This window comes from Chiloscyllium punctatum, chromosome 23 (genome assembly GCF_047496795.1).
Source record: "Chiloscyllium punctatum isolate Juve2018m chromosome 23, sChiPun1.3, whole genome shotgun sequence".
Classification (NCBI taxonomy): domain Eukaryota; kingdom Metazoa; phylum Chordata; class Chondrichthyes; order Orectolobiformes; family Hemiscylliidae; genus Chiloscyllium; species Chiloscyllium punctatum.
Window position 1 is genome coordinate 38,220,017 of NC_092761.1, and position 144,179 is coordinate 38,364,195.

The window sequence follows — 144,179 nt, forward strand, 5'->3', positions numbered from 1 at the left end:
TGAGTATCGGGGTATGAGTAAATGGGAGAACTTAGTGGGGCATCAGTAGATGGATTTGGTACACAGTGCCATGACATTAGAAAATTAGTGGGAGTGGCAATAAATTAGAGAATTGGAGCAGAGCAAGTCAAAATGGGAGAATAGGGACAGGGAATCAATAAAAAGGAGTTTTAGTTCAGTGCACCACAAAATGAACAAATGTGAGTAGGGAACCAATCCGTGTAAGAAGTATATCAGAGAACAGTTACATGGGCATCAATAATTGGAGACTTGCTAGAGAGAGTGTACATGTGAGAGAGAGATTGCGAGTGTGCTCACACAACTGAAGTGTGCATGTGCGAGTGAGAGAGAGCGTGCACATGCAGGACTTACACAGTTAATGGTAGTGCCCTGGGGAGTGTTGTTGAACAGAGAGACCAAGGGGGGGCAGGTACATAGTTCCTTGAAAGTGGTGGTCACAGGTAAGCAGGGTCACAGGGTGGTGAAGGGGGCATTGGGCAGGCTTGCCTTTATCGGGCAGAGCACTGAGCCCAGGAGTTGGGACGTCATGTTACAGCTGTACAAGACATTTGGTGAGGCCACATTTGGAGGACTGCATACCATCATGTTCACCCTCCTGTAGGAAGGAGGTTATTAAACTGCAAAGGGTCGGAGGAATAGACGCAGAGAGGCATGGTGTTCTAATTGGGGAGAAAATTCAGAAATCTGAAATGCAGAGAGACTTGGGAGTTCCCGTCCAGGATTCTCTCAAGGTAAACCTGCAGGTTGAGTCAGTAGTTAGGAAGGTAAATGCAATGATGGTATTTATTTTGAGAGCACTTGATTATAAAAGCAGGGATGTATTTCTGAGGCTCTATAAAGCTCGGGTCAGACCACATTTGGAGAATTGTACACAGTTTTGGGCCCCATATCTCAGGAAGGATGTACTGACCCTGGAACGTGTTCAGAGGAGGTTAACCAAAACGGTCCCAGTGATGATAAGCTTAACACATGAGGAATGTGTGAGGACTCTGGGTCTATCCTCAATCGAGTTCAGAAGGATGAGGGGATGGGGGATCTAATAGAAACTTCCAGAATACTGAATGGCCTGGACAGAGCGGATGTTGGGAAGATGTTTCCATTTGGTCGGAGAGACTGGGACCCAATGGCACAGCCTTAGAGTAAAGGGAAGAGCTCTTCGAACAGAGATAAGGAGAAACTTGTTGAGCCAGAGAGTGGGGAATCTGTGGAATTCATTCCCACTGAAGGTTGGGGAGACCCAGCTCACTGAGTATATTGAAGACTGAGATCGATAGGTTCCTGAGTATCAAAGGGTAACAGGGAGAAAGGGGGAGAATGAGGTTGAGAAACCTATCAGCCATGATTGAATGGTGGAGCAGACTCAATGGGCTGAATGGTCTCGTTTCTTAAGGAATGTTTCTGTAATTTCTATCATCTCAAAAACTGACTCCCGGGTAACTGTTACACTGTATAAAAACCACCTTGAGTCCCTCAATTACATTCCAGTTTGTAACGTACTCCTAGGTATCTGTCTCTCTGTATATAAACCACCCCCATACCTTCGATTAGATTCCTGCCTGCAACTCACTCCCAGTTATCAGTCTCTCTGCGTATAAACCACCCCGATAACCTCGATTAGATTCCAGTCTTTAAATCACGCCTGGTTAAATATTAGTCTGTCGCAAAAATCTTTCTCCTCTCACCTTAAACCTGTGCCACGTAGCTTTGTACTCCCCTACCTTTGGAAAAAGATAATGACTATTCACTATATCCATGCTCCTCATGATGTTCTAAACCTCTATGGGGTCACCCCTCAGCCTGCAATGCTTCAGGGAGTAAAGCCCCAGTCTTTTCACCCACTCCCTATGGCTCAAACCCCCAGTCCTGGCAACATCCTTATAAAACTTTTCCGAACCCTTTAAAGTTGAATTACACTTTCCAACAGCAGGGAGATTTGAATTGATAACAGTATTCTAATAGTCACCCTATCATTGTCCTGTACAATGTGATGTCCTAACTCCTATACTCAATGCACTGACCAATAAAAGCTAGTGTACCAAGTGCCTGAATCACCACCCTGTTGCCATGCAACTGCACTATCAAGGAACTATGCAGCTGTACCCCTGGGTCTCTTTGTTCAGCAACACTGCCCAAGACCCTCCCATTAACTGTATAAGTCCTGCCCTGGTTCACCTCAGCAGAATGCAACATCTCACATTTAGGAGACAGTGAGGTCTACAGATGCTGGAGATCAGAGTTGAGAGTGTGTTGCTGGAAAAGCACAGCAGGTCAGGCAGCATCCGAGGAGCAGGAAAATCGATGTTCGGGCAAAAGCCCTTCATCAGGAATGAAGCTGGGAACTTCGGAGTGGAGAGATAAATGGGAGGGGGTGGGGCTGGGGAGAAGGTAGCTAAGAGTGCAATAGGTGGATGGAGGTGGGGTCAAAGGTGATAGGTTGGGGAGAAGGGTGAAGCAGATAGGTGGGAAGGAAGATTGACAGGTAGGACAGGTCATGAGAGCGGTGCTGAGCTGGGAGGTTGGAACTGGGGGTAAGGTGGTGAGAAGGGAAATGAGGAAACTGATGAAGCCCACATTGATACCCTGGGGTTGAAGGGTCCCACGGCGGAAGATAAGGTGTTTTTCCTCCAGGTGTCGAGAGGTAAGGGAGTGGAGATGGAGGAGGCCCAGGACCTGCATGTCATCAGCAGAGTGGGAGGGGAAGTTGAAATGTTTGACCACGTGGCGGTGGGGTTGATTGGTGTGGGTGTCCCAGAGGTGTTCCCTAAAGTGCTCTGCTAAGAGACGTCCAGTCTCCCCAACGTAGGGGAGACTGCATCAGGAACAACAGATACAATAAATGATCTGTGTGGAAGTGGAGGTGAAATTTTGATGTATGTGGAAAGCTGCTTTGGTGCCTTGGACAGAGGTGAGGGGGGAGGTGTGGGCTGAGGTTTAATTCCTGTGGTAACAGGGGAGCGGGCCAGGAGGGAAGGGTGGCTTGTTAGGAGGTATGGACCTGACCAGGTAGTCACGGAGGGAATGGTCTTTGCGCAAAGCGGGTAGGAGTGAGGAGGGAAATATATCCCTGGTGGTGGGGTCCATTTGGAGGTGGTGGAAATGTTGGCGGATGATGCAATTTATACTGAGTTTGGTGGGGTAGAAGGTGACGACCAGTGGGGTTCTGTCCTTGTTGCGGTTGGAGGGGTGGGGCTCGAGGACAGAGGTGCAGGACGTGGATACGATGCATTAGAGGGCATCTTCAACCACATGGGAGGAGATGTTCTTTAAAGACTTCAATCTCCCCTCCCACTGCTAAGTCAGGAATTCCGAGCAGCTACAGGAAACATAGAAATAGACAGATTCAGAAATTAAACTGACGTCGTGAGGATTACATATATGGAATGGTACTGAGTCTCATGGAGATTTGGAAAATCCCGGTCTCCATTCCTGGTCTGTGCTACATCATCTTTCTACTCTTCTCTCAAGAGTGGAGAATTCTGTGGGCCCAGGATCGCAGGGCAGCAGCAACAGAAAGTGGCAGAGGCAAACAGCTCCACCCACAGAACAAAAGGGATCACATGCAGAGATACTGAACCATCCCAAATGTTTGCAGGAAGATTTCAAAATCAAACAACACTCTCAGAAGAAATGGTTTTGATTCAGTATTCAGGAAAAGGGAGTTATCCCATTGTGATGGATTCCACTAGAACAGTGCTGGGACCAGTGTCCTGGCCAATCATATGAATACGATTATGGATAGCGGTGTAAAGTGACAGAGGTGAGATGGGAGCAGGGGTCAGGACAGTGGGTATTTCCAAAAACAAAGAAAAAGATTGAAACATGGGAATGGCTGCCATAGTGTTATAGGTTTCGAATTTCTTAAGTGTGTACAAGACAATTTTCTGATTCAGTGTGTGGATGTACCTACCAGAGAAGGTGCAAAACTTGACCTACTCTTGGGAAATAAGGCAGGGCAGGTGACTGAGGTGTCAGTGGGGGAGCACTTTGGGACCAGCAACCATAATTGTATTCATTTTAAAATAACGATGGAAAAGGATAGACCAGATCTAAAAGTTGAAGTTCTAAATTGGAGAAAGGCCAATTTTGACGGTTTTAGGCAAGAACTTTCGAAAGGTGTTTTGAGGCAGATCTTTGCAGGTAAAGGGACAGCTGGAAAATGGGAAGTCTTCAGAAATGAGACAACGAGAATCCAGAGAAAATATATTCCTGTCAGGGTGAAAGGGAAGGCTGGTAGGAATAGGGAGTGCTGGATGACTAAAAAAATTGAGGGTTTGGTTAAGAAAAAGAAGGAAGCATATGTAGGGTCTAGACAGGATCGATCGAGTGAATCCTGAGAAGAGTATAAAGGCAGTCGGAGTATACTTAAGAGGGAACTCAGGAGGGCAAAAAGGGGACATGAGGTAGCTTTGGCAAATAGAATTAAGGAGCATCCAAAGGGTTTTTACAAATATATTGAGGACAAAAGGGTAACGAGGGAGAGAATAGGACCCCTCAAAGATCAACAAAGCGGCCTTTGTATGGAGCCACAGAAAATGGGGGAGATACTAAATGAATATTTTGCATCAGTATTTACTGTGGAAAAGGATATGGAAGATATAGACTGTAGGGAAATAGATGGTGACACCTTGCAAAATGTCCAGATTACAGAGGAGGAAGTGCTGGATGTCTTGAAACGGTTAAAGGTGGATAAATCCCCAGGACCTGATCAGATGTACCCGAGAACTCTGTGGGAAGCTAGAGAAGTGATTGCTGGGCCTCTTGCTGAGATATTTGTATCATCGATAGTCGCAGGTGAGGTGCCAGAAGACTGGAGGTTGGCTGACGTGGTGCCACTGTTTAAAAAGGTGGTAAGGACAAGCCAGGGAACTATAGACCAGTGAGCCTGACCTTAGTGGTGGGCAAGTTGTTGGAGGGAATCCTGAGGGACAGGATGTGCATGTATTTAGAAAGGCAAGGACTTATTAGGGATTGTCAACATGGCTTTATGCATGTGAAACTCACAAACTTGATTGAGTTTTTTGAGGAAGTAACAAAGAAGATTGATGAGGGCAGAGGAGTAGATGTGATCTATATGGACTTTAGTAAGGCGTTCGACAAGGTTCCACATGGGAGACTGATCACCAAGGTTAGAGCTCATGGAATACATGGAGAAGTAGCCATTTGGATACAGGACTGACTCAAAGGTAGGAGACAGAGGGTGGTGGTGGAGGGTTGTTTTTCAGACTGGAGGCCTCTGACCGGTGGAGTGCCACAAGGATCGGTGCTGGGCCCTTTATTTTTTGTCATTTACATAAATGATTTGGATGCGAGCATAAGAGGTACAGTTACTAAGTTTGCAGATAACACCAAAGTTGGAGGTGTAGTGAACAGCAGAGGGTTACCTCAGAATACAACAGGATCTTGACCAGATGGGCCAATGGGCTGAGAAGTGGTAGATGGAGTTTAATTCAGATAAATGCGAGGTGCTTCATTTTGGGAAAGCAAATCTTAGCAGGACTTATACACTTAATGGTAAGGTCCTAGGGAGTGTTGCTGAACAAAGAGACCTTGGAGTGCAGGTTCATAGCTCCTTGAAAGTGGAGTCGCAGGTAGATAGGATAGTGAAGAAGGCGTTTGGTATGCTTTCCTTTATTGGTCAGAGTATTGAGTACAGGTGTTGGGAGGTCATGTTGCGGCTGTACAGGACATTGGTTAGGCTACTGTTGGAATATTGCGTGCAATTCTGGTCTTCTTCCTATCGGAAAGATGTTGTAAAACTTGAAAGGGTTCAGAAAAGATTTACAAGGATGTTGCCAGGGTTGGAGGATCTGAGCTATAGGGAGAGGCTGAACAGGCTGGGGCTGTTTTCCCTGGAGTGTTGGAGGCTGAGGGGTGACCTTATAGAGGTTTACAAAATTATGAGGGGCATGGATAGGATAAATAGGCAAAGTCTTTTCCTGGGGGTTGGGGAGTCCAGAACTTGAGGGCATAGGTTTAGGGTGAGAGGGGAAAGACATAAAAGAGACCTAAGGGGCAACTTTTTCAGGCAGAGGGTGGTACGTGTATGGAATGAGCTACCAGAGGATGTGGTGGAGGCTGGTACAATTGAAACATTGAAGAGGCATTTGGATGGGCATATGAATAGGAAGGGTTTTGAAGGATATGGACCGGGTGCTGGCAGGTGGGACTAGATTAGGTGGAGATATCTGGTCAGTGTGCACAGGATGGAACGAAGCGTCTGTTTCCAGGCTGTACATCACTATGACTATGAATCTAAGAGCAGACTGAACCCACTCTGTCAATGTAACCCACTCAGGGAAGAGCAGACTGACCTCACTCTGTCAAAGTAACTCACCCAGGGAAGAGCAGACTGACCCCACTCTGTCAATGTAACACACCCAGCGAAGAGCAGACTGAACCCACTCTGTTAATGTAACATATCCAGGGAAGAGCAGACTGACACCACTCTGTCAAATAACAGACCCAGGGAAGAACAGACTGACCTCACTCTGTCAATGTAACACACCTAGGGAAGAACAGACTGACCTCACTCTGTCAATGTAACTCACCCAGGGAAGAGCAGACTGACCCCACTCTGTCAATGTAACACACCCAGCGAAGAGCAGACTGAACCCACTCTGTCAATGTAACATATCCAGGGAAGAGCAGACTGACCCCACTCTGTCAATGTAACACAAACAGGGAAGAGCAGACATACCCCACTGTGTCCATGTTACCCACCCAGGGAAGAGCAGACTGACCCCACTCTGTCAATGTAACCCACCCAGGGAAGAGCAGACTGACCCCACTCTGTCCATGTAACCCACCCAGGGAGAGCAGACTGACCCCACTCTGTCAATGTAACTCACCCAGGGAACAGCAGACTGACCTCACTCTGTCAATGTAACACACCAAGGGAAGAGGAGACTGGCCCCATTCTGTCAATGTAACACACCCAGGGAAGAGGAGACTGGCCCCATTCTGTCAATGTAACACACCCAGGGAAGATCAGACTGGCCCCAATTTGTCCATGTAACTCACCCAGGGAACAGCAGACTGACCTCACTCTGTCAATGTAACACACCCAGGGAAGAGCAGACTGACCCCATTCTGTCAATGTAACACACCCAGGGAAGATCAGACTGACGCCACTCTGTCAAATAACAGACCCAGGGAAGAACAGACTGACCTCACTCTGTCAATGTAACACACCCATGGAAGAGCAGACTGACCCCATTCTGTCAATGTAACACACCCAGGGAAGATCAGACTGACGCCACTCTGTCAAATAACAGACCCAGGGAAGAACAGACTGACCTCACTCTGTCAATGTAACACACCCAGGGAAGAGCAGACTGACCCCATTCTGTCAATGTAACACACCCAGGGAAGATCAGACTGACCACATCTGTCAATGTAACACAAACAGGGAAGAGCAGACTGACCCCACTCTGTCCATGTAACCCACCCAGGGAAGAGCAGACTGACCCCACTCTGTCCATGTAACCCACCCAGGGAAGAGCAGACTGACCCCACTCTGTCAATGTAACTCACCCAGGGAACAGCAGACTGACCTCACTCTGTCAATGTAACACACCCAGGCAACAGCAGACTGACGTGTACTCTGCAAAATAACTCACACAGTCAAACGCAGACAGACCCCACTCTGGCAATTTAATACACACAGGCAAGTTCAGACTGACCCCACTCTGTCAATGTAACATACCCAGGGAAGAGCAGATTGACTTCACTCTACAAAATAACTCACACAAGCAAGAGCAGACTGACCCCAATCTCTCAAGATAAAATACACGAGGAAGTGCTGACTGACCACACTCTGTCAATGTAACACACCCAGGGAAGAGCAGACTGACGCGACTCTGTCAATGTAACACACCCAGGGAAGAGCAGATTGACCACATTCTGTCAATGTAACACACCCAGGGAAGATCAGACTAGCCCCAATTTGTCCATGTAACTCACCCAGGGAACAGCAGACTGACCTCACTCTGTCAATGTAAAACACCCAGGGAAGATCAGACTGACGCCGCTCTGTCAAATAACAGACCCAGGGAAGAACAGACTGACCTCACTCTGTCAATGTAACACACCTAGGGAAGAACAGACTGACCTCACTCTGTCAAAGTAACTCACCCAGGGAAGAGCAGACTGACCCCACTCTGTCAATGTAACACACCCAGCGAAGAGCAGACTGAACCCACTCTGTCAATGTAACATATCCAGGGAAGAGCAGACTGACACCACTCTGTCAAATAACAGACCCAGGGAAGAACAGACTGACCTCACTCTGTCAATGTAACACACCTAGGGAAGAACAGACTGACCTCACTCTTTCAATGTAACTCACCCAGGGAAGAACAGACTGACCCCACTCTGTCAATGTAACACACCCAGCAAAGAGCAGACTGAACCCACTCTGTCAATGTAACATATCCAGGGAAGAGCAGACTGACCCCACTCTGTCAATGTAACACAAACAGGGAAGAGCAGACATACCCCACTGTGTCCATGTTACCCACCCAGGGAAGAGCAGACTGACCCCACTCTGTCAATGTAACACATCCAGGGAAGAGCAGACTGACCCCACTCTGTCCATGTAACCCACCCAGGGAAGAGCAGACTAACCCCAATTTGTCCATGTAACTCACCCAGGGAACAGCAGGCTGACCTCACTCCGTCAATGTAACACACCCAGGGAAGAGCAGACTGACCCCATTCTGTCAATGTAACACACCCAGGGAAGATCAGACTTGCCCCAATTTGTCCATGTAACTCACCCAGGGAACAGCAGACTGACCTCACACTGTCCATGTAGCCCACCCAGGGAAGAGCAGACTAACCCCAATTTGTCCATGTAACTCACCCAGGGAACAGCAGACTGACCCCATTCTGTCAATGTAACACACCCAGGGAACATCAGACTGACGCCACTCTGTCAAATAACAGACCCAGGGAAGAACAGACTGACCTCACTCTGTCAATGTAACACACCTAGGGAAGAGCAGACTGACCCCACTCTGTCAATGTAACACATCCAGCGAAGAGCAGACTGAACCCACTCTGTCAATGTAACATATCCAGGGAAGAGCAGACTGACCCCATCTGTCAATGTAACACAAACAGGGAAGAGCAGACATACCCCACTGTGTCCATGTTACCCACCCAGGGAAGAGCAGCCTGACCCCACTCTGTCAATGTAACACATCCAGGGAAGAGCAGACTGACCCCACTCTGTCCATGTAACCCACCCAGGGAAGAGCAGACTGACCCCACTCTGTCCATGTAACCCACCCAGGGAAGAGCAGACTGACCCCACTCTGTCAATGTAACTCACCCAGGGAACAGCAGACTGACCTCACTCTGTCAATGTAACACACCCAGACAACAGCAGACTGACGTGTACTCTGCAAAATAACTCACACAGTCAAACGCAGACAGACCCCACTCTGGCAATTTAATACACACAGGCAAGTTCAGACTGACCCCACTCTGTCAATGTAACATACCCAGGGAAGAGCAGATTGACTTCACTCGACAAAATAACTCACACAAGCAAGAGCAGACTGACCCCAATCTCTCAAGATAAAATACACGAAGAAGTGCTGACTGACCACACTCTGTCAATGTAACACACCCAGGGAAGAGCAGACTGACGCGACTCTGTCAATGTAACACACCCAGGGAAGAGCAGACTGACGCGACTCTTACAATGTAACACACCCAGGGAAGAGCAGACTGACACCACTCTGTCAATGTAACACACCCAGGGAAGAGCAGACTGACCCCAATCTGAAAATGTAACTCACCCAGGGAAGATGAGACTGGCCCCAATTTGTCCATGTAACTCACCCAGGGAACAGCAGACTGACCTCACTCTGTCAATGTAACACACCCAGGGAAGAGCAGACTGACCCCATTCTGTCAATGTAACACACCCAGGGAAGATCAGACTGATGCCACTCTGTCAAATAACAGACCCAGGGAAGAACAGACTGACCTCACTCTGTCAATGTAACTCACCCAGGGAAGAGCAGACTGACCCCACTCTGTCAATGTAACACACCCAGCGAAGAGCAGACTGAAACCACTCTGTCAATGTAACATATCCTGAGAAGAGCAGACGGACCCCACTCTGTCAATGTAACACAAACAGGAAAGAGCAGACATACCCCACTGTGTCCATGTTACCCACCCAGGGAAGAGCAGACTGACCCCACTCGGTCAATGTAACACATCCAGGGAAGAGCAGACTGACCCCACTCTGTCCATGTAACCCAAACAGGGAAGAGCAGACTGACCCCACTCTGTCCATGTAACCCACCCAGGGAAGAGCAGACTGACCCCACTCTGTCAATGTAACTCACCCAGGGAACAGCAGACTGACCTCACTCTGTCAATGTAACACACCCAGGCAACAGCAGACTGATGTGTACTCTGCAAAATAACTCACACAGTCAAACACAGACAGACCCCACTCTGGCAATTTAATACACACAGGCAAGTTCAGACTGACCCCACTCTGTCAATGTAACATACCCAGGGAAGAGCAGATTGACTTCACTCTACAAAATAACTCACACAAGCAAGAGCAGACTGACCCCAATCTCTCAAGATAAAATACACGAGGAAGTGCTGACTGACCACACTCTGTCAATGTAACACACACAGGGAAGAGCAGACTGACGCGACTCTGTCATTGTAACACACCCAGGGAAGAGCAGACTGACCCCACTCTGTCAATGTAACACACCCAGGGAAGAGCAGACTGACCCCAATCTGAAAATGTAACTCACCCAGGGAAGAGCAGACTGGCCCCAATTTGTCCATGTAACTCACCCAGGGAACAGCAGGCTGACCTCACTCTGTCAATGTAACACACCGAGGGAAGAGCAGACTGACACCATTCTGTCAATGTAACACACCCAGGGAAGATCAGACTGGCCCCAATTTGTCCATGTAACTCACCCAGGGATGCAGCAGACTGACCTCACTCTGTCAATGTAACACACCCAGGGAAGAGCAGACTGACCCCATTCTGTCAATGTAACACACCAAGGGAAGATCAGACTGTCGCCACTATGTCAAATAACAGACCCAGGGAAGAACAGACTGACCTCACTCTGTCAATGTAACACACCTAGGGAAGAACAGACTGACCTCACTCTGTCAATGTAACTCACCCAGGGAAGAGCAGACTGACCCCACTCTGTCAATGTAACACACCCAGCGAAGAGCAGACTGAACCCACTCTGTCAATGTAACATATCCAGGGAAGAGCAGACTGACCCCACTCTGTCAATGTAACACAAACAGGGAAGAGCAGACATACCCCATTGTGTCCATGTTACCCACCCAGGGAAGAGCAGACTGACCCCACTCTGTCAATGTAACACATCCAGGGAAGAGCAGACTGACCCCACTCTGTCCATGTAACCCACCCAGGGAAGAGCAGACTGAACCCACTCTGTCCATGTAACCCACCCAGGGAGCGCAGACTGACCCCACTCTGTCAATGTAACTCACCCAGGGAACAGCAGACTGACCTCACTCTGTCAATGTAACACACCCAGGGAAAGCAGACTAACCCCACTCTGTAAATGAAACACACCCAGGGAAGAGCAGACTGACCCCACTCTGTCAATGTAACACACCCAGGGAAGAGCAGACTGACCCCCAACTGAAAATGTAACTTACCCAGGGAACAGCAGACTGACCTCACTCTGTCAATGTAACACACCCAGGGAAGAGCAGACTGACCCCATTCTGTCAATGTAACACACCAGGGAAGATCAGACTGGCCCCAATTTGTCCATGTAACTCACCCAGGGAACAGCAGACTGACCTCACTCTGTCAATGTAACACACCCAGGGAAGAGCAGACTGACCCCATTCTGTCAATGTAACACACCCAGGGAAGAGCAGACTGACGCGACTCTGTCAATGTAACACACCCAGGGAAGAGCAGACTGACCCCACTCTGTCAATGTAACACACCCAGGGAAGAGCAGACTGACCTCACTCTGTCAATGTAACACACCCAGGGAAGAGCAGACTGAAACCACACTGTCAATTTAACACACTCAGGGAAGAGCAGACTGACCCCACTCTGTCAATGTAACAAACCCAGGCAACAGCAGACTGACGTGTACTCTGCAAAATAACTCACAGTGAAATGCAGACAGATCCCACTCTGTCAATTTAATACACACAGGCAAGTTCAGACTGACCCCACTCTGTCAATGTAACACACCCAGGGAAGAGCAGACTGACCTCACTCTACAAAATAACTCACTCAAGCAAGAGCAGACTGACCATACTCTGTCAATTTAACACACCCAGGGAAGAGCAGACTGACCCCACTCTGTCAATGTAACACAACCAGGGAAGAGCAGACTGACCCCACGCTGTCAATGTAAAATACGCAAGGAAGTGCAGACTGACCCCACTCTGTCAATGTAACACACCCAGGGAAGAGCCGACTGATCTGTACTCTGCAAAGTAACTCACACAGTCAAATGCAGATAGACCCCACTCTGTCAATGTAATTCACACAGGCAAGTGCAGACTCACCCCACTCTGTCAATGTAACACACCCAGGGAAGAGCAGACTGACCCCACTCTGTCAATGTAACACACCCAGGGAAGAGCAGACTGAACCCACTCTGTCAATGTAACATATCCAAGGAAGAGCAGACTGACCCCACTCTGTCAATGTAACACACCAAGGGAAGAGCAGACTGACCACTCTCTGTCAATGTAACACACCCAGGGAAGAGCAGACTGACCCCACTCTGCAAAATAACTCACACACGCAAGTGCAGACTGACCCCACTCTGTCAATGCAACACACACCCAGGGAAGAGCAGACTGACCCCAATCTGAAAATGTAACTTACACAGGGAAGAGCAGACTGGCCCCAATTTGTCCATGTAACTCACCCAGGGAACAGCAGACTGACCTCACTCTGTCAATGCAACACACCAAGGGAAGAGCAGACTGAACCCATTCTGTCAATGTAACATACCCAGGGAAGAGCAGACTGACCTCACTCTGTCAATGTAACACACCCAGGGAAGAGCAGACTGACGCCACTCTGTCAAATAACAGACCCAGGGAAGAACAGACTGACCTCACTCTGTCAATGTAACACACCCAGGGAAGAACAGACTGACCTCACTCTGTCAATGTGACTCACCCAGGGAAGAGCAGACTGACCCCAATCTGTCAATGTAACTCATCCAGGGAAGAGCAGACTTACACCCAATCTCTCAATGTAAAATACACAAGGAAGTGCAGCCTAACCCGCACTCTGCAAAATTGCTCACACAGTAAAACGAAGATCGACACCATGATGTCAATGTAATTCACACAGGCAAGTGCAGACTGACCCCACTCTATCAATGTAACACACCCAGCGAAGAGCAGACTGACCCCACTCTGTCAATGTAATCCACCCAGGGAAGAGCAGACTGACCCCACTCTGTCAAAGGAACACACCCAGGGAAGAGCAGACTGAACCCACTCTGTCAATGTCACACACCCAGGGAAGAGCAGACTGACCCCACTCTGCAAAATAACTCACACAAGCAAGAGCAGACTAACCCCAATCTCTCAATGTAAAATACACAAGGAAGAGCAGACTTACCCACTCTGTCAATGTAACACATCCAGGGAAGAGCAGACTGACCACACTCTGTCAATGTAACCCACCCAGGGAAGAGCAGACTGACCCCAATCTGACAATGTAACTCACCCAGGGAAGAGCAGTCTGACCCAACTCTGTCAATGTAACACACCCAGGCAGGAACAGATTGACCTTACTCTGCAAAATAACTCACACAGTCAAACGCAGATAGACCCCACTCTGTCAATGTAATTCACACACGCAAGTGCAGACTGACCCCACTCTGTCAATGTAACACACGCAGGGAAGAGCAGACTGACACAAATCTGTCAATGTAACTCACCCAGGGAAGAGCAGACTGCCCCAATCTGTCAATGTAACTCACCCAGGGAACAGCAGACTGACCCCACTCTGTCAATGCAATACACACCCAGGGAAGAGCAGACTGACCCCAATCTGTCAATGTAACTGAAACAGGGAAGAGCAGACTGACCCCACTCTGTCAATGTATCCCACCAAGGGAAAAGCAGACTGACCCCATCCTGTCAATGTAACACACCAGGGAAGAGCAGACTGACCCCAATCTGAAAATGTAACTCACCCAGGGAAGAGCAGACTGGCCCCAATCTGTCATTGTAAAATACACAAGGAAGTGCAGACTAACCCGCACTTTGCAAAATTTCTCACACAGTAAAACGCAGATCGACCCCATTAAGTAAAAGTAATTCACGCAGGCAAATGCAGACTGACCCCACTCTGCCAATGTAACACACCCAGGGAAGAGTTGACTGACCCCACTCTGTCAATGTAACACACCCAGGGAAGAGCAGACTGAACCCACCCTGTCAATGTAACATATCCAGGGAAGAGCAGACTGACCCCACTCTGTCAATGTAACACACCCAGGGAAGACCAGACTGACCCCACTCTGCAAAATAACTCACGCAAGCAAGAGCAGACTGACCCCAATCTCTCAATGTAAAATACACAAGGAAGTGCAGACTGACCCCACTCTGTCAATGTAACACACCCACGCAAGAGCAGACTGACCCACTCTGTCAATGTAACCCACCCAGGGAAGAGCAGACTGACCCCAATCTGAAAATGTAACTCACCCAGGGAAGAGCAGACTGGCCTCTATCTGTCAATGTAACTCACCCAGGGAACAGCAGACTGACCCAACTCTGTCAATGTAACACACCCAGGGCAGAGCAGACTGACCCCAATCTGTCAATGTAACTCACCCAGGGAAGGGCAGACTGATCCCAAATCTGTCAATGTATCCCACCCAGGGAAGAGCAGACTGACCTCACTCTGTCAATGTAACACACCCAGGGAAGGGCAGACTGATCCCCACTCTGTCAATGTAACTCACTCAGGGATGAGCAGACTGACACCACTCTGTCAATGTAAACCACCCAGGGAAGAGCAGACTGACCCCAATCTGTCAATGTAACTCACTCAGGGATGAGCAGACTGACCCCACTCTGTCAATGTAACCCACCCAGGGAAGAGTAGACTGACCCCAATCTGTCAATGTAACACACCCAGGGAAGAGCAGACTGACCCCACTCTGTCAATGTAACATACCCAGGGAAGAGCAGACTGACGCGACTCTGTCAATGTAACACACACAGGGAAGAGCAGACTGACCCCACTCTGTCAATGTAACACACCCAGGGAAGAGCAGACTGACCTCACTCTGTCAATGTAACACACCCAGGGAAGAGCAGACTGAAACCACACTGTCAATTTAACACACTCAGGGAAGAGCAGACTGACCCCACTCTGTCAATGTAACAAACCCAGGCAACAGCAGACTGACGTGTACTCTGCAAAATAACTCACACAGTCAAATTCAGACAGATCCCACTCTGGCAATTTAATACACACAGGCAAGTTCAGACTGACCCCACTCTGTCAATGTAACACACCCAGGGAAGAGCAGACTGACCTCACTCTACAAAATAACTCACTCAAGCAAGAGCAGACTGACCATACTCTGTCAATTTAACACACCCAGGGAAGAGCAGACTGACCCCACTCTGTCAATGTAACACACCCAGGGAAGAACAGACTGACCCCACGCTGTCAATGTAAAATACGCAAGGAAGTGCAGACTGACCCCACTCTGTCAATGTAACACACCCAGGGAAGAGCCGACTGATCTGTACTCTGCAAAATAACTCACACAGTCAAATGCAGATACACCCCACTCTGTCAATGTAATTCACACAGGCAAGTGGAGACTGACCCCACTCTGTCAATGTAACACACCCAGGGAAGAGCAGACTGACCCCACTCTGTCAATGTAACACACCCAGGGAAGAGCAGACTGAACCCACTCTGTCAATGTAACATATCCAGGGAAGAGCAGGCTGACCCCACTCTGTCAATGTAACACACCAAGGGAAGAGCAGACTGACCACTCTCTGTCAATGTAACACACCCAGGGAAGAGCAGACTGACCCCACTCTGCAAAATAACTCACACACGCAAGTGCAGACTGACCCCACTCTGTCAATGCAACACACACCCAGGGAAGAGCAGACTGACCCCAATCTGAAAATGTAACTTACCCAGGGAAGAGCAGACTGGCCCCAATTTGTCCATGTAACTCACCCAGGGAACAGCAGACTGACCTCACTCTGTCAATGCAACACACCAAGGGAAGAGCAGACTGAACCCATTCTGTCAATGTAACATACCCAAGGAAGAGCAGACTAACCTCACTCTGTCAATGTAACACACCCAGGGAAGAGCAGACTGACGCCACTCTGTCAAATAACAGACCCAGGGAAGAACAGACTGACCTCACTCTGTCAATGTAACACACCCAGGGAAGAACAGACTGACCTCACTCTGTCAATGTGACTCACCCAGGGAAGAGCAGACTGACCCCAATCTGTCAATGTAACTCATCCAGGGAAGAGCAGACTTACCCCCAATCTCTCAATGTAAAATACACAGGGAAGTGCAGACTAACCCGCACTCTGCAAAATTGCTCACACAGTAAAACGCAGATCGACACCATGATGTCAATGTAATTCACACAGGCAAGTGCAGACTGACCCCACTCTATCAATATAACACACCCAGCGAAGAGCAGACTGACCCCACTCTGTCAATGTAATCCACCCAGGGAAGAGCAGACTGACCCCACTCTGTCAAAGGAACACACCCAGGGAAGAGCAGACTGAACCCACTCTGTCAATGTAACACACCCAGGGAAGAGCAGACTGACCCCACTCTGCAAAATAACTCACACAAGCAAGAGCAGACTAACCTCAATCTCTCAATGTAAAATACACAAGGAAGAGCAGACTTACCCACTCTGTCAATGTAACACATCCAGGGAAGAGCAGACTGACCACACTCTGTCAATGTAACTCACCCAGGGAAGGGCAGACTGATCCCAAATCTGTCAATATATCCCACCCAGGGAAGAGCAGACTGACCTCACTCTGTCAATGTAACACACCCAGGGAAGGGCAGACTGATCCCCACTCTGTCAATGTAACTCACTCAGGGATGAGCAGACTGACACCACTCTGTCAATGTAAACCACCCAGGGAAGAGCAGACTGACCCCAATCTGTCAATGTAACTCACTCAGGGATGAGCAGACTGACCCCACTCTGTCAATGTAACCCACCCAGGGAAGAGTAGACTGACCCCAATCTGTCAATGTAACACACCCAGGGAAGAGCAGACTGACCCCACTCTGTCAATGTAACATACCCAGGGAAGAGCAGACTGACGCGACTCTGTCAATGTAACACACACAGGGAAGAGCAGACTGACCCCACTCTGTCAATGTAACACACCCAGGGAAGAGCAGACTGACCTCACTCTGTCAATGTAACACACCCAGGGAAGAGCAGACTGAAACCACACTGTCAATTTAACACACTCAGGGAAGAGCAGACTGACCCCACTCTGTCAATGTAACAAACCCAGGCAACAGCAGACTGACGTGTACTCTGCAAAATAACTCACACAGTCAAATTCAGACAGATCCCACTCTGGCAATTTAATACACACAGGCAAGTTCAGACTGACCCCACTCTGTCAATGTAACACACCCAGGGAAGAGCAGACTGACCTCACTCTACAAAATAACTCACTCAAGCAAGAGCAGACTGACCATACTCTGTCAATTTAACACACCCAGGGAAGAGCAGACTGACCCCACTCTGTCAATGTAACACACCCAGGGAAGAGCAGACTGACCCCACGCTGTCAATGTAAAATACGCAAGGAAGTGCAGACTGACCCCACTCTGTCAATGTAACACACCCAGGGAAGAACCGACTGATCTGTACTCTGCAAAATAACTCACACAGTCAAATGCAGATACACCCCACTCTGTCAATGTAATTCACACAGGCAAGTGGAGACTGACCCCACTCTGTCAATGTAACACACCCAGGGAAGAGCAGACTGACCCCACTCTGTCAATGTAACACACGCAGGGAAGAGCAGACTGAACCCACTCTGTCAATGTAACATATCCAGGGAAGAGCAGACTGACCCCACTCTGTCAATGTAACACACCAAGGGAAGAGCAGACTGACCACTCTCTGTCAATGTAACACACCCAGGGAAGAGCAGACTGACCCCACTCTGCAAAATAACTCACACACGCAAGTGCAGACTGACCCCACTCTGTCAATGCAATACACACCCAGGGAAGAGCAGACTGACTCCAATCTGAAAATGTAACTTACCCAGGGAAGAGCAGACTGGCCCCAATTTGTCCATGTAACTCACCCAGGGAACAGCAGACTGACCTCACTCTGTCAATGCAACACACCAAGGGAAGAGCAGACTGAACCCATTCTGTCAATGTAACATACCCAAGGAAGAGCAGACTGACCTCACTCTGTCAATGTAACATACCCAGGGAAGAGCAGACTGACGCCACTCTGTCAAATAACAGACCCAGGGAAGAACAGACTGACCTCACTCTGTCAATGTAACACACCCAGGGAAGAACAGACTGACCTCACTCTGTCAATGTGACTCACCCAGGGAAGAGCAGACTGACCCCAATCTGTCAATGTAACTCATCCAGGGAAGAGCAGACTTACCCCCAATCTCTCAATGTAAAATACACAAGGAAGTGCAGACTAACCCGCACTCTGCAAAATTGCTCACACAGTAAAACGCAGATCGACACCATGATGTCAATGTAATTCACACAGGCAAGTGCAGACTGACCCCACTCTATCAATATAACACACCCAGCGAAGAGCAGACTGACCCCACTCTGTCAATGTAATCCACCCAGGGAAGAGCAGACTGACCCCACTCTGTCAAAGGAACACACCCAGGGAAGAGCAGACTGAACCCACTCTGTCAATGTAACACACCCAGGGAAGAGCAGACTGACCCCACTCTGCAAAATAACTCACACAAGCAAGAGCAGACTAACCTCAATCTCTCAATGTAAAATACACAAGGAAGAGCAGACTTACCCACTCTGTCAATGTAACACATCCAGGGAAGAGCAGACTGACCACACTCTGTCAATGTAACATACCAAGGGAAGAGCAGACTGACCACTCTCTGTCAATGTAACACACCAAGGGAAGAGCAGACTGACCTCACTCTGTCAATGTGACTCACCCAGGGAAGAGCAGACTGACCCCAATCTGTCAATGTAACTCATCCAGGGAAGAGCAGATTTACCCCCAATCTCTCAATGTAAAATACACAAGGAAGTGCAGACTAACCCGCACTCTGCAAAATTGCTCACACAGTAAAACGCAGATCGACACCATGATGTCAATGTAATTCACACAGGCAAGTGCAGACTGACCCCACTCTATCAATATAACACACCCAGCGAAGAGCAGACTGACCCCACTCTGTCAATGTAATCCACCCAGGGAAGAGCAGACTGACCCCACTCTGTCAAAGGAACACACCCAGGGAAGAGCAGACTGAACCCACTCTGTCAATGTAACACACCCAGGGAAGAGCAGACTGACCCCACTCTGCAAAATAACTCACACAAGCAAGAGCAGACTAACCTCAATCTCTCAATGTAAAATACACAAGGAAGAGCAGACTTACCCACTCTGTCAATGTAACACATCCAGGGAAGAGCAGACTGACCACACTCTGTCAATGTAACTCACCCAGGGAAGGGCAGACTGATCCCAAATCTGTCAATATATCCCACCCAGGGAAGAGCAGACTGACCTCACTCTGTCAATGTAACACACCCAGGGAAGGGCAGACTGATCCCCACTCTGTCAATGTAACTCACTCAGGGATGAGCAGACTGACACCACTCTGTCAATGTAACTCACTCAGGGATGAGCAGACTGACACCACTCTGTCAATGTAAACCACCCAGGGAAGAGTAGACTGACCCCAATCTGTCAATGTAACACACCCAGGGAAGAGCAGACTGACCCCACTCTGTCAATGTAACATACCCAGGGAAGAGCAGACTGACGCGACTCTGTCAATGTAACACACACAGGGAAGAGCAGACTGACCCCACTCTGTCAATGTAACACACCCAGGGAAGAGCAGACTGACCTCACTCTGTCAATGTAACACACCCAGGGAAGAGCAGACTGAAACCACTCTGTCAATTTAACACACTCAGGGAAGAGCAGACTGACCCCACTCTGTCAATGTAACAAACCCAGGCAACAGCAGACTGACGTGTACTCTGCAAAATAACTCACACAGTCAAATTCAGACAGATCCCACTCTGGCAATTTAATACACACAGGCAAGTTCAGACTGACCCCACTCTGTCAATGTAACACACCCAGGGAAGAGCAGACTGACCTCACTCTACAAAATAACTCACTCAAGCAAGAGCAGACTGACCATACTCTGTCAATTTAACACACCCAGGGAAGAGCAGACTGACCCCACTCTGTCAATGTAACACACCCAGGGAAGAGCAGACTGACCCCACGCTGTCAATGTAAAATACGCAAGGAAGTGCAGACTGACCCCACTCTGTCAATGTAACACACCCAGGGAAGAGCCGACTGATCTGTACTCTGCAAAATAACTCACACAGTCAAATGCAGATACACCCCACTCTGTCAATGTAATTCACACAGGCAAGTGGAGACTGACCCCACTCTGTCAATGTAACACACCCAGGGAAGAGCAGACTGACCCCACTCTGTCAATGTAACACACGCAGGGAAGAGCAGACTGAACCCACTCTGTCAATGTAACACACCCAGGGAAGAGCAGACTGACCTCACTCTGTCAATGTAACACACCCAGGGAAGAGCAGACTGACCCCACTCTGCAAAATAACTCACACAAGCAAGAGCAGACTAACCTCAATCTCTCAATGTAAAATACACAAGGAAGAGCAGACTTACCCACTCTGTCAATGTAACACATCCAGGGAAGAGCAGACTGACCACACTCTGTCAATGTAACCCACCCAGGGTAGAGCAGACTGACCCCAATCTGTCAATGTAACTCACCCAGGGAAGAGCAGTCTGACCCAACTCTGACAATGTAACACACCCAGGCAGGAACAGATTGACCTTAATCTGCAAAATAACTCACACAGTAAAACGCAGATCGACCCCATTAAGTCAAAGTAATTCACGCAGGCAAATGCAGACTGACCCCACTCTGCCAATGTAACACACCCAGGGAAGAGTTGACTGACCCCACTCTGTCAATGTAACACACCCAGGGAAGAGCAGACTGAACCCACCCTGTCAATGTAACATATCCAGGGAAGAGCAGACTGACCACACTCTGTCAATGTAACCCACCCAGGGAAGAGCAGACTGACCCCAATCTGACAATGTAACTCACCCAGGGAAGAGCAGTCTGACCCAACTCTGTCAATGTAACACACCCAGGCAGGAACAGATTGACCTTACTCTGCAAAATAACTCACACAGTCAAACGCAGATAGACCCCACTCTGTCAATGTAATTCACACACGCAAGTGCAGACTGACCCCACTCTGTCAATGTAACACACCCAGGTAAGAGCAGACTGACACAAATCTGTAAATGTAACTCACCCAGGGAAGAGCAGACTGACCCAATCTGTCAATGTAACTCACCCAGGGATCAGCAGACTGACCCCACTCTGTCAATGTAACACACCCAGGGAAGAGCAGACTGACCCCAATCTGTCAATGTAACTGAAACAGGGAAGAGCAGACTGACCCCACTCTGTCAATGTATCCCACCAAGGGAAAAGCAGACTGACCCCATCCTGTCAATGTAACACACCAGGGAAGAGCAGACTGACCCCAATCTGAAAATGTAACTCACCCAGGGAAGAGCAGACTGGCCCCAATCTGTCATTGTAAAATACAGAAGGAAGTGCAGACTAACCCGCACTTTGCAAAATTTCTCACACAGTAAAACGCAGATCGACCCCATTAAGTCAAAGTAATTCACGCAGGCAAATGCAGACTGACCCCACTCTGCCAATGTAACACACCCAGGGAAGAGTTGACTGACCCCACTCTGTCAATGTAACACACCCAGGGAAGAGCAGACTGAACCCACTCTGTCAATGTAACATATCCAGGGAAGAGCAGACTGACCCCACTCTGTCAATGTAACACACCCAGGGAAGACCAGACTGACCCCACTCTGCAAAATAACTCACACAAGCAAGAGCAGACTGGCCCCTATCTGTCAATGTAACTCACCCAGGGAACAGCAGACTGACCCCACTCTTTCAATGTAACACACCAAGCGAAGAGCAGACTGACCCCACTCTGTCAATGTAACACACCCAGGGAAGAGCAGACTGACCCCAATCTGTCAATGTAACTCACCCAGGGAAGAACAGACTGACCCTAATCTGTCAATGTATCCCACCCAGGGAAGAGCAGACTGACCCCAATCTGCCAATGTAACACACAGAGGGAAGATCAGACAGACCCCACTCTGTCAGTGTACTACACCCAGGTAAGAGCAGACTGACATTACTCTGCAAAATAACTCACACAGTCTAACGCAGATACACCCCACTCTGTCAATGTAATTCACACACGCAAGTGCAGACTGACCCCACTTTGTCAATTTAACACACCCAGGGAAGAGCAGACTGACCCAAATCTGTCAATGTAACTCACCCAGGGAACAGCAGACTGACCCCAATCTGTAAATGTAACTGAAACAGGAAAGAGCAGACTGACCACACTCTGTCAATGTAACACACACAGGGAAGATCAGACTGATCCCACTCTGTCAATGTAACACACCCAGGGAAGATCAGACTGACCCCACTCTGTCAATGTACCCACCCAGGGAAGTGCAGACTGATGCCACTCTGTCAATGTAACTCACCCAGGGAAGAGCAGACGGACCCCACTCTGTCAATGTAACACACACAGGGAAGATCAGACTGATCCCACTCTGTCAATGTAACACACCCAGGGAAGATCAGACTGACCCCACTCTGTCAATGTAACACTCCCAGGGAAGAGCAGACTGACCCCAATCTGACAATGTATCCCACCCAGGGAAGAGCAGACTGACCTCACTCTGTCAATGTAACCCACCCAGGGAAGAGCAGACTGACCCCAATCTGTCAATGTAACTCACCAAGGGAAGAGCAGACTGAGCCCAATCTGTAAATGTAACTGAAACAGGGAAGAGCAGACTGACCCCACTCTGTCAATGTATCCCACCAAGGGAAAAGCAGACTGACCCCATCCTGTCAATGTAACACACCCAGGGAAGAGCAGAATGACCACACTCTGTCAATGTACCCACCCAGGGAAGTGCAGACTGATGCCACTCTGTCAATATAACTCACCCAGGGAAGAGCAGACGCACCCCACTCTGTCAATGTAACACACACAGGGAAGAGCAGACTGATCCCACTCTGTCAATGTAACACACCCAGGGAAGATCAGACTGACACCACTCTGGCAATGTAACACACCCAGGGAAGAGCAGACTGACCCCAATCTGTCAATGTATCCCACACAGGGAAGAGCAGACTGACCTCACTCTGTCAATGTAACCCACCCAGGGAAGAGCAGACTGACCCCAATCTGCCAATATAACTCACTCAGGGATGGGCAGACTGACACCACTCTGTCAATGTATACACCCAGGGAAGAGCAGACTGACCCCAATCTGTCAATGAAACTCACCGAGGGAAGAGCAGACTGAGCCCACTCTGTCAATGTAACACACCCAGCGAAGAGCAGACTGACCACACTCTGCAAAATAACTCACACAAGCAAGAGCAGACTGACCCCACTCTGCAAAATAACTCACACAAGCAAGAGCAGACTGACCCCAATCTCTCACTGTAAAATGCACAAGGAAGTGCAGACTGAACACACTCTGTCAATGTAACACATCCAGGCAAGAGCAGACTGAGCCCACTCTGCAAAATAACTCACACAAGCAAGAGCAGACTGACCCCACTCTGCAAAATAACTCACACAAGCAAGAGCAGACTGACCCCAATCTCTCAATGTAAAATACACAAGGAAGTGCACACTGACCACACTCTGTCAATGTAACACACCCATGGAAGAGCAGACTGAGCCCACACTGTCAATGTAACCCACCCAGGGAAGAGCAGACTGACCCCAATCTGAAAATGTAACTCAACCAGGGAAGAGCAGACTGACCCCACTCTGTCAATGTGATCCACCCAGGGAAGAGCAGACTGACCCCACTCTGTCAATGTAACACACCCAGGGAAGAGCAGACTGACTCCACTCTGTCAATGTAACCCACTCAGGGAAGAGCAGACTGACCCCAATCTGAAAATGTAACTCACCCAGGGAAGAGCAGGCTGGCCCCTATCTGTCAATATCACTCACCCAGGGAACAGCAGACTGACCCCACTCTTTCAATGTAACACACGCAGGGAAGAGCAGACTGACCCCACTCTGTCAATGTAACACACTCAGGGAAGAGCAGACTGACCCCAATCTGTCAATGTAACTCACCCAGGGAAGAGCAGTCTGACCCAAATCTGTCAATGTATCCCACCCAGGGAAGAGAAGACTGACCTCACTCTGTCAATGTAACTCACTCAGGGATGAGCAGACTGACCCCACTCTGTCAATGTAACACACCCAGGGAAGAGCAGACTGACCCCAATCTGTCAATGTAACCCACCCAGGGAAGAGCAGACTGACCCCAATCTGTCAATGTAACTCACCGAGGGAAGAGCAGACTGACCCCACTCTGTCAATGTAACACACCCAGAGAAGAGCAGACTGACCTCACTCTACAAAATAACTCACTCAAGCAAGAGCAGACTGACCATACTCTGTCAATGTAACACACCCACGGAAGAGCAGACTGACCACACTCTGTCAATGTAACACACCCATGGAAGAGCAGACTGACTCCACTCTGACAATGTAACCCAGCCAGGGAAGAGCAGACTGACCCCAATCTGAAAATGTAACTCACCCAGGGAAGTGCAGACTGGCCCCAATCTGTCAAAGTAAAATACACAAGGAAGTGCAGACTAACACGCACTCTGCAAAATTGCTCACACAGTAAAACGCAGATCGACCCCATTATGTCAAAGTAATTCACGCAGGCAAGTGCAGACTGACCCCACTCTGCCAATGTAACACACCCAGGGAAGAGCAGACTGACCCGACTCTGTCAAAGTAACCCACCCAGGGAAGAGTAGACTGACCCCGCTCTGTCAATGTAACAAACCCAGGGAAGAGCAGACTGAACCCACTCTGTCAATGTAACATATCCAGGGAAGAGCAGACTGACCCCACTCTGTCAATGTAACACACCCAGGGAAGCGCAGACTGACCACTCTCTGTCAATGTAACACATCCAGGGAAGAGCAGACTGACCCCACTCTGCAAAATAACTCACACAAGCATGAGAAGACTGACCCCAATCTCTCAATGTAAAATACTCAAGGAAGTGCAGACTGACCCTACTCTGTCAATGTAACACACCCACGCAAGAGCAGACTAACCGACTCTGCAAAATAACTCACACAAGCAAAAGCAGACTGACCCCAATCTCTCAATGTAAATTACACAAGGAAGTGCAGACTGACCCCACTCTGTCAATGTAACACACCCACGCAAGAGCAGACTGACCCACTGTGCAAAATAACTCACACAAGCCAGAGCAGACTGACCCCAATATCTCAATGTAAAATACACAAGGAAGTGCAGACTGACCCCACTCTGTCAATGTAACACACCCAGGGAAGACCAGACTGACCCCACTCTGCAAAATAACTCACACAAGCAAGAGCAGACTGGCCCCTATCTGTCAATGTAACTCACCCAGGGAACAGCAGACTGACCCCACTCTTTCAATGTAACACACCAAGCGAAGAGCAGACTGACCCCACTCTGTCAATGTAACACACCCAGGGAAGAGCAGACTGACCCCAATCTGTCAATGTAACTCACCCAGGGAAGAACAGACTGACCCTAATCTGTCAATGTATCCCACCCAGGGAAGAGCAGACTGACCCCAATCTGCCAATGTAACACACAGAGGGAAGATCAGACAGACCCCACTCTGTCAGTGTACTACACCCAGGTAAGAGCAGACTGACATTACTCTGCAAAATAACTCACACAGTCTAACGCAGATACACCCCACTCTGTCAATGTAATTCACACACGCAAGTGCAGACTGACCCCACTTTGTCAATTTAACACACCCAGGGAAGAGCAGACTGACCCAAATCTGTCAATGTAACTCACCCAGGGAAGAGGAGACTTCCCCAATCTGTCAATGTAACTCACCCAGGGAACAGCAGACTGACCCCAATCTGTAAATGCAACTGAAACACGAAAGAGCAGACTGACCCCACTCTGTCAATGTATCCCACCAAGGGAAAAGCAGACTGACCCCATCCTGTCAATGTAACACACCCAGGGAAGAGCAGACTGACCACACTCTGTCAATGTACCCACCCAGGGAAGTGCAGACTGATGCCACTCTGTCAATGTAACTCACCCAGGGAAGAGCAGACTGACCACACTCTGTCAAAGCAACACACCCGGGGAAGAGCAGACTGACCCCACTCTGTCAATGTAACACACACAGGGAAGATCAGACTGATCCCACTCTGTCAATGTTACACACCCAGGGAAGATCAGACTGACCCCACTCTGTCAATGTAACACTCCCAGGGAAGAGCAGACTGACCCCAATCTGACAATGTATCCCACCCAGGGAAGAGCAGACTGACCTCACTCTGTCAATGTAACCCACCCAGGGAAGAGCAGACTGACCCCAATCTGTCAATGTAACTCACCAAGGGAAGAGCAGACTGAGCCCAATCTGTAAATGTAACTGAAACAGGGAAGAGCAGACTGACCCCACTCTGTCAATGTATCCCACCAAGGGAAAAGCAGACTGACCCCATCCTGTCAATGTAACACACCCAGGGAAGAGCAGACTGACCACACTCTGTCAATGTACCCACCCAGGGAAGTGCAGACTGATGCCACTCTGTCAATATAACTCACCCAGGGAAGAGCAGACGGACCCCACTCTGTCAATGTAAAACACACAGGGAAGATCAGACTGATCCCAATCTGAAAATATAACTCACCCAGGGAAGAGCAGACTGACCCCACTCTGTCAATGTGATCCACCCAGGGAAGAGCAGACTGACCCCACTCTGTCAATGTAACACACCCAGGGAAGAGCAGACTGACTCCACTCTGTCAATGTAACCCACTCAGGGAAGAGCAGACTGACCCCAATCTGAAAATGTAACTCACCCAGGGAAGAGCAGACTGGCCCCTATCTGTCAATATCACTCACCCAGGGAACAGCAGACTGACCCCACTCTTTCAATGTAACACACGCAGGGAAGAGCAGACTGACCCCACTCTGTCAATGTAACACACTCAGGGAAGAGCAGACTGACCCCAATCTGTCAATGTAACTCACCCAGGGAAGAGAAGACTGACCTCACTCTGTCAATGTAACACAAACAGGAAGAGCAGACTGACCCCAATCTGTCAATGTAACTCACTCAGGGATGGGCAGACTGACCCCACTCTATCAATGTAACCTACCCAGGGAAGAGGAGACTGACCCCAATCTGTCAATGTAACTCACTCAGGGATGAGCAGACTGACCCCAATCTGTCAATGTACCCACCCAGGGAAGTGCAGACTGATGCCACTCTGTCAATGTAACTTACCCAGGTAAGAGCAGACTGACCCCACTCTGTCAATGTGATCCACCCAGGGAAGAGCAGACTGACCCCACTCTGTCAATGTAACACACCCAGGGAAGAGCAGACTGACTCCACTCTGTCAATGTAACCCACTCAGGGAAGAGCAGACTGACCCCAATCTGACAATGTATCCCACCCAGGGAAGAGCAGACTGACCTCACTCTGTCAATGTAACCCACCCAGGGAAGAGCAGACTGACCCCAATCTGCCAATGTAACTCACTCAGGGATGGGAAGACTGACACCACTCTGTCAATGTATTCACCCTGGGAAGAGCAGACTGACCCCAATCTGTCAATGTAACTCACCAAGGGAAGAGCAGACTGAGCCCAATCTGTAAATGTAACTGAAACAGGGAAGAGCAGACTGACCCCACTCTGTCAATGTATCCCACCAAGGGAAAAGCAGACTGACCCCATCCTGTCAATGTAACACACCCAGGGAAGAGCAGACTGACCACACTCTGTCAATGTACCCACCCAGGGAAGTGCAGACTGATGCCACTCTGTCAATATAACTCACCCAGGGAAGAGCAGACGGACCCCACTCTGTCAATGTAACACACACAGGGAAGAGCCGACTGATCCCACTCTGTCAATGTAACACACCCAGGGAAGATCAGACTGACACCACTCTGTCAATGTAACACACCCAGGGAAGAGCAGACTGACCCCAATCTGCCAATGTAACTCACTCAGGGATGGGCAGACTGACACCACTCTGTCAATGTATACACCCAGGGAAGAGCAGACTGACCCCAATCTGTCAATGAAACTCACCGAGGGAAGAGCAGACTGAGCCCACTCTGTCAATGTAACACACCCAGCGAAGAGCAGACTGACCACACTCTGCAAAATAACTCACACAAGCAAGAGCAGACTGACCCCACTCTGCAAAATAACTCACACAAGCAAGAGCAGACTGACCCCAATCTCTCACTGTAAAATGCACAAGGAAGTGCAGACTGAACACACTCTGTCAATGTAACACACCCAGGCAAGAGCAGACTGAGCCCACTCTGCAAAATAACTCACACAAGCAAGAGCAGACTGACCCCACTCTGCAAAATAACTCACACAAGCAAGAGCAGACTGACCCCAATCTCTCAATGTAAAATACACAAGGAAGTGCAGACTGACCACACTCTGTCAATGTAACACACCCATGGAAGAGCAGACTGAGCCCACTCTGTCAATGTAACCCACCCAGGGAAGAGTAGACTGACCCCAATCTGAAAATGTAACTCACCCAGGGAAGAGCAGACTGACCCCACTCTGTCAATGTGATCCACCCAGGGAAGAGCAGACTGACCCCACTCTGTCAATGTAACACACCCAGGGAAGAGCAGACTGACTCCACTCTGTCAATGTAACCCACTCAGGGAAGAGCAGACTGACCCCAATCTGAAAATGTAACTCACCCAGGGAAGAGCAGACTGGCCCCTATCTGTCAATATCACTCACCCAGGGAACAGCAGACTGACCCCACTCTTTCAATGTAACACACGCAGGGAAGAGCAGACTGACCCCACTCTGTCAATGTAACACAAACAGGAAGAGCAGACTGACCCCAATCTGTCAATGTAACTCACTCAGGGATGGGCAGACTGACCCCACTCTGTCAATGTAACCTACCCAGGGAAGAGGAGACTGACCCCAATCTGTCAATGTAACTCACTCAGGGATGAGCAGACTGACCCAAATCTGTCAATGTACCCACCCAGGGAAGTGCAGACTGATGCCACTCTGTCAATGTAACTCACCCAGGGAAGAGCAGACGGACCCCACTCTGTCAATGTAACACACACAGGGAAGATCAGACTGATCCCACTCTGTCAATGTAACACACCCAGGGAAGAGCAGACTGACCTCACTCTGTCAATGTAACCCACCCAGGGAAGAGCAGACTGACCCCAATCTGACAATGTAACTCACTCAGGGATGGGAAGACTGACACCACTCTGTCAATGTATTCACCCAGGGAAGAGCAGACTGACCCCAATCTGTCAATGTAACTCACCAAGGGAAGAGCAGACTGAGCCCAATCTGTAAATGTAACTGAAACAGGGAAGAGCAGACTGACCCCACTCTGTCAATGTATCCCACCAAGGGAAAAGCAGACTGACCCCATCCTGTCAATGTAACACACCCAGGGAAGAGCAGACTGACCACACTCTGTCAATGTACCCACCCAGGGAAGTGCAGACTGATGCCACTCTGTCAATATAACTCACCCAGGGAAGAGCAGACAGACCCCACTCTGTCAATGTAACACACACAGGGAAGAGCCGACTGATCCCACTCTGTCAATGTAACACACCCAGGGAAGATCAGACTGACACCACTCTGTCAATGTAACACACCCACGGAAGAGCAGACGGACCCCACTCTGTCAATGTAAAACACACAGGGAAGATCAGACTGATCCCAATCTGAAAATATAACTCACCCAGGGAAGAGCAGACTGACCCCACTCTGTCAATGTGATCCACCCAGGGAAGAGCAGACTGACCCCACTCTGTCAATGTAACACACCCAGGGAAGAGCAGACTGACTCCACTCTGTCAATGTAACCCACTCAGGGAAGAGCAGACTGACCCCAATCTGAAAATGTAACTCACCCAGGGAAGAGCAGACTGGCCCCTATCTGTCAATATCACTCACCCAGGGAACAGCAGACTGACCCCACTCTTTCAATGTAACACACGCAGGGAAGAGCAGACTGACCCCACTCTGTCAATGTAACACACTCAGGGAAGAGCAGACTGACCCCAATCTGTCAATGTAACTCACCCAGGGAAGAGAAGACTGACCTCACTCTGTCAATGTAACACAAACAGGAAGAGCAGACTGACCCCAATCTGTCAATGTAACTCACTCAGGGATGGGCAGACTGACCCCACTCTATCAATGTAACCTACCCAGGGAAGAGGAGACTGACCCCAATCTGTCAATGTAACTCACTCAGGGATGAGCAGACTGACCCCAATCTGTCAATGTACCCACCCAGGGAAGTGCAGACTGATGCCACTCTGTCAATGTAACTTACCCAGGTAAGAGCAGACTGACCCCACTCTGTCAATGTGATCCACCCAGGGAAGAGCAGACTGACCCCACTCTGTCAATGTAACACACCCAGGGAAGAGCAGACTGACTCCACTCTGTCAATGTAACCCACTCAGGGAAGAGCAGACTGACCCCAATCTGACAATGTATCCCACCCAGGGAAGAGCAGACTGACCTCACTCTGTCAATGTAACCCACCCAGGGAAGAGCAGACTGACCCCAATCTGCCAATGTAACTCACTCAGGGATGGGAAGACTGACACCACTCTGTCAATGTATTCACCCTGGGAAGAGCAGACTGACCCCAATCTGTCAATGTAACTCACCAAGGGAAGAGCAGACTGAGCCCAATCTGTAAATGTAACTGAAACAGGGAAGAGCAGACTGACCCCACTCTGTCAATGTATCCCACCAAGGGAAAAGCAGACTGACCCCATCCTGTCAATGTAACACACCCAGGGAAGAGCAGACTGACCACACTCTGTCAATGTACCCACCCAGGGAAGTGCAGACTGATGCCACTCTGTCAATATAACTCACCCAGGGAAGAGCAGACGGACCCCACTCTGTCAATGTAACACACACAGGGAAGAGCCGACTGATCCCACTCTGTCAATGTAACACACCCAGGGAAGATCAGACTGACACCACTCTGTCAATGTAACACACCCAGGGAAGAGCAGACTGACCCCAATCTGCCAATGTAACTCACTCAGGGATGGGCAGACTGACACCACTCTGTCAATGTATACACCCAGGGAAGAGCAGACTGACCCCAATCTGTCAATGAAACTCACCGAGGGAAGAGCAGACTGAGCCCACTCTGTCAATGTAACACACCCAGCGAAGAGCAGACTGACCACACTCTGCAAAATAACTCACACAAGCAAGAGCAGACTGACCCCACTCTGCAAAATAACTCACACAAGCAAGAGCAGACTGACCCCAATCTCTCACTGTAAAATGCACAAGGAAGTGCAGACTGAACACACTCTGTCAATGTAACACACCCAGGCAAGAGCAGACTGAGCCCACTCTGCAAAATAACTCACACAAGCAAGAGCAGACTGACCCCACTCTGCAAAATAACTCACACAAGCAAGAGCAGACTGACCCCAATCTCTCAATGTAAAATACACAAGGAAGTGCAGACTGACCACACTCTGTCAATGTAACACACCCATGGAAGAGCAGACTGAGCCCACTCTGTCAATGTAACCCACCCAGGGAAGAGTAGACTGACCCCAATCTGAAAATGTAACTCACCCAGGGAAGAGCAGACTGACCCCACTCTGTCAATGTGATCCACCCAGGGAAGAGCAGACTGACCCCACTCTGTCAATGTAACACACCCAGGGAAGAGCAGACTGACCCCACTCTGTCAATGTGATCCACCCAGGGAAGAGCAGACTGACCCCACTCTGTCAATGTAACCCACTCAGGGAAGAGCAGACTGACCCCAATCTGAAAATGTAACTCACCCAGGGAAGAGCAGACTGGCCCCTATCTGTCAATATCACTCACCCAGGGAACAGCAGACTGACCCCACTCTTTCAATGTAACACACGCAGGGAAGAGCAGACTGACCCCACTCTGTCAATGTAACACAAACAGGAAGAGCAGACTGACCCCAATCTGTCAATGTAACTCACTCAGGGATGGGCAGACTGACCCCACTCTGTCAATGTAACCTACCCAGGGAAGAGGAGACTGACCCCAATCTGTCAATGTAACTCACTCAGGGATGAGCAGACTGACCCAAATCTGTCAATGTACCCACCCAGGGAAGTGCAGACTGATGCCACTCTGTCAATGTAACTCACCCAGGGAAGAGCAGACGGACCCCACTCTGTCAATGTAACACACACAGGGAAGATCAGACTGATCCCACTCTGTCAATGTAACACACCCAGGGAAGAGCAGACTGACCTCACTCTGTCAATGTAACCCACCCAGGGAAGAGCAGACTGACCCCAATCTGCCAATGTAACTCACTCAGGGATGGGAAGACTGACACCACTCTGTCAATGTATTCACCCAGGGAAGAGCAGACTGACCCCAATCTGTCAATGTAACTCACCAAGGGAAGAGCAGACTGAGCCCAATCTGTAAATGTAACTGAAACAGGGAAGAGCAGACTGACCCCACTCTGTCAATGTATCCCACCAAGGGAAAAGCAGACTGACCCCATCCTGTCAATGTAACACACCCAGGGAAGAGCAGACTGACCACACTCTGTCAATGTACCCACCCAGGGAAGTGCAGACTGATGCCACTCTGTCAATATAACTCACCCAGGGAAGAGCAGACAGACCCCACTCTGTCAATGTAACACACACAGGGAAGAGCCGACTGATCCCACTCTGTCAATGTAACACACCCAGGGAAGATCAGACTGACACCACTCTGTCAATGTAACACACCCACGGAAGAGCAGACTGACCCCAATCTGTCAATGTATCCCACACAGGGAAGAGCAGACTGACCTCACTCTGTCAATGTAACCCACCCAGGGAAGAGCAGACTGACCCCAATCTGCCAATGTAACTCACTCAGGGATGGGCAGACTGACACCACTCTGTCAATGTATACACCCAGGGAAGAGCAGACTGACCCCAATCTGTCAATGAAACTCACCGAGGGAAGAGCAGACTGAGCCCACTCTGTCAATGTAACACACCCAGCGAAGAGCAGACTGACCACACTCTGCAAAATAACTCACACAAGCAATAGCAGACTGACCCCACTCTGCAAAATAACTCACACAAGCAAGAGCAGACTGACCCCACTCTGCAAAATAACTCACACAAGCAAGAGGAGACTGACCCCAATCTCTCAATGTAAAATACACAAGGAAGTGCACACTGACCACACTCTGTCAATGTAACACACCCATGGAAGAGCAGACTGAGCCCACTCTGTCAATGTAACCCACCCAGGGAAGAGCAGACTGACCCCAATCTGAAAATGTAACTTACCCAGGGAAGAGCAGGCTGACCCCACTCTGTCAATGTGATCCACCCAGGGAAGAGCAGACTGACCCCACTCTGTCAATGTAACACACCCAGGGAAGAGCAGACTGACTCCACTCTGTCAATGTAACCCACTCAGGGAAGAGCAGACTGACCCCAATCTGAAAATGTAACTCACCCAGGGAAGAGCAGACTGGCCCCTATCTGTCAATATCACTCACCCAGGGAACAGCAGACTGACCCCACTCTTTCAATGTAACACACGCAGGGAAGAGCAGACTGACCCCACTCTGTCAATGTAGCACAAACAGGAAGAGCAGACTGACCCCAATCTGTCAATGTAACTCACTCAGGGATGGGCAGACTGACCCCACTCTGTCAATGTAACCTACCCAGGGAAGAGGAGACTGACCCCAATCTGTCAATGTAACTCACTCAGGGATGAGCAGACTGACCCCAATCTGTCAATGTACCCACCCAGGGAAGTGCAGACTGATGCCACTCTGTCAATGTAACTCACCCAGGGAAGAGCAGACGGACCCCACTCTGTCAATGTAACACACACAGGGAAGATCAGACTGATCCCACTCTGTCAATGTAACACTCCCAGGGAAGAGCAGACTGACCCCAATCTGACAATGTATCCCACCCAGGGAAGAGCAGACTGACCTCACTCTGTCAATGTAACCCACCCAGGGAAGAGCAGACTGACCCCAATCTGCCAATGTAACTCACTCAGGGATGGGAAGACTGACACCACTCTGTCAATGTATTCACCCAGGGAAGAGCAGACTGACCCCAATCTGTCAATGTAACTCACCAAGGGAAGAGCAGACTGAGCCCAATCTGTAAATGTAACTGAAACAGGGAAGAGCAGACTGACCCCACTCTGTCAATGTATCCCACCAAGGGAAAAGCAGACTGACCCCATCCTGTCAAAGTAACACACCCAGGGAAGAGCAGACTGACCACACTCTGTCAATGTACCCACCCAGGGAAGTGCAGACTGATGCCACTCTGTCAATATAACTCACCCAGGGAAGAGCAGACGGACCCCACTCTGTCAATGTAACACACACAGGGAAGAGCCGACTGATCCCACTCTGTCAATGTAACACACCCAGGGAAGATCAGACTGACACCACTCTGTCAATGTAACACACCCACGGAAGAGCAGACTGACCCCAATCTGTCAATGTATCCCACACAGGGAAGAGCAGACTGACCTCACTCTGTCAATGTAACCCACCCAGGGAAGAGCAGACTGACCCCAATCTGCCAATGTAACTCACTCAGGGATGGGCAGACTGACACCACTCTGTCAATGTATACACCCAGGGAAGAGCAGACTGACCCCAATCTGTCAATGTAACTCACCCAGGGAAGAGCAGACGGACCCCACTCTGTCAATGTAACACACACAGCGAAGAGCAGACTGACCACACTCTGCAAAATAACTCACACAAGCAAGAGCAGACTGACCCCACTCTGCAAAATAACTCACACAAGCAAGAGCAGACTGACCCCACTCTGCAAAATAACTCACACAAGCAAGAGCAGACTGACCCCAATCTCTCAATGTAAAATACACAAAGAAGTGCACACTGACCACACTCTGTCAATGTAACACACCCATGGAAGAGCAGACTGAGCCCACTCTGTCAATGTAACCCACCCAGGGAAGAGCAGACTGACCCCAATCTGAAAATGTAACTCACCCAGGGAAGAGCAGACTGACCCCACTCTGTCAATGTGATCCACCCAGGGAAGAGCAGACTGACCCCACTCTGTCAATGTAACCCACTCAGGGAAGAGCAGACTGACCCCAATCTGAAAATGTAACTCACCCAGGGAAGAGCAGACTGGCCCCTATCTGTCAATATCACTCACCCAGGGAACAGCAGACTGACCCCACTCTTTCAATGTAACACACGCAGGGAAGAGCAGACTGACCCCACTCTGTCAATGTAACACACTCAGGGAAGAGCAGACTGACCCCAACCTGTCAATGTAACTCACCCAGGGAAGAGAAGACTGACCTCACTCTGTCAATGTAACACAAACAGGAAGAGCAGACTGACCCCAATCTGTCAATGTAACTCACTCAGGGATGGGCAGACTGACCCCACTCTGTCAATGTAATCTACCCAGGGAAGAGGAGACTGACCCCAATCTGTCAATGTAACTCACTCAGGGATGAGCAGACTGACCCCAATCTGTCAATGTACACACCCAGGGAAGTACAGACTGATGCCACTCTGTCAATGTAACTCACCCAGGGAAGAGCAGACGGACCCCACTCTGTCAATGTAACACACACAGGGAAGATCAGACTGATCCCACTCTGTCAATGTAACACACCCAGGGAAGATCAGACTGACCCCACTCTGTCAATGTAACACTCCCAGGGAAGAGCAGACTGACCCCAATCTGACAATGTATCCCACCCAGGGAAGAGCAGACTGACCTCACTCTGTCAATGTAACCCACCCAGGGATGAGCAGACTGACCCCAATCTGCCAATGTAACTCACTCAGGGATGGGAAGACTGACACCACTCTGTCAATGTATTCACCCAGGGAAGAGCAGACTGACCCCAATCTGTCAATGTAACTCACCAAGGGAAGAGCAGACTGAGCCCAATCTGTAAATGTAACTGAAACAGGGAAGAGCAGACTGACCCCACTCTGTCAATGTATCCCACCAAGGTTAAAGCAGACTGACCCCATCCTGTCAATGTAACACACCCAGGGAAGAGCAGACTGACCACACTCTGTCAATGTACCCACCCAGGGAAGTGCAGACTGATGCCACTCTGTCAATGTAACTCACCCAGGGAAGAGCAGATGGATCCCACTCTGTCAATGTAACACACACAGGGAAGATCAGACTGACCCCACTCTGTCAATGTAACACACCCACGGAAGAGCAGACTGACCCCAATCTGTCAATGTATCCCACCCAAGGAAGAGCAGACTGACCTCACTCTGTCAATGTAACCCACCCAGAGAAGAGCAGACTGACCCCAATCTGCCAATGTAACTCACTCAGGGATGGGCAGACTGACACCACTCTGTCGATGTATACACCCAGGGAAGAGCAGACTGACCCCAATCTGTCAATGAAACTCACCGAGGGAAGAGCAGACTGAGCCCACTCTGTCAATGTAACACACCCAGCGAAGAGCAGACTGACCCCAATCTGTCAATGTAACACACCCACGGAAGAGCAGACTGACCCCAATCTGTCAATGTATCCCACCCAGGGAAGAGCAGACTGACCTCACTCTGTCAATGTAACCCACTCAGGGAAGAGCAGACTGACCCCAATCTGAAAATGTAATTCACCCAGGGAAGAGCAGACTGGCCCCTATCTGTCAATATCACTCACCCAGGGAACAGCAGACTGACCCCACTCTTTCAATGTAACACACGCAGGGAAGAGCAGACTGACCCCACTCTGTCAATGTAACACAAACAGGAAGAGCAGACTGACCCCAATCTGTCAATGTAACTCACTCAGGGATGGGCAGACTGACCCCACTCTGTCAATGTAACCTACCCAGGGAAGAGGAGACTGACCCCAATCTGTCAATGTAACTCACTCAGGGATGAGCAGACTGACCCAAATCTGTCAATGTACCCACCCAGGGAAGTGCAGACTGATGCCACTCTGTCAATGTAACTCACCCAGGGAAGAGCAGACGGACCCCACTCTGTCAATGTAACACACACAGGGAAGATCAGACTGATCCCACTCTGTCAATGTAACACACCCAGGGAAGAGCAGACTGACCTCACTCTGTCAATGTAACCCACCCAGGGAAGAGCAGACTGACCCCAATCTGCCAATGTAACTCACTCAGGGATGGGAAGACTGACACCACTCTGTCAATGTATTCACCCAGGGAAGAGCAGACTGACCCCAATCTGTCAATGTAACTCACCAAGGGAAGAGCAGACTGAGCCCAATCTGTAAATGTAACTGAAACAGGGAAGAGCAGACTGACCACACTCTGTCAATGTACCCACCCAGGGAAGTGCAGACTGATGCCACTCTGTCAATATAACTCACCCAGGGAAGAGCAGACAGACCCCACTCTGTCAATGTAACACACACAGGGAAGAGCCGACTGATCCCACTCTGTCAATGTAACACACCCAGGGAAGATCAGACTGACACCACTCTGTCAATGTAACACACCCACGGAAGAGCAGACTGACCCCAATCTGTCAATGTATCCCACACAGGGAAGAGCAGACTGACCTCACTCTGTCAATGTAACCCACCCAGGGAAGAGCAGACTGACCCCAATCTGCCAATGTAACTCACTCAGGGATGGGCAGACTGACACCACTCTGTCAATGTATACACCCAGGGAAGAGCAGACTGACCCCAATCTGTCAATGAAACTCACCGAGGGAAGAGCAGACTGAGCCCACTCTGTCAATGTAACACACCCAGCGAAGAGCAGACTGACCACACTCTGCAAAATAACTCACACAAGCAATAGCAGACTGACCCCACTCTGCAAAATAACTCACACAAGCAAGAGCAGACTGACCCCACTCTGCAAAATAACTCACACAAGCAAGAGCAGACTGACCCCAATCTCTCAATGTAAAATACACAAGGAAGTGCACACTGACCACACTCTGTCAATGTAACACACCCATGGAAGAGCAGACTGAGCCCACTCTGTCAATGTAACCCACCCAGGGAAGAGCAGACTGACCCCAATCTGAAAATGTAACTTACCCAGGGAAGAGCAGGCTGACCCCACTCTGTCAATGTGATCCACCCAGGGAAGAGCAGACTGACCCCACTCTGTCAATGTAACACACCCAGGGAAGAGCAGACTGACTCCACTCTGTCAATGTAACCCACTCAGGGAAGAGCAGACTGACCCCAATCTGAAAATGTAACTCACCCAGGGAAGAGCAGACTGGCCCCTATCTGTCAATATCACTCACCCAGGGAACAGCAGACTGACCCCACTCTTTCAATGTAACACACGCAGGGAAGAGCAGACTGACCCCACTCTGTCAATGTAACACAAACAGGAAGAGCAGACTGACCCCAATCTGTCAATGTAACTCACTCAGGGATGGGCAGCCTGACCCCACTCTGTCAATGTAACCTACCCAGGGAAGAGGAGACTGACCCCAATCTGTCAATGTAACTCACTCAGGGATGAGCAGACTGACCCCAATCTGTCAATGTACCCACCCAGGGAAGAGCAGACGGACCCCACTCTGTCAATGTAACACACACAGGGAAGATCAGACTGATCCCACTCTGTCAATGTAACACTCCCAGGGAAGAGCAGACTGACCCCAATCTGACAATGTATCCCACCCAGGGAAGAGCAGACTGACCTCACTCTGTCAATGTAACCCACCCAGGGAAGAGCAGACTGACCCCAATCTGCCAATGTAACTCACTCAGGGATGGGAAGACTGACACCACTCTGTCAATGTATTCACCCAGGGAAGAGCAGACTGACCCCAATCTGTCAATGTAACTCACCAAGGGAAGAGCAGACTGAGCCCAATCTGTAAATGTAACTGAAACAGGGAAGAGCAGACTGACCCCACTCTGTCAATGTATCCCACCAAGGGAAAAGCAGACTGACCCCATCCTGTCAAAGTAACACACCCAGGGAAGAGCAGACTGACCACACTCTGTCAATGTACCCACCCAGGGAAGTGCAGACTGATGCCACTCTGTCAATATAACTCACCCAGGGAAGAGCAGACGGACCCCACTCTGTCAATGTAACACACACAGGGAAGAGCCGACTGATCCCACTCTGTCAATGTAACACACCCAGGGAAGATCAGACTGACACCACTCTGTCAATGTAACACACCCACGGAAGAGCAGACTGACCCCAATCTGTCAATGTATCCCACACAGGGAAGAGCAGACTGACCTCACTCTGTCAATGTAACCCACCCAGGGAAGAGCAGACTGACCCCAATCTGCCAATGTAACTCACTCAGGGATGGGCAGACTGACACCACTCTGTCAATGTATACACCCAGGGAAGAGCAGACTGACCCCAATCTGTCAATGTAACTCACCCAGGGAAGAGCAGACGGACCCCACTCTGTCAATGTAACACACACAGCGAAGAGCAGACTGACCACACTCTGCAAAATAACTCACACAAGCAAGAGCAGACTGACCCCACTCTGCAAAATAACTCACACAAGCAAGAGCAGACTGACCCCACTCTGCAAAATAACTCACACAAGCAAGAGCAGACTGACCCCAATCTCTCAATGTAAAATACACAAGGAAGTGCACACTGACCACACTCTGTCAATGTAACACACCCATGGAAGAGCAGACTGAGCCCACTCTGTCAATGTAACCCACCCAGGGAAGAGCAGACTGACCCCAATCTGAAAATGTAACTCACCCAGGGAAGAGCAGACTGACCCCACTCTGTCAATGTGATCCACCCAGGGAAGAGCAGACTGACCCCACTCTGTCAATGTAACCCACTCAGGGAAGAGCAGACTGACCCCAATCTGAAAATGTAACTCACCCAGGGAAGAGCAGACTGGCCCCTATCTGTCAATATCACTCACCCAGGGAACAGCAGACTGACCCCACTCTTTCAATGTAACACACGCAGGGAAGAGCAGACTGACCCCACTCTGTCAATGTAACACACTCAGGGAAGAGCAGACTGACCCCAACCTGTCAATGTAACTCACCCAGGGAAGAGAAGACTGACCTCACTCTGTCAATGTAACACAAACAGGAAGAGCAGACTGACCCCAATCTGTCAATGTAACTCACTCAGGGATGGGCAGACTGACCCCACTCTGTCAATGTAATCTACCCAGGGAAGAGGAGACTGACCCCAATCTGTCAATGTAACTCACTCAGGGATGAGCAGACTGACCCCAATCTGTCAATGTACACACCCAGGGAAGTACAGACTGATGCCACTCTGTCAATGTAACTCACCCAGGGAAGAGCAGACGGACCCCACTCTGTCAATGTAACACACACAGGGAAGATCAGACTGATCCCACTCTGTCAATGTAACACACCCAGGGAAGATCAGACTGACCCCACTCTGTCAATGTAACACTCCCAGGGAAGAGCAGACTGACCCCAATCTGACAATGTATCCCACCCAGGGAAGAGCAGACTGACCTCACTCTGTCAATGTAACCCACCCAGGGATGAGCAGACTGACCCCAATCTGCCAATGTAACTCACTCAGGGATGGGAAGACTGACACCACTCTGTCAATGTATTCACCCAGGGAAGAGCAGACTGACCCCAATCTGTCAATGTAACTCACCAAGGGAAGAGCAGACTGAGCCCAATCTGTAAATGTAACTGAAACAGGGAAGAGCAGACTGACCCCACTCTGTCAATGTATCCCACCAAGGTTAAAGCAGACTGACCCCATCCTGTCAATGTAACACACCCAGGGAAGAGCAGACTGACCACACTCTGTCAATGTACCCACCCAGGGAAGTGCAGACTGATGCCACTCTGTCAATGTAACTCACCCAGGGAAGAGCAGATGGATCCCACTCTGTCAATGTAACACACACAGGGAAGATCAGACTGACCCCACTCTGTCAATGTAACACACCCACGGAAGAGCAGACTGACCCCAATCTGTCAATGTATCCCACCCAAGGAAGAGCAGACTGACCTCACTCTGTCAATGTAACCCACCCAGAGAAGAGCAGACTGACCCCAATCTGCCAATGTAACTCACTCAGGGATGGGCAGACTGACACCACTCTGTCAATGTATACACCCAGGGAAGAGCAGACTGACCCCAATCTGTCAATGAAACTCACCGAGGGAAGAGCAGACTGAGCCCACTCTGTCAATGTAACACACCCAGCGAAGAGCAGACTGACCCCACTCTGTCAATGTAACACACCCACGGAAGAGCAGACTGACCCCAATCTGTCAATGTATCCCACCCAGGGAAGAGCAGACTGACCTCACTCTGTCAATGTAACCCACCCATGGAAGAGCAGACTGACCCCAATCTGCCAATGTAACTCACTCAGGGATGGGCAGACTGACACCACTCTGTCAATGTATACACCCAGGGAAGAGCAGACTGACCCGAATCTGTCAATGTAACTCACCCAGGGAAGAGCAGACTGACCCAAATCTGTCAATGTATCCCACCCAGGCAAGAGCAGACTGACCACACTCTGTCAATGTAACACACACATGGAAGAGCAGACTGACTCCACTCTGACAATGTAACCCAGCCAGGGAAGAGCAGACTGACCCCAATCTGTCAATGTAACTCACCAAGGGAATAGCAGACTGACCCCACTCTGTCAATGTAACACACCCAGGGAAGATCAGACTGACCCCACTCTGTCAATGTAACACACCCAGGGCAGAGCAGACTGACCCAAATCTGTCAATGTATCCCACCCAGGGAAGAGCAGACTAACCCCAATCTGTCAATGTAACTCACTCAGGGATGAGCAGACTGACCCCACTCTGTCAATGTAACCCACCCAGGGAAGAGCAGAGTGACCCCAATCTGTCAATGTAACTCACTCAGGGATGAGCAGACTGACCCCACTCTGTCAATTTAACCCACCCAGGGAAGAGCAGACTGACCCCAATCTGTCAATGTATCCCACCCAGGGAAGAGCAGACTAACCCCAATCTGTCAATGTAACTCACTCAGGGATGAGCAGACTGACCCCACTCTGTCAATGTAACCCACCCAGGGAAGAGCAGACTGACCCCAATCTGTCAATGTAACTCACTCAGGGATGAGCAGACTGACCCCACTCTGTCAATGTAACACACCCAGGGATGAGCAGACTGACCCCACTCTGTCAATGTAACCCACCCAGGGAAGAGCACACTGACCCCAATCTGTCAATGTAACTCACCGAGGGAAGAGCAGACTGACCCTACTCAGTCAATGTAACACACCCAGCGAAGAGCAGACTGAGCCCACTCTGTCAATGTAACACACCCAGGGAAGAGCAGACTGAACCCACTCTGTCAATGTAACATATCCAGGGAAGAGCAGACTGACCCCACTCTGTCAATGTAACACACGCAGGGAAGAGCGGACTGACCACACTCTGTCAATGTAACATACCCAGGGAAGAGCAGACTGACCCCACTCTGCAAAATAACTCACACAAGCAAGAGCAGACTGACCCCAATCTCTAAATGTAAAATGCACAAGGAAGTGCAAACTGACCACACTCTGTCAATGTAACACACCCAGGCAAGAGCAGACTGACCCCACTCTGCAAAATAACTCACACAAGCAAGAGCAGACTGACCCCACTCTGCAAAATAACTCACAAAAGCAAGAGCAGACTGACCCCAATCTCTCAATGTAAAATACACAAGGAAGTGCAGACTGACCACACTCTGTCAATGGAACACACCCATGGAAGAGCTGACTGACTCCACTTTGACAATGTAACCCAGCCAGGGAAGAGCAGACTGACCGCAATCTGAAAATGTAACTCACCCAGGGAAGAGCAGACTGGCCCCAATTTGTCAATGTAAAATACACAAGGAAGTGCAGACTAACACGCACTCTGCAAAACTGCTCACACAGTAAAACGCAGATCGACCCCATTATGTCAAAGTAATTCACGCAGGCAACTGCAGACTGACCCCACTCTGCCAATGTAACACACCCAGGGAAGAGCAGACTGACCCCATTCTGTCAATGTAACCCACCCAGGGAAGAGTAGACTGACCCCACTCTGTCAATGTAACACACCCAGGGAAGAGCAGACTGAACCCACTCTGTCAATGTAACATATCCAGGAAAGAGCAGACTGACCCCACTCTGTCAATGTAACACACCCAGGGAAGCGCAGACTGACCACTCTCTGTCAATGTAACACATCCAGGGAAGAGCAGACTGACCCCACTCTGCAAAATAACTCACACAAGCAAGAGCAGACTGACCCCAATCTCTCAATGTAAAATACACAAGGAAGTGCAGACTGACCCCACTCTGTCAATGTAACACACCCACGCAAGAGCAGACTAACCGACTCTGCAAAATAACTCACACAACCAAGAGCAGACTGACCCCAATCTCTCAATGTAAAATACACAAGGAAGTGCAGACTGACCCCACTCTGTCAATGTAACACACCAAGGGAAGAGCAGACTGACCCCACTCTGTCAATGTAACCCACCCAGGGAAGAGCAGACTGACCCCAATCTGAAAATGTAACTCACCCACGGAAGAGCAGACTGGCCCCTATCTGTCAATGTAACTCACCCAGGGAACAGCAGACTGACCCCACTCTTTCAATGTAACACACCCAGGGAAGAGCGGACTGACCCCACTCTGTCAATGTAACTCACTCAGGGATGAGCAGACTGACCCCACTGTGTCAATGTAACCCACCCAGGGAACAGCAGACTGACCCCAATCAGTCAATGTAACTCACTCAGGGATGAGCAGACTGACCCCACTCTGTCAATGTAATTCACACACGCAAGTGCAGACTGACCCCACTCTGTCAATGTAACACACCCAGGGAAGAGCAGACTGACCCCACTCTGTCAATGTAACCCACCCAGGGAAGAGCAAACTGACCCCAATCTGTCAATGTAACTCACTCAGGGATGAGCACACTGACCCCACTCTGTCAATGTAACCCACCCAGGCAAGAGCAGACTGACCCCAATCTGTTAATGTAAAATACACAGGCAAGAGCAAACTGACCTCACTCTGCTAATGTAACACACACAGGGAAGATCAGACTGACCCCACTCTGTCAGTGTATCACACCCGGGGAAGAGCAGACCGACATTACTTTGCAAAATAACTCACACAGTCAAACGCAGATAGACCCCACTCTGTCAATGTAATTCACACACGCAATTGCAGACTGACCCCACTCTGTCAATGTAACACACCCAGGGAAGAGCAGACTGACCCAAATCTGTCAATGTAACTCACCCAGGGAAGAGCAGAATGCCCCAATCTGTCAATGTAATTCACCCAGGGAACAGCAGACTGACCCCACTCTGTCAATGTAACACACCCAGGGAAGAGCAGACTGACCCAAATCTGTCAATGTAACTGAAAGAGGGAAAAGCAGACTGACCCCATCCTGTCAATGTATCCCACCCAGGGAAGAGCTGACTGACCACACTCTGTCAATGTAACACACCCAGGCAAAAGCAGACTGACCCCAATCTCTCAATCTTAAATATACAAGGAAGTGCAGACTTACCCAATCTGTCAATGTAACACACCCAGGGAAGAACAGACTGACCCCACTCTGTCAATGTAACACACCAAGGGAAGAGCAGACTGACCCCAATCTGTCAATGTAACTCACCCAGGGAAGAGCAGACTGCCCCAATCTGTCAATGTATCTCACCCAGGGAACAGCAGACTGACCTCACTCTGTCAATGTATCCCACCAAGGGAAGAGCAGACTGACCCCAATCTGTCAATGTAACTCAAACAGGGAAGAGCAGACTGACCACACACTGTCAATGTCACACACCCAGGAATAAGAAGACTGACCCCACTTTGTCAATGCATCCCACCAAGGTAAAAGCAGACTGACCCCATCCTGTCAATGTAACACACACAGGGAAGAGCAGACTGACCCCAATCTGTCAATGTAACTCACCCAGGGAAGAGCAGACTGCCCCAATCTATCAATGTATCTCACCCAGGGAACAGCAGACTGACCTCACTCTGTCAATGTATCCCACCAAGGGAAGAGCAGACTGACCCCAATCTGTCAATGTAACTCAAACAGGGAAGAGCAGACTGACCACACACTGTCAATGTCACACACCCAGGAATAAGAAGACTGACCCCACTTTGTCAATGCATCCCACCAAGGTAAAAGCAGACTGACCCCATCCTGTCAATGTAACACACACAGGGAAGAACAGACTGACCCCACTCTGTCAATGCCACACACCCAGGCAAAAGCAGACTGACCCAATCTCTCAATTTTAATATACAAGGAAGAACAGACTGACCCCACTCTGTCAATGTAACACACCCAGGGAAGAGCAGACTGACCATACTCTGCAAAATAACTCAAACAGTGAAGCGCAGACTGACCCCCCCCCCCCCCCCCCCGCCGCCGCCTCTGTCAATGTAACCCACCCAGGGTTTACCAGACTAACCTGCACTCTGCAAAATAACTCACACTGTCAAACGCAGATAGACCCCACTCTGTCAATGTAATTCACACAGGCAAGTGCAGACTGACCCCACTCTGTCAATGTAACCCACCCAGGGAAGAGCAGACTGACCTCACTCTGTCAATGTCACACACCCAGGGAAGAGCAGACTGACCTTACTCTGCAAAATAACTCACACTGTCAAATGCAGATAGACCCCACTCTGTCAATGTAATTCATACCCGCAAGTGCAGAATGACCCCACTCTGTCTATGTAACACACCCATGGAAGAGCAGACTGACACAAATCTGAAAATGTAACTCACCCAGGGGAGAGCAGACTGGCCCCACTCTGTCAATGTAACACACCCAGGGAAGATCAGACTGACCCCACTCTGTCAATGTAACACACCCAGGGAAGAGCAGACTGACTCCAATCTGTCAATGTATACCACCCAGGAAAGAGCAGACTGACCTCACTCTGTCAATGTAACACACCCAGGGAAGAGCAGACTGACCCCACTCTGTCAATGTAACCAACCCAGGGAAGAGCAGACTGACTCCAATCTGTCAATGTAACTCACCCAGGGAAGAGCAGACTGACCCCACTCTGTCAATGTAACACACCCAGGGAAGAGCAGACTGACCCCAATCTGTCAATGTAACTCACCCAGGGAAGAGCAGACTGACCCCAATCTGTGAATGTAACTCACCGAGGGAAGAGCAGACTGACCCCACTCTGTCAATGTAACACACCCAGGGAAGAGCAGACTGACCCCGTTCTGTCAAAGTAACCCACGCAGGGAAGAGCAGACTGACACCACTCTGTCAGTGTAAGTTCCCCATCAAAAGCAGACTTATCTCTTCCTGCAAAATTACTCACACAGTCAAACACAGAGTCACCCCACTCTGTCAATGTCACCCACCCAGGGAAGAGCAGACTGACCCCACTCTGTCAATGGAACACACCCAGAGAAGAGCAGACTGACGCCGCTCTGTCAATGTAACACACCCAGGGACGAGCAGACTGACCTCACTCTGCAAAAATGACTCACACAGGCAAGAGCAGACTGACCCCAATCTCTCACTGTAAAATAAACAAGAAAGTGCAGACTGACAACACTCTGTCAATGTAACACACCCAGGCAAGAGCAGACTGACCCCAATCTCTCAATCTTAAATATACAAGGAAGTGCAGACTTAGCCACTCTGTCAATGTAACACATCCAGGGAAGAACGAACTGACCGCACTCTGTCAATGTACCCACTCAGGGAAGTGCAGAGTGACCCCACTCTGTCAATGTAACTCACCCAAGGAAGAGCAGACTGACCCCACTCTGTCAATGTAACGCACCCAGGGAGAGCAGACTGACCCCACTCTGTCAATATAACACACCCATGGAAGAGCAGACTGACGCCACTCTGTCAATGAATCCCACCCAGGGAAGAGCAGACTGACCTCACTCTGTCAATGTAACACACCCAGGGAAGAGCAGACTGACCCCACTCTGTCAATGTAACCAACCCAGGGAAGAGCAGACTGACCCCAATCTGTCAATGTAACTCACCCAGGGAAGAGCAGACTGACCCCACTCTGTCAATGTAACACACCCAGGGAAGAGCAGACTGACCCCAATCTGTCAATGTATACAACCCAGGGAAGAGCAGACTGACCTCACTCTGTCAATTTAACACACCCAGGGAAGAGCAGACTGACCCCACTCTGTCAATATAACCAACCCAGGGAAGAGCAGACTGACCCCAATCTGTGAATGTAACTCACCGAGGGAAGAGCAGACTGACCCCACTCTATCAATGTAGCACACCCAGGGAAGAGCAGACTGACCCCGCTCTGTCAATATAACCAACCCAGGGAAGAGCAGACTGACCCCAATCTGTGAATGTAACTCACCGAGGGAAGAGCAGACTGACCCCACTCTGTCAATGTAACACACCCAGGGAAGAGCAGACTGACCCCGCTCTGTCAAAGTAACCCACGCAGGGAAGAGCAGACTGACACCACTCTGTCAGTGTAAGTTGCCCATCAAAAGCAGACTTATCTCTTCCTGCAAATTTACTCACACAGTCAAACACAGAGTCACCCCACTCTGTCAATGTCACCCACCCAATGAAGAGCAGACTGACCCCACTCTGTCAATGGAACACACCCAGGGAAGAGCAGACTGACCTCACTCTGTAAAATGACTCACACAGGCAAGAGCAGACTGACCCCAATCTCTCACTGTAAAATACACAAGAAAGTGCAGACTGACCCCACTCTGTCAATGTAACACACCCAGGCAAGAGCAGACTGACCCCAATCTCTCAATCTTAAATATACAAGGAAGTGCAGACTTAGCCACTCTGTCAATGTAACACATCCAGGGAAGAACGAACTGACCGCACTCTGTCAATGTACCCACTCAGGGAAGTGCAGAGTGACCCCACTCTGTCAATGTAACACCCCCAGGGAAGAGCAGACTGACCCCACTCTGTCAATGTAACGCACCCAGGGAAGAGCAGACTGACCCCACTCTGTCAATATAACACACCCATGGAAGAGCAGACTGACGCCACTCTGTCAATGTAACCCACCCAGGTAAGAGCAGACTGACCCCACTGTGTACATGTAACACACCCAGGGAAGAGCAGACTGACCCCACTCTGTCAATGTAACACCCCCAGGGATAACACACTGACCCCACACTGTCAATGTAACACACCCAGGGAAGAACAGACTGATACCACTCTGTCCATATAACCCACCCAGGTAAGAGCAGACTGACACCACTCTGTCAATGTAACACACCCAGGGAAGAGCAGACTGAAACCTCTCTGTCAATGTAAAATACACAAGGAAGTGCAGACTGACCCCACTCTGTCAAAGTAACACACACAGGCAAGATTAGACTGACCCTACTCTGTCAATGTAACACACCCAGGGAAGAGCACACGGACCTAACTCTGTCAATGTAAAACATCCAGGGAAGAGCAGACTGACCCCACTCTGTCAACGTAACACACATAGGCAAGATTAGACTGACCCCATTCTGTCAATGTATACACCCAGGGAACAGCAGACTGACCCCCAGTCTCTCAATGTAAAATACACAACGAAGTGCAGCCTAACCCACATTCTGCAAAATTACTCACACAGTAAAACGCAGATCAACCCCATTCTGTCAATGTAATTCACACAGGCAAGTGCAGACTGACCCCACTCTGTCAATGTAACCAACCCAGGGAAGAGCAGACTGACCCCACTCTGTCAATGTAACACACCCAGGGAAGAGCAAACTGATCCCACTCTGTCAATATAACACACCCAGGGAAGAGCAGACTGACCCCACTCTGTCAATGTAACACACCCAGGGAAGAGCAGACTAACCCCACTCTGTCAATGTAACACACCCAGGGAAGAGCAGACTGACCCCACTCTGTCAATGAAAAATACACAAGGAAGTGCAGACTGACCCCACTCTGACAATGTAAAATACACAAGCAAGTTCAGACTGTACCAACTCAGTCAATGTAACACACCCAGGGATGAACAGACTGACCCCACTCTGTCAATGTAAATTACACAAGGAAGTGCAGACTGACCCCACTCTGTCAATGTAACACACCCAGTGAAGAGCAGACTGAACACACTCTGTCCATATAACCCACCCAGGTAAGAGCAGACTGACACCACTCTGTCCATATAAAACACCCAGGGAAGAGCAGACTGAACCCACTCTGTCAATGTAAAATACACAAGGAAGTGCAGACTGACCCCACTCTGTCAATGTAACACACACATGGAAGAGCAGGCTGACCCCACTCTGTCAAAGTAACACACACAGGCAAGATTAGACTGACCCTACTCTGTCAATGTAACACACCCAGGGAAGAGCACACGGACCTAACTCTGTCAATGTAACACACCCAGTGAAGAGCAGACTGACCTCACTCTGCAAAATAACTCACACAATCAAGAGCAGACCGACCCCAATCTCTCAATGTAAAATACACAAGGAAGTGCAGGCTGACCCCACTCTGTCCATGTAACCCACCAGGGAAGAGCAGACTGACCCCACTCTGTCAATGTAAAATACACAAGGAAATGCAGTCTTACCCAATCTGTCAATGTAACACCCCCAGGGATAACAGACTGACCCCACACTGTCAATGTAACACACCCAGGGAAGAGCAGACTGACCCCACTCTGACAATGTAAAACACCCAATGAAGAGCAGACTGACCTTACTCTGCAAAATAACTCACACACTCAAGCGCAGGTTGTCCTACTCTGTCAATGCAACCCACCCAGGGAATAGCAGACTCACCCGCACTCTGCAAAATAACTCACACAGTCAAACGCAGATAGACCCCACTCTGTCAATGTAAAATACACAAGCAAGTTCAGACTGTACCCACTCTGTCAATGTAATACACCCAGGGATGAACACACTGACCCCACTCTGTCAATGTAACACCCCCAGGGAAGAGCAGACTGTCCACACTCTGTCAATGTAAAATACACAAGGAAGTGCAGACTGACCCCACTCTGTCAATGTAACACACCCAGGGAAGAGCAGACTGACACCACTCTGTCCATATAACACACCCAGGGAAGAGCAGACTGAACCCACTCTGTCAATGTAACCCACCCAGGTAAGAGCAGACTGACACCACTCTGTCCATGTAACACACCCAGGGAAGAGCAGACTGACCCCACTCTGTCAATATATCCCACCCAGGGAAGAGCAGACTGACCCCACTCTGTCAATGTAACACACCCAGGGAAGAGCAGACTGACCCCACTCTGTCAATGAAACACACCCAGGGAAGACCAGACTGACTTCACTCTGCAACATAACTCACACAAGCATAAGCAGACTGACCCCAATCACTCAATGTAAAATACACAAGGAAGAGCAGACTGACCCCACTCTGTCAATGTAACACACCCAGGCAAGAGCAGACTGACCCCAATCTCTCAATGTAAAATACACAAGGAAGTGCAGACTGACCCCACTCTGTCAATGTAACCCACCCAGGAAAGAGCAGACTGACCCCACTCTGTCAATGTAACACCCCCAGGGAAGAGCAGACTGACGCCACTCTGTCAATGTAACACCCCCAGGGAAGAGCAGACTGACCCCACTCTGTCAATGTAAAATACACAAGGAAGTGCAGACTGACCCCACACTGTCAATGTAACCCACCCAGGAAAGAGCAGACTGACCCCACTCTGTCAATGTAACACCCCCAGGGAAGAGCAGACTGACGCCACTCTGTCAATGTAACCCACCCAGGTAAGAGCAGACTGACCCCACTCTGTCAATGTAACACACCCAGGGAAGAACATACTGACCCCACTCTGTCAATGTAACACAAACAGGGAAGAGCAGACTGACCCCACTCTGTCAATGTCACCCACCCAGGGAAGAGAAGACTCACCTCACTCTGCAAAATAACTCACACCAGCAAGAGCAGACAGAACCCAATCTCTGAATGTAAAATACACAAGGAAGTGCAGACTGACCCCACTCTGTCAATGTAACACACCCAGGGATGAGCAGACTGACACCAAACTGTCAATGTAACACACCCAGGAAAGAACAGACTGACCCCACTCTGTCAATGTAACGCACCCAGGGAAGAGCAGGCTGACCACACTCTGTCAATGTAACACACCCAGGGAAGAGCAGACTGATCCCAATCTGTCAATGTAACATACCCAGGGAAGAGCTGACTGACCCCGCTCTGTCAATGTAACTCACCCAGGGAAGAGCAGACTGACCCCACTCTGTCAATGTAAAATACACAAGGAAATTCAGACTGAACCCACTCTGTCAATGTAACACACCCAGGGAAGATCAGACTGACCCCACTCTGTCAATGTAAAATACACAAAGAATTGCAGACTGACCCCAATCTGCCAATGTCACACACCCATGGAAGAGCAGACTCACCCCACTCTGTCAATGTAAAATACACAAGGAAGTGCCGACTGACCCCACTCTGTCAATGTAACACCCCCAGGGATAACAGACTGACCCCACACTGTCAATGTAACACACCCAGGGAAGAACAGACTGATACCACTCTGTCCATATAACCCACCCAGGTAAGAGCAGACTGACACCACTCTGTCCAAAAAACACACCCAGGGAAGAGCAGACTGAACCCACTCTGTCAATGTAAAATACACAAGGAAATTCAGACTGAACCCACTCTGTCAATGTAACACACCCAGGGAAGATCAGACTGACCCCACTCTGTCAATGTAAAATACACAAAGAATTGCAGACTGACCCCAATCTGCCAATGTCACACACCCATGGAAGAGCAGACTCACCCCACTCTGTCAATGTAAAATACACAAGGAAGTGCCGACTGACCCCACTCTGTCAATGTAACACCCCCAGGGATAACAGACTGACCCCACACTGTCAATGTAACACACCCAGGGAAGAACAGACTGATACCACTCTGTCCATATAACCCACCCAGGTAAGAGCAGACTGACACCACTCTGTCCAAAAAACACACCCAGGGAAGAGCAGACTGAACCCACTCTGTCAATGTAAAATACACAAGGAAGTGCAGACTGACCCCACTCTGTCAAAGTAACACACACAGGCAAGATTAGACTGACCCTACTCTGTCAATGTAACACACCCAGGGAAGAGCACACGGACCTAACTCTGTCAATGTAAAACATCCAGGGAAGAGCAGACTGACCCCACTCTGTCAACGTAACACACACAGGCAAGATTAGACTGACCCCATTCTGTCAATGTATACACCCAGGGAACAGCAGACTGACCCCCAGTCTCTCAATGTAAAATACACAACGAAGTGCAGCCTAACCCACATTCTGCAAAATTACTCACACAGTAAAACGCAGATCAACCCCATTCTGTCAATGTAATTCACACAGGCAAGTGCAGACTGACCCCACTCTGTCAATGTAACCAACCCAGGGAAGAGCAGACTGACCCCACTCTGTCAATGTAACACACCCAGGGAAGAGCAGACTAACCCCACTCTGTCAATGTAACACACCCAGGGAAGAGCAGACTGACCCCACTCTGTCAATGAAAAATACACAAGGAAGTGCAGACTGACCCCACTCTGACAATGTAAAATACACAAGCAAGTTCAGACTGTACCAACTCTGTCAATGTAACACACCCAGGGATGAACAGACTGACCCCACACTGTCAATGTAACACACCCAGGGAAGAGCAGACTGACCCCACTCTGTCAATGTAAATTACACAAGGAAGTGCAGACTGACCCCACTCTGTCAATGTAACACACCCAGTGAAGAGCAGACTGACACCACTCTGTCCATATAAAACACGCAGAGAAGAGCAGACTGAACCCACTCTGTCAATGTAAAATACACAAGGAAGTGCAGACTGACCCCACTCTGTCAATGTAACACACACATGGAAGAGCAGGCTGACCCCACTCTGTCAAAGTAACACACACAGGCAAGATTAGACTGACCCTACTCTGTCAATGTAACACACCCAGGGAAGAGCACACGGACCTAACTCTGTCAATGTAACACACCCAGTGAAGAGCAGACTGACCTCACTCTGCAAAATAACTCACACAATCAAGAGCAGACCGACCCCAATCTCTCAATGTAAAATACACAAGGAAGTGCAGACTGACCCCACTCTGTCCATGTAACCCACCAGGGAAGAGCAGACTGACCCCACTCTGTCAATGTAAAATACACAACGAAGTGCAGCCTTACCCAATCTGTCAATGTAACACCCCCAGGGATAACAGACTGACCCCACACTGTCAATGTAACACACCCAGGGAAGAGCAGACTGACCCCACTCTGACAATGTAAAACACCCAATGAAGAGCAGACTGACCTTACTCTGCAAAATAACTCACACACTCAAGCGCAGGTTGTCCTACTCTGTCAATGCAACCCACCCAGGGAATAGCAGACTCACCCGCACTCTGCAAAATAACTCACACAGTCAAACGAAGATAGACCCACTCTGTCAATGTAAAATACACAAGCAAGTTCAGACTGTACCCACTCTGTCAATGTAATACACGCAGGGATGAACAGACTGACCCCACTCTGTCAATGTAACACCCCCAGGGAAGAGCAGACTGTCCCCACTCTGTCAATGTAAAATACACAAGGAAGTGCAGACTGACCCCACTCTGTCAATGTAACACACCCAGGGAAGAGCAGACTGACACCGCTCTGTCCATATAACACACCCAGGGAAGAGCAGACTGAACCCACTCTGTCAATGTAACCCACCCAGGTAAGAGCAGACTGACACCACTCTGTCCATATAACACACCCAGGGAAGAGCAGACTGACCCCACTCTGTCAATATATCCCACCCAGGGAAGAGCAGACTGACCCCACTCTGTCAATGTAACACACCCAGGGAAGAGCAGACTGACCCCACTCTGTCAATGTAACACACCCAGGGAAGACCAGACTGACCTCACTCTGCAACATAACTGACACAAGCATAAGGAGACTGACCCCAATCACTCAATGTAAAATACACAAGGAAGAGCAGACTGACCCCACTCTGTCAATGTAACACACCCAGGCAAGAGCAGACTGACCCCAATCTCTCAATGTAAAATACACAAGGAAGGGCAGACTGACCCCACTCTGTCAATGTAACACACCCAGGCAAGAGCAGACTGACCCCAATCTCTCAATGTAAAATGCACAAGGAAGTGCAGACTGACCCCACTCTGTCAATGTAACACCCCCAGGGAAGAGCAGACTGACGCCACTCTGTCAATGTAACCCACCCAGGTAAGAGCAGACTGACCCCACTCTGTCAATGTAACACACCCAGGGAAGAACAGACTGACCCCACTCTGTCAATGTAACACAAACAGGGAAGAGCAGACTGACCCCACTCTGTCAATGTCACCCACCCAGGGAAGAGAAGACTCACCTCACTCTGCAAAATAACTCACACCAGCAAGAGCAGACAGAACCCAATCTCTGAATGTAAAATACACAAGGAAGTGCAGACTGACCCCACTCTGTCAATGTAACACACCCAGGGAAGAGCAGACTGACCCCACTCTGTCAATGTAACTCACCCAGGGAAGAGCAGACTGACCCCACTCTGTCAATGTAACACACCCAGGGATGAGCAGACTGACACCACACTGTCAATGTAACACACCCAGGAAAGAACAGACTGACCCCACACTGTCAATGTAACGCACCCAGGGAAGAGCAGGCTGACCACACTCTGTCAATGTAACACACCCAGGGAAGAGCAGACTGATCCCAATCTGTCAATGTAACATACCCAGGGAAGAGCTGACTGACCCCGCTCTGTCAATGTAACTCACCCAGGGAAGAGCAGACTGACCCCACTCTGTCAATGTAAAATACACAAGGAAGTTCAGACTGAACCCACTCTGTCAATGTAACACACCCAGGGAAGAACAGACTGACCCCACTCTGTCAATGTAAAATACACAAAGAATTGCAGACTGACCCCAATCTGCCAATGTCACACACCCATGGAAGAGCAGACTCACCCCACTCTGTCAATGTAAAATACACAAGGAAGTGCCGACTGACCCCACTCTGTCAATGTAACACACCCAGGGAAGGGTAGAATAACCCCACTCTGTCAATGTAACACACCCAGGGAAGAGCAGACTGACCCCATTCTGTCAATGTAACACACCCAGGGAAGAGCAGACTGACCCCACTCTGTCAAGGTAATTCACACAGGCAAGTGCAGACTGACCCCACTCTGTCAATGTAACATACCCAGGGAAGAGCAGACTTATCTTACACTGCAAAATAACTCACACAGTAAAGCACAGATTGAGCCCACTCTGTCAATGTAACGCATACAGGCAAGATTAGACTGACCCCACGCTGTCAATGTAACACACCCAGGGAAGAGCAGACTGACCCCATTCTGTCAATGTAACACACCCAGGGAAGAGCAGACTGACCCCACGCTGTCAATGTAACGCACCCAGGGAAGAGCAGACTGACCCCACTCTGTCAATGTAGCACACCCAGGGAAGAACAGACTGATACCACTCTGTCAACGTAACAGAAACAGGGAAGGGCAGACTGACCCCACTCTGTCAATGTCACCCACCCAGGAAAAAGCAGACTCACCTAACTCTGCAAAATAACTCACACCAGCAAGAGCAGACAGAACCCAATCTCTGAATGTAAAATACACAAGGAAGTGCAGACTGACACCACTCTGTCAATGTAACTCACCCAGGGAAGAGCAGACTGACCCCACTCTGTCAATGTAACACAACCAGGGATGAGCAGACTGACCCCACGCTGTCAATGTAACACACCCAGGAAAGAACAGACTGACACCACTCTGTCAATGTAACCCACCCAGGGAAGATCAGACTGACCCCACTCAGTCAATGTAACACACCCAGAGAAGAGCAGACTGACCCCACTCTGTCAATGTAACACAACCAGGGAAGAGCAGACTGACCCCACTCTGTCAATGTAACACACCCAGGTTATAGCAGTCTGACCCCACTCTGTCAATGTAACATATCCAGGGAAGAGCAGACTGACCCCACTCTGTCAATGTAACACACCCAGGGAAGAGCAGACTAACCCCACTCTGTCAATGTAACACACCCAGGGAAGAGCAAACTGATCCCACTCTGTCAATATAACACACCCAGGGAAGAGCAGACTGACCCCACTCTGTCAATGTAGCACACCCAGGGAAGAGCAGACTAACCCCACTCTGTCAATGTAACACACCCAGGGAAGAGCAGACTGAAACCTCTCTGTCAATGTAACACACCCAGGCAAGAGCAGACTGACCCCAATCTCTCAATGTAAAATGCACAAGGAAGTGCAGACTGACCCCACTCTGTCAATGTAACCCACCCAGGTAAGAGCAGACTGACCCCACTCTGTCAATGTAACACCCCCAGGGAAGAGCAGACTGACGCCACTCTGTCAATGTAACCCACCCAGGTAAGAGCAGACTGACCCCACTCTGTCAATGTAACACACCCAGGGAAGAACAGACTGACCCCACTCTGTCAATGTAACCCACCCAGGTAAGAGCAGACTGACGCCACTCTGTCAATGTAACCCACCCAGGTAAGAGCAGACTGACCCCACTCTGTCAATGTAACACACCCAGGCAAGAGCAGACTGACACCACTCTGTCCATATAACACACCCAGAGAAGAGCAGACTGACCCCACGCTGTCAATGTAACCCACCCAGGTAAGAGCAGACTGACACCACTCTGTCCATATAACACACCCAGGGAAGAGCTGACTGACCCCACTCTGTCAATGTAACTCACCCAGGGAAGAGCAGACTGACCCCACTCTGTCAATGTAAAATACACAAGGAAGTTCAGACTGAACCCACTCTGTCAATGTAACACACCCAGGGAAGAACAGACTGACCCCACTCTGTCAATGTAAAATACACAAAGAATTGCAGACTGACCCCAATCTGCCAATGACACACACCCATGGAAGAGCAGACTCACCCCACTCTGTCAATGTAAAATACACAAGGAAGTGCCGACTGACCCCACTCTGTCAATGTAACACACCCAGGGAAGGGTAGAATAACCCCACTCTGTCAATGTAACACACCCAGGGAAGAGCAGACTGACCCCATTCTGTCAATGTAACACACCCAGGGAAGGGTAGAATAACCCCACTCTGTCAATGTAACCCACCCAGGTAAGAGCAGACTGAACCCACTCTGTCAATGTAACACCCCCAGGGAAGAGCAGACTGACGCCACTCTGTTAATGTAACCCACCCAGGTAAGAGCAGACTCACCCGCACTCTGCAAAATAACTCACACAGTCAAACGCAGATAGACCCCACTCTGTCAATGTAAAATACACAAGCAAGTTCAGACTGTACCCACTCTGTCAATGTAATACACCCAGGGATGAACACACTGACCCCACTCTGTCAATGTAACACACCCAGGGAAGAGCAGACTGACCCCACTCTGTCAATGTAAAATACACAAGGAAGTGCAGACTGACCCCACTCTGTCAATGTAACACACCCAGGGAAGAGCAGACTGACACCACTCTGTCCATATAACACACCCAGGGAAGAGCAGACTGAACCCACTCTGTCAATGTTACCCACCCAGGGAAGAGCAGACTGACACCACTCTGTCCATATAACACACCCAGGGAAGAGCAGACTGACCCCACTCTGTCAATATATCCCACCCAGGGAAGAGCAGACTGACCACACTCTGTCAATGTAACACACCCAGGGAAGACCAGACTGACCTCACTCTGCAACATAACTCACACAAGCATAAGCAGACTGACCCCAATCTCTCAATGTAAAATACACAAGGAAGAGCAGACTGACCCCACTCTGTCAATGTAACACACCCAGGCAAGAGCAGACTGACCCCAATCTCTCAATGTAAAATACACAAGGAAGGGCAGACTGACCCCACTCTGTCAATGTAACACACACAGGCAAGAGCAGACTGACGCCACTCTGTCAATGTAACCCACCCAGGTAAGAGCAGACTGACCCCACTCTGTCAATGTAACACACCCAGGGAAGAACAGACTGACCCCACTCTGTTAATGTAACACAAACAGGGAAGAGCAGACTGACCCCACTCTGTCAATGTCACCCACCCAGGGAAGACAAGACTCACCTCACTCAGCAAAATAACTCACACCAGCAAGAGCAGACAGAACCCAATCTCTGAATGTAAAATACACAAGGAAGTACAGACTGACCCCACTCTGTCAATGTAACTCACCCAGGGAAGAGCAGACTGACCCCACTCTGTCAATGTAACACACCCAGGGATGAGCAGACTGACACCACACTGTCAATGTAACACACCCAGGAAAGAACAGACTGACCCCACTCTGTCAATGTAACGCACCCAGGGAAGAGCAGGCTGACCACACTCTGTCAATGTAACACACCCAGGGAAGAGCAGACTGATCCCAATCTGTCAATGTAACATACCCAGGGAAGAGCTGACTGACCCCACTCTGTCAATGTAACTCACCCAGGGAAGAGCAGACTCACCCCACTCTGTCAATGTAAAATACACAAGGAAGTGCCGACTGACCCCACTCTGTCAATGTAACACACCCAGGGAAGGGTAGAATAACCCCACTCTGTCAATGTAACACACCCAGGGAAGAGCAGACTGACCCCATTCTGTCAATGTAACACACCCAGCGAAGAGCAGACTGACCCCACTCTGTCAATGTAACACACCCAGGGAAGAGCAGTCTGATCCCACTCTGTCAATGTAACACACCCAGGGAAGAGCAGACTGACCCCACTCTGTCAAGGTAATTCACCCAGGGAAGAGCAGACTGACCCCACTCTGTCAATGTAACATACCCAGGCAAGAGCAGACTTATCTTAAACTGCAAAATAACTCACACAGTAAAGCACAGATTGAGCCCACTCTGTCAATGTAACGCACACAGGCAAGATTAGACTGACCTCACTCTGTCAATTTCACCCACCCAGGGAAGAGCAGACTGATCCCACTCTGTCAATGGAACACACCCAGGGAAGAGCAGACTGATACCACTCTGTCAACGTAACACAAACAGGGAAGAGCAGACTGACCCCACTCTGTCAATGTCACCCACCCAGGAAAAAGCAGACTCACCTCACTCTGCAAAATAACTCACACCAGCAAGAGCAGACAGAACCCAATCTCTGAATGTAAAATACACAAGGAAGTGCAGACTGACCCCAATCTGTCAATGTAACTCACCCAGGGAAGAGCAGACTGACCCCACTCTGTCAATGTAACACAACCAGGGAAGAGCAGACTGACCCCACTCTGTCAATGTAACTCACCCAGGGAAGAGCAGACTGACCCCACTCTCTCAATGTAACACAACCAGGGATGAGCAGACTGACCCCACGCTGTCAATGTAACACACCCAGGAAAGAACAGACTGACACCACTCTGTCAATGTAACCCACCCAGGGAAGATCAGACTGACCCCACTCAGTCAATGTAACACACCCAGAGAAGAGCAGACTGACCCCACTCTGTCAATGTAACACAACCAGGGAAGAGCAGACTGACCCCACTCTGTCAATGTAACACCCCCCTGTTATAGCAGTCTGACCCCACTCTGTCAATGTAACATATCCAGGGAAGAGCAGACTGACCCCACTCTGTCAATGTTACACACCCAGGGAAGAGCAGACTAACCCCACTCTGTCAATGTAACACACCCAGGGAAGAGCAAACTGATCCCACTCTGTCAATATAACACACCCAGGGAAGAGCAGACTGACCCCACTCTGTCAATGTAACACACCCAGGGAAGAGCAGACTAACCCCACTCTGTCAATGTAACACACCCAGGGAAGAGCAGACTGACCCCACTCTGTCAATGAAAAATACACAAGGAAGTGCAGACTGACCCCACTCTGACAATGTAAAATACACAAGCAAGTTCAGACTGTACCAACTCTGTCAATGTAACACACCCAGGGATGAACAGACTGACCCCACACTGTCAATGTAAATTACACAAGGAAGTGCAGACTGACCCCACTCTGTCAATGTAACACACCCAGTGAAGAGCAGACTGAACACACTCTGTCCATATAACCCACCCAGGTAAGAGCAGACTGACACCACTCTGTCCATATAAAACACCCAGGGAAGAGCAGACTGAACCCACTCTGTCAATGTAAAATACACAAGGAAGTGCAGACTGACCCCACTCTGTCAATGTAACACACACATGGAAGAGCAGGCTGACCCCACTCTGTCAAAGTAACACACACAGGCAAGATTAGACTGACCCTACTCTGTCAATGTAACACACCCAGGGAAGAGCACACGGACCTAACTCTGTCAATGTAACACACCCAGTGAAGAGCAGACTGACCTCACTCTGCAAAATAACTCACACAATCAAGAGCAGACCGACCCCAATCTCTCAATGTAAAATACACAAGGAAGTGCAGACTGACCCCACTCTGTCAATGTAACTCACCCAGGGAAGAGCAGACGGACCCCACTCTGTCAATGTAACACAACCAGGGATGAGCAGACTGACCCCACGCTGTCAATGTAACACACCCAGGAAAGAACAGACTGACACCACTCTGTCAATGTAACCCACCCAGGGAAGATCAGACTGACCCCACTCAGTCAATGTAACACACCCAGAGAAGAGCATACTGACCTCACTTTGCAACAAAACTCAGACAAGCAAGAGCAGACTGACCCCGATCTCTCAATGTAAAATACACAAGAAAGTGCAGACTGACCCCACTCTGTCAATGTAACATACCCAGGCAAGAGCAGACTGACCACAATCTCTCAATCTTAAATATACAAAGAAGAGCAGACTGACCCCACTCTCTCAACGTATCCCACCCAGGGAACAGCAGAATGATCCCACTCTGTCAATGTAACCCACCCAGGGAAAAGCAGACTGACCCCACTCTGTCAATTTAACTCACCCAGGGAAGAGCAGACTGACCCCAGTCTGTCAATGTATCTCACCCAGGGAAGAGCAGACTGACCCCACTCTGTCAATGTAACCCACCCAGGGAAGGGCAGACTGACCCCAATCTGTCAATGTAACACACCCAGTGAAGAGCAGACTGAAACCACTCTGTCAAAGTAATCCGCCCAGGGAAGAGCAGACTGACCCCACTCTGTCAATGTACCCACCCAGGGAAGTGCAGACTGATGCCACTCTGTCAATGTAACTCACCCAGGGAAGAGAAGACTGACCCCACTCTGTCAATGTAACACACAGGCAGGATCAGACTGATCCCACTCTGTCAATGTAACACACCCAGGGAAGATCAGACTGACCCCACTCTGTCAATGTAACACACCCAGGGAAGAGCAGACTGACTCCAATCTGTCAATGTATACCACCCAGGAAAGAGCAGACTGACCTCACTCTGTCAATGTAACACACCCAGGGAAGAGCAGACTGACCCCACTCTGTCAATGTAACCAACCCAGGGAAGAGCAGACTGACTCCAATCTGTCAATGTAACTCACCCAGGGAAGAGCAGACTGACCCCACTCTGTCAATGTAACACACCCAGGGAAGAGCAGACTGACCCCAATCTGTCAATATAACTCACCCAGGGAAGAGCAGACTGACCCCAATCTGTGAATGTAACTCACCGAGGGAAGAGCAGACTGACCCCACTCTGTCAATGTAACACACCCAGGGAAGAGCAGACTGACCCCGTTCTGTCAAAGTAACCCACGCAGGGAAGAGCAGATTGACACCACTCTGTCAGTGTAAGTTCCCCATCAAAAGCAGACTTATCTCTTCCTGCAAAATTACTCACACAGTCAAACACAGAGTCACCCCACTCTGTCAATGTCACCCACCCAGGGAAGAGCAGACTGACCCCACTCTGTCAATGGAACACACCCAGAGAAGAGCAGACTGACGCCGCTCTGTCAATGTAACACACCCAGGGAAGAGCAGACTGACCTCACTCTGCAAAAATGACTCACACAGGCAAGAGCAGACTGACCCCAATCTCTCACTGTAAAATACACAAGAAAGTGCAGACTGACAACACTCTGTCAATGTAACACACCCAGGCAAGAGCAGACTGACCCCAATCTCTCAATCTTAAATATACAAGGAAGTGCAGACTTAGCCACTCTGTCAATGTAACACATCCAGGGAAGAACGAACTGACCGCACTCTGTCAAGGTACCCACTCAGGGAAGTGCAGAGTGACCCCACTCTGTCAATGTAACTCACCCAAGGAAGAGCAGACTGACCCCACTCTGTCAATGTAACGCACCCAGGGAGAGCAGACTGACCCCACTCTGTCAATATAACACACCCATGGAAGAGCAGACTGACGCCACTCTGTCAATGAATCCCACCCAGGGAAGAGCAGACTGACCTCACTCTGTCAATGTAACACACCCAGGGAAGAGCAGACTGACCCCACTCTGTCAATGTAACCAACCCAGGGAAGAGCAGACTGACCCCAATCTGTCAATGTAACTCACCCAGGGAAGAGCAGACTGACCCCACTCTGTCAATGTAACACACCCAGGGAAGAGCAGACTGACCCCAATCTGTCAATGTATACAACCCAGGGAAGAGCAGACTGACCTCACTCTGTCAATTTAACACACCCAGGGAAGAGCAGACTGACCCCACTCTGTCAATATAACCAACCCAGGGAAGAGCAGACTGACCCCAATCTGTGAATGTAACTCACCGAGGGAAGAGCAGACTGACCCCACTCTGTCAATGTAACGCACCCAGGGAAGAGCAGACTGACCCCACTCTGTCAATATAACACACCCATGGAAGAGCAGACTGACGCCACTCTGTCAATGTAACCCACCCAGGTAAGAGCAGACTGACCCCACTGTGTACATGTAACACACCCAGGGAAGAGCAGACTGACCCCACTCTGTCAATGTAACACCCCCAGGGATAACACACTGACACCACACTGTCAATGTAACACACCCAGGGAAGAACAGACTGATACCACTCTGTCCATATAACCCACCCAGGTAAGAGCAGACTGACACCACTCTGTCAATGTAACACACCCAGGGAAGAGCAGACTGAAACCTCTCTGTCAATGTAAAATACACAAGGAAGTGCAGACTGACCCCACTCTGTCAAAGTAACACTCACAGGCAAGATTAGACTGACCCTACTCTGTCAATGTAACACACCCAGGGAAGAGCACACGGACCTAACTCTGTCAATGTAAAACATCCAGGGAAGAGCAGACTGACCCCACTCTGTCAACGTAACACACATAGGCAAGATTAGACTGACCCCATTCTGTCAATGTATACACCCAGGGAACAGCAGACTGACCCCCAGTCTCTCAATGTAAAATACACAACGAAGTGCAGCCTAACCCACATTCTGCAAAATTACTCACACAGTAAAACGCAGATCAACCCCATTCTGTCAATGTAATTCACACAGGCAAGTGCAGACTGACCCCACTCTGTCAATGTAACCAACCCAGGGAAGAGCAGACTGACCCCACTCTGTCAATGTAACACACCCAGGGAAGAGCAAACTGAACCCACTCTGTCAATATAACACACCCAGGGAAGAGCAGACTGACCCCACTCTGTCAATGTAACACACCCAGGGAAGAGCAGACTAACCCCACTCTGTCAATGTAACACACCCAGGGAAGAGCAGACTGACCCCACTCTGTCAATGAAAAATACACAAGGAAGTGCAGACTGACCCCACTCTGACAATGTAAAATACACAAGCAAGTTCAGACTGTACCAACTCAGTCAATGTAACACACCCAGGGATGAACAGACTGACCCCACTCTGTCAATGTAAATTACACAAGGAAGTGCAGACTGACCCCACTCTGTCAATGTAACACACCCAGTGAAGAGCAGACTGAACACACTCTGTCCATATAACCCACCCAGGTAAGAGCAGACTGAACCCACTCTGTCAATGTAAAATACACAAGGAAGTGCAGACTGACCCCACTCTGTCAATGTAACACACACATGGAAGAGCAGGCTGACCCCACTCTGTCAAAGTAACACACACAGGCAAGATTAGACTGACCCTACTCTGTCAATGTAACACACCCAGGGAAGAGCACACGGACCTAACTCTGTCAATGTAACACACCCAGTGAAGAGCAGACTGACCTCACTCTGCAAAATAACTCACACAATCAAGAGCAGACCGACCCCAATCTCTCAATGTAAAATACACAAGGAAGTGCAGACTGACCCCACTCTGTCCATGTAACCCACCAGGGAAGAGCAGACTGACCCCACTCTGTCAATGTAAAATACACAAGGAAATGCAGACTTACCCAATCTGTCAATGTAACACCACCAGGGATAACAGACTGACCCCACACTGTCAATGTAACACACCCAGGGAAGAGCAGACGGACCCCACTCTGACAATGTAACACACCCAGGGAAGAGCAGACTGACCCCACTCTGACAATGTAAAACACCCAATGAAGAGCAGACTGACCTTACTCTGCAAAATAACTCACACACTCAAGCGCAGGTTGTCCTACTCTGTCAATGCAACCCACCCATGGAATAGCAGACTCACCCGCACTCTGCAAAATAACTCACACAGTCAAACGCAGATAGACCCCACTCTGTCAATGTAAAATACACAAGCAAGTTCAGACTGTACCCACTCTGTCAATGTAATACACCCAGGGATGAACACACTGACCCCACTCTGTCAATGTAACACACCCAGGGAAGAGCAGACTGACCCCACTCTGTCAATGTAACCAACCCAGGGAAGAGCAGACTGACCCCAATCTGTCAATGTAACTCACCCAGGGAAGAGCAGACTGACCCCACTCTGTCAATGTAACACACCCAGGGAAGAGCAGACTGACCCCAATCTGTCAATGTATACAACCCAGGGAAGAGCAGACTGACCCCACTCTGTCAATATAACACACCCATGGAAGAGCAGACTGACGCCACTCTGTCAATGTAACCCACCCAGGTAAGATCAGACTGACCCCACTGTGTACATGTAACACACCCAGGGAAGAGCAGACTGACCCCACTCTGTCAATGTAACACCCCCAGGGATAACACACTGACACCACACTGTCAATGTAACACACCCAGGGAAGAACAGACTGATACCACTCTGTCCATATAACCCACCCAGGTAAGAGCAGACTGACACCACTCTGTCAATGTAACACACCCAGGGAAGAGCAGACTGAAACCTCTCTGTCAATGTAAAATACACAAGGAAGTGCAGACTGACCCCACTCTGTCAAAGTAACACACACAGGCAAGATTAGACTGACCCTACTCTGTCAATGTAACACACCCAGGGAAGAGCACACGGACCTAACTCTGTCAATGTAAAACATCCAGGGAAGAGCAGACTGACCCCACTCTGTCAACGTAACACACATAGGCAAGATTAGACTGACCCCATTCTGTCAATGTATACACCCAGGGAACAGCAGACTGACCCCCAGTCTCTCAATGTAAAATACACAACGAAGTGCAGCCTAACCCACATTCTGCAAAATTACTCACACAGTATAACGCAGATCAACCCCATTCTGTCAATGTAATTCACACAGGCAAGTGCAGACTGACCCCACTCTGTCAATGTAACCAACCCAGGGAAGAGCAGACTGACCCCACTCTGTCAATGTAACACACCCAGGGAAGAGCAAACTGAACCCACTCTGTCAATATAACACACCCAGGGAAGAGCAGACTGACCCCACTCTGTCAATGTAACACACCCAGGGAAGAGCAGACTAACCCCACTCTGTCAATGTAACACACCCAGGGAAGAGCAGACTGACCCCACTCTGTCAATGAAAAATACACAAGGAAGTGCAGACTGACCCCACTCTGACAATGTAAAATACACAAGCAAGTTCAGACTGTACCAACTCAGTCAATGTAACACACCCAGGGATGAACAGACTGACCCCACTCTGTCAATGTAAATTACACAAGGAAGTGCAGACTGACCCCACTCTGTCAATGTAACACACCCAGTGAAGAGCAGACTGAACACACTCTGTCCATATAACCCACCCAGGTAAGAGCAGACTGACAATACTCTGTCCATATAAAACACCCAGGGAAGAGCAGACTGAACCCACTCTGTCAATGTAAAATACACAAGGAAGTGCAGACTGACCCCACTCTGTCAATGTAACACACACATGGAAGAGCAGGCTGACCCCACTCTGTCAAAGTAACACACACAGGCAAGATTAGACTGACCCTACTCTGTCAATGTAACACACCCAGGGAAGAGCACACGGACCTAACTCTGCAAAATAACTCACACAATCAAGAGCAGACCGACCCCAATCTCTCAATGTAAAATACACAAGGAAGTGCAGACTGACCCCACTCTGTCCATGTAACCCACCAGGGAAGAGCAGACTGACCCCACTCTGTCAATGTAAAATACACAAGGTAATGCAGACTTACCCAATCTGTCAATGTAACACCACCAGGGATAACAGACTGACCCCACACTGTCAATGTAACACACCCAGGGAAGAGCAGACTGACCCCACTCTGACAATGTAACACACCCAGGGAAGAGCAGACTGACCCCACTCTGACAATGTAAAACACCCAATGAAGAGCAGACTGACCTTACTCTGCAAAATAACTCACACACTCAAGCGCAGGTTGTCCTACTCTGTCAATGCAACCCACCCAGGGAATAGCAGACTCACCCGCACTCTGCAAAATAACTCACACAGTCAAACGCAGATAGACCCCACTCTGTCAATGTAAAATACACAAGCAAGTTCAGACTGTACCCACTCTGTCAATGTAATACACCCAGGGATGAACACACTGACCCCACTCTGTCAATGTAACACCCCCAGGGAAGAGCAGACTGTCCCCACTCTGTCAATGTAAAATACACAAGGAAGTGCAGACTGACCCCACTCTGTCAATGTAACACACCCAGGGAAGAGCAGACTGACACCACTCTGTCCATATAACACACCCAGGGAAGAGCAGACTGAACCCACTCTGTCAATGTAACCCACCCAGGTAAGAGCAGACTGACACCACTCTGTCCATATAACACACCCAGGGAAGAGCAGACTGACCCCACTCTGTCAATATATCCCACCCAGGGAAGAGCAGACTGACCCCACTCTGTCAATGTAACACACCCAGGGAAGAGCAGACTCACCCGCACTCTGCAAAATAACTCACACAGTCAAACGCAGATAGACCCCACTCTGTCAATGTAAAATACACAAGCAAGTTCAGACTGTACCCACTCTGTCAATGTAATACACCCAGGGATGAACACACTGACCCCACTCTGTCAATGTAACACCCCCAGGGAAGAGCAGACTGTCCCCACTCTGTCAATGTAAAATACACAAGGAAGTGCAGACTGACCCCACTCTGTCAATGTAACACACCCAGGGAAGAGCAGACTGACACCACTCTGTCCATATAACACACCCAGGGAAGAGCAGACTGAACCCACTCTGTCAATGTAACCCACCCAGGTAAGAGCAGACTGACACCACTCTGTCCATATAACACACCCAGGGAAGAGCAGACTGACCCCACTCTGTCAATATATCCCACCCAGGGAAGAGCAGACTGACCCCACTCTGTCAATGTAACACACCCAGGGAAGAGCAGACTGACCCCACTCTGTCAATGAAACACACCCAGGGAAGACCAGACTGACTTCATTCTGCAACATAACTCACACAAGCATAAGCAGACTGACCCCAATCACTCAATGTAAAATACACAAGGAAGAGCAGACTGACCCCACTCTGTCAATGTAACACACCCAGGCAAGAGCAGACTGACCCCAATCTCTCAATGTAAAATACACAAGGAAGGGCAGACTGACCCCACTCTGTCAATGTAACACACCCAGGCAAGAGCAGACTGACCCCAATCTCTCAATGTAAAATGCACAAGGAAGTGCAGACTGACCCCACTCTGTCAATGTAACCCACCCAGGAAAGAGCAGACTGACCCCACTCTGTCAATGTAACACCCCCAGGGAAGAGCAGACTGACGCCACTCTGTCAATGTAACCCACCCAGGTAAGAGCAGACTGACCCCACTCTGTCAATGTAACACACCCAGGGAAGAGCAGACTGACCCCACTCTGTCAATGTAACACAAACAGGGAAGAGCAGACTGACCCCACTCTGTCAATGTCACCCACCCAGGGAAGAGAAGACTCACCTCACTCTGCAAAATAACTCACACCAGCAAGAGCAGACAGAACCCAATCTCTGAATGTAAAATACACAAGGAAGTGCAGACTGACCCCACTCTGTCAATGTAACTCACCCAGGGAAGAGCAGGCTGACCCCACTCTGTCAATGTAACACAACCAGCGAAGAGCAGACTGACCCCACTCTGTCGATGTAACACACCCAGGGATGAGCAGACTGACACCACACTGTCAATGTAACACACCCAGGAAAGAACAGACTGACCCCACACTGTCAATGTAACGCACCCAGGGAAGAGCAGGCTGACCACACTCTGTCAATGTAACACACCCAGGGAAGAGCAGACTGATCCCAATCTGTCAATGTAACATACCCAGGGAAGAGCTGACTGACCCCGCTCTGTCAATGTAACTCACCCAGGGAAGAGCAGACTGACCCCACTCTGTCAATGTAAAATACACAAGGAAATTCAGACTGAACCCACTCTGTCAATGTAACACACCCAGGGAAGATCAGACTGACCCTACTCTGTCAATGTAAAATACACAAAGAATTGCAGACTGACCCCAATCTGCCAATGTCACACACCCATGGAAGAGCAGACTCACCCCACTCTGTCAATGTAAAATACACAAGGAAGTGCCGACTGACCCCACTCTGTCAATGTAACACCCCCAGGGATAACAGACTGACCCCACACTGTCAATGTAACACACCCAGGGAAGAACAGACTGATACCACTCTGTCCATATAACCCACCCAGGTAAGAGCAGACTGACACCACTCTGTCCAAAAAACACACCCAGGGAAGAGCAGACTGAACCCACTCTGTCAATGTAAAATACACAAGGAAGTGCAGACTGACCCCACTCTGTCAAAGTAACACACACAGGCAAGATTAGACTGACCCTACTCTGTCAATGTAACACACCCAGGGAAGAGCACACGGACCTAACTCTGTCAATGTAAAACATCCAGGGAAGAGCAGACTGACCCCACTCTGTCAACGTAACACACACAGGCAATATTAGACTGACCCCATTCTGTCAATGTATACACCCAGGGAACAGCAGACTGACCCCCAGTCTCTCAATGTAAAATACACAACGAAGTGCAGCCTAACCCACATTCTGCAAAATTACTCACACAGTAAAACGCAGATCAACCCCATTCTGTCAATGTAATTCACACAGGCAAGTGCAGACTGACCCCACTCTGTCAATGTAACCAACCCAGGGAAGAGCAGACTGACCCCACTCTGTCAATGTAACACACCCAGGGAAGAGCAGACTAACCCCACTCTGTCAATGTAACACACCCAGGGAAGAGCAGACTGACCCCACTCTGTCAATGAAAAATACACAAGGAAGTGCAGACTGACCCCACTCTGACAATGTAAAATACACAAGCAAGTTCAGACTGTACCAACTCTGTCAATGTAACACACCCAGGGATGAACAGACTGACCCCACACTGTCAATGGAACACACCCAGGGAAGAGCAGACTGACCCCACTCTGTCAATGTAAATTACACAAGGAAGTGCAGACTGACCCCACACTGTCAATGTAACACACCCAGTGAAGAGCAGACTGACACCACTCTGTCCATATAAAACACGCAGAGAAGAGCAGACTGAACCCACTCTGTCAATGTAAAATACACAAGGAAGTGCAGACTGACCCCACTCTGTCAATGTAACACACACATGGAAGAGCAGGCTGACCCCACTCTGTCAAAGTAACACACACAGGCAAGATTAGACTGACCCTACTCTGTCAATGTAACACACCCAGGGAAGAGCACACGGACCTAACTCTGTCAATGTAACACACCCAGTGAAGAGCAGACTGACCTCACTCTGCAAAATAACTCACACAATCAAGAGCAGACCGACCCCAATCTCTCAATGTAAAATACACAAGGAAGTGCAGACTGACCCCACTCTGTCCATGTAACCCACCAGGGAAGAGCAGACTGACCCCACTCTGTCAATGTAAAATACACAACGAAGTGCAGCCTTACCCAATCTGTCAATGTAACACCCCCAGGGATAACAGACTGACCCCACACTGTCAATGTAACACACCCAGGGAAGAGCAGACTGACCCCACTCTGACAATGTAAAACACCCAATGAAGAGCAGACTGACCTTACTCTGCAAAATAACTCACACACTCAAGCGCAGGTTGTCCTACTCTGTCAATGCAACCCACCCAGGGAATAGCAGACTCACCCGCACTCTGCAAAATAACTCACACAGTCAAACGAAGTTAGACCCACTCTGTCAATGTAAAATACACAAGCAAGTTCAGACTGTACCCACTCTGTCAATGTAATACACCCAGGGATGAACAGACTGACCCCACTCTGTCAATGTAACACCCCCAGGGAAGAGCAGACTGTCCCCACTCTGTCAATGTAAAATACACAAGGAAGTGCAGACTGACCCCACTCTGTCAATGTAACACACCCAGGGAAGAGCCGACTGACACCGCTCTGTCCATATAACACACCCAGGGAAGAGCAGACTGAACCAACTCTGTCAATGTAACCCACCCAGGTAAGAGCAGACTGACACCACTCTGTCCATATAACACACCCAGGGAAGAGCAGACTGACCCCACTCTGTCAATATATCCCACCCAGGGAAGAGCAGACTGACCCCACTCTGTCAATGTAACACACCCAGGGAAGAGCAGACTGACCCCACTCTGTCAATGTAACACACCCAGGGAAGACCAGACTGACCTCACTCTGCAACATAACTGACACAAGCATAAGCAGACTGACCCCAATCACTCAATGTAAATTACACAAGGAAGAGCAGACTGACCCCACTCTGTCAATGTAACACACCCAGGCAAGAGCAGACTGACCCCAATCTCTCAATGTAAAATACACAAGGAAGGGCAGACTGACCCCACTCTGTCAATGTAACACACCCAGGCAAGAGCAGACTGACCCCAATCTCTCAATGTAAAATGCACAAGGAAGTGCAGACTGACCCCACTCTGTCAATGTAACACACCCAGGGAAGAGCAGACTGACCCCACTCTGTCAATGTAGCACACCCAGGGAAGAACAGACTGATACCACTCTGTCAACGTAACAGAAACAGGGAAGGGCAGACTGACCCCACTCTGTCAATGTCACCCACCCAGGAAAAAGCAGACTCACCTCACTCTGCAAAATAACTCACACCAGCAAGAGCAGACAGAACCCAATCTCTGAATGTAAAATACACAAGGAAGTGCAGACTGACACCACTCTGTCAATGTAACTCACCCAGGGAAGAGCAGACTGACCCCACTCTGTCAATGTAACACAACCAGGGATGAGCAGACTGACCCCACGCTGTCAATGTAACACACCCAGGAAAGAACAGACTGACACCACTCTGTCAATGTAACCCACCCAGGGAAGATCAGACTGACCCCACTCAGTCAATGTTTACACACCCAGAGAAGAGCAGACTGACCCCACTCTGTCAATGTAACACAACCAGGGAAGAGCAGACTGACCCCACTCTGTCAATGTAACACACCCAGGTTATAGCAGTCTGACCCCACTCTGTCAATGTAACATATCCAGGGAAGAGCAGACTGACCCCACTCTGTCAATGTAACACACCCAGGGAAGAGCAGACTAACCCCACTCTGTCAATGTAACACACCCAGGGAAGAGCAAACTGATCCCACTCTGTCAATATAACACACCCAGGGAAGAGCAGACTGACCCCACTCTGTCAATGTAGCACACCCAGGGAAGAGCAGACTAACCCCACTCTGTCAATGTAACACACCCAGGGAAGAGCAGACTGACCCCACTCTGTCAATGAAAAATACACAAGGAAGTGCAGACTGACCCCACTCTGACAATGTAAAATACACAAGCAAGTTCAGACTGTACCAACTCTGTCAATGTAACACACCCAGGGATGAACAGACTGACCCCACACTGTCAATGTAACACACCCAGGGAAGAGCAGACTGACCCCACTCTGTCAATGTAAATTACACAAGGAAGTGCAGACTGACCCCACTCTGTCAATGTAACACACCCAGTGAAGAGCAGACTGACCTCACTCTGCAAAATAACTCACACAATCAAGAGCAGACCGACCCCAATCTCTCAATGTAAAATACACAAGGAAGTGCAGACTGACCCCACTCTGTCCATGTAACCCACCAGGGAAGAGCAGACTGACCCCACTCTGTCAATGTAAAATACAAAAGGAAGTGCAGACTTACCCAATCTGTCAATGTAACACCCCCAGGGATAACAGACTGACCCCATACTGTCAATGTAAAACACCCAATGAAGAGCAGACTGACCTTACTCTGCAAAATAACTCACACACTCAAGCGCAGGTTGTCCTCCTCTGTCAATGCAACCCACCCAGGGAATAGCAGACTCACCCGCACTCTGCAAAATAACTCACACAGTCAAACGCAGATAGACCCCACTCTGTCAATGTAAAATACACAAGCAAGTTCAGACTGTACCCACTCTGTCAATGTAATACACCCAGGGATGAACACACTGACCCCACTCTGTCAATGTAACACCCACAGGGAAGAGCAGACAGTCCCCACTCTGTCAATGTAAAATATACAAGGAAGTGCAGACTGTCCCCACTCTGTCAATGTAAAATATACAAGGAAGTGCAGACTGACCCCACTCTGTCAATGTGACACACCCAGGGAAGAGCAGACTGACACCACTCTGTCCATATAACACACCCAGGGAAGAGCAGACTGAACCCACTCTGTCAATGTAAACCACCCAGGTAAGAGCAGACTGACACCACTCTGTCCATATAACACACCCAGGGAAGAGCAGACTGACCCCACTCTGTCAATATATCCCACCCAGGGAAGAGCAGACTGACCCCACTCTGTCAATGTAACACACCCAGGGAAGAGCAGACTGACCCCACTCTGTCAATGTAACACACCCAGGGAAGAGCAGACTGAAACCTCTCTGTCAATGTAACACACCCAGGCAAGAGCAGACTGACCCCAATCTCTCAATGTAAAATGCACAAGGAAGTGCAGACTGACCCCACTCTGTCCATGTAACCCACCAGGGAAGAGCAGACTGACCCCACTCTGTCAATGTAAAATACAAAAGGAAGTGCAGACTTACCCAATCTGTCAATGTAACACCCCCAGGGATAACAGACTGACCCCATACTGTCAATGTAAAACACCCAATGAAGAGCAGACTGACCTTACTCTGCAAAATAACTCACACACTCAAGCGCAGGTTGTCCTCCTCTGTCAATGCAACCCACCCAGGGAATAGCAGACTCACCCGCACTCTGCAAAATAACTCACACAGTCAAACGCAGATAGACCCCACTCTGTCAATGTAAAATACACAAGCAAGTTCAGACTGTACCCACTCTGTCAATGTAATACACCCAGGGATGAACACACTGACCCCACTCTGTCAATGTAACACGCACAGGGAAGAGCAGACTGTCCCCACTCTGTCAATGTAAAATATACAAGGAAGTGCAGACTGTCCCCACTCTGTCAATGTAAAATATACAAGGAAGTGCAGACTGACCCCACTCTGTCAATGTAACACACCCAGGGAAGAGCAGACTGACACCACTCTGTCCATATAACACACCCAGGGAAGAGCAGACTGAACCCACTCTGTCAATGTAAACCACCCAGGTAAGAGCAGACTGACACCACTCTGTCCATATAACACACCCAGGGAAGAGCAGACTGACCCCACTCTGTCAATATATCCCACCCAGGGAAGAGCAGACTGACCCCACTCTGTCAATGTAACACACCCAGGGAAGAGCAGACTGACCCCACTCTGTCAATGTAACACACCCAGGGAAGAGCAGACTGAAACCTCTCTGTCAATGTAACACACCCAGGCAAGAGCAGACTGACCCCAATCTCTCAATGTAAAATGCACAAGGAAGTGCAGACTGACCCCACTCTGTCAATGTAACCCACCCAGGTAAGAGCAGACTGACCCCACTCTGTCAATGTAACACCCCCAGGGAAGAGCAGACTGACGCCACTCTGTCAATGTAACCCACCCAGGTAAGAGCAGACTGACCCCACTCTGTCAATGTAACACACCCAGGGAAGAACAGACTGACCCCACTCTGTCAATGTAACACAAACAGGGAAGAGCAGACTGACCCCACTCTGTCAATGTCACCCACCCAGGGAAGAGAAGACTCACCTCACTCTGCAAAATAACTTACACCAGCAAGAGCAGACAGAACCCAATCTCTGAATGTAAAATACACAAGGAAGTGCAGACTGACCCCACTCTATCAATGTAACTCACCCAGGGAAGAGCAGACTGACACCACTCTGTCCATATAACACACCCAGAGAAGAGCAGACTGACCCCACGCTGTCAATGTAACCCACCCAGGTAAGAGCAGACTGACACCACTCTGTCCATATAACACACCCAGGGAAGAGCTGACTGACCCCACTCTGTCAATGTAACTCACCCAGGGAAGAGCAGACTGACCCCACTCTGTCAATGTAAAATACACAAGGAAGTTCAGACTGAACCCACTCTGTCAATGTAACACACCCAGGGAAGAACAGACTGACCCCACTCTGTCAATGTAAAATACACAAAGAATTGCAGACTGACCCCAATCTGCCAATGACACACACCCATGGAAGAGCAGACTCACCCCACTCTGTCAATGTAAAATACACAAGGAAGTGCCGACTGACCCCACTCTGTCAATGTAACACACCCAGGGAAGGGTAGAATAACCCCACTCTGTCAATGTAACACACCCAGGGAAGAGCAGACTGACCTCATTCTGTCAATGTAACACACCCAGGGAAGGGTAGAATAACCCCACTCTGTCAATGTAACCCACCCAGGTAAGAGCAGACTGAACCCACTCTGTCAATGTAACACCCCCAGGGAAGAGCAGACTGACGCCACTCTGTTAATGTAAACCACCCAGGTAAGAGCAGACTCACCCGCACTCTGCAAAATAACTCACACAGTCAAACGCAGATAGACCCCACTCTGTCAATGTAAAATACACAAGCAAGTTCAGACTGTACCCACTCTGTCAATGTAATACACCCAGGGATGAACAGACTGACCCCACTCTGTCAATGTAACACCCCCAGGGAAGAGCAGACTGTCCCCACTCTGTCAATGTAAAATACACAAGGAAGTGCAGACTGACCCCACTCTGTCAATGTTACCCACCCAGGTAAGAGCAGACTGACACCACTCTGTCCATATAACACACCCAGGGAAGAGCAGACTGACCCCACTCTGTCAATATATCCCACCCAGGGAAGAGCAGACTGACCACACTCTGTCAATGTAACACACCCAGGGAAGACCAGAATGACCTCACTCTGCAACATAACTCACACAAGCATAAGCAGACTGACCCCAATCTCTCAATGTAAAATACACAAGGAAGAGCAGACTGACCCCACTCTGTCAATGTAACACACCCAGGCAAGAGCAGACTGACCCCAATCTCTCAATGTAAAATACACAAGGAAGGGCAGACTGACCCCACTCTGTCAATGTAACACACACAGGCAAGAGCAGACTGACGCCACTCTGTCAATGTAACCCACCCAGGTAAGAGCAGACTGACCCCACTCTGTCAATGTAACACACCCAGGGAAGAACAGACTGACCCCACTCTGTTAATGTAACACAAACAGGGAAGAGCAGACTGACCCCACTCTGTCAATGTCACCCACCCAGGGAAGACAAGACTCACCTCACTCAGCAAAATAACTCACACCAGCAAGAGCAGACAGAACCCAATCTCTGAATGTAAAATACACAAGGAAGTACAGACTGACCCCACTCTGTCAATGTAACTCACCCAGGGAAGAGCAGACTGACCCCACTCTGTCAATGTAACGCACCCAGGGAAGAGCAGGCTGACCACACTCTGTCAATGTAACACACCCAGGGAAGAGCAGACTGATCCCAATCTGTCAATGTAACATACCCAGGGAAGAGCTGACTGACCCCACTCTGTCAATGTAACTCACCCAGGGAAGAGCAGACTCACCCCACTCTGTCAATGTAAAATACACAAGGAAGTGCCGACTGACCCCACTCTGTCAATGTAACACACCCAGGGAAGGGTAGAATAACCCCACTCTGTCAATGTAACACACCCAGGGAAGAGCAGACTGACCCCATTCTGTCAATGTAACACACCCAGCGAAGAGCAGACTGACCCCACTCTGTCAATGTAACACACCCAGGGAAGAGCAGTCTGATCCCACTCTGTCAATGTAACACACCCAGGGAAGAGCAGACTGACCCCACTCTGTCAAGGTAATTCACCCAGGGAAGAGCAGACTGACCCCACTCTGTCAATGTAACATACCCAGGGAAGAGCAGACTTATCTTACACTGCAAAACAACTCACACAGTAAAGCACAGATTGAGCCCACTCTGTCAATGTAACGCACACAGGCAAGATTAGACTGACCACACGCTGTCAATGTAACACACCCAGGGAAGAGCAGACTGACCCCACTCTGTCAATGGAACACACCCAGGGAAGAGCAGACTGATACCACTCTGTCAACGTAACACAAACAGGGAAGAGCAGACTGACCCCACTCTGTCAATGTCACCCACCCAGGAAAAAGCAGACTCACCTCACTCTGCAAAATAACTCACACCAGCAAGAGCAGACAGAACCCAATCTCTGAATGTAAAATACACAAGGAAGTGCAGACTGACCCCACTCTGTCAATGTAACTCACCCAGGGAAGAGCAGACTGACCCCACTCTGTCAATGTAACACAACCAGGGATGAGCAGACTGACCCCACGCTGTCAATGTAACACACCCAGGAAAGAACAGACTGACACCACTCTGTCAATGTAACCCACCCAGGGAAGATCAGACTGACCCCACTCAGTCAATGTAACACACCCAGAGAAGAGCAGGCTGACCCCACTCTGTCAAAGTAACACACACAGGCAAGATTAGACTGACCCTACTCTGTCAATGTAACACACCCAGGGAAGAGCAGACTGACGTCACTCTGCAAAATAACTCACACAATCAAGAGCAGACCGACCCCAATCTCTCAATGTAAAATACACAAGGAAGTGCAGACTGACCCCACTCTGTCAATGTAACTCACCCAGGGAAGAGCAGACTGACCCCACTCTGTCAATGTAACACAACCAGGGATGAGCAGACTGACCCCACGCTGTCAATGTAACACACCCAGGAAAGAACAGACTGACACCACTCTGTCAATGTAACCCACCCAGGGAAGATCAGACTGACCCCACTCAGTCAATGTAACACACCCAGAGAAGAGCAGACTGACCCCACTCTGTCATTGTAACACAACCAGGGAAGAGCAGACTGACCCCACTCTGTCAATGTAACACACCCAGGTTTTAGCAGTCTGACCCCACTCTGTCAATGTAACATATCCAGGGAAGAGCAGACTGACCCCACTCTGTCAATGTTACACACCCAGGGAAGAGCAGACTAACCCCACTCTGTCAATGTAACACACCCAGGGAAGAGCAAACTGATCCCACTCTGTCAATATAACACACCCAGGGAAGAGCAGACTGACCCCACTCTGTCAATGTAACACACCCAGGGAAGAGCAGATAAACCCCACTCTGTCAATGTAACACACCCAGGGAAGAGCAGACTGACCCCACTCTGTCAATGAAAAATACACAAGGAAGTGCAGACTGACCCCACTCTGACAATGTAAAATACACAAGCAAGTTCAGACTGTACCAACTCTGTCAATGTAACACACCCAGGGATGAACAGACTGACCCCACACTGTCAATGTAACACACCCAGGGAAGAGCAGACTGACCCCACACTGTCAATGTAAATTACACAAGGAAGTGCAGACTGACCCCACTCTGTCAATGTAACACACCCAGTGAAGAGCACACTGAACACACTCTGTCCATATAACCCACCCAGGTAAGAGCAGACTGACACCACTCTGTCCATATAAAACACGCAGGGAAGAGCAGACTGAACCCACTCTGTCAATGTAAAATACACAAGGAAGTGCAGACTGACCCCACTCTGTCAATGTAACACACACATGGAAGAGCAGGCTGACCCCACTCTGTCAATGTAACACACACAGGCAAGATTAGACTGACCCTACTCTGTCAATGTAACACACCCAGGGAAGAGCACACGGACCTAACTCTGTCAATGTAACACACCCAGTGAAGAGCAGACTGACCTCACTCTGCAAAATAACTCACACAATCAAGAGCAGACCGACCCCAATCTCTCAATGTAAAATACACAAGGAAGTGCAGACTGACCCCACTCTGTCCATGTAACCCACCAGGGAAGAGCAGACTGACCCCACTCTGTCAATGTAAAATACACAACGAAGTGCAGACTTACCCAATCTGTCAATGTAACACCCCCAGGGATAACAGACTGACCCCACACTGTCAATGTAACACACCCAGGGAAGAGCAGACTGACCCCACTCTGACAATGTAAAACACCCAATGAAGAGCAGACTGACCTTACTCTGCAAAATAACTCACACACTCAAGCGCAGGTTGTCCTACTCTGTCAATGCAACCCACCCAGGGAATAGCAGACTCACCCGCACTCTGCAAAATAACTCACACAGTCAAACGCAGATAGACCCAACTCTGTCAATGTAAAATACACAAGCAAGTTCAGACTGTACCCACTCTGTCAATGTAATACACCCAGGGATGAACAGACTGAACCCACTCTGTCAATGTAACACCCCCAGGGAAGAGCAGACTGTCCCCACTCTGTCAATGTAAAATACACAAGGAAGTGCAGACTGACCCCACTCTGTCAATGTAACACAAACAGGGAAATGCAGACTGACCCCAATCTGTCAATGTCACCCACCCAGGGAAGAGAAGACTCACCTCACTCTGCAAAATAACTCACCAGCAAGAGCAGACAGAACCCAATCTCTGAATGTAAAATACACAAGGAAGTGCAGACTGACCCCACTCTGTCAATGTAACTCACCCAGGGAAGAGCAGACTGACCCCACTCTGTCAATGTAACGTACCCAGGGAAGAGCAGGCTGACCACACTCTGTCAATGTAACACACCCAGGGAAGAGCAGACTGATCCCAATCTGTCAATGTAACATATCCAGGGAAGAGCTGACTGACCCCACTCTGTCAAAGTAACTCACCCAGGGAAGAGCAGACTGACCCCACTCTGTCAATGTAAAATACACAAGGAAGTTCAGACTGAACCCACTCTGTCAATGTAACACACCCAGGGAAGAACAGACTGACCCCACTCTGTCAATGTAAAATACACAAAGAATTGCAGACTGACCCCAATCTGCCAATGTCGCACACCCATGGAAGAGCAGACTCACCCCACTCTGTCGATGTAAAATACACAAGGAAGTGCCGACTGACCCCATTCTGTCAATGTAACACACCCAGGGAAGGGTAGAATAACCCCACTCTGTCAATGTAACACACCCAGGGAAGAGCAGACTGACCCCATTCTGTCAATGTAACACACCCAGGGAAGAGCAGACTGACCCCACTCTGTCAATGTAACACACCCAGGGAAGAGCAGTCTGATCCCACTCTGTCAATGTAACACACCCAGGGAAGAGCAGACTGACCCCACTCTGTCAATGGAACACACCCAGGGAAGAACAGACTGATACCACTCTGTCAACGTAACACAATCAGGGAAGAGCAGACTGACCCCACTCTGTCAATGTCACCCACCCAGGAAAAAGCAGACTCACCTCACTCTGCAAAATAACTCACACCAGCAAGAGCAGACAGAACCCAATCTCTGAATGTAAAATACACAAGGAAGTGCAGACTGACCCCACTCTGTCAATGTAACTCACCCAGGGAAGAGCAGACTGACCCCACTCTGTCAATGTAACTCACCCAGGGAAGAGCAGACTGACCCCACTCTGTCAATGTAACACAACCAGGGAAGAGCAGATTGACCCCACTCTGTCAATGTAACACACAAAGGGAAGAGCAGACTGACCCCACTCTGTCAATGTAACCCACCCATGGAAGAGCAGACTGACCCCACTCTGTCAATGTAAAACACCCAGTGAAGAGCAGACTAACCCGCACTCTGCATAATAACTCCCACAGTCAAACGCAGATAGACCCCACTCTATCAATGTAATTCACAAAGGCAAGTGCAGACTGACACCACTCTGTCAATGTAACACACCCAGGGAAGAGCCGACTGAACCCACTCTGTCATAGAACATAGAACATAGAACAATACAGCACAGAACAGGCCCTTCGGCCCACGATGTTGTGCCGAACTTCTATCCTAGATTAAGCACCCATCCATGTACCTATCCAAATGCCGCTTAAAGGTCGCCAATGAATCTGACTCTACCACTCCCACGGGCAGCGCATTCCATGCCCCCACCACTCTCTGTGTAAAGAACCCACCCCTGACATCTCCTCTATACCTTCCACCCTTCACCTTAAATTTATGTCCCCTTGTAACACTCTGTTGTACCCGGGGAAAAAGTTTCTGACTGTCTACTCTATCTATTCCTCTGATCATCTTATAAACCTCTATCAAGTCACCCCTCATCCTTCGCCTTTCCAACGAGAAAAGGCCGAGAACTCTCATCCTATCCTCGTACGACCTACTCTCCATTCCAGGCAACATCCTGGTAAATCTTCTCTGCACCCTCTCCAAAGCTTCCACATCTTTCCTAAAGTGAGGCGACCAGAACTGCACACAGTACTCCAAATGTGGCCTAAACAAAGTCCTGTACTGTCAATGTAACACACCCAGGAAAGAGTTGACTGACCCCACTCTGTCAATGTAACACACCCAGGGAAGAGCAGGCTGACCCCACTCAGTCAATGTAACACACCCAGAGAAGAGCAGACTGACCCCACTCTGTCAATGTAACACAACCAGGGAAGAGCAGACTGACCCCACTCTGTCAATGTAACACACCCAGGTTATAGCAGTCTGACCCCACTCTGTCAATGTAACATATCCAGGGAAGAGCAGACTGACCCCACTCTGTCAATGTTACACACCCAGGGAAGAGCAGACTAACCCCACTCTGTCAATGTAACACACCCAGGGAAGAGCAAACTGATCCCACTCTGTCAATATAACACACCCAGGGAAGAGCAGACTGACCCCACTCTGTCAATGTAACACACCCAGGGAAGAGCAGACTAACCCCACTCTGTCAATGTAACACACCCAGGGAAGAGCAGACTGACCCCACTCTGTCAATGAAAAATACACAAGGAAGTGCAGACTGACCCCACTCTGACAATGTAAAATACACAAGCAAGTTCAGACTGTACCAACTCTGTCAATGTAACACACCCAGGGATGAACAGACTGACCCCACACTGTCAATGTAACACACCCAGGGAAGAGCAGACTGACCCCACACTGTCAATGTAAATTACACAAGGAAGTGCAGACTGACCCCACTCTGTCAATGTAACACACCCAGTGAAGAGCAGACTGACCACACTCTGTCCATATAACCCACCCAGGTAAGAGCAGACTGACACCACTCTGTCCATATAAAACACCCAGGGAAGAGCAGACTGAACCCACTCTGTCAATGTAACACACACATGGAAGAGCAGGCTGACCCCACTCTGTCAAAGTAACACACACAGGCAAGATTAGACTGACCCTACTCTGTCAATGTAACACACCCAGGGAAGAGCACACGGACCTAACTCTGTCAATGTAACACACCCAGTGAAGAGCAGACTGACCTCACTCTGCAAAATAACTCACACAATCAAGAGCAGACCGACCCCAATCTCTCAATGTAAAATACACAAGGAAGTGCAGACTGACCCCACTCTGTCCATGTAACCCACCAGGGAAGAGCAGACTGACCCCACTCTGTCAATGTAAAATACACAACGAAGTGCAGACTTACCCAATCTGTCAATGTAACACCCCCAGGGATAACAGACTGACCCCACACTGTCAATGTAACACACCCAGGGAAGAGCAGACTGACCCCACTCTGACAATGTAAAACACCCAATGAAGAGCAGACTGACCTTACTCTGCAAAATAACTCACACACTCAAGCGCAGGTTGTCCTACTCTGTCAATGCAACCCACCCAGGGAATAGCAGACTCACCCGCACTCTGCAAAATAACTCACACAGTCAAACGCAGATAGACCCCACTCTGTCAATGTAAAATACACAAGCAAGTTCAGACTGTACCCACTCTGTCAATGTAATACACCCAGGGATGAACAGACTGAACCCACTCTGTCAATGTAACACCCCCAGGGAAGAGCAGACTGTCCCCACTCTGTCAATGTAACACAAACAGGGAAGAGCAGACTGACCCCAATCTGTCAATGTCACCCACCCAGGGAAGAGAAGACTCACCTCACGCTGCAAAATAACTCACCAGCAAGAGCAGACAGAACCCAATCTCTGAATGTAAAATACACAAGGAAGTGCAGACTGACCCCACTCTGTCAATGTAACTCACCCAGGGAAGAGCAGACTGACCCCACTCTGTCAATGTAACTCACCCAGGGAAGAGCAGACTGACCCCACTCTGTCAATGTAACACAACCAGGGATGAGCAGACTGACACCACACTGTCAATGTAACACACCCAGGAAAGAACAGACTGACCCCACTCTGTCAATGTAACGTACCCAGGGAAGAGCAGGCTGACCACACTCTGTCAATGTAACACACCCAGGGAAGAGCAGACTAACCCCACTCTGTCAATGTAACACACCCAGGGAAGAGCAGACTGACCCCACTCTGTCAATGAAAAATACACAAGGAAGTGCAGACTGACCCCACTCTGACAATGTAAAATACACAAGCAAGTTCAGACTGTACCAACTCTGTCAATGTAACACACCCAGGGATGAACAGACTGACCCCACACTGTCAATGTAACACACCCAGGGAAGAGCAGACTGACCCCACACTGTCAATGTAAATTACACAAGGAAGTGCAGACTGACCCCACTCTGTCAATGTAACACACCCAGTGAAGAGCAGACTGACCACACTCTGTCCATATAACCCACCCAGGTAAGAGCAGACTGACACCACTCTGTCCATATAAAACACCCAGGGAAGAGCAGACTGAACCCACTCTGTCAATGTAACACACACATGGAAGAGCAGGCTGACCCCACTCTGTCAAAGTAACACACACAGGCAAGATTAGACTGACCCTACTCTGTCAATGTAACACACCCAGGGAAGAGCACACGGACCTAACTCTGTCAATGTAACACACCCAGTGAAGAGCAGACTGACCTCACTCTGCAAAATAACTCACACAATCAAGAGCAGACCGACCCCAATCTCTCAATGTAAAATACACAAGGAAGTGCAGACTGACCCCACTCTGTCCATGTAACCCACCAGGGAAGAGCAGACTGACCCCACTCTGTCAATGTAAAATACACAACGAAGTGCAGACTTACCCAATCTGTCAATGTAACACCCCCAGGGATAACAGACTGACCCCACACTGTCAATGTAACACACCCAGGGAAGAGCAGACTGACCCCACTCTGACAATGTAAAACACCCAATGAAGAGCAGACTGACCTTACTCTGCAAAATAACTCACACACTCAAGCGCAGGTTGTCCTACTCTGTCAATGCAACCCACCCAGGGAATAGCAGACTCACCCGCACTCTGCAAAATAACTCACACAGTCAAACGCAGATAGACCCCACTCTGTCAATGTAAAATACACAAGCAAGTTCAGACTGTACCCACTCTGTCAATGTAATACACCCAGGGATGAACAGACTGAACCCACTCTGTCAATGTAACACCCCCAGGGAAGAGCAGACTGTCCCCACTCTGTCAATGTAACACAAACAGGGAAGAGCAGACTGACCCCACTCTGTCAATGTCACCCACCCAGGGAAGAGAAGACTCACCTCACGCTGCAAAATAACTCACCAGCAAGAGCAGACAGAACCCAATCTCTGAATGTAAAATACACAAGGAAGTGCAGACTGACCCCACTCTGTCAATGTAACTCACCCAGGGAAGAGCAGACTGACCCCACTCTGTCAATGTAACTCACCCAGGGAAGAGCAGACTGACCCCACTCTGTCAATGTAACACAACCAGGGATGAGCAGACTGACACCACACTGTCAATGTAACACACCCAGGAAAGAACAGACTGACCCCACTCTGTCAATGTAACGTACCCAGGGAAGAGCAGGCTGACCACACTCTGTCAATGTAACACACCCAGGGAAGAGCAGACTGATCCCAATCTGTCAATGTAACATATCCAGGGAAGAGCTGACTGACCCCACTCTGTCAAAGTAACTCACCCAGGGAAGAGCAGACTGACCCCACTCTGTCAATGTAAAATACACAAGGAAGTTCAGACTGAACCCACTCTGTCAATGTAACACACCCAGGGAAGAACAGACTGACCCCACTCTGTCAATGTAAAATACACAAAGAATTGCAGACTGACCCCAATCTGCCAATGTCACACATCCATGGAAGAGCAGACTCACCCCATTCTGTCAATGTAAAATACACAAGGAAGTGCCGACTGACCCCATTCTGTCAATGTAACACACCCAGGGAAGAGCAGTCTGATCCCACTCTGTCAATGTAACACACCCAGGGAAGAACAGACTGATACCACTCTGTCAACGTAACACAATCAGGGAAGAGCAGACTGACCCCACTCTGTCAATGTCACCCACCCAGGAAAAAGCAGACTCACCTCACTCTGCAAAATAACTCACACCAGCAAGAGCAGACAGAACCCAATCTCTGAATGTAAAATACACAAGGAAGTGCAGACTGACCCCACTCTGTCAATGTAACTCACCCAGGGAAGAGCAGACTGACCCCACTCTGTCAATGTAACACAACCAGGGAAGAGCAGACTGACCCCACTCTGTCAATGTAACCCACCCATGGAAGAGCAGACTGACCCCACTCTGTCAATGTAAAACACCCAGTGAAGAGCAGACTGACCTTACTCTGCAAAATAACTCACACAGTCAAGCGCAGGTTGTCCTACTCTGTCAATGTAACCCACCCAGTGAAGAGCAGACTAACCCGCACTCTGCATAATAACTCCCACAGTCAAACGCAGATAGACCCCACTCTATCAATGTAATTCACAAAGGCAAGTGCAGACTGACACCACTCTGTCAATGTAACACACCCAGGGAAGAGCCGACTGAACCCACTCTGTCATAGAACATAGAACATAGAACAATACAGCACAGAACAGGCCCTTCGGCCCACGATGTTGTGCCGAACTTCTATCCTAGATTAAGCACCCATCCATGTACCTATCCAAATGCCGCTTAAAGGTCGCCAATGAATCTGACTCTACCACTCCCACGGGCAGCGCATTCCATGCCCCCACCACTCTCTGGGTAAAGAACCCACCCCTGACATCTCCTCTATACCTTCCACCCTTCACCTTAAATTTATGTCCCCTTGTAACACTCTGTTGTACCCGGGGAAAAAGTTTCTGACTGTCTACTCTATCTATTCCTCTGATCATCTTATAAACCTCTATCAAGTCACCCCTCATCCTTCGCCTTTCCAACGAGAAAAGGCCGAGAACTCTCATCCTATCCTCGTACGACCTACTCTCCATTCCAGGCAACATCCTGGTAAATCTTCTCTGCACCCTCTCCAAAGCTTCCACATCTTTCCTAAAGTGAGGCGACCAGAACTGCACACAGTACTCCAAATGTGGCCTAAACAAAGTCCTGTACTGTCAATGTAACACACCCAGGAAAGAGTTGACTGACCCCACTCTGTCAATGTAACACACCCAGGGAAGAGCAGGCTGACCCCACTCAGTCAATGTAACACACCCAGAGAAGAGCAGACTGACCCCACTCTGTCAATGTAACACAACCAGGGAAGAGCAGACTGACCCCACTCTGTCAATGTAACACACCCAGGTTATAGCAGTCTGACCCCACTCTGTCAATGTAACATATCCAGGGAAGAGCAGACTGACCCCACTCTGTCAATGTTACACACCCAGGGAAGAGCAGACTGACCCCATTCTGTCAATGTAACACACCCAGGGAAGAGCAGACTGACCCCACTCTGTCAATGTAACACACCCAGGGAAGAGCAGTCTGATCCCACTCTGTCAATGTAACACACCCAGGGAAGAGCAGACTGACCCCACTCTGTCAATGTAACACACCCAGGGAAGAGCAGTCTGATCCCACTCTGTCAATGTAACACACCCAGGGAAGAGCAGACTGACCCCACTCTGTCAATGGAACACACCCAGGGAAGAACAGACTGATACCACTCTGTCAACGTAACACAATCAGGGAAGAGCAGACTGACCCCACTCTGTCAATGTCACCCACCCAGGAAAAAGCAGACTCACCTCACTCTGCAAAATAACTCACACCAGCAAGAGCAGACAGAACCCAATCTCTGAATGTAAAATACACAAGGAAGTGCAGACTGACCCCACTCTGTCAATGTAACTCACCCAGGGAAGAGCAGACTGACCCCACTCTGTCAATGTAACACAACCAGGGAAGAGCAGACTGACCCCACTCTGTCAATGTAACCCACCCATGGAAGAGCAGACTGACCCCACTCTGTCAATGTTAAACACCCAGTGAAGAGCAGACTAACCCGCACTCTGCATAATAACTCCCACAGTCAAACGCAGATAGACCCCACTCTATCAATGTAATTCACAAAGGCAAGTGCAGACTGACACCACTCTGTCAATGTAACACACCCAGGGAAGAGCCGACTGAACCCACTCTGTCATAGAACATAGAACATAGAACAATACAGCACAGAACAGGCCCTTCGGCCCACGATGTTGTGCCGAACTTCTATCCTAGATTAAGCACCCATCCATGTACCTATCCAAATGCCGCTTAAAGGTCGCCAATGAATCTGACTCTACCACTCCCACGGGCAGCGCATTCCATGCCCCCACCACTCTCTGGGTAAAGAACCCACCCCTGACATCTCCTCTATACCTTCCACCCTTCACCTTAAATTTATGTCCCCTTGTAACACTCTGTTGTACCCGGGGAAAAAGTTTCTGACTGTCTACTCTATCTATTCCTCTGATCATCTTATAAACCTCTATCAAGTCACCCCTCATCCTTCGCCTTTCCAACGAGAAAAGGCCGAGAACTCTCATCCTATCCTCGTACGACCTACTCTCCATTCCAGGCAACATCCTGGTAAATCTTCTCTGCACCCTCTCCAAAGCTTCCACATCTTTCCTAAAGTGAGGCGACCAGAACTGCACACAGTACTCCAAATGTGGCCTAAACAAAGTCCTGTACTGTCAATGTAACACACCCAGGAAAGAGTTGACTGACCCCACTCTGTCAATGTAACACACCCAGGGAAGAGCAGGCTGACCCCACTCAGTCAATGTAACACACCCAGAGAAGAGCAGACTGACCCCACTCTGTCAATGTAACACAACCAGGGAAGAGCAGACTGACCCCACTCTGTCAATGTAACACACCCAGGTTATAGCAGTCTGACCCCACTCTGTCAATGTAACATATCCAGGGAAGAGCAGACTGACCCCACTCTGTCAATGTTACACACCCAGGGAAGAGCAGACTAACCCCACTCTGTCAATGTAACACACCCAGGGAAGAGCAAACTGATCCCACTCTGTCAATATAACACACCCAGGGAAGAGCAGACTGACCCCACTCTGTCAATGTAACACACCCAGGGAAGAGCAGACTAACCCCACTCTGTCAATGTAACACACCCAGGGAAGAGCAGACTGACCCCACTCTGTCAATGAAAAATACACAAGGAAGTGCAGACTGACCCCACTCTGTCAATGTAACACACCCAGTGAAGGGCAGACTGACCACACTCTGTCCATATAACCCACCCAGGTAAGAGCAGACTGACACCACTCTGTCCATATAAAACACCCAGGGAAGAGCAGACTGAACCCACTCTGTCAATGTAACACACACATGGAAGAGCAGGCTGACCCCACTCTGTCAAAGTAACACACACAGGCAAGATTAGACTGACCCTACTCTGTCAATGTAACACACCCAGGGAAGAGCACACGGACCTAACTCTGTCAATGTAACACACCCAGTGAAGAGCAGACTGACCTCACTCTGCAAAATAACTCACACAATCAAGAGCAGACCGACCCCAATCTCTCAATGTAAAATACACAAGGAAGTGCAGACTGACCCCACTCTGTCCATGTAACCCACCAGGGAAGAGCAGACTGACCCCACTCTGTCAATGTAAAATACACAACGAAGTGCAGACTTACCCAATCTGTCAATGTAACACCCCCAGGGATAACAGACTGACCCCACACTGTCAATGTAACACACCCAGGGAAGAGCAGACTGACCCCACTCTGACAATGTAAAACACCCAATGAAGAGCAGACTGACCTTACTCTGCAAAATAACTCACACACTCAAGCGCAGGTTGTCCTACTCTGTCAATGCAACCCACCCAGGGAATAGCAGACTCACCCGCACTCTGCAAAATAACTCACACAGTCAAACGCAGATAGACCCCACTCTGTCAATGTAAAATACACAAGCAAGTTCAGACTGTACCCACTCTGTCAATGTAATACACCCAGGGATGAACAGACTGAACCCACTCTGTCAATGTAACACCCCCAGGGAAGAGCAGACTGTCCCCACTCTGTCAATGTAAAATACACAAGGAAGTGCAGACTGACCCCACTCTGTCAATGTAACACAAACAGGGAAGAGCAGACTGACCCCAATCTGTCAATGTCACCCACCCAGGGAAGAGAAGACTCACCTCACTCTGCAAAATAACTCACCAGCAAGAGCAGACAGAACCCAATCTCTGAATGTAAAATACACAAGGAAGTGCAGACTGACCCCACTCTGTCAATGTAACTCACCCAGGGAAGAGCAGACTGACCCCACTCTGTCAATGTAACACAACCAGGGATGAGCAGACTGACACCACACTGTCAATGTAACACACCCAGGAAAGAACAGACTGACCCCACTCTGTCAATGTAACGTACCCAGGGAAGAGCAGGCTGACCACACTCTGTCAATGTAACACACCCAGGGAAGAGCAGACTGATCCCAATCTGTCAATGTAACATATCCAGGGAAGAGCTGACTGACCCCACTCTGTCAAAGTAACTCACCCAGGGAAGAGCAGACTGACCCCACTCTGTCAATGTAAAATACACAAGGAAGTTCAGACTGAACCCACTCTGTCAATGTAACACACCCAGGGAAGAACAGACTGACCCCACTCTGTCAATGTAAAATACACAAAGAATTGCAGACTGACCCCAATCTGCCAATGTCGCACACCCATGGAAGAGCAGACTCACCCCACTCTGTCGATGTAAAATACACAAGGAAGTGCCGACTGACCCCATTCTGTCAATGTAACACACCCAGGGAAGGGTAGAATAACCGCACTCTGTCAATGTAACACACCCAGGGAAGAGCAGACTGACCCCATTCTGTCAATGTAACACACCCAGGGAAGAGCAGACTGACCCCACTCTGTCAATGTAACACACCCAGGGAAGAGCAGTCTGATCCCACTCTGTCAATGTAACACACCCAGGGAAGAGCAGACTGACCCCACTCTGTCAATGTAACACACCCAGGGAAGAGCAGACTGACCCCACTCTGTCAATGGAACACACCCAGGGAAGAACAGACTGATACCACTCTGTCAACGTAACACAATCAGGGAAGAGCAGACTGACCCCACTCTGTCAATGTCACCCACCCAGGAAAAAGCAGACTCACCTCACTCTGCAAAATAACTCACACCAGCAAGAGCAGACAGAACCCAATCTCTGAATGTAAAATACACAAGGAAGTGCAGACTGACCCCACTCTGTCAATGTAACACACCCAGGGAAGAGCAGACTGACCCCACTCTGTCAATGTAACACAACCAGGGAAGAGCAGACTGACCCCACTCTGTCAATGTAACACACCCAGGGAAGAGCAGACTGACCCCACTCTGTCAATGTAACACAACCAGGGAAGAGCAGACTGACCCCACTCTGTCAATGTAACACACCCAGGGAAGAGCAGACTGACCCCACTCTGTCAATGTAACACAACCAGGGAAGAGCAGACTGACCCCACTCTGTCAATGTAACCCACCCATGGAAGAGCAGACTGACCCCACTCTGTCAATGTAAAACACCCAGTGAAGAGCAGACTAACCCGCACTCTGCATAATAACTCCCACAGTCAAACGCAGATAGACCCCACTCTATCAATGTAATTCACAAAGGCAAGTGCAGACTGACACCACTCTGTCAATGTAACACACCCAGGGAAGAGCCGACTGAACCCACTCTGTCATAGAACATAGAACATAGAACAATACAGCACAGAACAGGCCCTTCGGCCCACGATGTTGTGCCGAACTTCTATCCTAGATTAAGCACCCATCCATGTACCTATCCAAATGCCGCTTAAAGGTCGCCAATGAATCTGACTCTACCACTCCCACGGGCAGCGCATTCCATGCCCCCACCACTCTCTGTGTAAAGAACCCACCCCTGACATCTCCTCTATACCTTCCACCCTTCACCTTAAATTTATGTCCCCTTGTAACACTCTGTTGTACCCGGGGAAAAAGTTTCTGACTGTCTACTCTATCTATTCCTCTGATCATCTTATAAACCTCTATCAAGTCACCCCTCATCCTTCGCCTTTCCAACGAGAAAAGGCCGAGAACTCTCATCCTATCCTCGTACGACCTACTCTCCATTCCAGGCAACATCCTGGTAAATCTTCTCTGCACCCTCTCCAAAGCTTCCACATCTTTCCTAAAGTGAGGCGACCAGAACTGCACACAATACTCCAAATGTGGCCTAAACAAAGTCCTGTACTGTCAATGTAACACACCCAGGAAAGAGTTGACTGACCCCACTCTGTCAATGTAACACACCCAGGGAAGAGCAGGCTGACCCCACTCAGTCAATGTAACACACCCAGAGAAGAGCAGACTGACCCCACTCTGTCAATGTAACACAACCAGGGAAGAGCAGACTGACCCCACTCTGTCAATGTAACACACCCAGGTTATAGCAGTCTGACCCCACTCTGTCAATGTAACATATCCAGGGAAGAGCAGACTGACCCCACTCTGTCAATGTTACACACCCAGGGAAGAGCAGACTAACCCCACTCTGTCAATGTAACACACCCAGGGAAGAGCAAACTGATCCCACTCTGTCAATATAACACACCCAGGGAAGAGCAGACTGACCCCACTCTGTCAATGTAACACACCCAGGGAAGAGCAGACTAACCCCACTCTGTCAATGTAACACACCCAGGGAAGAGCAGACTGACCCCACTCTGTCAATGAAAAATACACAAGGAAGTGCAGACTGACCCCACTCTGACAATGTAAAATACACAAGCAAGTTCAGACTGTACCAACTCTGTCAATGTAACACACCCAGGGATGAACAGACTGACCCCACACTGTCAATGTAACACACCCAGGGAAGAGCAGACTGACCCCACACTGTCAATGTAAATTACACAAGGAAGTGCAGACTGACCCCACTCTGTCAATGTAACACACCCAGTGAAGAGCAGACTGACCACACTCTGTCCATATAACCCACCCAGGTAAGAGCAGACTGACACCACTCTGTCCATATAAAACACCCAGGGAAGAGCAGACTGAACCCACTCTGTCAATGTAACACACACATGGAAGAGCAGGCTGACCCCACTCTGTCAAAGTAACACACACAGGCAAGATTAGACTGACCCTACTCTGTCAATGTAACACACCCAGGGAAGAGCACACGGACCTAACTCTGTCAATGTAACACACCCAGTGAAGAGCAGACTGACCTCACTCTGCAAAATAACTCACACAATCAAGAGCAGACCGACCCCAATCTCTCAATGTAAAATACACAAGGAAGTGCAGACTGACCCCACTCTGTCCATGTAACCCACCAGGGAAGAGCAGACTGACCCCACTCTGTCAATGTAAAATACACAACGAAGTGCAGACTTACCCAATCTGTCAATGTAACACCCCCAGGGATAACAGACTGACCCCACACTGTCAATGTAACACACCCAGGGAAGAGCAGACTGACCCCACTCTGACAATGTAAAACACCCAATGAAGAGCAGACTGACCTTACTCTGCAAAATAACTCACACACTCAAGCGCAGGTTGTCCTACTCTGTCAATGCAACCCACCCAGGGAATAGCAGACTCACCCGCACTCTGCAAAATAACTCACACAGTCAAACGCAGATAGACCCCACTCTGTCAATGTAAAGTACACAAGCAAGTTCAGACTGTACCCACTCTGTCAATGTAATACACCCAGGGATGAACAGACTGAACCCACTCTGTCAATGTAACACCCCCAGGGAAGAGCAGACTGTCCCCACTCTGTCAATGTAAAATACACAAGGAAGTGCAGACTGACCCCACTCTGTCAATGTAACACAAACAGGGAAGAGCAGACTGATCCCAATCTGTCAATGTCACCCACCCAGGGAAGAGAAGACTCACCTCACGCTGCAAAATAACTCACCAGCAAGAGCAGACAGAACCCAATCTCTGAATGTAAAATACACAAGGAAGTGCAGACTGACCCCACTCTGTCAATGTAACTCACCCAGGGAAGAGCAGACTGACCCCACTCTGTCAATGTAACACAACCAGGGATGAGCAGACTGACACCACACTGTCAATGTAACACACCCAGGAAAGAACAGACTGACCCCACTCTGTCAATGTAACGTACCCAGGGAAGAGCAGGCTGACGACACTCTGTCAATGTAACACACCCAGGGAAGAGCAGACTGATCCCAATCTGTCAATGTAACATATCCAGGGAAGAGCTGACTGACCCCACTCTGTCAAAGTAACTCACCCAGGGAAGAGCAGACTGACCCCACTCTGTCAATGTAAAATACACAAGGAAGTTCAGACTGAACCCACTCTGTCAATGTAACACACCCAGGGAAGAACAGACTGACCCCACTCTGTCAATGTAAAATACACAAAGAATTGCAGACTGACCCCAATCTGCCAATGTCGCACACCCATGGAAGAGCAGACTCACCCCACTCTGTCAATGTAAAATACACAAGGAAGTGCCGACTGACCCCATTCTGTCAATGTAACACACCCAGGGAAGAGCAGACTGACCCCACTCTGTCAATGTAACACACCCAGGGAAGAACAGACTGATACCACTCTGTCAACGTAACACAATCAGGGAAGAGCAGACTGACCCCACTCTGTCAATGTCACCCACCCAGGAAAAAGCAGACTCACCTCACTCTGCAAAATAACTCACACCAGCAAGAGCAGACAGAACCCAATCTCTGAATGTAAAATACACAAGGAAGTGCAGACTGACCCCACTCTGTCAATGTAACTCACCCAGGGAAGAGCAGACTGACCCCACTCTGTCAATGTAACACAACCAGGGAAGAGCAGACTGACCCCACTCTGTCAATGTAACCCACCCATGGAAGAGCAGACTGACCCCACTCTGTCAATGTAAAACACCCAGTGAAGAGCAGACTGACCTTACTCTGCAAAATAACTCACACAGTCAAGCGCAGGTTGTCCTACTCTGTCAATGTAACCCACCCAGTGAAGAGCAGACTAACCCGCACTCTGCATAATAACTCCCACAGTCAAACGCAGATAGACCCCACTCTATCAATGTAATTCACAAAGGCAAGTGCAGACTGACACCACTCTGTCAATGTAACACACCCAGGGAAGAGCCGACTGAACCCACTCTGTCATAGAACATAGAACATAGAACAATACAGCACAGAACAGGCCCTTCGGCCCACGATGTTGTGCCGAACTTCTATCCTAGATTAAGCACCCATCCATGTACCTATCCAAATGCCGCTTAAAGGTCGCCAATGAATCTGACTCTACCACTCCCACGGGCAGCGCATTCCATGCCCCCACCACTCTCTGGGTAAAGAACCCACCCCTGACATCTCCTCTATACCTTCCACCCTTCACCTTAAATTTATGTCCCCTTGTAACACTCTGTTGTACCCGGGGAAAAAGTTTCTGACTGTCTACTCTATCTATTCCTCTGATCATCTTATAAACCTCTATCAAGTCACCCCTCATCCTTCGCCTTTCCAACGAGAAAAGGCCGAGAACTCTCATCCTATCCTCGTACGACCTACTCTCCATTCCAGGCAACATCCTGGTAAATCTTCTCTGCACCCTCTCCAAAGCTTCCACATCTTTCCTAAAGTGAGGCGACCAGAACTGCACACAGTACTCCAAATGTGGCCTAAACAAAGTCCTGTACTGTCAATGTAACACACCCAGGAAAGAGTTGACTGACCCCACTCTGTCAATGTTACACACCCAGGGAAGAGCAGGCTGACCACATTCTGTCAATGTAGCATACCCAGGGAAGAGCAGACTGACCCCACTCTGTCAATGTCACACACCCAGTGAAGAGCGGACTGACCCGCACTCTGCAAAATAACTCACACAGTCAAACGCAGATAGACCCCACTCTGTCAATGTAATTCACACAGGCAAGTGCAGACTGACCCCACTCTGTCAGTGTAACACACCCAGGCGAGAGCAGACTTATCTGACCCTGCAAAATAACTCACACAGTCAAGCACAGATTGAGCCCACTCTGTCAAAGTAACACACACTGGCAAGATTAGACTGACCCCATCCTGTCAATGTAACACACCCAGGGAAAAGCAGACTGACCCCACTCTGTCAATGTAACCCACACATGGAAGAGCAGACTGACCCCACTCTGTCAATGTAACACACCCAGGGAAGAGCAGACTGACTCCACTCTGTCAATGTAACACACCCAGGAAAGAGCAGACTGACGCCACTCTGTCAATGTAACACACCCAGGGAAGAGCAGACTCACCTCACTCTGCAACATAACTCACACAAGCAAAAGCAGACTGACCCCAATCTCTCAATGTAAAATACACAAGGAAGAGCAGACTGACCGCACTCTGTCAATGTAACACACCCAGGCAAGAGCAGACTGACCCTAATCTCTCAATGTAAAATATACAAGGAAGAGCAGACTGGCCCCACTCTGTCAATGTAACACACCCAGGAAAGAGCAGACTGACCCCAATCTCTCAATGTAAAATACACAAGGAAGAGCAGACTGACACACTCTGTCAATGTAACACACCCAGGCAAGAGCAGACTGACCCCAATCTCTCAATGTAAAATACAGAAGGCAGTGCAGACTTCACCACTCTGTCATTTTAACACACCCAGGGATGAGCAGACTGACCCCACTCTGTCAATGTAACCCACCCAGGGAAGTGCAGACTGACCCGACTCTGTCAATGTAACACACATAGGGAAGAGCAGACTGACCCCACTCTGTCAATGTTACACACCCAGGCAAGAGCAAATTGACGCCAATCTCTCAATGTAAAATATACAAGGAAGTGCAGAATTACCCACTCTGTCAATGTAACACACCCAGGGAAGAGCAGACTGACCCCCAATCTGTCAATGTTACACACACAGGGAAGGGCTGAATGACCCCACTCTGTCAATATAACACATTCAGGGAAGAGCAGTCTGACCTCACTCTGTCAATGTAACACACCCAGGGAAGATCAGACTGACCCCACTCTGTCAATGTAACACACCCAGGGAAGAACAGACTGACCCCACTCTGTCAATGCAACCCACCCTGGGAAGATCAGACTGGCCCCACTCAGTCAATGTAACACACCCAGAGAAGAGCAGACTGACCCCACTCTGTCAATGTAACACAACCAGGGGAGAGCAGACTGACCCCACTCTGTCAATGTAACACACCCAGGGAAGAGCAGACTGATCCCACTCTGTCAATGTAACATACCCAGGGAAGAGCAGACTGACCCCACTCTGTCAATGTAACACAACCAGGGAAGAGCCGACTGAACCCACGCTGTCAATGTAACACAACCAGGGAAGAACAGACTGACCCCACTCTGTCAATGCAACCCACCCTGGGAAGATCAGACTGACCCCACTCAGTCAATGTAACACACCCAGAGAACAGTAGACTGACCCCACTCTGTCAATGTAACACAACCAGGGAAGAGCAGACTGATCCCACTCTGTCAATGTAAAATACACAAGCAAGTGCAGACTGACTCCACTCTGCCAATGTAACACACCCAGGGAAGAGCCGTCTGACCCGCACTCTGCAAAATAACTCACACAGTCAAACGCAGATAGACCCCACTCTGTCAATGTAATTCACACAGGCAAGTGCAGACTGAAGCCACTCTGTAAGTGTAACACACCCAGGCGAGAGCAGACTTATCTCACCCTGCAAAATAACTCACACAGTCAAGCGCAGATTGAGCCCACTCTGTCAAAGTAACAGACACTGGCAAGATTAGACTGACCCCATCCTGTCAATGGAACACACACAGGGAAGAGCAGACTGACCCCCAATCTGTCAATGTTACACACACAGGGAAGGGCTGAATGACCCCACTCTGTCAATATAACACACCCAGGGAAGAGCAGTCTGACCTCACTCTGTCAATGTAACACACCCAGGGAAGATCAGACTAACCCCACTCTGTCAATGTAAAATACACAAAGAATTGCAGACTGACCCCAATCTGCCAATGTCACACACCCATGGAAGAGCAGACTCACCCCACTCTGTCAATGTAAAATACACAAGGAAGTGCCGACTGACCCCATTCTGTCAATGTAACACACCCAGGGAAGGGTAGAATAACCCCACTCTGTCAATGTAACACACCCAGGGAAGAGCAGACTGACCCCATTCTGTCAATGTAACACACCCAGGGAAGAGCAGACTGACCCCACTCTGTCAATGTAACACACCCAGGGAAGAGCAGTCTGATCCCACTCTGTCAATGTAACACACCCAGGGAAGAACAGACTGATACCACTCTGTCAACGTAACACAATCAGGGAAGAGCAGACTGACCCCACTCTGTCAATGTCACCCACCCAGGAAAAAGCAGACTCACCTCACTCTGCAAAATAACTCACACCAGCAAGAGCAGACAGAACCCAATCTCTGAATGTAAAATACACAAGGAAGTGCAGACTGACCCCACTCTGTCAATGTAACTCACCCAGGGAAGAGCAGGCTGACCCCACTCTGTCAATGTAACACAACCAGCGAAGAGCAGACTGACCCCACTCTGTCAATGTAACCCACCCATGGAAGAGCAGACTGACCCCACTCTGTCAATGTAAAACACCCAGTGAAGAGCAGACTGACCTTACTCTGCAAAATAACTCACACAGTCAAGCGCAGGTTGTCCTACTTTGTCAATGTAACCCACCCAGTGAAGAGCAGACTAACCCGCACTCTGCATAATAACTCCCACAGTCAAACGCAGATAGACCCCACTCTATCAATGTAATTCACAAAGGCAAGTGCAGACTGACACCACTCTGTCAATGTAACACACCCAGGGAAGAGCCGACTGAACCCACTCTGTCAATGTAACACAACCAGGGAAGAGCAGACTGATCCCACTCTGTCAATGTAAAATACACAAGCAAGTGCAGACTGACTCCACTCTGCCAATGTAACACACCCAGGGAAGAGCCGTCTGACCCACACTCTGCAAAATAACTCACACAGTCAAACGCAGATAGACCCCACTCTGTCAATGTAATTCACACAGGCAAGTGCAGACTGAAGCCACTCTGTAAGTGTAACACACCCAGGCGAGAGCAGACTTATCTCACCCTGCAAAATAACTCACACAGTCAAGCGCAGATTGAGCCCACTCTGTCAAAGTAACACACACTGGCAAGATTAGACTGACCCCATCCTGTCAATGGAACACACACAGGGAAGAGCAGACTGACCCCCAATCTGTCAATGTTACACACACAGGGAAGGGCTGAATGACCCCACTCTGTCAATATAACACACCCAGGGAAGAGCAGTCTGACCTCACTCTGTCAATGTAACACACCCAGGGAAGATCAGACTAACCCCACTCTGTCAATGTAACACACCCAGGGAAGGGCAGTCTGACCTCACTCTGTCAATGTAACACACCCAGGGAAGAGCAGACTGACCTCACTCTGCAACATAACTCAGACAAGCAAAAGCAGACTGACCCCAATCTCTCAATGTAAAATACACGAAGAAGAGCAGACTGACCCCACTCTGTCAATGTAACACACCCAGGGAAGAGCAGACTGACCCCACTCTGTCAATGTAACACACCCAGGGAAGAGCAGACTGACCTCACTCTGTAACATAACTCACACAAGCAAAAGCAGACTGACCCCAATCTCTCAATGGAAAATACACGAAGAAGAGCAGACTGACCCCACTCTGTCAATGTAACACACCCAGGGAATAGCAGACTGACCTCACTCTGCAAATAACTCACACAAGCAAAAGCAGACTGACCCCAATCTCTCAATGTAAAATACCGAAGGAAGAGTAGACTGACCCCACTCTGTCAATGTAACACACCCAGGCAAGAGCAGACTGACCCCAATCTCTCAATGTAAAATACAGAAGGAAGAGCAGACCGACCCCACTCTGTCAATGTAACACACCCAGGCAAGAGCAGACTGACCCCAATCTCTGAATGTAAAATACACAAGGAAGAGCAGACTGACCCCACGCTGTCAAAATATCACACCCAGGCAAGAGCAGACTAACCCCAATCTCTCAAAGTAAAATACACGAAGAAGAGCAGACTGACCCCACTCTGTCAATGTAACACAACCACGGAAGAGCAGACTGACCCCAATCTGCAAATAACTCACACAAGCAAAAGCAGACTGACCCCAATCTCTCAATGTAAAATACACAAGGAAGAGCAGACTGACCCCACTCTGTCAATGTAACACACCCAGGCAAGAGCAGACTGACCCCAATCTCTCAATGTAAAATACACAAGGAAGAGCAGACTGACCCCACTCTGTCAATGTAACACACCCAGGCAAGAGCAGACTGACCCCAATCTCTCAATGTAAAATACACAAGGAAGAGCAGACCGACCCCACTCTGTCAATGTAACACACCCAGGCAAGAGCAGACTGACCCCAATCTCTCAATGTAAATTACACAAGGAAGAGCAGACTGACCCCACTCTGTCAATGTAACACAACCAGGGGAGAGCAGACTGACCCCACTCTGTCAATGTAACACACCCAGGGAAGAGCAGACTGACCCCACTCTGTCAATGTAACACACCCAGAGAAGAGCAGACTGACCCCACTCTGTCAATGTAACACAACCAGGGGAGAGCAGACTGACCCCACTCTGTCAATGTAACACACCCAGGGAAGAGCAGACTGATCCCACTCTGTCAATGTAACATACCCAGGGAAGAGCAGACTGACCCCACGCTGTCAATGTAACACAACCAGGGAAGAACAGACTGACCCCACTCTGTCAATGCAACCCACCCTGGGAAGATCAGACTGACCCCACTCAGTCAATGTAACGCACCCAGAGAAGAGTAGACTGACCCCACTCTGTCAATGTAACACAACCAGGGAAGAGCAGACTGATCCCACTCTGTCAATGTAAAATACACAAGCAAGTGCAGACTGACTCCACTCTGCCAATGTAACACACCCAGGGAAGAGCCGTCTGACCCGCACTCTGCAAAATAACTCACACAGTCAAACGCAGATAGACCCCACTCTGTCAATGTAATTCACACAGGCAAGTGCAGACTGAAGCCACTCTGTAAGTGTAACACACCCAGGCGAGAGCAGACTTATCTCACCCTGCAAAATAACTCACACAGTCAAGCGCAGATTGAGCCCACTCTGTCAAAGTAACACACACTGGCAAGATTAGACTGACCCCATCCTGTCAATGGAACACACACAGGGAAGAGCAGACTGACCCCCAATCTGTCAATGTTACACACACAGGGAAGGGCTGAATGACCCCACTCTGTCAATATAACACACCCAGGGAAGAGCAGTCTGACCTCACTCTGTCAATGTAACACACCCAGGGAAGATCAGACTAACCCCACTCTGTCAATGTAACACACCCAGGGAAGGGCAGTCTGACCTCACTCTGTCAATGTAACACACCCAGGGAAGAGCAGACTGACCTCACTCTGCAACATAACTCAGACAAGCAAAAGCAGACTGACCCCAATCTCTCAATGTAAAATACACGAAGAAGAGCAGACTGACCCCACTCTGTCAATGTAACACACCCAGGGAAGAGCAGACTGACCCCACTCTGTCAATGTAACACACCCAGGGAAGAGCAGACTGACCTCACTCTGTAACATAACTCACACAAGCAAAAGCAGACTGACCCCAATCTCTCAATGGAAAATACACGAAGAAGAGCAGACTGACCCCACTCTGTCAATGTAACACACCCAGGGAATAGCAGACTGACCTCACTCTGCAAATAACTCACACAAGCAAAAGCAGACTGACCCCAATCTCTCAATGTAAAATACCGAAGGAAGAGTAGACTGACCCCACTCTGTCAATGTAACACACCCAGGCAAGAGCAGACTGACCCCAATCTCTCAATGTAAAATACAGAAGGAAGAGCAGACCGACCCCACTCTGTCAATGTAACACACCCAGGCAAGAGCAGACTGACCCCAATCTCTGAATGTAAAATACACAAGGAAGAGCAGACTGACCCCACGCTGTCAAAATATCACACCCAGGCAAGAGCAGACTAACCCCAATCTCTCAAAGTAAAATACACGAAGAAGAGCAGACTGACCCCACTCTGTCAATGTAACACAACCACGGAAGAGCAGACTGACCCCAATCTGCAAATAACTCACACAAGCAAAAGCAGACTGACCCCAATCTCTCAATGTAAAATACACAAGGAAGAGCAGACTGACCCCACTCTGTCAATGTAACACACCCAGGCAAGAGCAGACTGACCCCAATCTCTCAATGTAAAATACACAAGGAAGAGCAGACTGACCCCACTCTGTCAATGTAACACACCCAGGCAAGAGCAGACTGACCCCAATCTCTCAATGTAAAATACACAAGGAAGAGCAGACCGACCCCACTCTGTCAATGTAACACACCCAGGCAAGAGCAGACTGACCCCAATCTCTCAATGTAAATTACACAAGGAAGAGCAGACTGACCCCACTCTGTCAATGTAACACAACCAGGGGAGAGCAGACTGACCCCACTCTGTCAATGTAACACACCCAGGGAAGAGCAGACTGACCCCACTCTGTCAATGTAACACACCCAGGGAAGAGCAGGCTGACCATACTCTGTCAATGTAACACACCCAGGGAAGAGCAGGCTGACCATACTCTGTCAATGTAACACACCCAGGGAAGAGCAGACTGACCCCACTCTGTCAAGGTAATTCACACAGGCAAGTGCAGACTGACCCCACTCTGTCAATGTAACATACCCAGGCAAGAGCAGACTTATCTTACACTGCAAAATAACTCACACAGTAAAGCACAGATTGAGCCCACTCTGTCAATGTAACGCACACAGGCAAGATTAGACTGACCCCACGCTGTCAATGTAACACTCACAGGGAAGAGCAGACTGACCTCACTCTGTCAATTTCACCCACCCAGGGAAGAGCAGACTGACCCCACTCTGTCAATGTAACCCACCCAGGGAAGAGCAGACTGACCCCACTCTGTCAATGTAACAAACCCAGGGAAGAACAGACTGATACCACTCTGTCAACGTAACACAAACAGGGAAGAGCAGACTGACCCCACTCTGTCAATGTCACCCACCCAGGAAAAAGCAGACTCACCTCACTCTGCAAAATAACTCACAACAGCAAGAGCAGACAGAACCCAATCTCTGAATGTAAAATACACAAGAAAGTGCAGACTGACCCCACTCTGTCAATGTAACTCGCCCAGGGAAGAGCCGACTGACCCCACTCTGTCAATGTAACACACCCAGGGAAGAACAGACTGACCCCACTCTGTCAATGCAACCCACCCTGGGAAGATCAGACTGGCCCCACTCAGTCAATGTAACACACCCAGAGAAGAGCAGACTGACCCCACTCTGTCAATGTAACACAACCAGGGGAGAGCAGACTGACCCCACTCTGTCAATGTAACACACCCAGGGAAGAGCAGACTGACCCCACTCTGTCAATGTAACATACCCAGGGAAGAGCAGGCTGACCACACTCTGTCAATGTAAAACCCCCAGGGAAGAGCAGACTGATCCCACTCTGTCAATGTAACACACCCAGGGAAGAACAGACTGACCCCACTCTGTCAATGTAAAATACACAAAGAATTGCAGACTGACCCCAATCTGCCAATGTCGCACACCCATGGAAGAGCAGACTCACCCCACTCTGTCAATGTAAAATACACAAGGAAGTGCCGACTGACCCCATTCTGTCAATGTAACACACCCAGGGAAGGGTAGAATAACCCCACTCTGTCAATGTAACACACCCAGGGAAGAGCAGACTGACCCCATTCTGTCAATGTAACACACCCAGGGAAGAGCAGACTGACCCCACTCTGTCAATGTAACACACCCAGGGAAGAGCAGTCTGATCCCACTCTGTCAATGTAACACACCCAGGGAAGAGCAGACTGACCCCACTCTGTCAATGGAACACACCCAGGGAAGAACAGACTGATACCACTCTGTCAATGGAACACACCCAGGGAAGAACAGACTGATACCACTCTGTCAACGTAACACAATCAGGGAAGAGCAGACTGACCCCACTCTGTCAATGTCACCCACCCAGGAAAAAGCAGACTCACCTCACTCTGCAAAATAACTCACACCAGCAAGAGCACACAGAACCCAATCTCTGAATGTAAAATACACAAGGAAGTGCAGACTGACCCCACTCTGTCAATGTAACTCACCCAGGGAAGAGCAGACTGACCCCACTCTGTCAATGTAACACAAACAGGGAAGAGCAGACTGACCCCCAATCTCTCAATGTAAAATACACAAGGAAGTGCAGACTGACCCCACTCTGTCAATGTAACTCACCCAGGGAAGAGCAGACTGACCCCACTCTGTCAATGTAACTCACCCAGGGAAGAGCAGACTGACCCCACTCTGTCAATGTAACACAACCAGGGAAGAGCAGACTGACCCCACTCTGTCAATGTAACTCACCCAGGGAAGAGCAGACTGACCCCACTCTGTCAATGTAACACAACCAGGGAAGAGCAGACTGACCCCACTCTGTCAATGTAACCCACCCATGGAAGAGCAGACTGACCCCACTCTGTCAATGTAAAACACCCAGTGAAGAGCAGACTAACCCGCACTCTGCATAATAACTCCCACAGTCAAACGCAGATAGACCCCACTCTATCAATGTAATTCACAAAGGCAAGTGCAGACTGACACCACTCTGTCAATGTAACACACCCAGGGAAGAGCCGACTGAACCCACTCTGTCATAGAACATAGAACATAGAACAATACAGCACAGAACAGGCCCTTCGGCCCACGATGTTGTGCCGAACTTCTATCCTAGATTAAGCACCCATCCATGTACCTATCCAAATGCCGCTTAAAGGTCGCCAATGAATCTGACTCTACCACTCCCACGGGCAGCGCATTCCATGCCCCCACCACTCTCTGGGTAAAGAACCCACCCCTGACATCTCCTCTATACCTTCCACCCTTCACCTTAAATTTATGTCCCCTTGTAACACTCTGTTGTACCCGGGGAAAAAGTTTCTGACTGTCTACTCTATCTATTCCTCTGATCATCTTATAAACCTCTATCAAGTCACCCCTCATCCTTCGCCTTTCCAACGAGAAAAGGCCGAGAACTCTCATCCTATCCTCGTACGACCTACTCTCCATTCCAGGCAACATCCTGGTAAATCTTCTCTGCACCCTCTCCAAAGCTTCCACATCTTTCCTAAAGTGAGGCGACCAGAACTGCACACAGTACTCCAAATGTGGCCTAAACAAAGTCCTGTACTGTCAATGTAACACACCCAGGAAAGAGTTGACTGACCCCACTCTGTCAATGTGGCATACCCAGGGAAGAGCAGACTGACCCCACTCTGTCAATGTCACACACCCAGTGAAGAGCGGACTGACCCGCACTCTGCAAAATAACTCACACAGTCAAACGCAGATAGACCCCACTCTGTCAATGTAATTCACACAGGCAAGTGCAGACTGACCCCACTCTGTCAGTGTAACACACCCAGGCGAGAGCAGACTTATCTGACCCTGCAAAATAACTCACACAGTCAAGCGCAGATTGAGCCCACTCTGTCAAAGTAACACACATTGGCAAGATTAGACTGACCCCATCCTGTCAATGTAACACACCCAGGGAAGAGCAGACTGACCCCACTCTGTCAATGTAACCCACACAGGGAAGAGCAGACTGACCCCACTCTGTCAATGTAACACACCCAGGGAAGAGCAGACTGACTCCACTCTGTCAATGTAACACACCCAGGAAAGAGCAGACTGACCCCACTCTGTCAATGTAACACACCCAGGGAAAAGCAGACTCACCTCACTCTGCAACATAACTCACACAAGCAAAAGCAGACTGACCCCAATCTCTCAATGTAAAATAAACAAGGAAGAGCAGACTGACCGCACTCTGTCAATGTAACACACCCAGGCAAGAGCAGACTGACCCTAATCTCTCAATGTAAAATAAACAAGGAAGAGCAGACTGGCCCCACTCTGTCAATGTAACACACCCAGGCAAGAGCAGACTGACCCCAATCTCTCAATGTAAAATACACAAGGAAGAGCAGACCGACCCCACTCTGTCAATGTAACACACCCAGGCAAGAGCAGACTGACACCAATCTCTCAATGTAAAATATAGAAGGCAGTGCAGACTTCACCACTCTGTCATTGTAACACACCCAGGGATGAGCAGACTGACCCCACTCTGTCAATGTAACCCACCCAGGGAAGTGCAGACTGACACGACTCTGTCAATGTAACACACAAAGGGAAGAGCAGACTGACCCCACTCTGTCAATGTTACACACCCAGGCAAGAGCAAATTGACGCCAATCTCTCAATGTAAAATATACAAGGAAGTGCAGAATTACCCACTCTGTCAATGTAACACACCCAGGGAAGAGCAGACTGACCCCCAATCTGTCAATGTTACACACACAGGGAAGGGCTGAATGACCCCACTCTGTCAATATAACACATTCAGGGAAGAGCAGTCTGACCTCACCCTGTCAATGTAACACACGCAGGGAAGATCAGACTGACCCCACTCTGTCAATGTAACACACCAAGGGAAGAGCAGTCTGACCTCACTCTGTGAATGTAACACACCCAGGGAAGAGCAGGCTGACCTCACTCTGCAACATAACTCAGACAAGCAAAAGCAGACTGACCCCAATCTCTCAATGTAAAATACACGAAGAAGAGCAGACTGACCCCACTCTGTCAACGTAACACACCCAGGGAAGAGCAGACTGACCCCACTATGTCAATGTAACACACCCAGTGAAGAACAGACTGACCCCACTCTGTCATAATAACACACCCAGTGAAGAACAGACTGACTCCACTCTGTCAAAGTAACACACCCAGGGAAGAGCAGACTGACCGCGCTCTGTCAATGGAACACATACAGAGAATAGCAGACTGACCCTACTCTGCAAAGTAACTCACACAGTCAAACGCAGATAGACCCCACTCTGTCAAGGTAATTCACACAGGCAAGTGCAAACTGACCTCAATCTGTCAATGTAACAAACTGAGGCAAGAGCAGACTTATCTTACACTGCAAAATAACTCACACAGTAAAGCACAGATTGAGCCCACTCTGTCAATGTAAAGCACACAGGCAAGATTAGACTGACCCCACTTTGTCAATGTAACAAACCCAGGGACGGGCAGAATGACCCCACTCTGTCAATGTAACACACACAGGGAAGAGCAGACTGACCTCACTCTGTCAATATAACACACCCAGGGAAGAGCAGACTGACCCGACTCTGTCAATGTAACCCACCAAGGGAAGAGCAGACTGACGTCACTCTGTCAATGTAACACACCCAGGGAAGAACAGACTGACCCCACTCTGTCAATGTAACACAAACAGGGAAGAGCAGACTGACCCCACTCTGTCAATGTCACCCACCCAGGGAAGAGCAGACTCACCTCAATCTGCAAAATAACTCACAACAGCAAGAGCAGACAGAACCCAATCTCTGAATGTAAAATACACAAGGAAGTGCAGACTGACCCCACTCTGTCAATGTAACACACCCAGGGAAGAGCCGACTGACCCCACTCTGTCAATGTAACACACCCAGGGAAGAACAGACTGACCCCACTCTGTCAATGCAACCCACCCTGGGAAGATCAGACTGACCCCACTCTGTCAATGTAACACAACCAGGGGAGAGCAGACTGACCCCACTCTGTCAATGTAACACACCCAGGGAAGAGCAGACTGACCCCACTCTGTCAATGTAACATACCCAGGGAAGAGCAGGCTGACCACACTCTGTCAATGTAAAACCCCCAGGGAAGAGCAGACTGATCCCACTCTGTCAATGTAACATACCCAGGGAAGAACAGACTGACCCCACTCTGTCAATGTAACACAACCAGGGAAGAGCAGACTGATCCCACTCTGTCAATGTAAAATACACAAGGAAGTGCAGACTGACTCCACTCTGCCAATGTAACACACCCAGGGAAGAGCCGTCTGACCCGCACACTGCAAAATAACTCACACAGTCAAACGCAGATAGACCCCACTCTGTCAATGTAATTCACACAGGCAAGTGCAGACTGAAGCCACTCTGTAAGTGTAACACACCCAGGCGAGAGCAGACTTATCTCACCCTGCAAAATAACTCACACAGTCAAGCGCAGATTGAGCCCACTCTGTCAAAGTAACACACACTGGCAAGATTAGACTGACCCCATCCTGTCAATGGAACACACACAGGGAAGAGCAGACTGACCCCCAATCTGTCAATGTTACACACACAGGGAAGGGCTGAATGACCCCACTCTGTCAATATAACACACCCAGGGAAGAGCAGTCTGACCTCACTCTGTCAATGTAACACACCCAGGGAAGAGCAGTCTGACCTCACTCTGTCAATGTAACACACCCAGGGAAGAGCAGACTGACCTCACTCTGCAACATAACTCAGAGAAGCAAAAGCAGACTGACCCCAATCTCTCAATGTAAAATAAACGAAGAAGAGCAGACTGACCCCACTCTGTCAATGTAACACACCCAGGGAAGAGCAGACTGACCCCACTCTGTCAATGTAACACACCCAGGGAAGAGCAGACTCACCTCACTCTGTAACATAACTCACACAAGCAAAAGCAGACTGACCCCAATCTCTCAATGTAAAATACACAAAGAAGAGCAGACTGACCCCACTCTGTCAATGGACACACCCAGGGAATAGCAGACTGACCTCACTCTGTAAATAACTCACACAAGCAAAAGCAGACTGACCCCAATCACTCAATGTAAAATACCCAAGGAAGAGCAGACTGACCCCACTCTGTCAATGTAACACACCCAGGCAAGAGCAGACTGACCCCAATCTCTCAATGCAAAATACACAAGGAAGAGCAGACCGACCCCACTCTGTCAATGTAACACACCCAGGCAAGAGCAGACTGACCCCAATCTCTCAATGTAAAATACACAAGGAAGAGCAGACAGACCCCACGCTGTCAAAATATCGCACCCAGGCAAGAGCAGACTAACCCCAATCTCTCAATGTAAAATACCCGAAGAAGAGCAGACTGACCCCACTCTGTCAATGTAACACAACCAGGGAAGAGCAGACTAACCCCAATCTGCAAATAACTCACACAAGCAAAAGCAGACTGACCCCAATCTCTCAATGTAAAATACACAAGGAAGAGCAGACTGACCCCACTCTGTCAATGTAACACACCCAGGCAAGAGCAGACTGACCCCAATCTCTCAATGTAAAATACACAAGGAAGAGCAGACTGACCCCACTCTGTCAATGTAACACACCCAGGCAAGAGCAGACTGACCCCAATCTCTCAATGTAAAATACACAAGGAAGAGCAGACCGACCCCACTCTATCAATGTAACATACCCAGGCAAGAGCAGACTGACCCCAATCTCTCAATGTAAAATACACAAGGAAGAGCAGACTGACCCCACTCTGTCAATGAAACACAACCAGGGGAGAGCAGACTGACCCCACTCTGTCAATGTAACACACCCAGGGAAGAGCAGGCTGACCACACTCTGTCAATGTAACACACCCAGGGAAGAGCAGACTGAGCCCACTCTGTCAGTGTAACTCACCCAGGGAAGAGCAGACTGACCCCACTCTGTCAATGTAACACAACCAGGGATGAGCAGACTGACCCCACGCTGTCAATGTAACACACCCAGGAAAGAACAGACTGACACCACTCTGTCAATGTAATCCACCCAGGGAAGATCAGACTGACCCCACTCAGTCAATGTAACACACCCAGAGAAGAGCAGACTGACCCCACTCTGTCAATGTAACACAACCAGGGAAGAGCAGACTGACCCCACTCTGTCAATGTAACACACCCAGGTTATAGCAGTCTGACCCCACTCTGTCAATGTAACACACCCAGGGAAGAGCAGACTGACCCCACTCTGTCAATGTAACCCACCCATGGAAGAGCAGACTGACCCCACTCTGTCAATGTAAAACACCCAGTGAAGTGCAGACTGACCTTACTCTGCAAAATAACTCACACAGTCAAGCGCAGGTTGTCCTACTCTGTCAATGTAACCCACCCAGGGAAGAGCAGACTAACCCGCACTCTGCAAAATAACTCCCACAGTCAAACGCAGATAGACCCCACTCTATCAATGTAATTCACAAAGGCAAGTGCAGACTGACACCACTCTGTCAATGTAACACACCCAGGGAAGAGCCGACTGAACCCACTCTGTCATAGAACATAGAACATAGAACAATACAGCACAGAACAGGCCCTTCGGCCCACGATGTTGTGCCGAACTTCTATCCTAGATTAAGCACCCATCCATGTACCTATCCAAATGCCGCTTAAAGGTCGCCAATGAATCTGACTCCACCACTCCCACGGGCAGCGCATTCCATGCCCCCACCACTCTCTGGGTAAAGAACCCACCCCTGACATCTCCTCTATACCTTCCACCCTTCACCTTAAATTTATGTCCCCTTGTAACACTCTGTTGTACCCGGGGAAAAAGTTTCTGACTGTCTACTCTATCTATTCCTCTGATCATCTTATAAACCTCTATCAAGTCACCCCTCATCCTTCGCCTTTCCAACGAGAAAAGGCCGAGAACTCTCATCCTATCCTCGTACGACCTACTCTCCATTCCAGGCAACATCCTGGTAAATCTTCTCTGCACCCTCTCCAAAGCTTCCACATCTTTCCTAAAGTGAGGCGACCAGAACTGCACACAGTACTCCAAATGTGGCCTAAACAAAGTCCTGTACTGTCAATGTAACACACCCAGGAAAGAGTTGACTGACCCCACTCTGTCAATGTAACACACCCAGGGAAGAGCAGGCTGACCACATTCTGTCAATGTAGCATACCCAGGGAAGAGCAGACTGACCCCACTCTGTCAATGTCACACACCCAGTGAAGAGCGGACTGACCCGCACTCTGCAAAATAACTCACACAGTCAAACGCAGATAGACCCCACTCTGTCAATGTAATTCACACAGGCAAGTGCAGACTGACCCCACTCTGTCAGTGTAACACACCCAGGCGAGAGCATACTTATCTGACCCTGCAAAATAACTCACACAGTCAAGCGCGGATTGAGCCCACTCTGTCAAAGTAACACACACTGGCAAGATTAGACTGACCCCATCCTGTCAATGTAACACACCCAGGGAAGAGCAGACTGACCCCACTCTGTCAATGTAACCCACACAGGGAAGAGCAGACTGACCCCACTCTGTCAATGTAACACACCCAGGGAAGAGCAGACTGACTCCACTCTGTCAATGTAACACACCCAGGAAAGAGCAGACTGACCCCACTCTGTCAATGTAACACACCCAGGGAAGAGCAGACTCACCTCACTCTGCAACATAACTCACACAAGCAAAAGCAGACTGACCCCAATCTCTCAATGTAAAATACACAAGGAAGAGCAGACTGACCCCACTCTGTCAATGTAACACACCCAGGCAAGAGCAGACTGACCCTAATCTCTCAATGTAAAATATACAAGGAAGAGCAGACTGGCCCCACTCTGTCAATGTAACACACCCAGGCAAGAGCAGACTGACCCCAATCTCTCAATGTAAAATACACAATGAAGAGCAGACTGATCACACTCTGTCAATGTAACACACCCAGGCAAGAGCAGACTGACCCCAATCTCTCAATGTAAAATATAGAAGGCTGTGCAGACTTTACCACTCTGTCATTGTAACACACCCAGGGATGAGCAGACTGACCCCACTCTGTCAATGTAACCCACCCAGGGAAGTGCAGACTGACCCGACTCTGCCAATGTAACACACATAGGGAAGAGCAGACTGACCCCACTCTGTCAATGTTACACACCCAGGCAAGAGCAAATTGACGCCAATCTCTCAATGTAAAATATACAAGGAAGTGCAGAATTACCCACTCTGTCAATGTAACACACCCAGGGAAGAGCAGACTGACCCCCAATCTGTCAATGTTACACACACAGGGAAGGGCTGAATGACCCCACTCTGTCAATATAACACATTCAGGGAAGAGCAGTCTGACCTCACTCTGTCAATGTAACACACCCAGGGAAGATCAGACTGACCCCACTCTGTCAATGTAACACACCCAGGGAAGAGCAGTCTGACCTCACTCTGTCAATGTAACACACCCAGGGAAGAGCAGGCTGACCTCACTCTGCAACATAACTCAGACAAGCAAAAGCAGACTGACCCCAATCTCTCAATGTAAAATACACGAAGAAGAGCAGACTGACCCCACTCTGTCAACGTAACACACCCAGGGAAGAGCAGACTGACCCCACTATGTCAATGTAACACACCCAGTGAAGAACAGACTGACCCCACTCTGTCAATGTAACACACCCAGTGAAGAACAGACTGACTCCACTCTGTCAAAGTAACATACCCAGGGAAGAGCAGACTGACCGCGCTCTTTCAATGGAACACATACAGAGAATAGCAGACTGACCCTACTCTGCAAATGAACTCACACAGTCAAACGCAGATAGACCCCACTCTGTCAAGGTAATTCACACAGGCAAGTGCAAACTGACCTCACTCTGTCAATGTAATAAACCTAGGCAAGAGCCGACTTATCTTACACTGCAAAATAACTCACACAGTAAAGCACAGATTGAGCCCACTCTGTCAATGTAAAGCACACAGGCAAGATTAGACTGACCCCACTTTGTCAATGTAACAAACCCAGGGACGGGCAGAATGACCCCACTCTGTCAATGTAACACACACAGGGAAGAGCAGACTGACCTCACTCTGTCAATGTCACCCACCCAGGGAAGAGCAGACTGACCCGACTCTGTCAATGTAACCCACACAGGGAAGAGCAGACTGACTCCACTCTGTCAAGGTAACACACCCAGGGAAGAGCAGACTGACCCCACTCTGTCAATGTAACACAAACAGGGAAGAGCAGACTGACCCCACTCTGTCAATGTCACCCACCCAGGGAAGAGCAGACTCACCTCACTCTGCAAAATAACTCACAACAGCAAGAGCAGACAGAACCCAATCTCTGAATGTAAAATACACAAGGAAGTGCAGACTGACCCCACTCTGTCAATGTAACTCACCCAGGGAAGAGCAAATTGACGCCAATCTCTCAATGTAAAATATACAAGGAAGTGCAGAATTACCCACTCTGTCAATGTAACACACCCAGGGAAGAGCAGACTGACCCCACTCTGTCAATGTAACACACCCAGGGATGAGCAGACTGACACCACACTGTCAATGTAACACACCCAGGAAAGAACAGACTGACCCCACACTGTCAATGTAACGCACCCAGGGAAGAGCAGACTGACCCCACTCTGTCAATGTAACACACCCAGGGAAGAGCCGACTGACCCCACTCTGTCAATGTAACACACCCAGGGAAGAACAGACTGACCCCACTCTGTCAATGCAACCCACCCTGGGAAGATCAGACTGGCCCCACTCAGTCAATGTAACACACCCAGAGAAGATCAGACTGACCCCACTCTGTCAATGTACCACAACCAGGGGAGAGCAGACTGACCCCACTCTGTCAATGTAACACACCCAGGGAAGAGCAGACTGACCCCACTCTGTCAATGTAACATACCCAGGGAAGAGCAGGTTGACCACACTCTGTCAATGTAAAACCCCCAGGGAAGAGCAGACTGATCCCACTCTGTCAATGTAACATACCCAGGGAAGAGCAGACTGACCCCACTCTGTCAATGTAACACAACCAGGGAAGAGCCGACTGACCCTACGCTGTCAATGTAACACCCCCAGGGAAGAACAGACTGACCCCACTCTGCCAATGTAACACACCCAGGGAAGAGCCGTCTGACCCGCACTCTGCAAAATAACTCACACAGTCAAACGCAGATAGACCCCACTCTGTCAATGTAATTCACACAGGCAAGTCCAGACTGAAGCCACTCTGTAAGTGTAACACACCCAGGCGAGAGCAGACTTATCTCACCCTGCAAAATAACTCACACAGTCAAGCGCAGATTGAGCCCACTCTGTCAAAGTAACAGACACTGGCAAGATTAGACTGACCCCATCCTGTCAATGGAACACACACAGGGAAGAGCAGACTGACCCCCAATCTGTCAATGTTACACACACAGGGAAGGGCTGAATGACCCCACTCTGTCAATATAACACACCCAGGGAAGAGCAGTCTGACCTCACTCTGTCAATGTAACACACCCAGGGAAGATCAGACTAACCCCACTCTGTCAATGTAACACACCCAGCGAAGAGCAGTCTGACCTCACTCTGTCAATGTAACACACCCAGGGAAGAGCAGACTGACCTCACTCTGCAACATAACTCAGACAAGCAAAAGCAGACTGACCCCAATCACTCAATGTAAAATAAACAAAGAAGAGCAGACTGACCCCACTCTGTCAATGTAACACACCCAGGGAAGAGCAGACTGACCCCACTCTGTCAATGTAACACACCCAGGGAAGAGCAGACTCACCTCACTCTGTAACATAACTCACACAAGCAAAAGCAGACTGACCCCAATCTCTCAATGTAAAATACACGAAGAAGAGCAGACTGACCCCACTCTGTCAATGTAACACACCCAGGCAAGAGCAGACTGACCTCACTCTGTAAATAACTCACACAAGCAAAAGCAGACTGACCCCAATCTCTCAATGTAAAATACCCAAGGAAGAGCAGACTGACCCCACTCTGTCAATGTAACACACCCAGGCAAGAGCAGACTGACCCCAATCTCTCAATGTAAAATACACAAGGAAGAGCAGACCGACCCCACTCAGTCAATGTAACACACCCAGGCAAGAGCAGACTGACCCCAATCTCTCAATGTAAAATACACAAGGAAGAGCAGACTGACCCCACGCTGTCAAAATATCACACCCAGGCAAGAGCAGACTAACCCCAATCTCTCAATGTAAAATACACGAAGAAGAGCAGACTGACCCCACTCTGTCAATGTAACACAACCAGGGAAGAGCAGACTAACCCCAATCTCTCAATGTAAAATACACAAGGAAGAGCAGACCGACCCCACTCTATCAATGTAACACACCCAGGCAAGAGCAGACTGACCCCAATCTCTCAATGTAAAATACACAAGGAAGAGCAGACTGACCCCACTCTGTCAATGAAACACAACCAGGGGAGAGCAGACTGACCCCACTCTGTCAATGTAACACACCCAGGGAAGAGCAGGCTGACCACACTCTGTCAATGTAACACACCCAGGGAAGAGCAGACTGAGCCCACTCTGTCAGTGTAACTCACCCAGGGAAGAGCAGACTGACCCCACTCTGTCAATGTAACACAACCAGGGATGAGCAGACTGACCCCACGCTGTCAATGTAACACACCCAGGAAAGAACAGACTGACACCACTCTGTCAATGTAATCCACCTAGGGAAGATCAGACTGACCCCACTCAGTCAATGTAACACACCCAGAGAAGAGCAGACTGACCCCACTCTGTCAATGTAACACAACCAGGGAAGAGCAGACTGACCCCACTCTGTCAATGTAACACACCCAGAATATAGCAGTCTGACCCCACTCTGTCAATGTAACACACCCAGGGAAGAGCAGACTGACCCCACTCTGTCAATGTAACCCACCCATGGAAGAGCAGACTGACCCCACTCTGTCAATGTAAAACACCCAGTGAAGAGCAGACTGACCTTACTCTGCAAAATAACTCACACAGTCAAGCGCAGGTTGTCCTACTCTGTCAATGTAACCCACCCAGGGAAGAGCAGACTAACCCGCACTCTGCAAAATAACTCCCACAGTCAAACGCAGATAGACCCCACTCTATCAATGTAATTCACAAAGGCAAGTGCAGACTGACACCACTCTGTCAATGTAACACACCCAGGGAAGAGCCGACTGAACCCACTCTGTCATAGAACATAGAACATAGAACAATACAGCACAGAACAGGCCCTTCGGCCCACGATGTTGTGCCGAACTTCTATCCTAGATTAAGCACCCATCCATGTACCTATCCAAATGCCGCTTAAAGGTCGCCAATGAATCTGACTCCACCACTCCCACGGGCAGCGCATTCCATGCCCCCACCACTCTCTGGGTAAAGAACCCACCCCTGACATCTCCTCTATACCTTCCACCCTTCACCTTAAATTTATGTCCCCTTGCAAACACTCTGTTGTACCCGGGGAAAAAGTTTCTGACTGTCTACTCTATCTATTCCTCTGATCATCTTATAAACCTCTATCAAGTCACCCCTCATCCTTCGCCTTTCCAACGAGAAAAGGCCGAGAACTCTCATCCTATCCTCGTACGACCTACTCTCCATTCCAGGCAACATCCTGGTAAATCTTCTCTGCACCCTCTCCAAAGCTTCCACATCTTTCCTGAAGTGAGGCGACCAGAACTGCACACAGTACTCCAAATGTGGCCTAAACAAAGTCCTGTACTGTCAATGTAACACACCCAGGAAAGAGTTGACTGACCCCACTCTGTCAATGTAACACACCCAGGGAAGAGCAGACTGACCCCACTCTGTCAATGTCACACACCCAGTGAAGAGCGGACTGACCCGCACTCTGCAAAATAACTCACACAGTCAAACGCAGATAGACCCCACTCTGTCAATGTAATTCACACAGGCAAGTGCAGACTGACCCCACTCTGTCAGTGTAACACACCCAGGCGAGAGCAGACTTATCTGACCCTGCAAAATAACTCACACAGTCAAGCGCAGATTGAGCCCACTCTGTCAAAGTAACACACACTGGCAAGATTAGACTGACCCCATCCTGTCAATGTAACACACCCAGGGAAGTGCAGACTGACCCCACTCTGTCAATGTAACCCACACAGGGAAGAGCAGACTGACCCCACTCTGTCAATGTAACACACCCAGGGAAGAGCAGTCTGACCTCACTCTGTCAATGTAACACACCCAGGGAAGAGCAGACTGACCTCACTCTGCAACATAACTCAGCCAAGCAAAAGCAGACTGACCCCAATCTCTCAATCTAAAATAAACAAAGAAGAGCAGACTGACCCCACTCTGTCAAAGTAACACACCCAGGGAAGAGCAGACTGACCCCACTCTGTCAATGTAACACACCCAGGGAAGAGCAGACTCACCTCACTCTGTAACATAACTCACACAAGCAAAAGCAGACTGACCGCAATCTCTCAATGTAAAATACACAAAGAAGAGCAGACTGACCCCACTCTGTCAATGTAACACACCCAGGCAAGAGCAGACTGACCTCACTCTGTAAATAACTCACACAAGCAAAAGCAGACTGACCCCAATCTCTCAATGTAAAATACCCAAGGAAGAGCAGACTGACCCCACTCTGTCAATGTAACACACCCAGGCAAGAGCAGACTGACCCCAATCTCTCAATGTAAAATACACAAGGAAGAGCAGACCGACCCCACTCTGTCAATGTAACACACCCAGGCAAGAGCAGACTGACCCCAATCTCTCAATGTAAAATACACAAGGAAGAGCAGACTGACCCCACGCTGTCAAAATATCACACCCAGGCAAGAGCAGACTAACCCCAATCTCTCAATGTAAAATACACGAAGAAGAGCAGACTGACCCCACTCTGTCAATGTAACACAACCAGGGAAGAGCAGACTAACCCCAATCTGTAAATAACTCACACAAGCAAAAGCAGACTGACCCCAATCTCTCAATGTAAAATACCCAAGGAAGAGCAGACTGACCCCACTCTGTCAATGTAACACACCCAGGCAAGAGCAGACTGACCCCAATCTCTCAATGTAAAATACACAAGGAAGAGCAGACCGACCCCACTCTGTCAATGTAACACACCCAGGCAAGAGCAGACTGACCCCAATCTCTCAATGTAAAATACACAAGGAAGAGCAGACTGACCCCACTCTGTCAATGTAACACACCCAGGCAAGAGCAGACTGACCCCAATCTCTCAATGTAAAATACACAAGGAAGAGCAGACCGACCCCACTCTATCAATGTAACACACCCAGGCAAGAGCAGACTGACCCCAATCTCTCAATGTAAAATACACAAGGAAGAGCAGACTGACCCCACTCTGTCAATGAAACACAACCAGGGGAGAGCAGACTGACCCCACTCTGTCAATGTAACACACCCAGGGAAGAGCAGGCTGACCACACTCTGTCAATGTAACACACCCAGGGAAGAGCAGACTGAGCCCACTCTGTCAGTGTAACTCACCCAGGGAAGAGCAGACTGACCCCACTCTGTCAATGTAACACAACCAGGGATGAGCAGACTGACCCCACGCTGTCAATGTAACACACCCAGGAAAGAACAGACTGACACCACTCTGTCAATGTAATCCACCCAGGGAAGATCAGACTGACCCCACTCAGTCAATGTAACACACCCAGAGAAGAGCAGACTGACCCCACTCTGTCAATGTAACACAACCAGGGAAGAGCAGACTGACCCCACTCTGTCAATGTAACACACCCAGAATATAGCAGTCTGACCCCACTCTGTCAATGTAACACACCCAGGGAAGAGCAGACTGACCCCACTCTGTCAATGTAACCCACCCATGGAAGAGCAGACTGACCCCACTCTGTCAATGTAAAACACCCAGTGAAGAGCAGACTGACCTTACTCTGCAAAATAACTCACACAGTCAAGCGCAGGTTGTCCTACTCTGTCAATGTAACCCACCCAGGGAAGAGCAGACTAACCCGCACTCTGCAAAATAACTCCCACAGTCAAACGCAGATAGACCCCACTCTATCAATGTAATTCACAAAGGCAAGTGCAGACTGACACCACTCTGTCAATGTAACACACCCAGGGAAGAGCCGACTGAACCCACTCTGTCATAGAACATAGAACATAGAACAATACAGCACAGAACAGGCTCTTCGGCCCACGATGTTGTGCCGAACTTCTATCCTAGATTAAGCACCCATCCATGTACCTATCCAAATGCCGCTTAAAGGTCGCCAATGAATCTGACTCTACCACTCCCACGGGCAGCGCATTCCATGCCCCCACCACTCTCTGGGTAAAGAACCCACCCCTGACATCTCCTCTATACCTTCCACCCTTCACCTTAAATTTATGTCCCCTTGTAACACTCTGTTGTACCCGGGGAAAAAGTTTCTGACTGTCTACTCTATCTATTCCTCTGATCATCTTATAAACCTCTATCAAGTCACCCCTCATCCTTCGCCTTTCCAACGAGAAAAGGCCGAGAACTCTCATCCTATCCTCGTACGACCTACTCTCCATTCCAGGCAACATCCTGGTAAATCTTCTCTGCACCCTCTCCAAAGCTTCCACATCTTTCCTGAAGTGAGGCGACCAGAACTGCACACAGTACTCCAAATGTGGCCTAAACAAAGTCCTGTAATGTAAATGTAACACACCCAGGAAAGAGTTGACTGACCCCACTCTGTCAATGTAACACACCCAGGGAAGAGCAGGCTGACCACATTCTGTCAATGTAGCATACCCAGGGAAGAGCAGACTGACCCCACTCTGTCAATGTCACACACCCAGTGAAGAGCAGACTGACCCGCACTCTGCAAAATAACTCACACAGTCAAACGCAGATAGACCCCACTCTGTCAATGTAATTCACACAGGCAAGTGCAGACTGACCCCACTCTGTCAGTGTAACACACCCAGGGAAGAGCAGACTGACCCCACTCTGTCAATGTAACACACCCAGGGAAGAGCAGACTCACCTCACTCTGTAACATAACTCACACAATCAAAAGCAGACTGACCCCAATCTCTCAATGTAAAATACACAAAGAAGAGCAGACTGACCCCACTCTGTCAATGTAACACACCCAGGGAATAGCAGACTGACCTCACTCTGTAAATAACTCACACAAGCAAAAGCAGACTGACCCCAATCTCTCAATGTAAAATACCCAAGGAAGAGCAGACTGACCCCACTCTGTCAATGTAACACACCCAGGCAAGAGCAGACTGACCCCAATCTCTCAATGTAAAATACAGAAGGAAGAGCAGACCGACCCCACTCTGTCAATGTAACACACCCAGGCAAGAGCAGACTGACCCTAATCTCTCAATGTAAAATACAAAAGGAAGAGCAGACTGACCCCACGCTGTCAAAATATCACACCCAGGCAAGAGCAGACTAACCCCAATCTCTCAATGTAAAATACACGAAGAAGAGCAGACTGACCCCACTCTGTCAATGTAACACAACCAGGGAAGTGCAGACTAACCCCAATCTGCAAATAACTCACACAAGCAAAAGCAGACTGACCCCAATCTCTCAATGAAAAATACACAAGGAAGAGCAGACTGACCCCACTCTGTCAATGTAACACACCCAGGCAAGAGCAGACTGACACCAATCTCTCAATGTAAAATACACAAGGAAGAGCAGACTGACCTCACTCTGTCAATGTAACACACCCAGGCAAGAGCAGACTGACCCCAATCTCTCAATGTAAAATACACAAGGAAGAGCAGACCGACCCCACTCTGTCAATGCAACACACACAGGCAAGAGCAGACTGACCCCAATCTCTCAATGTAAAATACACAAGGAAGAGCAGACTGACCCCACTCTGTCAATGAAACACAACCAGGGGACAGCAGACTGACCCCACTCTGTCAATGTAACACACCCAGGGAAGAGCAGGCTGACCCCACTCTGTCAATGTAACACAACCAGGGAAGAGCAGACTCACCCCACTCTGTCAATGTAACACACCCAGGGAAGAACAGACTGACCCCACTCTGTCAGTGTAACACACCCAGGGAAGAGGAGACTGACCCCACTCAGTCAATGTAAAATACACAAGGAAGTGCAGACTGACCCCACTCTGTCAATGTAACACACCCAGGGAAGAACAGACTGACCCCGATCTGTCAATGTAACACACCCAGGAAGAGCAGACTGATCACACTCTGTCAATGTAAAATACACAAGGAAGTGCAGACTGACTCCACTCTGCCAATGTAACACACCCAGGGAAGAGCCGACTGACCCGCACTCTGCAAAATAACTCACACAGTCAAACGCAGATAGACCCCACTTTGTCAATGTAATTCACACAGGCAAGTGCAGACTGACCCCACTCTGTCACTGTAACACACCTAGGCGAGAGCAGACTTATCTCACCCTGCAAAATAACTCACACAGTCAAGCGCAGATTGAGCCCACTCTGTCAAAGTAACAGACACTGGCAAGATTAGACTGACCCCATCCTGTCAATGGAACACACACAGGGAAGAGCAGACTGACCCCCAATCTGTCAATGTTACACACACAGGGAAGGGCTGAATGACCCCACTCTGTCAATATAACACATTCAGGGAAGAGCAGTCTGACCTCACTCTGTCAATGTAACACACCCAGGGAAGATCAGACTGACCCCACTCTGTCAATGTAACACACCAAGGGAAGAGCAGTCTGACCTCACTCTGTCAATGTAACACACCCAGGGAAGAGCAGGCTGACCTCACTCTGCAACATAACTCAGACAAGCAAAAGCAGACTGACCCCAATCTCTCAATGTAAAATACACGAAGAAGAGCAGACTGACCCCACTCTGTCAACGTAACACACCCAGGGAAGAGCAGACTGACCCCACTATGTCAATGTAACACACCCAGTGAAGAACAGACTGACCCCACTCTGTCATAATAACACACCCAGTGAAGAACAGACTGACTCCACTCTGTCAAAGTAACACACCCAGGGAAGAGCAGACTGACCGCGCTCTGTCAATGGAACACATACAGAGAATAGCAGACTGACCCTACTCTGCAAAGTAACTCACACAGTCAAACGCAGATAGACCCCACTCTGTCAAGGTAATTCACACAGGCAAGTGCAAACTGACCTCAATCTGTCAATGTAACAAACTGAGGCAAGAGCAGACTTATCTGACACTGCAAAATAACTCACACAGTAAAGCACAGATTGAGCCGACTCTGTCAATGTAAAGCACACAGGCAAGATTAGACTGACCCCACTTTGTCAACGTAACAAACCCAGGGACGGGCAGAATGACCACACTCTGTCAATGTAACACAACCAGGGAAGAGCCGACTGACCCCACGCTGTCAATGTAACACACCCAGGGAAGAACGGACTGACCCCACTCTGTCAATGCAACCCACCCTGGGAAGATCAGACTGACCCCACACAGTCAATGTAACACACCCAGAGAAGAGTAGACTGACCCTACTCTGTCAATGTAACACAACCAGGGAAGAGCAGACTGATCCCACTCTGTCAATGTAAAATACACAAGGAAGTGCAGACTGACTCCACTCTGCCAATGTAACACACCCAGGGAAGAGCCGTCTGACCCGCACTCTGCAAAATAACTCACACAGTCAAACGCAGATAGACCCCACTCTGTCAATGTAATTCACACAGGCAAGTGCAGACTGAAGCCACTCTGTAAGTGTAACACACCCAGGCGAGAGCAGACTTATCTCACCCTGCAAAATAACTCACACAGTCAAGCGCAGATTGAGCCCACTCTGTCAATGTAAAGCACACAGGCAAGATTAGACTGACCCCACTTTGTCAATGGAACACACCCAGGGACGGGCAGAATGACCCCACTCTGTCAATGTCACACACACAGGGAAGAGCAGACTGACCTCACTCTGTCAATGTCACCCACCCAGGGAAGAGCAGACTGACCCGACTCTGTCAATGTAACCCACCAAGGGAAGAGAAGAGTGACGCCACTCTGTCAATGTAACACACCCAGGGAAGAACAGACTGACCCCACTCTGTCAATGTAACATAAACAGGGAAGAGCAGACTGACCCCACTCTGTCAATGTCACCCACCCAGGGAAGAGCAGACTCACCACACTCTGCAAAATAATTCACACCAGCAAGAGCAGACAGAACCCAATCTCTGAATGTAAAATACACAAGAAAGTGCAGACTGACCCCACTCTGTCAATGTAACTCACCCAGGGAAGAGCCGTCTGACCCCACTCTGTCAATGTAACACACCCAGGGAAGAACAGACTGACCCCACTCTGTCAATGTAACTCACCCAGGGAAGAGCCGTCTGACCCCACTCTGTCAATGTAACATACCCACGGAAGAGCAGGCTGACCCCACTCTGTCAATGTAACACACCCAGAGAAGAGTAGACTCACCCCACTCTGTCAATGTAACACAACCAGGGAAGAGCAGACTTACCCCACTCTGTCAATGTAACACACCCAGGGAAGAGCAGACTGATCCCACTCTGTCAATGTAAAATACACAAGGAAGTGCAGACTGACTCCACTCTGCCAATGTAACACACCCAGGGAAGAGCCGTCTGACCCGCACACTGCAAAATAACTCACACAGTCAAACGCAGATAGACCCCACTCTGTCAATGTAATTCACACAGGCAAGTGCAGACTGAAGCCACTCTGTAAGTGTAACACACCCAGGCGAGAGCAGACTTATCTCACCCTGCAATAATAACTCACACAGTCAAGCGCAGATTGAGCCCACTCTGTCAAAGTAACAGACACTGGCAAGATTAGACTGACCCCATCCTGTCAATGGAACACACACAGGGAAGAGCAGACTGACCCCCAATCTGTCAATGTTACACACACAGGGAAGGGCTGAATGACCCCACTCTGTCAATGTAACACACCCAGGGAAGAGCAGTCTGACCTCACTCTGTCAATGTAACACACCCAGGGAAGATCAGACTAATCCCACTCTGTCAATGTAACACACCCAGGGAAGAGCAGTCTGACCTCACTCTGTCAATGTAACACACCCAGGGAAGAGCAGACTGACCTCACTCTGCAACATAACTCAGACAAGCAAAAGCAGACTGACCCCAATCTCTCAATGTAAAATACACGAAGAAGAGCAGACTGACCCCACTCTGTCAATGTAACACACCCAGGGAAGAGCAGACTGACCCCACTCTGTCAATGTAACACACCCAGGGAAGAGCAGACTCACCTCACTCTGTAACATAACTCAGACAAGCAAAAGCAGACTGACCCCAATCTCTCAATGTAAAATACACGAAGAAGAGCAGACTGACCCCACTCTGTCAACGTAACACACCCAGGGAAGAGCAGACTGACCCCACTATGTCAATGTAACACACCCAGTGAAGAACAGACTGACCCCACTCTGTCATAATAACACACCCAGTGAAGAACAGACTGACTCCACTCTGTCAAAGTAACACACCCAGGGAAGAGCAGACTGACCGCGCTCTGTCAATGGAACACATACAGAGAATAGCAGCCTGACCCTACTCTGCAAAGTAACTCACACAGTCAAACGCAGATAGACCCCACTCTGTCAAGGTAATTCACACAGGCAAGTGCAAACTGACCTCAATCTGTCAATGTAACAAACTGAGGCAAGAGCAGACTTATCTGACACTGCAAAATAACTCACACAGTAAAGCACAGATTGAGCCGACTCTGTCAATGTAAAGCACACAGGCAAGATTAGACTGACCCCACTTTGTCAACGTAACAAACCCAGGGACGGGCAGAATGACCACACTCTGTCAATGTAACACAACCAGGGAAGAGCCGACTGACCCCACGCTGTCAATGTAACACACCCAGGGAAGAACGGACTGACCCCACTCTGTCAATGCAACCCACCCTGGGAAGATCAGACTGACCCCACACAGTCAATGTAACACACCCAGAGAAGAGTAGACTGACCCTACTCTGTCAATGTAACACAACCAGGGAAGAGCAGACTGATCCCACTCTGTCAATGTAAAATACACAAGGAAGTGCAGACTGACTCCACTCTGCCAATGTAACACACCCAGGGAAGAGCCGTCTGACCCGCACTCTGCAAAATAACTCACACAGTCAAACGCAGATAGACCCCACTCTGTCAATGTAATTCACACAGGCAAGTGCAGACTGAAGCCACTCTGTAAGTGTAACACACCCAGGCGAGAGCAGACTTATCTCACCCTGCAAAATAACTCACACAGTCAAGCGCAGATTGAGCCCACTCTGTCAATGTAAAGCACACAGGCAAGATTAGACTGACCCCACTTTGTCAATGGAACACACCCAGGGACGGGCAGAATGACCCCACTCTGTCAATGTCACACACACAGGGAAGAGCAGACTGACCTCACTCTGTCAATGTCACCCACCCAGGGAAGAGCAGACTGACCCGACTCTGTCAATGTAACCCACCAAGGGAAGAGAAGAGTGACGCCACTCTGTCAATGTAACACACCCAGGGAAGAACAGACTGACCCCACTCTGTCAATGTAACATAAACAGGGAAGAGCAGACTGACCCCACTCTGTCAATGTCACCCACCCAGGGAAGAGCAGACTCACCACACTCTGCAAAATAATTCACACCAGCAAGAGCAGACAGAACCCAATCTCTGAATGTAAAATACACAAGAAAGTGCAGACTGACCCCACTCTGTCAATGTAACTCACCCAGGGAAGAGCCGTCTGACCCCACTCTGTCAATGTAACACACCCAGGGAAGAACAGACTGACCCCACTCTGTCAATGCAACCCACCCTGGGAAGATCAGACTGACCCCACTCAGTCAATGTAACACACCCAGAGAAGAGCAGACTGACCCCACTCTGTCAATGTAACACAACCAGGGGAGAGCAGACTGACCCCACTCTGTCAAAGTAACACACCCAGGAAAGAGCAGACTGACCCCACTCTGTCAATGTAACATACCCACGGAAGAGCAGGCTGACCCCACTCTGTCAATGTAACACACCCAGAGAAGAGTAGACTCACCCCACTCTGTCAATGTAACACAACCAGGGAAGAGCAGACTTACCCCACTCTGTCAATGTAACACACCCAGGGAAGAGCAGACTGATCCCACTCTGTCAATGTAAAATACACAAGGAAGTGCAGACTGACTCCACTCTGCCAATGTAACACACCCAGGGAAGAGCCGTCTGACCCGCACACTGCAAAATAACTCACACAGTCAAACGCAGATAGACCCCACTCTGTCAATGTAATTCACACAGGCAAGTGCAGACTGAAGCCACTCTGTAAGTGTAACACACCCAGGCGAGAGCAGACTTATCTCACCCTGCAATAATAACTCACACAGTCAAGCGCAGATTGAGCCCACTCTGTCAAAGTAACAGACACTGGCAAGATTAGACTGACCCCATCCTGTCAATGGAACACACACAGGGAAGAGCAGACTGACCCCCAATCTGTCAATGTTACACACACAGGGAAGGGCTGAATGACCCCACTCTGTCAATGTAACACACCCAGGGAAGAGCAGTCTGACCTCACTCTGTCAATGTAACACACCCAGGGAAGATCAGACTAATCCCACTCTGTCAATGTAACACACCCAGGGAAGAGCAGTCTGACCTCACTCTGTCAATGTAACACACCCAGGGAAGAGCAGACTGACCTCACTCTGCAACATAACTCAGACAAGCAAAAGCAGACTGACCCCAATCTCTCAATGTAAAATACACGAAGAAGAGCAGACTGACCCCACTCTGTCAATGTAACACACCCAGGGAAGAGCAGACTGACCCCACTCTGTCAATGTAACACACCCAGGGAAGAGCAGACTCACCTCACTCTGTAACATAACTCACACAAGCAAAAGCAGACTGACCCCAATCTCTCAATGTAAAATACACGAAGAAGAGCAGACTGACCCCACTCTGGCAATGTAACACACCCAGGGAAAAGCAGACTGACCTCACTCTGCAAATAACTCACACAAGCAAAAGCAGACAGACCCTAATCTCTCAATGTAAAATACCCAAGGAAGAGCAGACTGACCCCACTCTGTCAATGTAACACACCCAGGCAAGAGCAGACTGACCCCAATCTCTCAATGTAAAATACAGAAGGAAGAGCAGACCGACCCCACTCTGTCAAAGTAACACACCCAGGGAAGAACAGACTGACCCCGATCTGTCAATGTAACACACCCAGGAAGAGCAGACTGATCACACTCGGTCAATGTAAAATACACAAGGAAGTGCAGACTGACTCCACTCTGCCAATGTAACACACCCAGGGAAGAGCCGACTGACCCGCACTCTGCAAAATAACTCACACAGTCAAACGCAGATAGACCCCACTCTGTCAATGTAATTCACACAGGCAAGTGCAGACTGACCCCACTCTGTCAGTGTAACACACCCAGGCGAGAGCAGACTTATCTCACCCTGCAAAATAACTCACACAGTCAAGCGCAGATTGAGCCCACTCTGTCAAAGTTAGACACACTGGCAAGATTAGACTGACCCCATCCTGTCAATGGAACACACACAGGGAAGAGCAGACTGACCCCCAATCTGTCAATGTTACACACACAGGGAAGGGCTGAATGACCCCACTCTGTCAATATAACACACCCAGGGAAGAGCAGTCTGACCTCACTCTGTCAATGTAACACACCCAGGGAAGATCAGACTGACCCCACTCTGTCAATGTAACACACCCAGGGAAGAGCAGTCTGACCTCACTCTGTCAATGTAACACACCCAGGGAAGAGCAGGCGGACCTCACTCTGCAACATAACTCAGACAAGCAAAAGCAGACTGACCCCAATCTCTCAATGTAAAATACGCGAAGAAGAGCAGAATGACCCCACTCTGTCAATGTAACACACCCAGGGAAGAGCAGACTGACCCCACTCTGTCAATGTAACACACCCAGGAAAGAGCAGGCTGACCTCACTCTGCAACATAACTCACACAAGCAAAAGCAGACTGACCCCAATCTCTCAATGTAAAATACACGACGAAGAGCAGACTGACCCCTTTCTGTCAATGTAACACACCCAGGGAAAAGCAGACTGACCTCACTCTACAAATAACTCACACAAGCAAAAGCAGACTGACCCCAATCTCTCAATGTAAAATACACAAGGAAGAGCAGACTGACTCCACTCTGTCAATGTAACACACCCAGGCAAGAGCAGACTGACCCCAATCTTTCAATGTAAAATACAGAAGGAAGAGCAGACTGACCCCACTCTGTCAATGTAACACACCCAGGCAAGAGCAGACTGACCCCAATCTCTCAATGTAAAATACACAAGGAACAGCAGACTGACCCCACTCTGTCAATGTAACACACCCAGGCAAGAGCAGACTGACTCCAATCTCTCAACGTAAAATACACAAGGAAGAGCAGATTGACCCCACTCTGTCAATGTAACACACCCAGGCAAGAGCAGACTGACCCCAATCTCTCAATGTAAAATACACAAGGAAGAGCAGACTGACCCCACTCTGTCAATGTAACAAACCCAGGGAAGAGCAGACTGACCCCACTCTGTCAATGTAACACACCCAGGGAAGAACAGACTGACACCACTCTGTCAATGTAACACAAACAGGGAAGAGCAGACTGACCCCACTCTGTCAATGTCACCCACCCAGGGAAGAGCAGACTCACCTCACCCTGCAAAATAACTCACACCAGCAAGAGCAGACAGAACCCAATCTCTGAATGTAAAATACACAAGGAAGTGCAGACTGACCCCACTCTGTCAATGTAACACACCCAGGGAAGAGCAGACTGACCCCCAATCTCTCAATGTAAAATACACAAGGAAGTGCAGACTAAACCGCACTCTGCAAAATGACTCTCACATTAAAATGCAGATCGACCCCATTCTGTCAATGTAATTCACACAGGCAAGTGCAGACTGACACCACTCTGTCAATGTAACACACCCAGGGACAAATAGACTCACCCCACTCTGTCAATGTAACCCACCCAGGGAAGAGCAGACTGACCTAATTCTGTCAATGTAACATACCCAGGGAAGAGCAGACTGACCCCACTCTGTCAATGTAACACACCCAGGGAAGAGCAGACTGATCTCACTCTGTCAATGTAACACACCCAGGGAAGAGCAGACTGATCCCACTCTGTCAATGTAACACACCCAGGGAAGAACAGACTGACCCCACTCTGTCAATGTAAAATACACAAGGACTTGCAGACTGACCCCACTCTGTCAATGTAACACACCCAGGGAAGAGCAGACTGACCCCACTCTGTCTACGTAAAATATACAAGGAAGTGCAGACTGACCCCACTCTGTAAATGTAACACACCCAGGGAAGAGCAGACTGACCCCACTCTGTCAATGTAAAATACACAAGGAAGTGCAAACTGACCCCACTCTGGCAATGTAACACGCCCAGGGAAGAACCGACTGATCCGAACTCTGCAATATAACTCACACAGTCAAACGCAGATAGACTCCACTCTGTCAATGTAATTCACACAGGCAAGTGCAGACTGACCTCACTCTGACAGTGTAACAGCCCCAGGCGAGAGCAGACTTATCTCCCCCTGCAAAATAACTCACACCGTCAAGCGCAGATTGAGCCCACTCTGTCAAAGTAACACACACAGGCAAGATTAGACTGACCCCATCCTGTCAATGGAACACATCCAGGGAAGAGCAGACTGACCCCACTCTGTCAATGGAACAGACCCAGGGAAGAGCAGACTGACCCCAATCTCTCAATGTAAAATACACAAGGATGTGAAGACTGACCCCAATCTGTTCATGTAACACACACAGGGAAGAGCAGACTGACCTCACTCTGTCAACGTAACCCACCCAGGGAAGAGCAGACTGACCCCACTCTGTCAATGTAACACACCCAGGGAAGAGCAGACTGACCCCTAATCTCTCAGTGTAAAATACACAAGGAAGTGCAGACTAAACCGCACTCTGCAAAATGACTCTCACAGTAAAATGCAGATCGACCCCATTCTGTCAATGTAATTCACACAGGCAAGTGCAGACTGACCCCACTCTGTCAATGTAACGCACCCAGGGAAGGGCAGACTGACCCCACTCTGTCAATGTAACCCATCCAGGGAAGAGCAGACTGACCCCACTCTGTCAATGTAACACACCCAGGGAAGAGCAGACTGACCCCACTCTGTCAATGTAAAATACACAAGGACTTGCAGACTGACCCCACTCTGTCAATGTAACACACCAGGGAAGAGCAGACTGACCCCAATCTCTCAATGTAAAATACACAAGGAAGTGCAGACTGACCCCACTCTGTCAATGTAACACACCCAGGGAAGAGCAGACTGACCCCACTCTGTCTACGTAAAATATACAAGGAAGTGCAGACTGACCCCACTCTGTCAATGTAACACACCCAGGGAAGAGCAGACTGACCCCACTCTGTCAATGTAAAATACACAAGGACGTGCAGACTGACCCCACTCTGTCAATGTAACACGCCCAGGGAAGAGCCGACTGATCCGAACTCTGCAATATAACTCACACAAACGCAGTTGAACCCCACTCTGTCAATGTAATTCACACAGGCCAGTGCAGACTGCCCCCACTCTGTCAATGTAACACACCCAGTGAAGAGCAGGCTGACCTCACTCTGCAACATAACTCAGACAAGCAAAAGCAGACTGACCCCAATCTCTCAAAGTAAAATACACGAAGAAGAGTAGACTGACCCCACTCTGTCAATGTAACACACCCAGGGAAGAGCAGACTGACCCCACTCTGCAACATAACTCACACAAGCAAAAGCAGACTGACCCCAATCTCTCAATGTAAAATACACGACGAAGAGCAGACTGACCCCATTCTGTCAATGTAACACACCCAGAGAAAAGCAAACTGACCTCACTCTACAAATAACTCACACAAGCAAAAGCAGACTGACCCCAATCTCTGAATGTAAAATACACAAGGAAGAGCAGACCGACCCCACTCTGTCAAAGTAACACACCCAGGCAAGAGCAGACTGACCCCAATCTCTCAATGTAAAATACACAAGGAACAGCAGACTGACCCCACTCTGTCAATGTAACACACCCAGGCAAGAGCAGACTGACTCCAATCTCTCAATGTAAAATACACAAGGAAGAGCAGATTGACCCCACTCTGTCAATGTAAAACACCCAGGCAAGAGCAGACTGACCCCAATCTCTCAATGTAAAATACACAAGGAAGAGCAGACTGACCCCACTCTGTCAATGTAACACACCCAGGCAAGAGCAGGCTGACCCCAATCTCTCAATGTAAAATACACAAGGAAGAGCAGACTGACGCCACTCTGTCAATGTAACACACCCAGGCAAGAGCAGACTGACCCCAATCTCTCAATGTAAAATATAGAAGGCAGTGCAGACTTAACCAGTCTGTCAATGTAACACACCCAGGGATGAGCAGACTGACTCCACTCTGTCAATGTATCCCACCCAGGGAAGTGCAGACTGACCCGACTCTGTCAATGTAACACACCCAGGCAGGAGCAGTCTGACACCAATCTCTCAATGTAAAATATACAAGGAAGTGCAGACTTACCCACTCTGTCAATGTAACACACTGAGGGAAGAGCAGACTGACCCGACTCTGCAAAGTAACTCACACAGTCAAACGCAGATAGACCCCACTCTGTCAAGTTAATTCACACAGGCAAGTGCAGACTGACCCCACTCTGTCAATGTAACACACCCAGGCAAGAGCAGACTGACCCCACTCTGTCAATGTAACACACCCAGGGAAGAACAGACTGACACCACTCTGTCAATGTAACACACCCAGGGAAGAGCAGACTGACCCCACTCTGTCAATGTCACCCACCCAGGGAAGAGCAGACTCACCTCACTCTGCAAAATAACTCACACCAGCAAGAGCAGACAGAACCCAATCTCTGAAGGTAAAATACACAAGGAAGTGCAGATGGACACCACTCTGTCAATGTAACACACCCAGGGAAGAGCAGACTGACCCCACTCTGTCAATGTAACACACCCAGGGAAGAGCAGACTGACCTAACTCTGTCAATGTAACATACCCAGGAAAGAGCAGACTGACCCCACTCTGTCAATGTAACACACCCAGGGAAGGGCAGACTGACCCCACTCTGTCAATGTAACACACCCAGGGAAGAGCAGACTGATCTCACTCTGTCAATGTAACACACCCAGGGAAGAGCAGACTGATCCCACTCTGTCAATGTAACACACCCAGGGAAGAACAGACTGACCCCACTCTGTCAATGTAACACACCCAGGGAAGAGCAGACTGACCCCACTCTGTCAATGTAAAATACACAAGGACTTGCAGACTGACCCCACTCTGTCAATGTAACACACCCAGGGAAGAGCAGACTGACCCCAATCCCTCAATGTAAAATACACAAGGAAGTGCAGACTGACCCCACTCTGTCAATGTAACACACCCAGGGAAGAGCCGACTGATCCGAACTCTGCAATATAACTCACACAGTCAAACGCAGATAGACCCCACTCTGTCAATGTAATTCACACAGGCAAGTGCAGACTGACCCCACTCTGTCAGTGTAACACCCCCAGGCGAGAGCAGACTTATCTCCCCCTTCAAAATAACTCACACAGTCAAGCGCAGATTGAGCCCACTCTGTCAAAGTAACACACACAGGCAAGATTAGACTGACCCCATCCTGTCAATGGAACACATCCAGGGAAGAGCAGACTGACCTCACTCTGTCAATGGAACAGACCCAGGGAAGAGCAGACTGACCCCAATCTCTCAATGTAAAATACACAAGGACGTGAAGACTGACCCCAATCTGTCAATGTAACACACACAGGGAAGGGCAGACTGACCCCACTCTGTCAATAAAACCAACCCAGGGAAGAGCATACGAATCCGCACTCTGGAAAATAACTCACACAGTCAAATGCAGATAGACCCCACTCTGTCAATGTAATTCATCCTGGCAAGTGCAGACTGACCCCACTCTGTCAATGTAACACACCCAGGGAAGAGCAGACTGACCCCAATCTGTTAATGTAACACACCCAGGGAGGTGCAGACTGACCTCACTCTGTCAACGTAACCCACCCAGGGAAGTGCAGACTGACCCCACTCTGTCAATGTAACACACCCAGGAAAGAGCAGACTGACCCCAATCTGTTAATGTAACACACCCAGGGAAGAGCTGTCTGACCTCACTCTGTCAATGTAACCCACCCAGGGAAGAGCAGACTGACCCCACTCTGTCAATGTAACACACCCAGGCAAGAGCAGACTGACCCCACTCTGTCAATGTAACCCACATAGGGAAGAGCAGACTGACCCCACTCTGTCAATGTAACTCACCCAGGGAAGAGCAGACTGACCCCACTCTGTCAACGTAACCCACCCAGGGAAGTGCAGACTGACCCCACTCTGTTCATGTATCACACACACGGAAGAGCTGACTGACCTAACTCTGTCAACGTAACCCACCCAGGGAAGTGCAGACTGACCCCACTCTGTTAATGTATCACACACACGGAAGAGCAGACTGACCCCACTCTGTCAATGTAACACACCCACGGTAGTGCAGACTGACCCCACTCTGTCAATGTAACACACATAGGGAAGGGCAGAATGACCCCACTCTGTCAATGTAACACACCCAGGGAAGAGCAGACTGATCTCACTCTGCAACATAACTCACACAAGCAAAAGCAGACTGACCCTAATCTCTCAATGTAAAATACACAAGGAAGAGCAGACTGACCACACTTTGTCAATGTAACACACCCAGGCAACAGCAGACTGACCCCAATCTCTCAATGTTAAATATACAAGGAAGTGCAGACTTGTCATAGAACATCGAATATAGAACATAGAAGAATACAGCGCAGTACAGGCCCTTCGGCCCTCGATGTTGCGCCGATCAAAGCCCATCTAACCTACACTAACCCACTATCCTCCATATACCTATCCAATGCCCGCTTAAATACCCATAAAGAGGGAGAGTCCACCACTGCTACTGGCAGGGCATTCCATGAACTTACAACTCGCTGAATGAAGAACCTACCCCTAACATCAGTCCTATATCTACCCCCCCTTAATTTAAAGCTATGCCCCCTTGAAATAGCTGACTCCATACGTGGAAAAAGGTTCTCACTGTCAACCCTATCTAACCCCCTAATCATCTTGTACACCTCTATCAAGTCACCCTTAAACCTTCTTTTCTCCAATGAAAACAACCCCAAGTGCCTCAGCTTTTCCTCATAGGATCTTCCTACCATACCAGGCAACATCCTGGTAAACTTTCTCTACACCCGTTCCAGTGCCTCCACATCCTTCCTATAGTATGGCGACCAAAACTGCACTCAATATTCCAGATGCGGCCACACGAGAGTCTTATACAACTGCAGCATGACCTCAGGACTCCGGAACTCAATTCCTCTACCAATAAAAGCCAGTACGCCATATGCCTTCTTCACTGCACTATTTACCTGGGTGGCAACTTTCAGAGATCTGTGTACATGGACACCAAGATCCCTCTGCTCTTCCACACTACCAAGTATCCGACTATTAGCCCAGTACCCCATCTTTTTGTTACTCTTACCAAAGTGAATCACCTCACACTTAGCTACATTGAACTCCATTTGCCACCTTTCTGCCCAGCTCTGCAGCTTCTCTATATCCCGCTGTAACCTGCCACATCCTTCCTCACTGTCTACAACTCCTCCGACTTTTGCATCATCCGCAAACTTGCTCACCCAACCTTCTAACCCTTCCTCCAGGTCATTTATAAAAATGACAAACAGCAATGGTCCCAAAACAGATCCTTGCGGAACACCGCTAGTGATGGCACTCCAAGATGAACCTTTGCCATCAACTACTACCCTCTGTCTTCTTCCTGCCAGCCAATTCCTAATCCAAACCTCCAACTCACCCTCAATGCCATATCTCTGTATTTTCGGCAGTAGCCTACCATGGAGGACCTTATCAAACGCCTTACTAAAATCCATATATACCACATCTACCGCTTTCCCCTCATCTACCTCCTTAGTCACCTTCTCAAAGAATTCAATAATGTTTGGGAGGCACGACCTGTCCTTCACAAAACCATGCTGACTATCCTTGATCACATTATTCTTATCCAGATGTGCATAAATCCTATCCCTTACAATTCTCTCTCAGACTTTGCCCACAACAGAAGTGAGACTCACTGGCCTATAGTTACTAGGATTATCCCTACTCCCCTTCTTGAACAAGGGAACCACATTTGCTAGCCTCCAGTCCTCTGGCACTACTCCTGTAGACAAAGAGGACACAAAATTCAAGGCCAATGGCTCTGCAATCTCCTCCCTTGCTTCCCAGAGAATCCTAGGATAAATGCCATCAGGCCCAGGGGACTTATCTATTTGGACCCTTGCCAGAATTTCCAACACCTCTTCTCTACATATCTCAAAGCCATCCATTCTACTTATTCATGCCTCAGTATACATATCGACAACAATGTCCTGTTCCTGAGTGAATACTGACGAAAAGTATTCATTCAGTGCCTCCCCAATCTCTTCAGCCTCCACACGCAACTTCCCAATACTATCCTTGATTGGACCTATTCCTACCCTAGTCATTCTTTTATTCCTAACATACCGAGAGAAAGCCTTCGGGTTTTCCCTAATCCTACCAACTAAGGACCTTTCATGTCCCCTCCTTGCTGCTCTTAGCTCTCTCTTCAGGTCCTTCCGGGCTACCTTATAACTCTCAATCGCCCCTATTGAACCTTCACGCCTCATCTTTACAAAGGCCGCCCTCTTCCATTTAACAAGGGATTGCAATTCCTTATTAAACCACGGCTCCCTCACACGCGGGATGTCAATGTAACCCACCCAGGGAAGAGCAAACTGACCCCACTCGGTCAATGTAACACACCCAGGGAAGCGCAGACTGACCCCACTCTGTCAATGTAACACAACCAGGGAAGAGCAGACTGACCCCACTCTGTCAATGTAACGCATGCAGGGAAGTGCAGACTGACACCACTCTATCAATGTAACCCACATAGGGAAGAGCAGACTAACCCCACTCTGCCAATGAAACTCACCCAGGGAAGAGCAGACTGACCCCACTCTGTCAATGTAACACACCCAGGGAAGAGCAGACTGACCCCTAATCTCTCAGTGTAAAATACACAAGGAAGTGCAGACTAAACCGCACTCTGCAAAATGACTCTCACAGTAAAATGCAGATCGACCCCATTCTGTCAATGTAATTCACACAGGCAAGTGCAGACTGACACCACTCTGTCAATGTAACACACCCAGGGAAGAGCAGACTGACCCCACTCTGTCAATGTAACACACCCAGGGAAGAGCAGACTGACTCCAATCTGTCAATGTAAAATACACAAGGACTTGCAGACTGACCCCACTCGGTCAATGTAACACACCCAGGGAAGAGCAGACTGACCCCAATCTCTCAATGTAAAATACACAAGGAAGTGCAGACTGACCCCACTCTGTCAATGTAACACACCCAGTGAAGAGCAGACTGACCCCACTCTGTCTACGTAAAATATACAAGGAAGTGCAGACTGACCCCACTCTGTCAATGTAACACACACAGGGAAGAGCAGACTGACCCCACTCTGTCAATGTAAAATACACAAGGACGTGCAGACTGACCCCACTCTGTCAATGTAACACGCCCAGGGAAGAGCCGACTGATCCGAACTCTGCAATATAACTCACACAGTCAAACGCAGATAGACCCCACTCTGTCAATGTAATTCACACAGGCAAGTGCAGATTGACCCCACTCTGTCAGAGTAACACACCCAGGCGAGAGTAGACTTATCTCCCCCTGCAAAATAACTCACACAGTCAAGCGCAGATTGAGCCCACTCTGTCAAAGTAAAAGACACCGGCAAGATTAGACTGAGCCCATCCTGTCAATGGAACACAGCCAGGGAAGAGCAGACTGACCCCACTCTGTCAATGTAACACACCCAGGGAAGAGCAGTCTGACCTCACTCTGTCAATGTACCACACCCAGGGAAGAGCAGGCTGACCTCACTCTGCAACATAACTCAGACAAGCAAAAGCAGACTGACCCCAATCTCTCAATGTAAAATACACGAAGAAGAGCAGACTGACCCCATTCTGTCAATATAACACACCCAAGGAAAAGCAGACTGACCTCACTCTACAAATAACTCACACAAGTAAAAGCAGACTGACCCCAATCTCTCAATGTAAAATACACAAGGAAGAGCAGACTGACTCCACTCTGTCAATGTAACACACCCAGGCAAGAGCAGACTGACCCCAATCTCTCAATGTAAAATACAGAAGGAAGAGCAGACTGACCCCACTCTGTCAATGTAACACACCCAGACAAGAGCAGACTGACCCCAATCTCTCAATGTAAAATACAAAAGGAAGAGAAGATTGACCCCACTCTGTCAATGTAACACACCCAGGGATGAGCAAACTGACCCCAATCTCTCAATGTAAAATAAAGAAGGAAGAGCAGACTGACCCCACTCTGTCAATGTAACACACCCAGGCAAGAGCAGACTGACCCCAATCTCTCAATGTAAAATACACAAGGAAGAGCAGACTGACCCCACTCTGTCAATGTAACACACCCAGGCAAGAGCAGACTGACCCCAATCTCTCAATGTAAAATACACAAGGAAGTGCAGACTGACCCCACTCTGTCAATGTAACACACCCAGGGATGAGCAGACTGACCCCACTCTGTCAATGTATCCCACCCAGGGAAGTGCAGACTGACCCGACTCAGTCAATGTAACACACCCAGGCAGGAGCAGTCTGACCCCAATCTCTCAATGTAAAATATACAAGGAAGTGCAGACTTACCCACTCTGTCAATGTAACACACTGAGGCAAGAGCAGACTGACCCTACTCTGCAAAGTAACTCACACAGTCAAACGCAGATACACCCCACTCTGTCAAGGTAATTCACACAGGCAAGTGCAGACTGACCCCACTCTGTCAATGTAACACACCAGGCAAGAGCAGACTGACCCCACTCTGTCAATGTAACACATCCAGGGAAGAACAGACTGACACCACTCTGTCAATGTAACACAAACAGGGAAGAGCAGACTGACCCCACTCTGTCAATGTCACCCACCCAGGGAAGAGCAGACTCACCTCACTCTGCAAAATAACTCACACCAGCAAGAGCAGACAGAACCCAATCTCTGAAGGTCAAATACACAAGGAAGTGCAGACTGACTCCAATCTGTCAATGTAACTCATCCAGGGAAGAGCAGACTGACCCCACTCTGTCAATGTAACACACCCAGGGAAGAGCAGACTGACCCCCAATCTCTCAATGTAAAATACACAAGGAAGTGCAGACTAAACCGCACTCTGCAAAATGACTCTCACAGTAAAATGCAGATCGACCCCATTCTGTCAATATAATTCACACAGGCAAGTGCAGACTGACACCACTCTGTCAATGTAACACACCCAGGGACAAATAGACTGACCCCACTCTGTCAATGTAACCCACCCTGGGAAGAGCAGACTGACCTAACTCTGTCAATGTTACATACCCAGGGAAGAGCAGACTGACCCCACTCTGTCAATGTAACACACTCAGGGAAGGGCAGACTGACCACACTCTTTCAATGTAACACACCCAGGGAAGAGCAGATTGATCCCACTCTGTCAATGTAACACACCCAGGGAAGAACAGACTGACCCCACTCTGTCAATGTAACATACCCAGGGAAGAGCAGACTGACCCCAATCTCTCAATGTAAAATACACAAGGACTTGCAGACTGACCCCACTCTGTCAATGTAACACACCCAGGGAAGAGCAGACTGACCCCACTCTGTCTACGTAAAATATACAAGGAAGTGCAGACTGACCCCACTCTGTCAATGTAACACACCCAGGGAAGAGCAGACTGACCCCACTCTGTCAATGTAAAATACACAAGGACGTGCAGACTGACCCCACTCTGTCAATGTAACACACCCAGGGAAGAGCCGACTGATCCGAACTCTGCAATATAACTCACACAGTCAAACGCAGATAGACCCCACTCTGTCAATGTAATTCACACAGGCAAGTGCAGACTGACCCCACTCTGTCAGTGTAACACACCCAGGTGAGAGCAGACTTATCGCCCCCTGCAAAATAACTCACACAGTCAAGCGCAGATTGAGCCCACTCTGTCAAAGTAACACACACTGGCAAGATTAGACTGACCCCATCCTGTCAATGGAACACATCCAGGGAAGAGCAGACTGACCCCACTCTGTCAATGGAACAGACCCAGGGAAGAGCAGACTGACCCCAATCTCTCAATGTAAAATACACAAGGACGTGAAGACTGACCCCAATCTGTCAATGTAACACACACAGGGAACGGCAGAATGACCCCACTCTGTCAATGTAACCCACCCAGGGAAGTGCAGACTGACCCGAATCTGTCAATGTAACACCCCCAGGGAAGAGCAGACTGACCCCACTCTGTCAATGGAACACACCCAGGGAAGAGCAGACTGACCCGCACTCTGCAAAGTAACCCGCACAGTCAAACGCAGATAGACCCCACTCTGTCAAGGTAATTCACACAGGCAAGTGCAGACTGACCCCACTCTGTCAATTTAACCCACCCAGGGAAGAGTAGACTGACCCAACTCTGCAAAATATCTCACTCAAGCAAGAGCAGACTGACCCAATCTCTCAATGTAAAATACACAAGGAAGAGCAGACTGACCCCACTCTGTCAATGTAACACACCCAGGCAAGAGCAGACTTATCTCACACTGCAAAATAATTCACACAGTAAAGCACCGACTGACCCCATCCTGTCAATGTAACACACACAGGAAAGAGTTGACTGACCTCAATCTCTCAATGTTAAAGACACAAGGAAGTGCACACTGACCCCACTCTGTCAATAAAACCCACCCAGGGAAGAGCATACGAATCCGCACTCTGCAAAATAACTCACACAGTCAAACGCAGATAGACCCCACTCTGTCAATGTAATTCACACTGGCAAGTGCAGACTGACCCCACTCTGTCAATGTAACACACCCAGGGAAGAGCAGACTGACCCCACTCTGTCAATGTAACCCACATAGGGAAGTGCAGACTGACCCCACTCTGTCAATGTAACCCACATAGGGAAGAGCAGACTGACCCCACTCTGTCGATGTAACTCACCCAGGGAAGAGCAGACTGACCTCACTCTGTCAACGTAACCCACCCAGGGAAGTGCAGACTGACCCCACTCTGTTCATGTACCACACACACGGAAGAGCAGACTGACCTCACTCTGTTAATGTATCACACACACGGAAGAGCAGACTGACCCCACTCTGTCAATGTAACACACCCACGGTAGTGCAGACTGACCCCACTCTGTCAATGTAACACACATAGGGAAGGGCAGAATGACCCCACTCTGTCAATGTAACACACCCAGGGAAGAGCAGACTGATCTCACTCTGCAACATAACTCACACAAGCAAAAGCAGACTGACCCCAATCTCTCAATGTAAAATACACAAGGAAGAGCAGACTGACCACACTTTGTCAATGTAACACACCCAGGCAACAGCAGACTGACCCCAATCTCTCAATGTTAAATATACAAGGAAGTGCAGACTTACCCACTCTGTCATAGAACATCGAATATAGAACATAGAAGAATACAGCGCAGTACAGGCCCTTCGGCCCTCGATGTTGCGCCGATCAAAGCCCATCTAACCTACACTAACCCACTATCCTCCATATACCTATCCAATGCCCGCTTAAATACCCATAAAGAGGGAGAGTCCACCACTGCTACTGGCAGGGCATTCCATGAACTTACAACTCGCTGAATGAAGAACGTACCCCTAACATCAGTCCTATATCTACCCCCCCTTAATTTAAAGCTATGCCCCCTTGTAATAGCTGACTCCATACGTGGAAAAAGGTTCTCACTGTCAACCCTATCTAACCCCCTAATCATCTTGTACACCTCTATCAAGTCACCCTTAAACCTTCTTTTCTCCAATGAAAACAACCCCAAGTGCCTCAGCTTTTCCTCATCGGATCTTCCTACCATACCAGGCAACATCCTGGTAAACTTTCTCTGCACCCGTTCCAGTGCCTCCACATCCTTCCTATAGTATGGCGACCAAAACTGCACACAATATTCCAGATGCGGCCACACGAGAGTCTTATACAACTGCAACATGACCTCAGGACTCCGGAACTCAATTCCTCTACCAATAAAAGCCAGTACGCCATATGCCTTCTTCACTGCACTATTTACCTGGGTGGCAACTTTCAGAGATCTGTGTACATGGACACCAAGATCCCTCTGCTCTTCCACACTACCAAGTATCCGACCATTAGCCCAGTACCCCATCTTTTTGTTACTCTTACCAAAGTGAATCACCTCACACTTAGCTACATTGAACTCCATTTGCCACCTTTCTGCCCAGCTCTGCAGCTTCTCTATATCCCGCTGTAACCTGCCACATCCTTCCTCACTGTCTACAACTCCTCCGACTTTTGCATCATCCGCAAACTTGCTCACCCAACCTTCTAACCCTTCCTCCAGGTCATTTATAAAAATGACAAACAGCAATGGTCCCAAAACAGATCCTTGCGGAACACCGCTAGTGATGGCACTCCAAGATGAGCCTTTGCCATCAACTACTACCCTCTGTCTTCTTCCTGCCAGCCAATTCCTAATCCAAACCTCCAACTCACCCTCAATGCCATATCTCTGTATTTTCGGCAGTAGCCTACCATGGAGGACCTTATCAAACGCCTTACTAAAAACCATATATACCACATCTACCGCTTTCCCCTCATCTACCTCCGTAGTCACCTTCTCAACGAATTCAATCATGTTTGGGAGGCACGACCTGCCCTTCACAAAACCATGCTGACTATCCTTGATCACATTATTCTTATCCAGATGTGCATAAATCCTATCCCTTACAATTCTCTCTAAGACTTTGCCCACAACAGAAGTGAGACTCACTGGCCTATAGTTACTAGGATTATCCCTACTCCCCTTCTTGAACAAGGGAACCACGTTTGCTAGCCTCCAGTCCTCTGGCACTACTCCTGTAGACAAAGAGGACACAAAATTCAAGGCCAATGGCTCTGCAATCTCCTCCCTTGCTTCCCAGAGAATCCTAGGATAAATGCCATCAGGCCCAGGGGACTTATCTATTTTCACCCTTGCCAGAATTTCCAACACCTCTTCTCTACATATCTCAAAGCCATCCATTCTACTTATTCATGCCTCAGTATTCATATCGACAACAATGTCCTGTTCCTGAGTGAATACTGACGAAAAGTATTCATTCAGTGCCTCCCCAATCTCTTCAGCCTCCACACGCAACTTCCCAATACTATCCTTGATTGGACCTATTCCTACCCGAGTCATTCTTTTATTCCTAACATACCGAGAGAAAGCCTTAGGGTTTTCCCTAATCCTACCAACTAAGGACCTTTCATGTCCCCTCCTTGCTGCTCTTAGCTCTCTCTTCAGGTCCTTCCGGGCTACCTTATAACTCTCAATCGCCCCTATTGACCCTTCACGCCTCATCTTTACAAAGGCCGCCCTCTTCCATTTAACAAGGGATTGCAATTCCTTATTAAACCACGGCTCCCTCACACGCGGGATGTCAATGTAACCCACCCAGGGAAGAGCAGACTGACCCCAATCTGTCAATGTAACCCACCCAGGGAAGAGCAGACTGACCCCACTCTGTCAATGTCACCCACCCAGGGAAGTGCAGACTGACACCACTCTGTCAATGTAACCCACATAGGGAAGAGCAGACTGACCCCACTCTGCCAATGTAACTCACCCAGGGAAGAGCAGACTGACCCCACTCTGTCAATGTAACACACCCAGGGAAGAGCAGACTGACCCCCAATCTCTCAATGTAAAATACACAAGGAAGTGCAGACTAAACCGCACTCTGCAAAATGACTCTCACAGTAAAATGCAGATCGACCCCATTCTGTCAATGTAATTCACACAGGCAAGTGCAGACTGACACCACTCTGTCAATGTAACACACCCAGGGACAAATAGACTGACCCCACTCTGTCAATGTAACCCACCCAGGGAAGAGCAGACTGACCCCACTCTGTCAATGTAACATACCCAGGGAAGAGCAGACTGACCCCACTCTGTCAATGTAACACACCCAGGGAAGGGCAGACTGACCACACTCTGTCAATGTAACACACCAGGGGAAGAGCAGACTGATCTCACTCTGTCAATGTAACACACCCAGGGAAGAGCAGACTGATCCCACTCTGTCAATGTAACACACCCAGGGAAGAACAGACTGACCCCACTCTGTCAATGTAACACACCCAGGGAGGTGCAGACTGACCTCACTCTGTCAACGTAACCCACCCAGGGAAGTGCAGACTGACCCCACTCTGTCAGTGTAACACACCCAGGCGAGAGTAGACTTATCTCCCCCTGCAAAATAACTCACACAGTCAAGCGCAGATTGAGCCCACTCTGTCAAAGTAACACGCACAGGCAAGATTAGACTGACCCCATCCTGTCAATGGAACACACCCAGGGAAGAGCAGACTGACCCCACTCTGTCAATGGAACAGACCCAGGGAAGAGCAGACTGACCCCAATCTCTCAATGTAAAATACACAAGAACGTGAAGACTGACCCCAATCTGTCAATGTAACACACACAGGGAAGGGCAGAATGACCCCACTCTGTCAATGTAACCCACCCAGGCAAGAGCAGACTGACCCCAATCTCTCAATGTAAAATATACAAGGATGTGCAGACTTACCCACTCTGTCAATGTAACACACCCAGGGAAGAGGAGACTGACCCCACTCTGTCAATGTAACACCCCCAGGGAAGAGCAGACTGACCCGCACTCTGCAAAGTAACCCGCACAGTCAAACGCAGATAGACCCCACTCTGTCAAGGTAATTCACACAGGCAAGTGCAGACTGACCCCACTCTGTCAATTTAACCCACCCAGGGAAGAGTAGACTGACCCAACTCTGCAAAATATCTCACTCAAGCAAGAGCAGACTGACCCAATCTCTCAATGTAAAATACACAAGGAAGTGCAGACTGACCCCACTCTGTCAATGTAACACACCCAGGCAAGAGCAGACTTATCTCACACTGCAAAATAACTCACACAGTAAAGCACCGACTGACCCCATCCTGTCAATGTAACACACACAGGAAAGAGTTGACTGACCTCAATCTCTCAATGTTAAAGACACAAGGAAGTGCAGACTGACCCCACTCTGTCAATAAAACCCACCCAGGAAAGAGCATACGAATCCGCACTCTGCAAAATAACTCACACAGTCAAACGCAGATAGACCCCACTCTGTCAATGTAATTCACACTGGCAAGTGCAGACTGACCCGACTCTGTCAATGTAACACACCCAGGGAAGAGCAGACTGACCCCAATCTGTTAATGTAACACACCCAGGGAGGTGCAGACTGACCTCACTCTGTCAACGTAACCCACCCAGGGAAGTGCAGACTGACCCCACTCTGTCAATGTAACACACCCAGGAAAGAGCAGACTGACCCCAATCTGTTAATGTAACACACCCAGGGAAGAGCTGTCTGACCTCACTCTGTCAATGTAACACACGCAGGCAAGAGCAGACTGACCCCACTCTGTCAATGTAACCCACATAGGGAAGAGCAGACTGACCCCACTCTGTCAATGTAACTCACCCAGGGAAGAGCAGACTGACCCCACTCTGTCAATGTAACACACCCAGGGAAGAACAGACTGACCCCACT